Genomic DNA, 144,179 nt, shown 5'->3' with positions numbered 1-144,179 from the left:
ATTCAGATGAGAAAGAATTTGAAGATGACCCTTTACTAAAGGTTCTTCGGACGCAAAGAAAAAGGGTTAAAGAGCAAATCAGGTAAAATTGTTATGTCAGACATATCTATAAATATTCATTCATCCACTGCATATACAGTGACTGTATATTTCCTCTTCTGAACGTTTTGTAGTCTATTTTGAGATTTATTTGTTAATTTCTCTTTTTTTCCCTTCTATTCATTCCTTCTAGTGAAGTGGACTTCATGTTGCATAATATGCTGGATAAATAAGAAGATACTCCAACCTCGTACAGTAACTCAAGACATTAAATTTTTTTTTTTTTTTTTAAATTTATGTATTTTATTGACATTTATGGAGGAAATAAAATACAACAAAAATTCTATAACCAGAACATGACTGCTTAAAATGAAAACAGCTTTTAAACTGTAATGCTAATATTTACAAATTGTTGATTCTTAAAATACTATGGAGGTTGACATGAAATAGCATATATTTACAAATCTCAAACACCATGATGCCATATTAGAACATAACAAACGGATTCTATGAGAACGGCTGTGATTGGGACATTTCTCTTTGTAGTATGGGTGCAGTTATGATGAGCACACCATCCGGAGAAACTGCTGATTCTAAAGCCATGGTGTCCACACCCTTTGGAATTCGATAGCGACGGTTAAACTGCCGTGTTGTCATTCCAGGACTATCTTTCTAAAATAAGGAATAATAGATTTAGTGACACATTCCATTGTTCATTGCTCAACATGCTAGAATACATCATACACAATACCAACCTTTCTTTCTTCGTGCTTTCCTTGTACCTCTACAAAATCTCCGATTACTTTGACCAACAGATCCTTTGGGTTAAATAGTTTGACATCGACTTGAACTGTAAATCCACTATCGTCACAAGTTGCCTGTCAACATATGGTAAATTGTATTACTTGATCATTCCTATCAGGATAGCATAAGTAAGATCGCAATATTAAAGTACATAGAAAACATAAGTAAGATCACGTTATTAAATTAAATAAAACAAAGTATTCTTCATGAAAAGAATACATTAACATTCGTGTTCGCATCATTTAGCGCAAAAACATTGAAATATTTCTTGTTCATAAACTTTAATACTTGTGACAAGTTTACTGTCCACATTAAAGGTTTCAGGCTGCATTTACTTTAGTGATCATCTTTAAAGCCTGCACAGAATTAGATGGATCATTTATCTTGTCCAACCATGTTAAACCCAATTAAGTAAATAAACAGATTCACCTCTGCAGCGCTGGTACTATCAATCTCTGGAATTAACAGTTGGGGTGTCCAGTTATATTGTCCGTAAGTCCCATTGAGACGGGGGAAAAGTGGCGGTAAAACCTTCTCCCATTGGATGCCATCAACGGGTATCGTGGGTGGTAAGATGAAATCCATGTCAAATCTGAGAAAAAAAGTAAATGGAAAACAACTCAAAGGGCAGTCTTGGCAGCAGAAGTCATCTGGTGGCCTCAACCTACCTTCCTCTAGAGTGTGTTGGGGTATCAAGTGTTCCTTGTGGCTGCGACTATCTTTGTGATTGGGGGCTGTTGAGCATAGCGGGGTTATATACTGGAGTTGCATAATGAGTTGGGAATTCATTGGGACACCTTGCTTCTGTTATGTTCTGTGCATGTGTACCCTTGGGATTCTGTTCTTGCAGCAGGACACTGTTTTGGGACTGAGGCAGCTGTCACAGGGTTATTAGGGAATGAATGGGCTCATTGTGTATCTAGATTGTATCCAACTGTTTGTTCAGGAGGGGTTAATTGCACTGTTGTCATGAAATAACTGCTATGGTTAAGTCATCAGACCAAACATGCACAAAATGTCAGTTTATAAAATGGGCATATCTAAAAATAAATTCAAAAGATGTGGTGGTGATTGACTGTCTGACTAATAAGCAAAAGAGAGAGAGACAGTGACAGACGGCATGTGTGCTTCAAACACATGCCACTGCACATGGGCTTCCAGTAAGTTTCCTGCTTTGTCCTCAATCAAGCCCATGTACCAAGTCAAAACATTCTTCAGTAATCAGCAAAATCCCACTTTGTTTTCGTAACATAAAATTGGCTTAGGAAGTGTAAATGTACTTAATGTGGTTAACATTTTGTATCAGCCATCATTTGTAACGGATGTTCGATGTTGATGGATAGTGGACACATGCACAATTTATGTTTATATTTTTTCAAATGTACTCGTTTTGAAAATTACCAATCGTGCATGCTTGAGTCACAATGTCAGGTGTAATGTCTCCAGTCATATACTGTATTGGAATCCCACCCACATTTTCTGGATTTTTTGTGTCTCATAAAAAATATCAGGAGGTTAATTATTTAGGCTGCTCAGCACATTTTAAGTTTACTATATGGAATGTACACCACTTTGTACAGTAGGCTATATGTGATGCACCTTCTCTCCTCCTATCACTGCACTTTATCTTATGTTAACAAATAGGCTACCAGCCTACCACTGACAGTGACAGATGTCAAATCCATTTTAACAGGGAGGAGCGAACGATTGTTGCCAGAACTCCTGGTTCAAATAGATTTGCTGTACTGTATATCTCCCTCAATGGCAGTGAATGAGTTTAGCCTTTTAAAATATACTGTATACTTTTTTTTTTTTAAATATAATTTCATTCTTGTGCCATCTGACTGACAAGATGAGGACAGAAGCAAGTGATGAGTAAGAGAATCACTCATTCACTGCAGCCCATGTATGAATAGTATTCACAGAGTATGTGATGTGATAGTTAAAAAAAAATAAAAATAAAACGCATTAACAGCCAAAGACATTCAATTGATTTCGACTGGTCAACATTGAATGTCTACTGCTGTCAATGGCTGCCAAAGAGTTAACATTTCTGGACAGTAAAAGATGTCAAATGTCAATGTAATTAAAGGTTTTAAGCTTTATTATCCTTTGTTCGGTTCAGTAATTGGTCCTATCGGGATGTATTTTGTTTTGAAACATGTACATATTTGAGTAATGAATGGAGTAAGTGTGCACTTAATCCTCTCTAATCACCATATATCCAAAATAGCATCTATCTTTTCAGTACCATGTAGTCACTGTCCTTGAAAAGTACATAATGTTCTAAATCATCTAGTCATATTGGAGTGACAGTACGTGCATGTTCTCCTTGAAAGAGATGTGGGACCTGGCACCTAAATTTTCACTCCACTCTAAATACGGCACACTGTTATGACTCGAAAAGGATGATAGGAACGTGCGGGGGGGTTATGGGGATTAAGGTATTGGATTTCACAACAGGCGCCAATAATTGTCCAGACTTTCGGGGACCTCTACTACATTTAACATTTTGTGTCCACAACATACCTCACTGATGAGTCAAAGAACATGCTTGTGTTCTTACAGTATTGCATTGCACTGATTTATGTTGTCATCTCACTTGCTGTTTCATTCAGGAATGTAGAACACAGAAATTTGTTGTAGTTTTTACTGATCATTTAAACAAGGGTAAATATTGCTCATCCACGCACATAGTTTCATGATTTACATTGAGTCAGACCTACCACAATATAAAAAATTAAATGTTAATGTGTCTTCCAATCAAGATTGTATATGCAAATACAGTGGTGCCCTGGTTTGAGTTTAATTTGCTCTGTGACCACACATGAACTCAAATCACCATTCAAAATTAATGGAAAAGCCGTTAATCTCTTTCCAGCTTCCCACCAAAAACATTCTGTAATGTGGTACTAATGGGGAAAAAGTACTCTATGATGTTATTAAAAAAAAAAAAACTGTAAGGGCAATCAAATTGAATTAAAATTAACCGCTTTTGTCACACTCAAAAGTTTTCTACCCACCTTGGCCACATGGGGGCAGTATAGGAGGCTATATACAGTACAGTACTGTAAAAAACGCAGTGTAAACTTTACATTATCCTCTGCTTCTATATTTCTCAGTCTTTAATTTTAGATCACATCCAAAGCACAAATTTCATTAAAGATATATACACATCACAGCTCATACCTCAAAGAATTCTATACTCAGAAGACTCGTATCTCAAGGCACCACTGCACATACATACATCAGAATTTATTCCAACACATTTAGCAAGCGACCAAAATACGGATTAAATGCAAAAAAAAAAAAAAAAGTCTAAGGAATGCCCAGTGGAATTGTGAAGGAGAGGTAGTCTCCCACTTCCCCCCACTGGGCTCTGTAGTGCTGGTAAATAGTGATCCAGGTGGTGAGTACTGCAACCCACAACAGCAACCCCACTGCTGATCGCTTCACATCTGCATGAACATTAAAACAAACACATAAGAAGGCATTGTTGGTTGACATGACGCGTGAACATTTGTCATAACGGTTTGCTTGGACGAGTGACTAATTAATCTTATTTGACAAAGGGCATTTTGATCATGGTTTGGAATAATATCTTGTCACAGTTCACAGTAGGCTATATGAGGACATAATTGTTTACATTTCCCATGTTGCATCATGGTAGCGTGTAGCAAGAATGAGGGTATTTCACATGCAGTTCAAATGTTTTGAACATTTAAAGCAGAACTTAGCGAGGCAATTGAACCAGATATTTTTGACTCAACAGTTTCTTGCAAATATAGTTAAAACATTTGTTTGGTGCAATCAGTAGGTTCTGTGTGGACAAATAAAATATCAGGTAAAAGATTACCCTTGGGAGCACTCACATGTTTTTATCTGTAGTTGTTCAGTGTAGGCTGGCTTTACAAAAGCTTCTCGGAAAAACCAAACAACGTTGACAAGCCACAGGAATGGCAGAAATGCAAATCCGCCTATGAGAAGAAAGGTATAAATACTTTAGAAGCACGTTTGTGACCATGTTTGATCCTTGTCATCAGACAACTGAGGCAATGGGTGGGGAATGAATGAAGCCCCCCCTCCCACCAAAAAAAAAAAAAAACATTACATCCTGCAACTCAACGCCTTCAAGCCCACTCCCTTCCAATGTCACAATAATAAAGAATGTACGAGGATGTGATGCAGGGAGCTACATGCACACCTCGACCCCTGACAGCCGTTACATATGCTAGTCTGAGTTTTGTTGTCATGCTTTATGTTGCTTAGGTGCTTTTCCCCCTGATTCCACACTGTTACCCTCTTACCCTCCAATGTAGCAGGGTTTGGGAAATCACACCTTTCCCTCCCTTGTTTTCCCATATAAGCGAAAACAGTAATCACCTTTCAGTGCCATTAAATGTAAACAAAACCGGTTGTAGCATCTATGTAAAATACTAGGCTAATTTACAGGACAGCTGACGAGCTGGACTGCCTCAGTGTTTAAATATGATATACAATTTGTTCGTCATGTAAGTAAAACACTGTAATTGTTTTTTACAACAGTAAAGATAATTATATTATTTCAAATCTAGTACTCGCAAGGCTGGTGCTGGAATCTCTATATTAAACTCCTATTCAAGCTGTGTCATCCATTGAGCCAAGTGCAACAACCTTTCTGTTTCACAAATGACTTATCTCCCTTAAATATGGTTATGTAATATACACCCCAAAATTCCTGACCTGACATCTGACATTGTCTACAGATTTCGACAGTACAAATTCAATCTTCCCACTGATAACGAGCAATTTTTTGTTCTCTGCTGCTGACTCCCCTCGATTAACATGGTCATGGTGAAGCTTGATTCCTAAATTAATACATGTTTTACACTCACCCAAGTAATATTTTCTGCACAGACCAAGTTTCTCTTCATTTGGTAATCTTTCCAGGTTCATCGTGTCTGTTCGGGATCGTCCCTAAAACAGTCGGATGGAAATAAATAAATAAAGGAAATTTAACAATATTTTCACTGGGAGGTGGTTGCTAAAGGGATTATGATTTTTACTCCAAGGGATGATTTTGTAACGAATATGAGAGGTGAACTAAATGTACCTACAGCTAGCTAGCTAGCTAGCATAAAACAGTTCGATAAACATCGAATCCGATAATCCGCTCATGGTAATATAGCAGAAAGTCACCTTATTAAAAGTTACCCACGCAGTGTTTTATTTCCTCGGTAAATGACAACGGGGGTGTCGTTTTTTAAAAGAAATTAACGGCGAAAAAAGATGCACTGAGGGGAAAAAACAAACTGCCTCTTCCGTGAGCTTTTTCCTTCAGAGAGTTTTTCCCCCCTTCTTCTTCTTTCAATTTCATTGCAGGCCCGCTGCCATCTAAAGCAAAATATTGCCATCTAGTAGTATGCCAGCGTATTGCAGACCATTAATTAAAATCGTTAATAAAAAACCACAGCGCTGACATTTCTGGGAAAACTAATCCGTTTGAAAATTGGTTGAAAGTTGAGCAACTTTTAGCTATTTCAAAGTACTATAATGTTATGCTTAGCGAATGGTACTGACACAAAATGGCCGACAAACGATAACGCCCGTTCCGATTGGCTCACAGGGCGCTATATGCATCTAGTTCCAATACATGTCATATCGATGCCAGTGCCTGTCTTTTCTAGGGAAACCCAATTTCCCATGAAGCATTGCGCACACTCCCTCCCATCTCGCGCCTTCCCTCTTGTCTCTCTTGTCGCTGCTCGAGCCTGCTAGCCGTAGGTGTGTGTGTTGTTGTCGAAGCAATGATGGCGGCAGCGGGATGCGGATCAGCAACCGCGGCTGCCGGGGGAGGCCAAGGTGGAACCGCCACGGCCAGAGGTCGTTTTCCCGGTCGGCCTTGGTCATCTCGTAGTCGTTTGCGTTCCGAGAAGCGCTGGCAACTCGGACGCTCAGGCTTAGAAGCTGATGATGTGACTTACGGAGGGCCAAGGCCCGCAAACCTGGTTGTATCGTTAAACGAAGACCAGTCTCACTTGCGCTTACTTGGAATAGAGGCGAGTCACAAGACCCTTGGCCAGGCTGGGTACAGCTCTAGTGGGAGTGAAGAGGTGAGGTCCCAAACCGGCTCAGGAGTTAGTATCCTTATTTTATTTTTTCCACCACATACTAAAATTCAGCTAAACGTGTCCATATGAGTGTTGTCTACAACTGTCTATTGGTGCCATGGAGAAATGTCAACATCCCTTCGCTAGGCTAACGCGTTATCACATACCTGCTAACATGAAATGCTAACCAATGTTAGCGGGGCTTTTCGTGACATTTAGTGAGTCGCACTGTAAAATACAGTAGGAACGGGGGAAGTACAGTAACATCAACGCTAGTGTTGCTATTAACGCAGCACGGTTTGTAAATGCCACCGCGCCACACTTTCCTCCTGAATATTTAATGTAAGCGAGTGAGGGAGTACGTCAATTTGTAAACAGCAATGGCAATTAGTCCTCTAGTGGCCCGCTCCTTATCGGGCCAAAGTAGCTGGCAGCTAATGGTAGCGAACACAAAGAACGGGAAGGCTAGCGCCTGTGCCCGCACAGCAGCTAGCCGTACTGCTAACTGTTGTCTTTTAGTCTGCGTGCGAACCACACGCCTGTTTTAAACAATAATAATGATAAATAACATAACAAATTACATGATGTAGTATGTAACCCTCGTACTTACCTCGTATTAACATGTTATGGGATCAGCTACAGTGAGAGCTTAATTCAGTGGTAAATGCGTTGCATGTTAGCAACTACAGACAAGCAGGAACTTTTTTTCACTTTTATGTTTCGAGATTTGTTGTGAAATATATGTCACAATGACTAAAAACGCTGTTTTTGGCACACATATCTTTCAACAATTGGAAAATGGAGGGAACGTCATTTGGAACACATTTACCATTTTTTAGTTTTAGTACTTCTTATAGAATTGTCATTACTTTTTGATATGTCGCTTAAATACCGCTTATTTGTCCTGTTTTCCTTATGAGTTCATTGGAAATAAACCTGGTTGAAAGGCAATTAATTTAAATATCTGAGCATTAACATTTTCTAATATTGATAATATAGTATTATTATTGTTATTCATGTTGTTAATTACTGCTGATTAAGTACTTAAGCTTAAACTCTTAAAAACTGTGTAATATCTAAGGTTTCTTACTATCGGGCACGCTATAAGTCGTTTTTAGGGTTTTACAGTCAACATATCCAAATTCACTGTTAATAACATCACTGTATTACAATAATTATGATATTGTGGGGAAACACAACGTATTGCAGGAAAGTTGTCAGTGCAGTTGGGGTAGAGAGGAAAGAGGACTGAAACCCCTCTCTTTTCCTAGCTTTCTGAGTCCTATGTTGGCTTCGGCAGTTTATGTGCGTTTTTCTAAAGGTTTCTGTAGGGGAAAAAAAGATACCTTCAAACCATATATTGAAGTTATGTGCATTTCTATTGAGTCCATCTATTGTTTACATTCACATCTGTCAAAAAGCACTCCAGGACAATGCTGTCATGGTGCTTAGACAAGGACACAACTACACTGATGCACTTTTAATATTGCAATATTATGAATAGCATGACATCCTCTGTCACGTCAAAATTGTGTATGTGTTCGAGTGTTTATTTGTTTGGACATTGATTTTGCTTATAGTTAATTCAATCGGAATTATATTAATATTGATGCATGTGGTAATTATTATTTTTTTCTTTTTCAGGGTGATGACTTCCAAGGGTTTGAAGCTCTTGGCAAAAGGTCTAAAGGAGTGCCAGGGTCTCGGAAAAACACTTCAAAAGGTAGAGAAAACTCAATATACAGTAGATTTTCACATGTGGCTCAGCTAAAATGGAAGCTAAACGTCATATGCACACATATTGTTTTTTTTTTTCAAATGTTTGTGTTCATGTTGCTGATTTACAACATTTTTTACTTTTTGTAGGTAATGTCAACACAAAGTCTAAACGACAAAAGGAGAAGGCAGTCCCTGTTACACCAGTTGAGAAAGTAGCTGTCTGTTCACCTGACCCTGTTAAAGATGAACCTCTGGTGGAGGAGAATCCCACTCCATCTTCCAAATCAGAACCTACCAAAGGTTCTAGGAAGCGTTCTAAAGTCAAGAACACTGTGGATCTGGAGCTGACCAAAGGCGTAGCATTGTCACCAGCACCTAGGATTACAATAAAGTTGGTGACAAAAAAGAAAATTAAACGACTAAAGAAACCTCGTGAAAAGTCTATCAAGAAGATGAAGCTAAAAGGAGTTGTGGCAAAACCCCAAGATGAGAACGTTCAGGCTGAAAACATTTCTAGTGCTCATGTTAAATTAAAAACTAAACCACCTGAGGATGCTGGAAACAGCAAAGGAGAGGTTACTCTACCTGCAAGAAGACGTGGCCGATCAGCTTCAAAAGGGACAATATCACCTGACAATTCTGTTTCCACAGTTGTGGCTGATGACCAGAAATTGCAAGAGGGAAAATCAACTGATAAACCTGACACTATAAAAGAGACCGTTGAGTTAAAAACAAATACGAAACAGTCAAAGCGTAATCAACAAGCCATTCGGCGAAGCAATAGAGTCACCAACACGCTTTCGCAACCTGTCATGGATATTGCTGCTGAAACAGTAAATCCAGTGAAAAGTGAAAAAATTATTTCAAAGTCAAATGTACCCAGAAAGGCCAAGTCAAATGTTTCTACGAAGAGGGGCAGACGGAGACAAAGTAAAAGGTTAAACAAGGATGCACCTGTCCAAGAAAACCACAGTCCATCCTCTACCGAGGCTGATCCATTAACCGTTCAACCCAGCGATAAGTTGCCATCAAACCAAGATGAGAGGGTCCCAAGTTTGAAGTTGATAAAAATGAGGAACCCCAAATATGATGCTCATTCCAGCGGGAAGTCGGCTCGAAAAAAGAAGCGAAAAAAATTCATTTGGACTTTATCATTAATTAAGATAGGGTGTGAGAACCAGCCTGCTGAAAACACTGTCAAGCTACCTGAGAGCGTTAAAGAGATTTCTGAAGTGGACTTGTCCACTCAAAATGACAGTGTCGTTGACGAAAGCTTGATGGGGATAGAGAAGCTGTTAAAATTGGACAATAAGGTGCCACAGGAAAGTATCATAACAGACAATGAAGAGCAAAACGGCAAATACAAGGCAGATGGAATATGTGAGAAAATTTCTGCCTTACAAGTGGAAGTTAGACATGATGGAAAAGAATGCTCTCAAGAAGGTGCTCACCCGGATTGTGGGAAAGTTGTCCCTCCCTTTCAAATTAAAAAGCTTTCCTCTCCGGGCAAACATAAAAAATCCAAGACATCATTTTTGGTTCAGCAAGTTAGCCCTGTGCCCGAAAAGAAAGACGATGCTACTAAAGAAGTAGACAAAGTTCAAGAGGAAAACATTAAAGTCCCATCTCCTGAGCCGGATAGCCTTCCAACAAGGACATTACGAAGGAGGACATTAAGCCTTGATTCTCCTCAAAAAACGCCTGTAGTTCGAAAATCTGTGGCGACTCCACGAAAGCGGCGGTTGAGGACACGCCCCCAAAATGAAAATGTACCACACGTGGATGTGGACACACCTGATCAGGTTTCATCAGAAGAGTGCAAATCACAAGTCCTCCCTGAAAACTCCTCACAGGAAACAAATGTAGAATCCTTGCAGGAATCTAGCATCGTTGCTGAACCTCTCCAGATGGATTCTGAACAGATAACTGACGCTCCTCTAGCTGAGCCTGTTGAATCATCACCGCAAAAAGAGGAAAAGGAGGCCGAACCAGAATTTGATGAGGTCAAATCATTGCGAGTGCCTTCTAAACCCAAGAGACGTAAGAATAATACATTTGGGAAAAAGAGGTCTGCTAAGAGGAAGAAGGCTGTTATACCTAAAGAAAGTACAGTAACTACTGAATTGGTCAGTGTTCAATCTGAAAACACAGAGTCTCAGCAAAAGGAAGACCAATCTATCGTAATAGAATTAAGTCAGCCTAAGGAAAAAGAAACTGTGGAGCCTGTGGAAAAGCAGGTCACTGTACCCGTGGAGGAAGAGTTGAAACAGCTACCAGTAAAAGAGGAAACAGACATTCAGTTGATAGATTGTCAGCCATCATTAGCTTTGGAAACTCAAGCAAGTGATCCAAACACATGCTTACCAAAGAAATCACATAAAAAAGGAAAAAAGAGGCGTAAAAGTCTAATTGGGCAGCGTCAAAAGCACAGACACCGGAATACAGATGGAAAGTTTGCGCCTCTTAACTCACCACAAAATATGAGAAAAATTGAAGAGAACATGTCCATCCCATCAGAAGATAGCGCTTCAGCCTCCGGTTCTAAACTTGTTGGTGTGCAGAAAAAATACAAAAAGAGACCTACAATCCAGTTTGACTCGAAAGGGCCACAACGAGAGTCTATCCTTTCTACGCTGATAGAAATTGGAATTAACAAAGAAGGCAGCGATCTGAAAGAGGAAGAAACAGACTCGTTTGTAGATGGGCCACGAGCAGATGCTGTCGACGCGCCGTCTGGTAAAACTAAGTTTGTCAAAAATATCAAACACTTCATCATGCCTGTTGTAAGTGCCAGATCCTCTCGAGTCATCAAAACCCCACAAAGATTTATGGATGATGTTGGAATGTCCATGTTGCCCCGTAGGAACTCCCCTAAAAAAGGTTTGCAACTGGGCTTGCAAATACGCACGGGCAAGAGACGAGATGAAGGGGCGGGACAAGCCATTTCCCCCATCCTACCAGTTGACGAGGAGGACATAGCCCAACTAGATCTTGACTTATTTTCATCTGACGATCTTGATGATACAGCAGATATTACTGACAGTTTATTTTCTGAGGCAAAAAATGTCAAAATGGAAAACAAGAGCTCTCTTTTGAAGGACTCCACTTTAAAGTGGGATTTACCTGCAGAGTTGACGGAGGAAATTTTCACACTGGACAAAACTCAAGAGAACCAATGTGAAGATCTGTTTTTATCTCCTCCAGTTGATAAACCCAGAGAAGTCTTGTCTGCTGGTGTTTTGGATCCTCAGAAAAAGACGCCCTCAATAAAATTTAATAAGCAAGCAGCCCATTTTAAGATTTATCAAAGACTTAACAAGTTGCACAAAGGACTTCCTCAAAGCAAAAGTGCAACAGATATGGAAAGTAGCAAATCTCTCCAGTCGCCTGTTGATTTAGCTGAAGGACTTGATGATGAGGCAATGAGCATTAGTTTGAGGCAACGTGACACAGACACTGTGAAGGAAAAATCCAAGCTCAAGATCGAAGACCTAGGCACACCAGGAGTTGTGAGAAAAGTTTGTATAAAAGCTACAAAGTCCAGGTTGCTCGCTGATCGGGACAGTGAAAAAGAGGATTCAGCTGTGAAGAATGTTGTTGAGGTTCCTTCAGGTACAAGCACCATTATTGTTGTGATTGTGATGAGACCTCAAAAAATACTTTTTTATTTTTTAATAATAAAATAACAGCAATATTTTCCTTTCATAGCCTCGCTGGAGTCAATGAAGGAGTCGGCCCCGTGTGAAGACGACCATCCTGTGTCTGTGGGAAAGGGACCTTCGCAGAGAGCACGACTTACTGGAGCAAATAAAAGAATGTTTAACCTGCTAAGAAAAGCCAAAGTCCAGCTGATGAAGATTGACCAGCAGAAACAGATGAAGTCTTCAGGGGTAAACTCATGCTTTTAATGAGGGCTAAGAATTGAAGCTTGAAGTACATTGCCATATGATCCAATATGGCTAAGGCATATTACAATATATATTGCAATATATTGGGTAATGCTTGTCGAACGTTTTTAATGTTTACAGTTGAATGAAAAGCAGAAAACAATATATAACTATCCTGTTTCATTAAATGCTACTTCGAACATTTTTTAGCTAGCTATATCCATATAACTAGGCCTATGTATATGACGTTTATAACAAGCCTGTGGAAAAACAGTTAAAAAAAAAAGATTGTAAAATTATGATAATTGGTCAGATAGCGGTCTCTGGCACGCTCAATTTAATGAAGCGTCTGGTATCCTTGTCTATGGTTGCTGCTTGCTTCAAACGATAAGTACGCATGTGACTTTACATGCTAAAATGGGTTATGTGAGAAAAATTAATGAAGAAAATAAATCGCTAATAACGTATTTTTCAAGAAGATATTAACACAATATTTTGTAAACTGAATATCGCATTGCGATATACAAATTGTCACTTCATATCGCAAAATATAGATAACATTGCCCAGTTTTTTTTTTTTTTTTTTAACATTTCCATCTATGGGTTGACATGGAGGCAAATATTCCAATTCCAATTCGAATATAGGACCAAACCGAATATAAATACACCTTGTCGGAATAAACAAGTCGAGTCCGAATTAAATCCCATTCAGATTCACACGGGTGGAATATTCCTTTTCCCAAACGGATAAAAAGTAAAATCCTGTCATATATATGTTGATTTGGAAAGTTGTCAGGATGTGCCCTGTTTGCACATGCTCTGTTGTGACGTAAACGATCAGTGTCAGTGACGTATTCACATGAAAATTAGGAAACCTAAACAGAGGCGACAGCACTGGTCTGCATCGTAGAACTTGTTTTTTAATAAACACCAAATTGGAATAATCAAGACCCAAGTAAATAGTTCACCTGAGAGCTTCAGTTGGAATGATATAAATCAGAATGAAGAAAAAGTCTGCATGTAAACCCGATAGATGAGTAGTACTAATACTAATGATTTCTTCAAAAGTAAAGCTTTCATGTCGGGTTGGCCCATACAGTATAAATCACTTATGATAGTGTCAAGAATGTTGCTTTTAGTGATGTTCAATATTGCATTGACTACTCTTTAACTTTCTGAAAAAGAAAACAACCATACGAGTTATCAAAAGCATTAAAGTTCTCTTTGGCAAATCAGGAGGCAGAATTCAGTAACGTTACTCAGGGAGAAGAGAACAGAATATGGTTACACATGGAGGAAATTTGCGAGCATCTCTGTTGTAATAGACGATTTAATAGGAAGATATGGATCCATGTTCCTCACCTGTAAATTGTTCAGGTTTGAAAAGTCTGAGATTGGTCAAAATAAAATACAGGTAGTCCCCGGGTTAGGAACGAGTTCCGTTCCTACGCTGGCGACGTAACCCGAATTTCCGTGTACATCGGAATTAACTGTTTAAGTACCCCTAAATACCCCCTAAATCTCAAAATAAATATCCAGAACTATGTATTATACATCATTGTACTGTCCTCGCCAAGACGTTGGAGCTACAGTGATACCTCGGCTCACGAACGCTTAAGCTCACGAACTTTTCGCCTCAAGAACATTAAATTCGCGAGCATATAGTCTCTGCTGGCGAACTAGTTTTCGGCGGACGAACCAAGCCACGCGGTCGGACAGCGCCACGAGAAGCTGACGCACGCTCACGGCGTCCCAGTTCGTCCCCTCCCTTTCGTTGAGTGCGGACGTGGTTTGTGTTTGATAGACATTTTGGACCATATTGAGTGTACTTTTGCTATTATGGGACCGAAAAAGAGTTACATACAGTCCTTATGGAAGGTGACTCGTGTTACCAATTCGCCCTCGACTGGTAATTGGCGGTGCTTTCAGCTTCCCACCGTCGTGAGAAGTGGACCGGCGAGTCACGTTGGCTCGTTGTCGTCGGTTGTCTTCGGTGCGCCCGATGGCGGCTTGCATACAAACACCCAGAGGTGTCGGATGGCTTTTTGTGGGCACTTTTATTAACAACCAAAAGCATGCGGGGGGCACAGCAGTGGAGTCTACGCTAACTGCGCACTTTGCCGGTAACACTCTCCTTCCAAACAGTAACTCCCTCCCTCCTCCTCCCACTCCTCCCACTCCCATACCATCGCAAAGGTAAATAAAACAACTTTATTATACAGTACAGTTTATTTCTTTAATTATAATACAATAGCACACTTATTATACATAAAATAAGGTATATTTTTGTGTAGTTTTAAGGCTTATTTAGTAGAAAATTATGTTTTATGGGGACCTGGGAACGGATTATTCTCATTTTAATGGTTTCTTATGGGAAATAAATGTTCGGAAGACGAACTTTTCGCCTCACGCACACTTTCTGGGAACCAATTATGTTCGTGAGCTGAGGTATCACTGTAAGTCCTAGCTAGAAAGCGAGCTAAGCTTTCCCCTCTCTCTCTCTCACTTGCCCGCGCAACTTCTTCATGAGAGCAAATGCGCTCTCCTTCGTGTATGTAAATATGTTTCTTCTTTGTGTGTACATGTGCTCTTACTCACGTGCAGTAGTACTACCTGCTCTGTGCTTTCTGCGCCCAAATAAAAGCATGCATCACAAAACAAAAGTCAACATTATAATCAAATACACATTTTGCTAAAGGGCAGAATGGTCATATTAATAAAATAAAGTAAAAAAAAAAAAGATACTGTGAGGTTCAATAAGGTATTGTTTACACAACTTTAAAACAAAAAACAAAACGACTGGAGACAAAATGGCGGATGAGATTCCGGCGTCGTAAAGTCGAAATCACGCAAATCGGTTACGTCGTAACCCGAGGATTACCTGTATATGTGAGATTGGCCAAAAATACTTGCTGTGGGAAGCAAGGAGGGATTTCAAATTTTTTTGCAGGATATCTTTACAAGATCATTATCGGAAAATTTGATAAAGAAAAAAAATTGTGATATATATTTATTTGCCTATATTGCCTGCCCTTGCTTAAACAATGCCTTTCATTTTTTGCAAATCTTAAGCTGTTATCTGGGCCTACTGGCGTCCGATCGAGAAACTTGACCTCTCAGAGACAAAGGAGAAAGCAGAGGATGCCCCCTGAGACTGATGTTTCAATCAAGACAGAGCCACCTCAAGGACAAGTAAGTGCACAAATCAATAAGTCTTCCAGGGAAAAATTGACCTAACTGAATATCTTGTATCTTTCTACTTTATCTGTTGAGTTTTAGATTTATAAAGAACTTTCAGCATGGGGTTTGTTTAAAGGGAACACATTGGAGTACACATTCTGTCTACTGCAATGAAATTCACTCATATTAATGGGCAGTGATTCAGATTTCAGTAAAATTTAACCGTCTGAAAATTCATGGATCCTTTCTCACTCTTTCAGCATTTGAGTTCATTCTGTTTTGTCTCACCTCTAGCCACAGCTCATCTCGCCACTGTGCCAAGAATTCCGTCAAGCAGGAGGTCCACGCATTAAGCACGTATGCCGCGCTGCTTCCGTGGTGCTTGGACAGCCTCGGGCCTTGGTACCAGATGACATTCCCAGGCTAAGCGCTCTGCCTCTGCACGAAAGAACAGGCATCTCTCCCTCAGCTGTCACAAAGGGTAGGTGAAAGCCATCTGATGATTACAGTCCTGTTTCAAATTTTTCCCGTTGATCTGTATTATACTCTTTGTACCTTATGCATATTTAAATCATCATTGCTATATAAATTCAGCCATAATCTATCCAAAGCAAAGCCAAATAACTTTTATCAGTTGAAATGTGTACAATATAAGAAGGTTGTCCTGATACAGACTTTGTGACTTCTGGTCAATTTATTAAAATTATGTTTCTCCGATACCGATCTGATTCCAGTCTGATACCTATATTTTTAGACAATTAAAGATTATGCAATATTACCTATAGTATTTTTATTTTGGTTTTCAAATGTAACTGTTTTGCAACAACCGTTCTCTGCCAACCAGGTTATAAAAATACATTAAACGATAACTATATAAATCCGAAATTGTTCGAACTGAAAAGTTATAAGACTGCTAATAAAATGAAATAATTTCCTCTTTCTCCCCATGGACACCTTTCCTCCTGATCTGTTTTACGCCCCCTGTCACTTTTTCCTGAATATACACAATCAATTTCTTTAATTCGTTTGCAGATGTTGCGGATGGCTCTCTGTCAGAATCAGACAGTCCTGATTTCTCAGATTCAAAAGTCACCAAGGTCAAGAGGACCTCCAGCTTTGTGAAACGAAAAGGGCTCGGGCCTTTCGGGTATCGCTCTCGGAGATGTGGTGTATGTAAAGGTTGCAACCATGAAGACGATTGTGGGAGGTGCATTAACTGCCTCGACAAACCCAAGTTTGGTGGTCCCAACACCAAACGACAGTGTTGCGTGTAAGTTGTAGTATATTTAAACCTCTGTATGATTGATGTGAGGATTAATTGCAAATAATGAGTTGTGTACTTTTACCCAAACAAGCTACAAGAGATGCGATCAAATTGAAGAGAGGAAAGCTCGCAGATTAAGCGGAAGAACAGCACCCAAAGGTTATATCTTACTCCAGTCCTTCAACCACATATCCTCTGATTTGTAGTACCTTCTCAAAAAGCCATTGAGTCAACAAATTGTACTTTTCTCTCTTCAGGCTCAAAACGAGGGCGATCCTCTTTTAGTGGAGGACATTCAAGTAATGATGAAGGGCTGGAAGGAGTGGCAGATTCACCTTCTGGCCTCCATGCTGACAGTAACAGTCCTTCTTTGAGAAAGCAGCCAAAGCGTGTTGTAAAACCGCGTGTGTACTTTGATCTGGTGGACTATGACTCGGATTTGGATGAGAAGGAACTCAGCTCAGCCTCGCCAGCCAGAAGGAAAGGCAATGGGCCTCGTTCAAGTCAAGGTGAAGTAAAACCAGATCAGTCCTTTCCAAGTACTGTTTTATGTTGAACAAATAATTACAATATACAGTGTTACCTCCACATACGAAGTCAATTCGTTCCAGGACCTTTTTGTAAGTCAATATGGTCGTATGTCGAGCAGGATTTTCTCATAAGAATACATTATAATTCCATTAATTTGTTCCACAGCCCAAAAACCTACACTAAATCCATAATGGATACTGCTGGTACTATTACAAATGGCAATTACACATAGCAAAACAAATAAATTATGAATAAAAATCGGAAAAATAATAATAATACCTGTAATAATGTAACAAATCGCACCGCGTGGCTGACGTGACAGAAAAAGGTGCGGCAGAGATTTTACTTTCTCTTTTAATGTTCTCCTGTCGTTGGCATCAACTGCAGCGAACAGTAAGCATGTTGTGTTGTTGGAGTTCTGAAATAAATGATTAGGCAATTCTTTGGCGATGTTACCACAGTAATAATTGTCACCTTGACTTATATTGACTGGCAAACGGAGGTCGGAGGAGGACCGTTGAGATAGTAGACATTGTAGGGCCATATTGTCGAGCCAGTTCACGGCTGCGCGCTCATATTTTTATACCATTTCCATCTTCATTTCAATGGCAAACATTAGGCCTGTCGCGATAATGGATAATAATCGATTTATAACCGAATCTGAGCCTCTGAATCGTAATCGAATTGTTAGGTCCCCAAAGATTCCCACCTCTAATCAAAACCGCACAGAAACACAGAATAAATGTCTTTTTCAAGAAAAAAATAATATTGCACTTCAATAACTTAAGCATTTAGGCACAGAGGTATAAAGTTGTAGTAACACAAACAATTGCACTTCAACAACAAGAGAAAACTACATTAATTAAGTAGCAATAACAAAAATTTGACTTCACTAAGGCTAGGTTCATACTGCAGGTCGTAATGCACAAGTCCGATTTTTTTGTCATGTCTGGTTTTTTGGCGTGCCTGTTCAGACTGCCTTTGTCCATGGAGCCCGTTCAAGTGTCATGCATGCGCACTAATTCGCAGTCCGAGATGCGCTCAGCAATGTGACCCGCATGCACAGAAGCAATTAAAAAAAAAAAAAATTACACATGCTAGCTGTATGTCATTCCAGGATGATCATATTTTGATTTCCAAAAAGATGACACAAATAACAGACATTAATAATCCCCGTTTAGTCTTTTAGTTTTTAGTTTTAGTTTCTCAGTTTGTATGGACTGATAGAACGCATACACGCACGCACATAAGCCTTGACTTGTGTGCCTGACGTGACGTAGTTGTGTCGATTTGCCCCGTCTTGGCCATTTAAGCAATACTGAAATATTGCTCATTCGGCGCATAGAATGAAAATTGAAAATTGTCAGGCTTATCCTTTTCTTCATTTATTTTTTTATATGACTGTGGTCAAGGCTGCTTCTGCATAAAAGCAGAGTTCAAGCTAGAAGCTAATGCACTGCACCATCGCTCCCGTCCTGCCTGCCGCTTTCGCTTTGCTGACGTCATTGCTGCATGAATTCCGATTCGGGAGACTAGAAAGTTCAGACCGCCAGCCACATTCTAGAAAAATGAGGCCAACATCGGATTTGAAATGGTCCACTTCTATGCGACTTGTCCAGTTCAGACCTTCAAGTTAATACTTCACTTGAGTCGGGAAAAACACGAAAAAATCGGATTCGTGCATTAAGACCTGCAGTATGTATGAACCTAGATAGTGTCAAACAACATCAAACAGAGGTAAAACGGTGTCATTTCTTCAGTAATTTAGCGGACTACACTTTCCGTGAGGGAACGCCATTTTTCGGGATCTCGTTTGTATTTCTCAAATCAAGGCCCCGCCTCTCCCCATTGAATGATGGTCACGCAAACTCAAATGTATAAAAACCAACACACCCAGAAGTCAATAAAACAGAGTGAATCCTTGTCACAGCATATTGCCCTGTTGGTAACAAGGAAGCCGAACTTTTAACAGCACCTCCGCCGCACATCTGCCGCGCGCACACGCACGCACGTGAGGCGATAAATCGCAGCGGGAAAATTACCGCCTTCATTTTCATTTACCGTGCGATAAATGGAATTATTGCATATTGTGACAGGCATAGTAAGCGTCACCTTTCTCCACCGACCTGCGCAAACGTTCATGGAACCCGTGTTGACTTCTCTCACAAAAAAAATCTACCCTGCGTCCGGCTTGCGGGAAAACATAGAAACTGCGGCACTGTCATGAATCATCGTTTTTTGAGCATGTTGTTGGATGCAGAAAACAAATGGCGAGTCAAATTTTACGTCGGATGTCGAAAAGATCGTGTGTCGAAGCAAGCGTATGTCGAGGTACCACTGTACAGTATGAACAAAGCGAGGATCTATGTTGCTGCATTGTTAAACCGTATTTGCAATTATTCTCCTGTAAAGACTTTGTTTCATTGGATGGATTCCTTGGGGATATATCAGATGATGACATCCGGCATCGGAAATCCAGCTCACAGCGTGTGCCATCTGCTAGGCGCAAACCTGAGAAGGTTAGAAAATATGAAGTTTCTCTTAAATCAGATATGGTGAACGGACTGGACTGTCTGTATGTGTAAATGTCTCCTTGTTGGCTGCACCATGTTGACCTCATTTTATTCATTTGTTGTTGTTTTTTGGCAGGACTCCAATGTACCATGGTTTAATAAAAAATGTTTATGTGAACTTCCAGGTTTATGTGCCCGTTCATGTTCAAGCAATGTTTGTCTTTCAGGGTTTGTCATCACAAGCCTTGTTTGAGGAAACGCCTCCAAGTGTCCTGGCTGCCATCGCTAATGGATTTGAGCAGAGGGAAGTGGAGTCTTCCAAGCCCACTCATAAAATACGGGTTGACTTTAAGGTATTTTTTCTTTTTTTAATGTGGCTTCACAGATTTTATCACAAATCATATTCAGATTCAAACACCTCCCATCTAATGTTATCCATTGTGAAGATCCATACTAGAAAAATGTTTTCTTCCTAATTTACCATTTTTTTATGCCTTGTTATCATGTTAAGAAATACATTACAGTACTGCCCTTTTCTCATGTCACAACACCTACTGTACATGTTAGTAACTACTATTTCACCAATACACAGTCTGTGTTGTGTTTTTAATGTTTTTAGGAGGACTGTACCTTGGAAAATGTTTGGAACATGGGTGGTTTAAGTATCCTGACCTCTTCACCCAACATGCCACCTCATGTGTGCCTTCTCTGTGCCAGTAAAGGGCAACACGAAGTAATTCTAGTTTGAAATGTTCTCATATTTCCATCTCACTTCAAAACGTATGAGTAACTGTTACAGTTGTATGTTTTTTTTAACTTAAGTATATTTTCTCTATTTTTGTAGATGTTGCATTGCCAAGTGTGCTGCGAGCCCTTCCACTGGTTTTGCCTTGAAGAGACAGAGCGCCCTTCAATGGAAAACAAGGAGAACTGGTGCTGTCGTCACTGCAAGTTCTGCCATGTGTGTGGCAGGAAAAACAAGCAATCAAAGGTACGCGTAAACACTCATGTTGCATTATTTTGATTTTTTTTTCAAATGAACTTATGTTCGTTATACTGTTTTAAAACATCTTCCTCAGCCTTTGTTGGAGTGTGAAAGATGTCAGAACTGCTATCATGCTTCCTGTCTCGGACCAAATTATCCTAAGCAAAACAAAAAGAGGAAAGCTTGGGTGGGTACTCGTCATCTAAAAAAAATACTTGTCATGGAGGTTCATTTGAAGCTATTTGATTGTGTAACACACCAATTTGACTCTGTAGGTTTGTATGACGTGTATCAGGTGTAAGAGTTGTGGGGTTACACCTGGAAAGAGCTGGGACATTGACTGGAACCACGATAAAGGACTCTGTCCAGACTGTTCACATCTGTTCGAACAGGGTAAGTAGATCATATTTGTTTCTTTTAAGGAATGTTAGGTCATATTCTTCCAACTACATGTTTATTTATACTAGTAATCTGTGATTATTTTTCTCAGTTTAGCATTTGTATTTTTTTGTCTCATCAGGTAACTACTGCCCAATCTGTTTCAAGTGCTATGAGGACAATGACTATGACAGTCAGATGATGCAGTGTGGTACATGTAACCATTGGGTACATGCCAAGTGTGAGGATCTAACAGGTAATATTTAGCTTCGTCAAAAAGAAAATAAGATAGGTCGTTGTTGTGAAAAATGTTGTAGGTTGTGTTTCTAATATAGCAGCATGCATATATTATAATTGTGAGGTGGTTGTTTGGTTCTTCCTTTTCTGCTAACTTCCTTCTTGTAAACACATTTCAGATGAACTGTATGAGATCCTCTCCAGTTTACCAGAGAGTGTGGTGTATTCATGTCGGCCATGCAGTGTGACTCAGCCCAGTGCCTGGAGAGAACTGCTCTACATCGAGCTGCGATCTGGAGTAGAGAAAGTTCTAGCCTGCTTACTGTCTTCCACCCTCACTCAGCACCTTGTTACCTGCTCTCTGGTAAGACCCCTCTCTTCTAACTGTCAAAATCAGTAGGCTTTAAAACGTCGCAAAATATTTCGACTAGAAACCTGATATTAAACTGTACTGTTCTCTCCCAGTGTGAAAAGATGGTTGGACCTGACAGTGGAATCGAAGGACGACCCGCCTGTGACCTCAGAGCTGTGGGCAAAAAGTTTGACAAAGGCCTTTATACGACGTTGGTGAGTCTGAACACATCCACATCTAAATCCGATATTTTTAAACCAAAAACTTTTCCTACTATTACTGTTACTAGTGATTAGCAAATCTTATTAAGGCCTAGGAATTTATTAAAACAATGACAGAAACATATTTACATCGTGGGTACTAAAGATATATATATACACAGTATATATTATTTTTCTACAGAAAATGTTCCATGAAGATGTTGTTCAGGTGATTAGAAAGAGGCTTGAGCAAGAAGAACACCTTCCAGAGGAGCAAAGGCCCACTGCCCTTGCACGCTCATACTACTTAAAGGTATGATAATTTTCTTTAACACCATCCTGATTAGGGATGTGCCATCTTAGGCACCCCACGATTCGATTCGATTACGATTCAGGGTGCTATGATTCGAACGATGATCACAGTATTGACGATGATCACGGTTATTACGATTATCGATGCATCGTACATTGCTAATTAATAAAGTAGCCAAACAAATTTATGTCCATTAATTATTTAAAATATCCTGATGATTCAACAGGAACGATGGAAACGTCCATACAAAAAAAGCTGCCCTTAAACTGCTTTTCTTTAAACAAGAAAGTGCAAAAACATTGACCATTTTAAAAGGCAATACTTATTTCTCAACATGCCCATACAACACACAGGGGACCTTGAGATACTCTTTTTCACAAGAAAGTGAAAAAACATTAGCTGTTTCAAAGGCAGTTATTACTGTATTTCTCTCAACAATACAATAAAATTTACACTGGTGGAATGAATTCCACATTTTCTGGAAATGAACAAAGTGTCTATAGAAATAAGACCTCTTTTAACCAAAATACTTTGTTTTCACAGATTTCTGTGCTATTTAGCATGTTTGTAGTGTTACCGGCACCGCTATACTGAACACTGGTTTGACACATTCTGCATCTGAAGTAACTATTGTACACCACTTAACAACGCACAAATTGACACGTTAGCGAATTCGCTAATTAGCATAGCGCTCGGCGCTAACTATTCACATCTCAAAAACAACAACAGCAATAAAGGCTAAACAGTACAAGAGGGTTTGTGCACTCACCTCTGATAGATGGACAGGGGACTACTGTCTTTTTCCAATTAACACGACTTGAAGCTATTGCCGGACAACTGAAAGACAAGGAGCAACGAACAATCTCTCTTCCCATCTTGCTCTAAAAAATAACTTGTGCTCAGAAGCGCGACCGCCGGGTCCCTGCCTGTCTCTACACAAATTTATTTTCCAGTCTTTTGAAAAGGAGTAAATCTCTCACTCAGTAACCGGCAGCGTCCATCATAACGCTGTGCGTGCGTCCGTTAAAGGTGTCCGGGCGGCAGATGTGTCTTGAATGTCGTTCCGCTACGAGCAGCTGTCATAAAGTTATTAGGGAAAATCATGGTTTTTGAACATTTATGAAGCGTAATCGAATCGTCACGTGTCGAATTGCGATGCATCTAATAATTGATTTTTTTGGCACTCCCTTAATCCTGATGCTCCTTGGTAAATGTATTTTTTTGTCTTTGAAGTGTATTTTGATTCAAAATTTCTTCAAAGATGAGTTTATACTACACATTTTATTTTTTCCCCCTCCATTTTCAAACTAACATTTTTTTCTTTTTGGTCGAATGAGCGTTTTTAAGTGTGCTGTCACTAAACAACATAATTTTGTAATCCCTTTTTTGACACAATTTGTAATGTGAGATTAGAATCGAGCAGCAAGTGTGTTTTGTGTGATATCTGGTAAATTTATAAAGAACTCTTAACATTTTTTTCCCAAAGCTACTTGAAGAGGTCTTCAATTGGTTCAACAGTCAAGACCCAAAAGTATGGAACTCTTGTACCAAAACATTGCCCATGTGAGTAATGGCTCCTTAGTTGGGTTGTATATTTGTGGTTTAGTTAGGGCTCCCTAATCGGCGGTGAAAATTTATCTCAATGCACAGAGATGCTGATTAATTCAATTTGGATTTATTCCAACACAGGGGGATGCTGTCACATGCTGTTCAACCTCCTACCACGGAGCATGTCTATGCTCAGTGGCAGGAGAGGGATGAGCTATCCAGAACTCCTTTGGAACTCCTTCATGATGACGATGGTCAAAATTTAGACGAAAGGAAAGATGAGGTAGCTCTTCCAATGTCTGCAGAGCACGGGAGTTGGAACCATTTCAAAACAAGCAGTGGCTTTCGGCATAAATTGAAAGGTATTGCTTTAAAGATTTTATTTTTTGTATTAGCTTGCCCATTTTAAACATTTGTAAAATGTTTTGAAATCTAAAAAAGATGTCAGCTTCACGTTTTACTTTATTTGACGATGCATTTTTTTACATTTGTGCTTTCACACATGCTCAGGAAAAAGGGGAAAGTTTTCAAAAGCGGATCTGGATACAGGGTGGTCGAAGGATGATGAAAGGCAGTGCTCCTTGTGCCAAAAATATGGAGACCGTAAACCCAATGTAAGTAATGTACTAGTCAAAAAATCTAGTTGACACTGACAGCTTTTAAAAATAACGTAGTATTTGATAATAAGATGAAAAAATTTTCTTGGATACTGAAAACGTTATACATATTATTTGTGGTGTTCTCTAGGATGCGGGCAGGTTGTTGTACTTAGGCCAGAATGAGTGGGCACATGTGAACTGCTGTCTGTGGTCAGCTGAGGTTTTTCAAGAGGACGATGGTGCTTTACTACATGTCCACAGTGCTGTCACAAGGGGTCGCTTGATGGTTAGATGTTCTATACGTTGTTTTACTCGCCAATATTGTATCAGATTGTGAATGTATGCAACCTGAATGGTATTTGTATAAAAATGCTCCTGTTCATCAATTCAAAGTTGTTTCCTGTGATCCTATTTTGCCTGTAGCGGTGTGAAAGGTGCAACCAGACGGGTGCCACAGTTGGCTGTTGCCTGACGTCCTGTCAGAGCAACTATCACTTTATGTGTGCCCGCTCTCGTCATTGTGTATTCCAGGATGACAAGAAGGTCTACTGCCACAAACACAAGCATCTTATCAGTGGAAAGGTATTGCTTCTGCCCCTTCCTTTGAAACAACACGGTTACTGTGTTTGGAGCTTAATTATTAGATTTTGTTTGTATGTGTGTTATGAAGGTGATAACCGGTCAGGAGTTTGAAGTAAATAGACGGGTATATGTGGATTTTGAAGGCATCAGCCTCCGCAGAAAGTTCCTCACTGGATTGGAGCCAGAGTTAATTAATGTTATGATTGGTATGGTTTAAGTCTCTGCTTTTCACAGAATGTTGTTAAAACACTGACCCACATTGGTTTAAAAATTGTTAATCATTTTCTCTATTCAGGTTCTCTACAGATTGATAAACTTGGTGTCCTGTCAGAACTTTCAGCAAATAAAGGAAAGTTGTTTCCTGTGGGATTTAAGTAAGTTAGCCTTGCCTACATAAAGTTGGAATTAGTGAGCTAACAAGATTTCTTTACGCTTTTGGTTTTTTTTTCTAAGGTGTTCTCGCTGGTATTGGAGTACTGTCAATCCACTGCAAAAATGCAAATACACATGCACAGTACGTGAATTCCAACCTGTAACACCAGAGAAACCCATTGAGGAGATGCCAGACCAAGGAGACAATCACACCATTGAGCACAACCCTTGTCCATTACCGGGTTAGTGTCTTGCTCTTTATCTATTTTTAACAAGTAAGATGATTACCAGAGCAGAATTAAATATATAAATGCTTCAATGTGTTTTTTTCTTTAAAAAAAAAAAATAATAAATCAGAATCTGGGACCCAAGAGACAGATGCATTACAATCGCAGACCCAAACTGAGGAACCTTTTGTTCAAAGTACAAAACCAGATCACAGTGCAAAGCCAAAGAATCCCAGCTATCCACAAACCAGGAGACCAGCTGGAGGACTCTCTCGGCCTTTGCCCTCCCCAGGTAAAGTAATGCTTTTCTTTTTAATAAGTTAAAGGCTCTATGGGGTCAAGCTGGTCCATTTTTTTTTCACGAACAAGCTTACCATTTTTTTTTTTTTTTTTTTTTTTTTTGCTCGGTAAAATGAAACTGCATAAGCATTGATTTTCAATTATATCAAATGGTTTTGTAGCAATCAAATTGCCCCTTGAATGCCCTTTAAAAATCAACATGCCCCTTATGTGCTGTAACTGACAACCTCTACACCAAATATGCCACAGGAAATTTGTATGTTTACACTCAAACAGGTTGGAAACTCGAAGCGTAGCTTAAATGTACTTTAGCGCCTATCATGTCAAGCTGCATTTATACTGTTGGACACTCAAATCAACTTAGAGAGAGCAGCACCACAAAATTATGTTGAGTCACTAGTTTATTAGGACATGGCACCAACGACATGCACATGCACCTACACTCAAATGAGCAAAAGCTTCGCGATAAAGTCACAACAACAATCTAAAAAAACACAACCTTTCTGAATATTGTGGAATTGATCTTTTAGTGACTAGTTAAGAACACTTGGATGCTTTTTTCAGGTTTAAGGTGTTGATTTTTTTTTTTTTTTTCTTAGGAGCAAATCCAATAAAATCTCACCACATACTAACAGTAAGTGATCTGGAGGAGACCAGAAGGGCTCGACGTCACAACCCCCACACACAGACAACAGGACTACGCAGTAACATGTCTCCTGCTCCGCTGGGACCCCCAACTGGACCAGTCACTCTTCGAGGGAAATCTACTCTTCCAGCTTCCCCACTTTTCTCCAATGCCTCTTCAGACAACCTAATACATTCTTCATCAGTCCGGCCAATCGGAGGCAGAAGTACTTCCTCACTCCGTTGCCCTGGTAACGCAAAAACCCATTGTGCCTCATCTTTTTTTCCTCAGTCCCCCTGGCAGGAGAATGCAGGAACATTTGCATCGCCAAGTTTGTCTTTCTCTCCATCCCTACATAATTTACCAAGGAATCGGTTATCTTTTGATCTGTGCCAATCAGATTCTGTCGAAGTGCCGCACAATTTCTTGGCATCACCAGAACCGGAAGATGTCTCCCCTGCAAATGGCACTTCACCTCAGAGAGACTTGGATGAACAGAAAGATGAAGATGAATTTCCCTTCACTTCATATCCCAAGGATCCCAGCATAACTATGGGACAGGAAATGAGGACAGAGCTGGAGATCGAAGAGACGATTCTGAATGAAGTTGTAGCTATGAACTGTGGTGGACAAATAGTGGTGGAAGGGGATGATCAGGAAGAATTTTGGGGCCGTGCCCAAGACGTACAGAAAAGAAAGACTCTTGTAGCAAGTCTGCCACTGTCTGCAGCATCAGGCAGGAATGACCCGGGCAGCACCTCCTCAGATGATGATATGGAACATTACTTTGACTTCTCTCGGACCATTGTTAGCTGTCCTGGGTCTAAAGATCTTTCCAAGTCTCCTACATCCACTTCTTCCCGGAACATGGCTCAATTGGATGGTATAGATGATGGAACAGAGAGTGATGCAAGCATCTCTACAAGTGAGGATCCTCACAAAGTTGATGGTTCTGGCAAAAAGATTCCAACCAAGAACCTCACTAGAAGTGCTTTCCCTGAATCAGAAACATTTCCCAACACCAATTCAGTTCCGAATCGGAACCTTAAAGTACCATCTAATTCCAAGCACAAGGAGTCCTCATCTCTGACGATTTCATCTGCAATTAGCAACCCCATTGACGCATTTCAGAATCCTCCAGGATCCTCAAAAGAAATCTGTATGGGGTTAGTTTCGCCACACATTTCTGTGGTCTCTGCTCACCAAGTGGGTGACAAAAACGAAGAAAATGTTCTTCCTACTCTTGAGGGTGTCCCTAATTTACTGGCAAAGGTGCCTGAGAGCTCCTATTCAGAAGAGTTTCTAGAGAATTCCTGTCAAGGGTTTGCCCCTGGAAAACCTGCATTAGAATTGACAAACCAAAAATTCCAACAGCCTGAACCATCAAAACCCCTGAAGTCAAAATCTGACAGCCACTACCATGTATCATCAGCTGAACTTGCGGTGTTATCCAACCACATAACGGATAACTCCATGGCAAATTCCGCTAACAATGCGCAGCATTCCCAAAAATCAAGTGGACAATGTCCCCAAGAACTTTCAGACTCCCCTCAAATCTGTTCCAATCTATCAGGTCTCACGCAGCCGTCTCTCACAAGTGTTACTCTACAGCCTGTAAACCCATCACAAGACTCAACCTTTGAGCAAAGGGACACCTTGTCTAATAAATTTGCCACCAAAACAGCTGATGGAGATCCGACTCAGACTGTGCTCAGTGTTGTACACCAAAGTGAACCTTTGTTATTAGGGACAAGTGTCCAAGCAGAAACTTCTGGCAGTATCTCATTATCCATGCCTTCCACTCAGACACAGCCTTTGGGTTCGACAGCAGTCGCCATTGTATCTTCCTCTACTTCATTATCATCTATTCCTGTAGTTAGTGCACCCGCTACGACATCAGTCCAAACCAACTCATCCCCGGTGATTTTAAATGGCTTCAGCTCTTCAACTGTGCAGAAGGAGGCTTTATCTGGTCACACGATCTCAATCAACTTTTCTACACCAAGACCTGCTTTGGAACCTCAGCAGCCAGTGATATCCCCAGTTCTGCCTGGTCACGCAATTCTTACTGTGAAGGAAGTTGGAGGTCCAAACGTGGATCCTACACCTCATGTTCTGTTGGTGAATCGTCTTGGGCAGATTTTTGTCAAGAACCCAGACAGTAACACATTCCAGTTGCCGAATCCTAATGCTCCGTCCTTTAACTGTGTCACTCAGATTGCCAGTCTTTTACAAAGCAATGCACTGTCCGCCACACTTGCAGCAGCAGGAAACATGTCTACTCAACCTTCTGGGACAAGCACAATGTCAACCGCGTCCACAATAGCCACTAGTTCTGAACAGAATCCTACCACAATTTCACAGTTGCTTTCTCACAATAGCAATGGGGCTTTGTCATCAATTAATGCCAAAAAGCCAAAAAAGAATACAAAAAAGCCTAAAGATGAAACTGCTACAGAAAAGAAGAAGAATAAGAAAAAGAAAGAATCCAGTTCATCCAAAAAATCCAAGTCCTCCAAGACAGTTGGGCAGTCCAATTTGTCAACAAAGAGTTCGAACGCATCTCCCGCTGAGACTGCTGAAGCAATTATCAACCAAGCAATGGCAAGTAACTTCACCCCCAAGTGGGGTGGGCTTCGGACGCTTAATCCTTCCTCACTGGTTTTGCCGCCTGGCCTACTCAGTGAGCCTGAACCTCTAGCGCCATGCTCTAAAGCAGCACCCACTCAGACATCCCGCCCTCGCACCCATGTCCGCATGAAGAGAGTGTCTTCACTTTCTGACCGTATAGTCACAAAAAAGTCTAAAGTGGATTTCCTACCTTCTGAGCCTACCAGCGAGGATGAGTGCCACCGACCAAGTGCACCGAGTGTCTCCAGCAGGGCCTCTGGAGTTCGCATTAAGACTCCCACTGTAAAAGGAATACTTAACTTGGACGAATTAAAGCAGGAGCATCAAAGTGATTCTGAAAGCTCTGGGTAAGATCAGACTTCTTTTAAATTTGTCAGCTTTAACGGACTCATGCAACATGGTTGGATATCAGACAATATTTTCTCCAACAGTAGCCTCAATTCGTTTGGATACCGTCTTTTTAAAAAAATAAATAACCTAAATAAATAAATAACCTTATCTGGAATTAATGCATCGTATTTCCTCGACTCAGGAGAAAAGCATGTGCTAACTAAAACAGCAATATTTTGGTCTAGCATTCAAGATGATTGAGTCCGTGTAAAAGGGACAAACAACATCTAGTATAGGCTACTTTAAATGAGTATTTAAATGTGCAAATTGTAAATTTCGGAGAAAAAAAAAAATATCTTCAAACTAGGGCTGTCAAAATTATCGCGTTAATGGGCGGTAATTATTTTTTTTAATTAATCACAATAAAATATTTGACGCAATTAATGCACATGCCCCGCTCAGATTAAAATGACAGCAGTGTAATGTCCGCTTGTTACTTGTTACCTGTTTTTTTGTTGTTTGGCGCCCTCTGCTGGCGCTTGGGTCCAAATGATTTTATGGGTTTGGGGAGTGAGCATGGTGTAATGACATCAACAATGGCGAGCTACTAGTTTATTTTTTGATTGAAAATTTTACAAATTTTAATAAAACGAAAACATTAAGAGGGGTTTTTATATAAAATTTTTATAACTTGTACTAACATTTATCTTTTAAGAACTACAAGTTTTTCTATCCATGGATCGCTTTAAGAGAATGTTAATAATATTAATGGCATCTTGTTGATTTATTGTTATAATAAACAAATACGGTACTTATGTACCGTATGTTGAATGTATATATCTGTCTTGTGTCTTATCTTTTCATTCCAACAATAATTTACAGAAAAATATGGCATATTTTATCGATGGTTTGAATTGCGATTAATTGCGATTAATTAATTTTTAAGCTGTAATTAACTCGATTAAAAATTTTAATCGTTTGACAGCCCTACTTCAAACACAAAAAATACACCGCTTTTGAGCGCAGCGTTCTGTGTTCATGTAGCCATAGAAACAATATTCTGCGGCGCTTGAAAGATGGGGATGTCTTGTGACAAATGGCTGGGAGTGAATGAATTCATCAGCACAAAATAGTTAGCTTGGAAAATATAAAAAAGGATAACGACAATGGATGGGAATTATTCTGATAGTAAGTATACTATCATTTTTGCGATCAATATCGTCATATCGCACAGCACTAATTACCGTATTGGCCCGAATATAAGACTGTCTTTTTTGCATTGAAATAAGACTGAAAAAGTACGGGTCGTCTTAAATTCGCGGTCTAGACGTTATACCCATTCACGCGTTAGATGGCGCCAGATATCATTGAAGCGATGTTCTGTCATGACAGATCTCAGCTTCTCTCAAGTTTAACCAGTTTGCATTATTTTATTGCAATGTTTTTCCTTATTCAGATTTGTTTCAAGACTACAGTTAGTTAGACTTCGCTTTGATGGTTAATGCATTTGTTGCAATTTTGTTGTTTTATCACAATAGATTGGTTTATTTACATTTCAAAAACCAGTAGCCATTTATTTACAAATGTGATTGCACTTTAGTTTACATATTTAAATGTTCAGATATTAAGATTTGAATGAGGCAAAATAACATGCTTTTTCTCTCAAATATGTTGTTATAATCATATGTTTCAGATGTACTGTAGTTATTTTCTGTATAAAAATTAATTTGGTGTTCAAAAAGTCTTTTTTCAAACTTCAGTCTTGAAAAAGAGGGGGTCGTCTTATAATCAGGGCTTTCTTATATTTGGGCCAGTACGGTAAACATCAGAACCCCCCCCCAATATGTAAGATGCACAGTATAAATTTGTTGTCTGTCCCTTTGAAACAAACTTCTTCAGATTAACTGAATTATAGACTATTCGTGGCTATCATTTATTTGTAGTTCATACAGACACCAACCTTCTCTGATACCAGAGTTGTCAATTTTTATGTTGCTGGAAACTATTGTATCAGATTACTTCCCACATTCTGGCCCGCTTTAGCTGCCTTCAGGTTTTATCTTAGCGCTTTTCCTACCATAGTCCTTACTGTTTTTGTCCAGGTCGACTTGGAATATACTGTTTTGCACATCATTTGAATAACTAATAATGAGTTAATAAGGATTTTGTTGTTATAACATGAATGATTGGCTACCTGTTCTGAATGTACACTAAATCCTACCAAAAATCTACTGGAATTGGTTCCACGCCAGCTCAGTTTTGACCCTAATGAAAATAGGTAATGATATAGATCAGGGGGTATCTAACTCCGGTCCTCGAGAGCCCCTATCCAGCTTGCAAGCTTTGCAGGAGCCTGATAATGATCCGTATTATTTGAGTCAGGTGTGTTGGAGGAGCAAAACCAGCTGGATGGGGGCTCCCAAGGACCGGAGTTGGATACCCCTGTATAGATTTGTAACAACCAGGAGAAATTTTTGTCAAAAAACAAATTGTAGAAATAGCATACAAAAGCCCAAGTTAAGAATAAATGCAATGTAATGTGCAAATAGTGTTTACAAAAAAAAGACTAATGAAGTTTGTATGACAACACTATCGCTCTTGTCTATCTCCAGGTGTGAACGGTGGGATTATATGTCTCGGGGTGAATACGGCAAGCAGCAGTCTTTGGAGCCAGTGGCTCACAGCACCTTCATTGATTGGAAGAAATACTCTGGTACCTTTTACTTTATTATTCAGTCAGGAAGTGCATTAGAGCCAAAGGAGTCTCATTTTTGTAACATTTCTTCTGTAAATCAATAGATGACGCATGAAACTGTTAAACTATGATACAACTGTTTATTGTGAGAGCAATTTTAAAAGAATAAGCTTTGCAATGATAGGTGCCGGTTCAGCCTCAGATGACGACTCTGTACTGTCTGATGATGAAGAGGAGTGTTTGCCAAACAAAGATCAGCCACACTTGCGTTTCCAGATAAGAAGTGATGATGGCTTCAATGTGGAGGCTGACACTATCGAGGGTGAGCTTCAGTTTTGGAAAATGATTTGACTGTCATTTCTATTTGATTTTAATACACTTAATTCTTAACTCTTCTTTATAGTGGCTTGGAAAGCAGTGATAGATGGTGTCCAAGAGGCGCGAGCAATCGCAAAGTTAAGACCTCTGGCATTCCAGAGGCTCACCGGTGCCCGAATGCTTGGGCTAATCCATGATGCTGTGGTCTTCTTACTGGAACAACTCGGAGGAGCACACCGCTGCCAACATCACAGCTTCCGTTTCTTCAAACAGTTCAACCAGGAAGATGATCTCCCTGTCAATCCCACTGGGTGTGCCCGCTCTGAACTCTATCTTAGGTGTGTGCACAAAATGTCAAAAGTCAGGCGTATGTGGGGAATTAAATCAATCACAATTTTGGCTATTAAGGCTATATTTTAACAGAGCCATAGATAAATATTTCCCTGAAGTTTAATTTTTGAAGAAAGCAATGACTAATTCTAAAACTATCTCATCAGGAAATCCACCTTTGACATGTTCAACTTCCTGGCATCACAGCATCGGCAGCTTCCTGACATTGGGTCTTATGATGATGAAGAAGATGATGTTCTTTTGAAGTCCACAAGGTCGGTTAAAACATGTTGCTGTTTGACTTACTGTTTCTGTGACACACTGCTCAATTTATGTGCTTTTGTATTAGACGGGCCACAAGTTTGGAGTTGCCAATGGCCATGCGCTTCAGGCACTTGGAAAGGACGTCAAAGGAAGCTGTCGGCGTATACAGGTCAGCACTGAATTGATTTCACAAAAATAAAAAAATTAAGAAAGCCATAAGCATGTTTAGAGTTAATTATATTAGAAAAATCAGCATCTGTTTTATTTATAGTTGTTTTCTTATCAGAATTTTGACTTATGGTATTAACAATTTATCTACTATCCTGATCTCATAGTCATGAAAATTATATATTTTTTAATCTGTCTTATTTAATAAACAATAGACAGTTTTTCACCCCAAAATTATTTATGGTATTCATAAAAAGTATTGAATAATACCATCGTGGATAAACAGGTAAACTGCATTCCCAAGACGACTCCAAACCACAAGTTTGCTAGGTCACTCTAATTAAAAATGTTTTCAACAAAAGTATTCCATCATAAACCACCCATATAATGGTAGTCTTCTGCAACTGGACATATTGTCTATCTTAAATACCTCTCGAATACATGGTTTCTGAGTGATATCTCTGATCCTACTTTATGTAGGTCTGCAATCCACGGGCGTGGACTCTTCTGCAAGAGGAACATTGAAGGAGGCGAGATGGTCATAGAGTATGCTGGCATTGTTATTCGCTCGGTGCTCACGGACAAAAGGGAAAAGTACTATGATGGCAAGGTGGGTCACATTTTCAGAACACCATGCATCAAAATTTTCCCGCTGTAATTTGTTCACAATGTTTCCATGTATAGTGGGTATTGTTGGGTACTAAGTTTGGAACCTCTGCCCCTACTTCTTGCTCTTATTTACATCTCATCCAGTAATAGATCTCCTTATTGTCTGCCATGTTGCACCGTAATATGATAATACTCTGAAGACAGATTTGACATATACTATAAAAATGTGCGATATTGCAGGGAACCACTGTGTGATAAAGAAGGTACCAAGTTAATTTGTTGTTCTGTTTTATCAGGGTATTGGTTGTTACATGTTCCGCATTGATGATTTCGATGTGGTGGATGCAACAATGCACGGAAATGCAGCCAGATTCATCAACCACTCGTGTGAGCCCAACTGCTATTCACGAGTGATCAATGTGGAGGGCCGTAAGCACATTGTGATCTTTGCTTTGAGGAAGATCTACAGGGGAGAGGAGCTCACCTATGACTACAAATTCCCCATTGAGGATGCCAGCAACAAGCTCAACTGTAACTGCGGTGCGCGGCGCTGCCGACGCTTCCTCAACTGAGAGATCTGTTGTAATTTGAGACAGAGATATTCTTGTTTATCAGAAAGCCTTAATTTAAGGTGGCACTGGATTGCGCTCCTACATGTTGAAGCACGCAGCTTAGAGTGGGAATTAGCCACTATTGATACAAGAAGACATCGTTCTCTGTGTGTGGATCAGAGGAGCAGAAGAGGTGGTGGTCCTACACTGATGCGCATTTGTTTGAACGGTACCCAAGGCTGCCAGTTGTGACTTCTCACGTTTTGATTATTCACATTATAGCCGGGGCTTCCCGTTCTCTGTGGACCCCATCCGCATTTCTTGGATACGCACGGCAAGCCTTATCGGTGGAAATGTGTTGAAAAGGTACAGCTTGGCTTTGAGAGATTCCTGAAGTTTTAGTCTTTCTAGAGGAAAGTTGTCTTTCTATAGTACATTCGTAATCATCTTTGCTCCATCCTGTAGTGAAGGGAACGTCAATGCCCCATGTGTTGTATTGAGGTCTGTTCTTGAGCCATATATTCACCCAAACCTTATTTTATGATCTACACGTCTCTTTTTTGGGGCGTGTTTTATTGCTGTTTTTCCCTTCCAGACAACAACCTTGGTGCTAAGCATTATAGGGTATTCTAGAGACTGAGATGTCCCCCAGATAAGGATTGGTTTAGCTGGGTCTTCACCCATTTTAGATAAGTGCACTCTGAAAGTAGTTACCATTGAATAACGCATCATCTTTACTGTCCCTTCACAAGAGTTAAACATTTGAAAGAAATGTAGACTTCCTTGATGTACAGTATATGTAGCAAACACTACCCAAACCAAAAGTTCAGTGATAAATATCAGTTTTCTAAGTTATTTATTCTACTCAATTCATTTGCGATTCCAACAAGACTGCCCCACACTTGCACATACATATCGTTACAAATTCCCATTTTGCGAAATCTGTGCTACTGTGGATCTGTTAATCAGGGAGAGCTCCAGTGTAAATTGCCTCTGATTGCGTTTGCTTTCAGCTCCTGCAACAGGATTGTCGTGAACATTGTGCGTGCACACTTGGCATCACACCGAGGTGTTGACGTCGGAAACGGACAATTCACTCATCAGCACCTAATTTAAGATATAACGTTTTTTCCTAGTGATGTCCAGTACTGTCTTTAATTAGCTTAATTGAATTCACACTGTTTGAAATTAGTATTGATATTTATTCGCATTTTTTGAGTTGAACTTTTAATGGTGAAAGGTTGTTTTGTGTAAATGGTGGTGGGTGTACAGCTCCATTTGTAATGCCCGTTTTGTTTACAAATGTCCTTTGTTTCACTAATTTACTTGAATTTTCTGTTGAGGCAATCCAGTCATACATTTATGGCCTTTTTTTTGTACAAGGTATTTTTTATAGAATAATATTTTAATTTTATTTCATTTTCTTTGATGTGGCAAATAAGACTGTCTTGGGAGAAGTAAATCAAGCGCTGTTTGCCTCTTTAATCTAAACCGCCACCCATTCAAATTCTATTTTCATCCTCAGATTGTGAGCAGAATTTCAGTGTTTATATCGTTTGTGTCCATTTTGCATGTCCAATCACTGGGATGGAGCCCAGATTGTGTTTAGTGTCAATCAGCTACAAAAAAAAAAAAACATAAAAAAAAAAAACAACAAAAAAAGTCACTCCCAACTCATTGCAAGGATTCTACCTCAGCTGTCATGACAGATGTTTGGGAATACTGATGCAAAAACAGATGTTAACCTGGTTTTAATGTCTACAGAGCTGGTGTGTGCTTTTATTGACACCTCACTCTGTATAATTTTAGATGCGTGTGCGTCTGCAAAGAAGGATGCAAAATTATAATTGATTCTGTCTTAAAAATAAATAGAAACATCTTGCCCAGAATCTGTTCAGAAAGCTATGTTATATACAAACACAAATAAATAAATATATATATATATACATATGAATATATTGTAGGGTTATTTTAAAGTAAGTGAAAAAGACAAAAAATGAGGAAAATTGTGATCTTTAACTTTGTCTTTGTTACCATGTACAAATAAACCCTGAGTTTGTAAATATTTGTATACGTATTTCTAAACCTGTTTAATTTTTCTATGCACTTTTTTATTTATATTATTTGTTTAAATAAAGATGTCAAGATGTTTCAACAGATATGCTGTATTCATGCGTCTGGTGTTGAGGTACATTTGCTTGGCACGTGGCTCTACTTCCACTCAGTGGTGGAATGATTACTACTTCGGATTTCGGAAATTAAATTGATAACCGTTAAAAGTCACCCTGTTGAAAAATAGTCGTAGTAACCTTCAATTTTTCCAATTAATTTAACTAAATACAGTAGCAACATTTTATTAACTTAAAGTATTTACAATTTTGAGGCCTGGCAATGTTGCATTATTTCAGCATTATTTACACAAAAGACTAAACAAGATTGAACTTGTGTGTGCGTCTGTTTTAAGTTTTAGAAAGCAGTATCTGGAGTTTACTTTCTGTACATTTTGACTTGCCTTAACATTCAAGGAATTCACCACATTTATTAATCAGATATATGTATTTTACAAATAGAATGATAGACATAATGTAAAATCAATAAATGTTGCATTATATCATGCACAGATCAGTATACTGTCTGTAAAACATGGTAGGCCCTACTGTATTTTTTTTTAAAATTCACTTTTACAATAGCACTTAATATTGTATAACCTAGTGACGGCATTAATGCATCATTAAAAGTTTAAAATTCTAAATATGAAATCCTTTTAAAGTCTTACATTCATTTATGTGTTGACAAAACTTTAAAGCAACATTTGTGATTCCCAAGAGTGCTTTGGAAGGCATGAAGGCATTTTTGACCATCCAGGTTACTGTGCTGATTTTTCAATTGTCATTAAAGTTGTAATCAAAACTTCCAAAATTAACTAGCTAAATATTTTCGCCCAGTAATCTAACAGATCACTTTTACAGACGAGAGTACAGTACACGTCATCTCGTGTGTAATTCGAAGTTTGAATCAGGTTGTTATATTAGCAAGCAGCTGTAAATTTTCTTTTTCCAATTTGATGACAGTTCAGTCATCATAACGAAATTAACAATGAGAGTTATATTTTTAGTTAAAACATATTCGAAGACTTTAGTGGGCTACAAATTGCTCCAAACTTTTGCATTCAATGGCCACATTGGATTTTTAAAACATTCAGATGACTTAGTCACCACCTTATGTCAAGTCCTTCAAAATGACAGGTGTTTTCTACTTGATGGTAAGTTGGTGGCGTCCCATATAGCAGACCGACGTTGAAAAGATGTTGGATCAACATTCCACTGTCGATCTTATATCGTTGAATCAACGTCACTTTTGCACCCTCAATTAATGTTTCAACGTTGAAATCCTTACAAAACCTAAACGTCATTTCGATTATTAATATTGGAGCAACACTGAATCAATGGAATGATTTCAACCAAAACGCCTGCTCATCCATAATTCAATGAATTTTCAATCATATTTCCCGGTCAACCATAAATCAACTATTTGTCAACATTAGTTCATCAACTATAAAACAATGTTAACCCAACCATCGCCTGTCATACCATGGAACAACGTTGTTTCAATGTCACTTGACGTCGAAAATTTCTATGTCAACCATACTGATGATTTTGATGGAAAATCAACGTTTATTCAATGTGGGTCTTCTATCTGGGGTTTTTACCCTATTTTTATTAGTCATGATGTCATTGTTGACTGATGTGTGATGTGTAAAGGTAGGTGCTGCTGATGTTCCAGTCAGGGGGGAAGTCGTGCACCGGGTGGCTGTTAATGTGCCGCTGCATGGCTACTAGACTGCTGCAGAACTCCAAGCACAAGGTGCACCGGTAAGGAGAAGCCCCGCCGTGAGTCCGGAGGTGCTTGATTATGGCCGAAAAGTCACGTGAGCGCTGACCACAGACACGACATTCGAAGGGTTTCTCACCTTATGAGGGAGAGGAAGACATAAAGAGATTTAATATATTAGTTGTCATGACAGGCAAACCAAGATTGCACATTTTCCCTTTATTTTCACAGTTAAAGACATGATCAGGTGGTCAAGAAAGCCATATTAATAAGCATCTTTTAGGGCACATTCATTGCATATGGCCTATTTCTACCCCCACATGCTCCAACCAACTTGAACACATTACAAAATTCAGTATTTTAGCAACAAACAAACAAACAAACACAATCCCCACACATGTCCAGTGAGAATCAACAGATTCATATAATTCCAATTCAAAATTCTAAATTGAAAGTTTTGTTGATATTAGGAAAATCAAAACCACCAAAAAGTTAGCATTCATTGACATTGCTTAGCAAACTCAAACCCTCACATTTCAAAAACGCACTCAACTCCCAACACCCAAACTCACATTTCCATAACCCACCCCAAAATTCTGCATTCACGTTTAGAGAGTTTGAACTAAGATCCACCACCTAAAAATTCCCGATCACCTCCAGTGACCTTCAACTCTGACCCATTACAAAAAAAAAAATCCCCTTCCACTTAGAGTGACTATTGAGTCAGCCCCACAAAAATTCCACTTTCACTCCCGCTGACTTTTAACTTGGACGCACGAAACACAACAACAAAAATAACATTAATTCCCGTACATACTTTATATTATTTAACCTAATTAAATAGTTGGCATGGTGTCACTCAATAAGCTCTTAGTTTTCTGTGCTTTACACATCAAGTAGTATTATTCAATGAATGAGTGTTTACCTGTGTGAATTCGGTGATGTGTGTTAAGTTGATGTTTGAGATTAAACCTCTTGGAACAGTGTTGGCACTTGTAGGGTCTCGCTTCTCTCAAGTCTTGTTCATTGGAAGAGGATGTACAGTCTGTCACAGAGGTCTTACACTGAGCGCATGCCTCACCTGTTCAACAGCAAGGTGCAAGAAAATCCCCCCATCATACTTCAATTAAAAAAATGACGTTGCTTCGTTCATACACAAAAGCCCATCTGTCTTTCGCCATAAAATAAAATATAATGCCACAGTTTAATCAGATGTGTGGTAATTTGAGTCAGCAATGTGTTGACTTCGCCTCTGTTTCAGTGTACTAGTGTCGAAGGTGAGAGTGTGGTTAGAATGCGAATTCATTTGACAGACACTCAGCCACACTTAGCACACAGTATAGGGCAAAAAACCAATGTACTCCAGGGCCTCAAATTTTAAAACAAAGCCTATAGTCCAGTTTATTTGTAGATGGAACTAAAAAAAAAAGATAGTTAGAAAAATGCAGAATGGCTTATTTTAATAGCTGGAGTGAAGTGAAGGAGTATAATGTCTAACATTTTATTACCCCAGATTTTCCTAAATAAGGTTTCCTACCTAAAATGTATTACACTGAAATGTGATTGTTCATTCTAAATGATTATCTGACATTCAGAGGATATGACCTGTGTGTGTGTGACAATTTATAAATCTCACTTTGCCCAAAGGATCTAGTTATTAATTGAATTTTTCACCATAATTGTAATTTTAGTTTTGAAGTTGTGAGGTAAGAGCATATTGTTCCAGGAGATACAGTATGTAAAATAAAAACAATATCTTCAAATACAGGATATGGCGGAAAACACTCAGGTGACTTGAAGCTCTGCTCTGAGACCCCCAATTTGGCTAAATTTCAAAATTGTCATATATGCATGTTTAATACATCATTGGAAAGCTCAAAATCTCAATTTTATGGGGTAAGAAAAATTTGAACAGGAGGGCATTTTAAAAAAAATTTAAACAGCGAAACCCTAACTGTAGGTGAGATCATGAGAGAGAATAATTAAAGACACCATGATTTTAACGAGATATTGTTGCATACTTACCTTGTTGCGATCCAAAAACTCCATGTAGCATGTATCACCAAGTGTCAAGACACAGCTGTGAATGGCCACAGCCGGATTTTGGGGGGATTTTATGGGTGAAACACGATATTATAACAGGGGTCGCAATGCAGAAATAGCAGACATCAAGGAGTGGTCGGGATTTTCTTTTTCATATATTTACCCTTTTAAACGTCTCCCCCCCCCACAAATTTTCTATGTTTTGGTCGATTATTTATCATCTAACATATTGGCGAAAATGCGACAGTAACAAAAAACATACAATTAAGCGATAGTTATGAGGTAGATAGCCGTGACTTATTTATAGACCCCATATTTTTCATTGTGACATAATTTGTTTAAAAGTTTAAAATGTGCGAGTGAATAATTTTTTAAAGTCATTTTTTAAATACTAAATATTAGACATCAATTAATGATTCTAAGCTAAAAATTACAGACATTTCAAATAATAAATACGATTACTTACCTTCTTTTTATGGCTCGGTAGAAACGAAAGCGGTTGCGCGGTGACTGTAAACGGAGGTCTCCACGGTAAAACGAAAAAATTAAGAATAGTTTGGGGCCTTAATGTGCCATGAAACTGCTATAGGGGCAGCATATAGACATAATGTTCTCTCAAATACAACAGTTGTTTTGGCTTAAAATACAGCAGTTTATTTTAAAGATGGGTGCAAGAGCAGAAACTGCTTTCTCATCCTTGTCTGTGTTTTCCACGATATGCATACTGTAGTGTAACACTTTAACATATCATACAACAAAGCAATGTTAGCTATCAGTTAAAATAACACGTATTGTCTGTATGATTGTGTGATGTTCTTTTCATGTATAAACCACACTTGCATGCAGGACATACTGTACTGTAGTTTAGCTGTAGTGAGTAAACCACATGCAGCACCATGCTCACTAAACCACAATCTCTTCATTACTTTCCACTTCGCAGTTTTGAGGTCATGACAAGTGCTGTTTTTTTTTTTTCTTTTTTCAAGTGTTACTTTATGTTTTTGCACATTGGGAAACACTTGACTATAGTCTGCAGTAACACCTCATAGGCATGCTGTTGTGCATTGTTTCAAGTTATAATGGCAAATGGTTACCTGAAGGCGAGGAGGTTGGATTGCGGTGAAGGCCTGAGCTGCAGTGCTTGCAATATTTTGCTGTTTCAACTTTGTGCACTTCAGAGCAACTGTGGAGTAAATGATAATAGTTGTTTTTCATATTTTTCGGACTATATACCACACAGGATCATAAATTGCATCCGATGAGCGAGCTAGTTTTTATACAAGAGGCCCACCTGATTATAAGGCGATTTAGTACATCAATGTTCTGCATTTGTCAGTTTTAACTTTGTATTTATTGGTTTATTTATTAATTTAAATTCGTTATTTATTATATTTTTTATTTATAAGTTCGACGAATGATGAATGTGTGTCCTCCTTAGCAGTTTAATACAACAGTTATGCTCCAACAAAATAGCTTTGAGGTCATTAAGCACAACCAGTATTCATACTCATAGCATACTGGATTATAAGGTACACTGTCAATTTGGGGGTGGATAAAGGATTTTAAGTGTGTTTTATAGTCCGAAAAATACGGTACATATAATACCAGGGTCATTTTTTAAATCTCCATCTCTGAGACAATGAACCAATAACTACAGTGGGGCAAATAAGCAGGGGTGAAAGTGGCCGGGAACGGTCAGGAACGCAGTTGTGGTATAAAATTTAGTGCTGGAACGCAGTTCCGGTATAAGAATCAGGGCCAGAATGGAGTTCCGGTATAAGATTCAGGGCCAGAACGTTGTTCCGGTATACGGTGCTTTGATTCCGAAAATATGACGGCAACTGTCAAAACGCTATGTAAAAAAAAAAAAAAAATTACAAAGCTGCATGCATTTCATCTCCAAGAAGAAAACAATCTAAAACAATCAGATTTACATACACAAGTGTTAACAACAAGCATAATAAATTGCTTGTGTAGCGTAATCCGTTTCCACCGATATTTATTATTTATATTATTCCACGGACGGCATGGAGGTTTCCCCAGCTGCTGTAGTTATCTGAGTTTGACGATGAAGAGTCACGTTAATGTGCGAATGCACGCAGCAAAGCAAAACACCTGGACTCATTTATCCGTTCATTTGGCTGACATACTGACATGTGATCACCAGAGATAGTTAGCGCTGATTAGGTCAAATGTGCATGTTTTCTGAAACAGCAAAAAATATTTTTTTTAATTTAAAAAAAAAAAAAAGGGCAATGCAACAGAAAATGGATGCAATCTTTAAGAGCAAGGAAAGAGTTAAGGTGGCTTATTTATCATATTTAATTTTATTTGCTCTGATGGGAAGCTTCAGAACATCTTAGCTGTCAATGTGCACTTTGGACTTATATTTGTTCATTTATGTGAGGCTACTTATTCATTTCCTTTTAATTTAAAAAGGTCAATGTTTGCGCCATTTTCAAAATATATTCCATTTCACTCTGCATAATATAAGTAATTCGTACTTATTTTTCTGAATGTATGTTACTTCTATCTTTATTATTAAAAAAAGTAAGTAATAGTAAATGTTTAGAGTAACTTCAATTTTAATATACATCCTATGTTCTTAAGTAGTTAAAATCGAGATTTGGCATTTAGTATTTGAGGAAATGAGGGGAAATAAAAATGAGGAGATAGAGGTTGGAGCTGTTTTTGTTAACTTTTATTTTGCAAACCATTGAAAAAATACAATTTTGAATGAAAATCAGTTTTTGTATGTGTTATAGAAATAACTGACCAAAAAGAGTTTTCTTTGCATTTCAGCAGTTTTTTTGACACCCCCCCCCCCCCCCACCCCCCAAAATCAATCAATCAATCAATAAATAAATAACATTTCTGGCTCTATGGCGACCTTCACGTCGGGGAGTTCCGGCAAGAAATTCTAACCACTTTCACCCCTGCAAATAAGTTTCTAGTCAACCACTAATTGTGCAAGTTCTCCCACTTGAAAATAATAGGCCTGTAATTGTCAACATGGTTAAACCTCAACCACGAGAGACAGAATAAGGAAACAACAAACAGAAAATCACATTGTTTGATTGTTAAATAATTTATTTGCAAATCATGGTGGAAAATAAGTATTTGGTCAATACCAAAAGTTCATCTCAATACTTTGTTATGTACCCTTTGTTGGCAATAAGAGAGGCCAAACGTTTTCTGTAACTCTTCACAAGCTTTTCACACACTGTTGCTGGTATTTTGGCCCATTCCTCCATGCAGATCTCCTCTAGAGCAGTGATGTTTTGGGGCTGTCGCAGTGGCGCCTCCAGAAATTTTTCATAGGGGTGGCCAGATGGGGCCACTTAAGATCTTGGGGTGGCCAAAACTAAAAGCCATAATTTCAGGTTTTCATTATATTATTTCAGTAAAAAGGTCAGTGGAAAACTATCAGAAAGACTTAAGGACACGGCTACTGATATACTTTGGTGTATTGCGTAATATTTCATGTTACTAATGATTTAATGTGCATAGTCCATAACTGTCCAGTCAACATTTTGAGTTCCACAACAATTCTGTTTTATTGTGTTGTGTATATATTAGACATAAGGTGTACATTTAACTAGGGCTGTCAAACGATTAAAAATTTTAATCGAGTTAATCACAGCTTAAAAATGAATTAATCGTAATCAATCGAAATTCAGACCATCTCTAAAATATGCCATATTTTTCTGCAAATTATTGTTGGAATGGAAAGATAAGACAAGACGGATATATACATTCAACATACTGTACATAAGTACTGTATTTGTTTATTATAACAATAAATCCACAAGATGGCATTAACTTAATTAACATTCTTTCTGTGAAAGGGATCCACGGATAGAAAGACTTGTAATTCTTAAAGGATAAATGTGAGTTTGTATATTGTGACTAAATATTGCCATCTAGTGTATTTGTTGAGCTTTCAGTAAATGATACTGTAGCGACTTAACTGTTCTGCCCAAATGCATGATGGGAAGTAGTGCAACCATGACTGTGTGTGGTGGCTGCAAATGCTTTATCTTCTCTGCGTTGGGTACACTATAGGGTGTTAAGAAAAAGTTCAACTCCTGTTATTCTTCCCCACGTCGCTTCCCACAATATTTATAGTTGCTGTGGGAGAGATGACAAGGCTTTTGCCAATTAAAAGCACGGCCCCAATGAATGCTTGTATCTACTCCACTCTGCCTCTTATGTCTATATATAAGTAAAACGGCGCAATTGTAGGCTGTTTGCGGCAATGCGTGAATGAGTCGTACCGCGAATGCGTTAATTGCGATAAAAATTTTCAAATGATTAATTTTAAAAAATTGATTACCGCCAGTTAATGTGATAAATTTGACAGCCCTACATTTAACAAAACAAAATAAATGCATTCATTTGGGAAGAAACGCATAACTGATGCTACAACAATCTAACGATATACTGGCAAGCGTGGTGGCCAGTGAGGTGGCCAACCAATTTATAGGGGTGGCCATGGCCACCCCTGGCCACCCCCTGGTGGCGCCACTGGGCTGTCGTTGGGCAACACGGACTTTCAACTCCCTCCGCAGATTTTCTATGGGGTTGAGGCCTTGAAATGCTTCTTACGAAGCCACTCCTTTGTTGCCCTGGCTGTGTGTTTGGGATCATTGTCATGCTGAAAGACCCAGCCACGTCTCATCTTCAATGCCCTTGCTGATGGAAGATTTTCACTCAAAATCTCTTGACACATGGCCCCATTCATTCTTTCCTTTACACAGATCAGTCGTCCTGGTCCCTTTGCAGAAAAACAGCCCCAAAGCATGATGTTTCCACCCCCATGCTTCACAGTGGGTATGGTTCAATTCAGTATTCTTTTTCCTTCAAACAAGAGAACCTGAGTTTCTACCAAAAAGTTCTATTTTGGTTTCATCTGACCGTAGCACATTCTCCCTGTCCTCTTCTGGATCATCCAAATGCTCTCTAGCGAAGCGCAGACGGGCCTGGACGTGTATTTTCTTCAGCAGGGGGACACGTCTGGGAGTGCAGGATTTGAGTCCCTGGTGGTGCATTGTGTTACTGATAGTAGCCTTTGTTACTGTGGTCCCAGCTCTCTGTAGGTCATTCACTAGGTTCCCCCGTGTGGTTCTGGGTTTTTTGCTCCCCGTTCTTGTTATCATTTTGACACTACGGGGTGAGGAGGGAGTTGAAAGTCAGTGTTGCCCAACAACAGCCCCAAAACATCACTGCTCTAGAGGAGATCGGCATGGAGGAATGGGCCAAAATACCAGCAAAAAAGCTGAAAAGCTTGTGAAGAGTTACAGAAAACGTTTGGCCTCCGTTATGGCCAACAAAGGGTACATAACAAAGTATTGAGATGAACTTTTACCACCATGATTTGCTCTTTAAAAATCAAACAATGTGATTTTCTGTTTTTTTTCCCCCACACTCTGTCTCTCAAGGTTGAGGTTTACCCATGTTGTCAATTACAAGCCTCTCTACCGGTAATATTTTCAAGTGGGAGAACTTGCGCAATTAGTGGTTGACTAAATACTTATTTGCCCCACTGTATGTTACAGTGTTTTTTTTATATAGACCATGTGACAGGGCATTCATAAAAACAAATTATTTCAAAAATATATATTCATAATTAAATATGGTAAACTATTTGAACAACTACGGCAGATATGCATACTGCTGCTCTAGTTGACAGCTGTGTACTACAAGTGACTTGTACCAGTTAACATCTGGCCCTTCACTCGTAGTACTACTAGCAGATGTAACGTACATTGCACCTCTTTAATAACTTATCTCAACAGGTTGTACATGTGTACCTAATATAGTGGCATTTAAGTCCTCTCGTCCTCAGGACAAATGCTGCTAAGTCGTTCTATCTTAAAGTGGGTTATAAGTGTCGTTTCGCTTTAAAGTGGTAGGAAGAGTATCATTCAATGAAATACAAATGTTCAAAAAACAGTTTCACAGACTGTAGACACAAAGTTTCAGTGGGTGGAAAATCGTATTTCTTCGGAGGAGCGGAGAAATGTGGGGGACTCCCCTAAGCACACTTTAGGTTGTACAGAGTGGCACAACAAGTATAGAAAAAAAAGATGCAATTCAATAATGACGTGTGTAGGCTATAGCCAGTTTAGAGCCAAAGACAAATCACTTTGAAAAAACATCATTATTGCCATTTGTAGATTAGTAGATTTTTACATTTTTGATTATTTTGTTATGTTCCATTTTTCTTTAATAGGCACTATCAGCCAACACATAGTTGATGAGTCAGATACTTCAATGGTTTGAAGGGAAAACTCAAGCAAATTAGGGGAAATTGTGTTACGATAGCACATTGTGAGGAAAAAATGAACAGATGATTAACTTTTCAGGCAGAAAGACAATGAAAAGATTGGAAAACATGTAAGCGACTTCATGGATCATCTGTCTTAATAAATAAAAAAATGATAGCAAATGGTAGCAAACTCAACAAATGGTGGCAAAAAATGTTTCAGGCTCATGCTTGATTGTATAAAAATGAATATACAGTTTATATATATTTAAATATTTCTTTTATCCATATTATTACTGGCTCACCCATGACTGTATATAAATGAATACACAGTATCTATATTTATATATTGCTTTTATCCATACTATTACTTTTTTCATAGTTTGGCTGGGCTTGCAACTTATACTCAGGTGCAACTTTGTTATTTCCCCCCACACTGGAAGCCGCGAGAAGGGTGCTGTAAGCGAGCCCTTTACTTCAAGAGTTGCTGAAGTTTTTCAGAAGTGCAGAATATGGTTACATGCGTTACATTTACTCTGTTACATTTACTTGAGTAACTTTTTGAGAAAAATTTACTTCTAAGAGTAGTTTTACTAAGCCATACCTTTTACTTTTACTTGAGTAGATTTGTAAAAAAGAAACGCTACTCTTACTCCGCTACTTTGGGCTGGCTACACTACAGTAGTAGTTACATTTTTCCTCTTCATTATACAAATTAAATTTTGCCTCTTTTTTTTGCCAGAAACGCCAACAGTGGCTCAACCTGTTTCACCAATGAGACGGCGCATCAATAATCACATGACTCCATTATACCAATCAGACTCAAGCTTGCCTTTCTATGATCATGCCTGTTCAATCACGTGGCGTCTTTAAATCACCGTAAAAAAATGAATATTTGACATAGAGCACTGCCGTCAACATGACTCGAAAGCGTGGGTTTTAATCTCTCTCCCAGTTTTTATTTGGCACCGATTAACCACAGAAAAGCGTAGCTATGATCCTTTTAATTTCATAATACGAAATATGTTTTCTCTACCAGAAGCACTCGTGCTCTTTGGATGAATAATACTTAATTTCTGAAGATTTTTTTTTCTCTCTCTGGAATTCAATGTTTTTTTTCTCTTTGGCCTAATGTGGTTATGGAAGAAAAAAAAGACAGAGAGGAAAAAAAGTTGACGTAAAAAAAATGTTTTTTAAAAAGGGCCCTGAAAGGGACACGGAAGATTTTTTTGTTGTTGTTGAAGCAAAAAAAAAAAAAAAGCCCTGGAAAAAAATGACACGGAAGTAAAAACAAAAAAAAATCTGAGGTCGAAGCCAAAATAATTAAAAAAAAAACAAAAAAAAAACACATAATTCCGCTATTTTTAACATGCGTTGTGCGGCTCAATTTCCAGGTAAACAAGGGCAATAATGGAGCGTGTTCAACCGTGGGGTAGGTTGATTGAGTTTTACTTTGAAATAGGCCTAAAATATGATGATATAAGATCAACTGTAAAATTGGTTTCCAAATAAGCAGAAGACATTTGAAGCGAATCTTAAACTCAACTTTTGTGTCGGAAAACGTTCCGTGATTTGGTGGTCCTCGTTGACTTCATTAGCAACCAATTGCTATACTCTGGAGGCAAAATTAGCTTCCAAGATTATTATTATTTTTTAAATTTTTGCTTTGATGTTAATTTTTTCCCCCCGAAGATTTTGTTTTTGCTTCGATGTAAAAAAAAATTTATTTTTTTTTTGCTTCAATGTAAAAAAAAAAAAAAAAAAAACATTTTTTAATTTGCTTCTATTATTATTATTATTATTATTTTTTTTTTTTTTTTTTTTTTTTTACTTCTCTGTCTTTTTTCTGCTTTACCTGAAAAAAAAAATCGTGTCCCTTAAGGGGCACTTTTAAAAAAATTTTTTTTACGTCAACTTTTTTTTTTTCCTTCTCTGTTTTTTTCTTATTCTTCCATGTCACATTAGGGGCTCCATAGTTATGTAAGTAATATGTATAGTACAGTATAATAACAGTTCATATACTGTAGATACCGTTGTGCTGAGAAAAAAAGAGTACCATGGTTTAAAAAATAAATAAAACATCTTTAGTAGTTTCTCACAATCTTACTCATTACATAAGTATTCTTTTCACCAAATAAGTTTTTACTTACATTTTGGGGATGAATGCTTTTACTTTTACTTGAGTAATATTATTTTGAAGTATCACTACTCTTACTTCAGTAAGAAATTTGGCTACTCTAGCCACCTCTGTGGAAGTCATACTGAATATGAAGGCCTTAATGGATTTGCTAGTGAGCTGGACTTAGATTGAGAGGTGGGTAAACAATTTATGTTGTGGTGTTTAGGCTATAGTTATTTGAATAAAAGTTAATATGATATGCCTATTTAGCCTGTTGTTCTTTGTTTTATTGTTATTACTATAGTTTGTAATGCTTGTTCATGGTTTCTGATCAGATAAAATTCGACCCCAAAATAAACTCTAGTGAGACTTATATATGGTTATTCCTCTTCATATTGCATTCTTTGGCTGGTGCAACTTATACTCAAGTGTGACTTATATGGTAGTTATAATAAGAATAATAGCATTGTAGTGTTGATTTACCAGATCTCGATGATTTCGCCTGCGTTCCGACTAGTCATGGTCTTTGTCACTTGCAAGCCCGGCTTGATGTTCCTCACCATCCCGTTAGTGGCTGTGTGAAGCTGTTGTGTATGATGTGGATACAAGTCTGCTACTACAGAGCGGTGAGCGGATGACTGGAAATGGGGCCCTTGGAGAGGGAAGATGCGAGGCGGCACTAAGGCAATGGCATGAGCTGCAGGAGGCTGGGGGTCATGACCTCTCATTAAGGTGGAATAGTTGTAGGCTATGTGTCTCAGGCTGCCCATGGAGGCCCACCTGTGGCTTGGCATGGTCCAAGGAGAGGAGTATAAGTTAGAGACTGAGTTGCTGATGACGCAGCCTCTACTAAACGTTGACAACCTGGACTTTTTTCTTGGATCTTCTGCGGTTGCTGTTTCTTTCATATTGTTTTTAATTATAGGAATTTCTTGGGGTTTATCTTCTTTATGTCGCTTTTGTTGGAGCTCTCTTTCTTCATCACTTTCACTATTTCCTTCGTGCTTTTGAGCCGCCTCCCCTGTCATGTGGTGGAGTGCATCCAAGTAATGCTGGCACTGCTCCTTGAGTGGTTGCATTTCCAATAACTGAGCAGCCATTAGCAGCTGCTGTAGGTCGTTCTTGGATACCTCCAGGCTCTGCATGTAGGCAAAGTCCAGGACCTGCTCGAAGGTTCTGGGTGAGAGATCTTCTAGTGTATATTGCATCTCTTGGTTTGTCTCTGCCTGGGTCAGTATCTTTGCAAGTCTTCTGCTAGCGCAGGCCAGCACCAACCGATGAGCGCTAAAAGTATGATTCTTGACTGAGATGACTACATCACACATTGAACCTGAGCGGCGCAGGGCGTTGGCTCGATGCAGGAAATGGAAGTATTGTGTGTTTTCCAGTCGGATCATCGCTGAAGTAAATCTTATAGTAATATGAGCAACATGTAAGAAAAAAGTGACACAGAAATATTATTTTAGAGAGACAAAAAAAAAAAAAAAAAAAAAAAAAAAACATACCCTCACATGCACACACACCAAAAACTCTCTCACACTCAATTACAGACAATGTACATAGGGGCCAACTTAATGCATAGCAGAGCCAAACGGCTTTTGAGATTTGAGAGGATTTCCATGCACAGAAAATTTAGACATTTGTTTAAGGGATTGTTTTCTCATATAGACATAAATGATCTCACTCAGACCAATAATGTTTGACAAGTTATAGAAAAATATGAGAATCTTTTGGGGGATGTGATGAGTTTTGTAATTGCATGAGGATGTCTGGATGCATTTTTTTTTTTTTTTTGTTAATTGTGAAAGTTTTTGGGTGAGTGTTGAAATCCAATGATTTTATAATGTAAATGGTTAAAAAAAAAATAAACAATATAATCTTTGTATTAATGATCATGAGCCATTTAAACTTTTTCGATGATTCACCCCGTGATCTTATTCATAAGCAAGCCCTTATAAAAAACAAAAACAAAAAACTAAACTTAAAATAAAATCACATTTAGCTACCTTCTGACTTGCATGTCTTCAGATCATGTCAGGGTTTTATAAAATCCTATGAGTCCTGACTTGTTTGACTAAATTTCTACATGAACTGTAATTGTTCGAGCATTCGGTATTTTTACAACATTTATAATTTGTGAGATCACATGACACTGCATTAAACTGAAAAGATGAATTTCGGAGTCATGTTTGACTTTCGATTTTAACTCGATGTAATGCAGCCCCTTGCACAAAAAGTTATTATGTACAACAATATTACAATTTAGCTTTGACTGTCGTGAGGATAAGCGGCAGAGAAACTGAATGAATGATTTTACAATTTATATTTTCCCAACAACATATGGTAAATGTACATTCCAGCTAACAAATTAGTACAGTAATATAAGTACAACAATTATATGCAAAATGTAAAAATGCAATTATTTATCACAGCAGTACTCTAATATGCCAATATATGCAGGTTTATTTTTTGTTTTACGCATTATAGTTTACTTCAAATCATATATTTTATATGGTCAATGTTTTGTTTAAAAAAAATAAAAATTAAAAAAAAAAAAAAAAAAAAAATATATATATATATATATATATATATATATATATATATATATATATATTTATTTATTTATATATTCATAGATTAACTTCACGGGGACAATGCAATACTGTAGTCTCAATTTACAAAACAAAATATAAAATTTTTATGTAGAGGTATTGGCCGGAGATAAGTGAATTTTGTAATATGAAGCTTTTAGAAAAACCACTGCAAAATATTATCTCTGATTTTGCGTTTTGTTTTTTTTCTATTTCCTTTTTGACTTACTTATCTGTTCTATTTTATAAATAAACTATTGACAGCTCGACTACTAAATTCCAAATATGATTATCATTTATTTGCAGAAAAGAAATTAAAGGTCATTTTCTTTGTCTTATTCTTATTCCCCCGACCCCCTAACTGTATACTTATTTACAATCAATACCTTCTTTGTCTATAGAATACAACCAAGCATAATATACAACAGTGTTTTTATAATTTCCAATATTTCAACGTGATTTTTGTAAGTTTACAAGATATATGTCCAGTGACTACATGCATGGATGTGAAAAGTTATAGTACATGTAGCTTTTTCATTGATTCCTTTGTTCAGGCCTGTGACATATCAGTTTATGCATTAGTGCTAATTCAGTTTTCCTTCCTTCTACAATGTAGGTTGTATCAGATTCTGTTCAGGAAATAACTCAAAACCACATCTACAGTAGATATTCTTCTGTGCCTCTGCCAACATTGCTCTTAAGATGACACGGTATTAAAAGACGAGCTTGATTTCTACAAAGTGTGCGCTGTGCTTAGCCGTCACTTAGTTTTCCTCATACAGCAGCAGTCTAGTCTAATTACTGAACAAGGTAAAAAAAAAAAAAAGACTATTGTTAAGGTACTGTATTTTTGGGGGGCTATATATTCATTATTAAGGGTTGCAGTTTGCTGTCGTAAGATCCACATTGCATCATATCATAAGTTGCTTCAAATATATAATCAAAAGCTGACAACTAACGATCAGACATGTGGATTCAAATATGCGTTCCTACAGAAAGGTTCAGTCACTTACTGTACTTGTTGCGGTGTGAGTATTCTCCCAGGTGAATGATGGCCTTCCTTACATCCTGACAGAGAGGAGACATGTCATCGAGGATGTACATTTTGTGAGAGTAGTTTCCTCTCTTGTGTTTGTAGTCCCTCCTCTTCATCTTTCCTCATTCATGCATTTAGTGCCAGAACTCTTTCATTGAATAGCTGAATAGCATTTTTTAAAATAAATTAACTAAGGGTGACTGTTGTAAATGTTTAGTTATACAACATGGCAAACTACTGTTGCAGTACAGTATATATATATATATATATATATATGTACATATATACATACACTCACCGGCCACTTTATTAGGTACACCATGCTAGTAACGGGTTGGACCCCTTTTGCCTTCAGAACTGCCTCAATTCTTCGTGGCATAGATTCAACAAGGTGCTGGAAGCATTCCTCAGAGAGTTTGGTCCATATTGACATGATGGCATCACACAGTTGGTGCAGATTTGTCGGCTGCACATCCATGATGCGAATCTCCCGTTCCACCACATCCCAAAGATGCTCTATTGGATTGAGATCTGGTGACTGGGGAGGCCATTTGAGTACAGTGAACTCATTGTTATGTTCAAGAAACCAGTCTGAGATGATTCCAGCTTTATGACATGGTGCATTATCCTGCTGAAAGTAGCCATCAGAAATTGGGTACATTGTGGTCATAAAAGGATGGACATGGTCAGCAACAATACTCAGGTAGGCTGTGGCGTTCCAACTATGCTCAATTGGTACCAAGGGGCCCAAAGATTACCAAGAAAATATTCCCTACTCCATTACACCACCACCACCACCAGCCTGAACCATTGATACAAGGCAGGATGGATCCATGCTTTCATGTTGTTGACGCCAAATTCTGACCCTACCATCCGAATGTCGCAGCAGGAATCGAGACTCATCAGACCAGGCAACGTTTTTCCAATCGTCTATTGTCCAATTTCGATGAGCTTGTGCAAATTGTAGCCTCAGTTTCCTGTTCTTAGCTGAAAGGAGTGGCACCCGGCGTGGTCTTCTGCTGCTGTAGCCCATCTGTCTCAAAGCTCGACGTACTGTGCGTTCAGAGATGCTCTTCTGCCTACCTTGGTTGTAATGGGTGCTTATTTGAGTCACTGTTGCCTTTCTATCAGCTCTATCAGTCTGGCCATTCTCTGACTTCTGGCATCAACAAGGCATTTCCGCCCACAGAACTGCCGCTCACTGGATATTTTTTCTTTTCCGGACCATTCTCTGTAAACCCTAGAGATGGTTGTACGTGAAAATCTGAGTAGATCAGCAGTTTCTGAAATACTCAGACCATCCCTTCTGGCACCAACAGCCATGCCACGTTCAAAGTCACTCAAATCACCTTTCTTCCCCATACTGATGCTCGGTTTGAACTGCAGGAGATTGTCTTAAACCATGTCTACATGCCTAAATGCACTGAGTTGCCGCCGTGTGATTGGCTGATTAGAAATTAAGTGTTAACGAGCAGTTGGACAGGTGTACCTAATAAAGCGGACGGTTAGTGTATATGGCGGAAAACACAGACAAGACTGAAAAGGCAGTTTCTGCTCTTCCACTCCTCTTCAAAATAAACTGCTGCATTTTAAGCCTAAAGAACTATTCTATTTGATAGAACAATATGTCTATATGCTGTCATAGCAGTTTCATGGCGCATTAAGCCCCTAAACGATTTTTATTTTCTCCGTTTTACCCCAGAAATCCCTGTTTACAGGCGTCGCGCAACCGTTTTTGTTTCAACCTAGCCATAAAAAGAAGGTAAGTAATCTTATTTATTATTCGAAATGTCTGTCATTTTTAGCTTAGACTCATTAATTGATGTCTCATATTTAGTTTAAAAAAAAGACTTTAAAAAATTATTCACTCGCATATTTTAAACTCTAAACAAATTACGTCACAATGAAAAAATTTGCGTCTGTAAAAAAATCACGGATATCTACCTCATAACTATCGCTTCATCGTATTTTTTTTGTTACTGTCGCATTTTCCCCGATATGTTAGATGATAAATAATCGATCCAAACAAAGAAAAATTGAAGAAAAAATGTTTAAAAGGGTAAATATATGAAAAAGAAAATCTCGACCACTCCTTGATGTCTGCGATTTCTGTATCACGACCCTTGTTATATTACCATGTTTCACCCATAAAATCCCCTTAATGTTTTATGCAAATCCACAAGATTTTCCATATAGTGGCCTTTGCTAGAGAAATGTGACGTCGCCGACTTCCGCCCAAATAGTGGTAGCCATCTAAAGGATCAATATGTGTCATGGACTAGACAGATGAGGACAACAAATGTGTCACATTGAGACAGTTTTATTTTTTTTATTGAAAAGGTTGGAGAAGACTTCAGTGCGTGTGTGTGCCCCATTGTAGTACTGCCGCAGTACTATATAAGGTTGACAAAATTCAGGGTTCCAAAACAGAATGCAGGTTGAGCTACCAGGGCAGTAGAGAAGGCAGAAGTCAGGCGGTTCCAGATTCAGAATCAGATTTGGGGAGCTAGGCAGGCAGGTAACATGCAGGCTTCACAGATGGTCTGCCAGAGTGGAATTGGAAAAAAAAAAAAAAACGGCTTTAGATACACAGGTTAATCGTAGAGTGAAAGCAGTGCTATTGGCTGGTCAACGAGGAGGTGAAGTGAGATCAGGTGGGGCTAATTGAAGACAATCACAGTAAGCAGGAACAGGGGCCATGACATGACCGTGTCTTGCTCAGATCTAGTCAAAGCCTTAAAATAGCGGTAAAGTCATAGTATTTTTCGTACATTACGGTAAAACTTGTTGAAAAAATGTGTTGTTGAGATGCCGTTTTTTTTTTTTTTTTTTTTTTTCACAGTGCTGGCTAAAAGTTTTGGCATCCCTGCAATTCTGTCAGATAATGCTCAATTTCTCCCAGAAAATGATTGCAATTACAAATGCTTTGGTAGTAATATCTCCATTTATTTTTCTTGCAATGAAAAAATACAAAATAGAATGGAAAAAAAAAATCATCATTTTACACAAAACACCAAAAATGGGCCGGACAAAAGTATTAGCACCCTCAGCTCAAGGGCGTAGGTTTGGTCTCAACATTGGTAGGGACGATATAACAGCATATCTTGCATATACACATAGAAATTGAGCATTATCTGACAGAATTGCAGGGGGTGCCAATACATTTGGCCAGCAGTGTAACTTTTATAACCTTTATTTACATATATACGTGCAAAAAGAAGAAGATACGATGAGTAAATACCGGCCTTTTTTTCCCCTACCTTTTGTTTTTGTGAACGGTTTCTGTATGATGAATACTCTTGTTACAACCCTAAGAAGTGCAGTATAATTGGCTTCAATTATTGCCCTTATCCATTACATATTACTCTGCAACGCTATTACATTAAATCTGGTAGCCAATTTCTTCGAAATCGAAATGTATGTGTGTTTCTGGTCTTATCTCACAAATTGCCAGAAAGCCTGATCTCATTTGTCTTCAAATTTGCATTAATTTAGGTATCATCAGATGACGCCTATCCAAATTTGGGGCCTGTTGTGTTTGGGTTCCCTGCATGAACATAATGTTCAACTATTGCACTATATGCTTACATGTTTTTATTGATAAGAGGGTGATGTGTGTGAAGAAAGTACAGAAAACTGATGAAACACATATGGTATATAGAGAACACAAAGCTGGAACGTGCATGTGCTACAGCTACACCATCTAACTTTGCTCCTCTAATGATAACCTCGTCACGAACAGGATTCGAACCTGTGAGGGGAAACCCCATTGGATTTCGAATCCAACGCCTTAACCTCTCGGCCACCGGGACGACCTACAAGGTACCTCCTTATTAGAACATGTGACGTGACTCTAGTATTTGCCATAATTTAAAGACAGCTTACACACTTCCGCTGCCTGTCTCTCTCCTTGTCTGTCCAACGGTCTCTCGTTTGTCGGATTTGTTTAGCCCATTCTTCATGGCGAACAGCATCATTTGGAAACCCAAATAGGCTCACACCACTCTCCCTGGTGTAACAACAAAAGCCTGCAGCACATCAGACTGGCATGACGTGAAAAATAAAGGGAAAACTCCACAAAAATCCTCAGAACTTCAACATAACAAATGTGGCTGCCAGGTGAAGCGTTCATTTGCTCAAGTGGCATACGGCTTCTTCTTCAATCTGAGATTCTGGGATGGAAATCACTCATTTTCATGGCGCGGAATTAAAGAAGTTGGAATAAACATCGATAGCGTCTGCACATAACCAAGCAGTCTATTTCATTCAGGAGCATAAAATATCACGTGTTGTATGAACTAAACATGCTTTTTTCGTGTCATTTACACTTTAAATTCTTCTGTAAAATGTTTTAATAAATTCAAGAATCTTTTTTGTTGTTGCCTTAGTTCAGTGCTTCTCAATTATTTTCTGTCACGCCCCCCCCAAGGAAGACGTAAATGTTTCGCGCCCCCCCCAAACTCTCTGCCGACACTGTAAATAGTGTCATTTGTCTATAAAATTACTATTATAAATACGCATCTGCCTAACATTGTGTCCTTTTTTTCTAATAAAGAAAAAAAGTAACATAGATCAACTTATAATAAAGTATAACTTTATTAACATTGTTTTGTTTGTAACAGAGAAGACTTGACGTGCATCAATTTGCCTGAATTAAAAAAAAAAAAATTCACATCCAAACTAAAAAATACACTCAAGGTACATTTTTGACCATTTGATACAGAAAAATAAAATGTAATAAAATCAGTAAATAATACCAAATTAAAATTGATTAGAAACATTCACTCATGAGGACAATGTGCCAAAAAATTTGACCGAAAAAACAAATCTGAATAAAAGGGGGATAAAAGTGTCCTTGGACAGGAGAGTTTTTATTTTTGCTGCTCACAGTATTTACCTCCTTTGCAATGGTGTGGAGTTATTTTGCAATTAGCAGGCTAACAATGCTCACTGGCTTACTGATATAACACTGACAAAGCAGGACGATTGTTGGCAATATTCGGCACGTTTTCACTGAAAAAATCAAGCGGCTTAACAATGAGATTGGTAGCCTGGTACACCAGACTCACCGCTGTTCCAGCTATTGAGTCTGGCCACCATTCCCGCGGATACAATTTCCAGGGCGGAGCAAGCCACAGCAAACAGACAGCGGAGTGGACCAATCAGCGACGGGCAGGGCAGATGTCACGTTATTAAAGCGACGAGGGCAGGACCAGGGACTTGCGCGCGGAAGTAAACGTACGAGGAGAGCGGAGTTTATTCAACATGGCTAGCGCGGGACAGACTTGTCAATGACTCTTGTCTATGTGTTTTTGGTAATTTAAAACTGATTTTACCTTGAATTGGAACATATTCTCGGCTCTCCTGTTCAGCTTTGTTGTGGAGACGACTTCCGACGCGCAAGAGTGACGTTGCTCGTTAAAAACACGTCACGCAAATAAACGAATCTGATTTGTCGATTGATTTTGTACCTGCTCGAAAAGGCTGTTAATGGGATCGTTCCCAGACTATTTCTCTCAGTGTTTGAAAAATACAGGGAGAAAAGTCTGGCAGAGCCAGGCAATGAGATTGGGGTCTAATGTCTTTAAGTGGCGTCTTAATTGATTTGGCTTCTTGCTGTCTGCTATAATTATTTTTAGACACAGTAAACAGTGGTCTTTCATCATCACCCCCTGTATTAAAAGTCAAAGCTAAAAGGCAAACGGCACGAAAAAAGCGCATTCACGGCGGCCGAGGTAGAACCGTAGGTGAGGGCAGTCGTCGTGACGATCCCAAGCCGAAAATGGCACTTCTCGGGCGGCGACGTGAAAACCGGACAAGACAGTGGGTCGCTGCGTGAGTGAGTCCGGTCGGAAAACGGCTTTCGAAAACGGCGGTGGCACACTGCTCTTCATATCTGTTGTCTGTGTGTGCTGAGTGCTCTTCCTTAGTTCAAAAATACTGCGCGCACTCAGAAAATGAGAGCGCTACTGCCACCTACTGAGTGGATGTGCAAGTACACTTTATTCCAGTACGGCAAAAAAAACCAAAAAAAAAAACATGTTCCCCGAGTTCACATGCGCCCCCCCTGGCATTGCTCTGCGCCCCCCCAGGGGGGCGCGCCCCACTATTTGAGAAGTACTGCCTTAGTTGATGATCAAACCGTCCAGGCACTGAGAAAGCAAAGCGGCCTTAAGCTATGAGGTCCCCTCCATGTTACTTCTCAACTGGGGTCATAGTTTTGTTTTAAATGGTTGAATACTGGGCGGAGAGTACCAAACAGGTACATACCAATTCAACTTGTGTTTCATCTTATTGCCATTGCAGTCTTTGGATAGCTGTTAATACATACATGCGATCGGAATAATAGTACTAAAATTCAGCTTTGAGGTAGATTTTCCATCTGCCATTTTGTCTTATTCCCTAAAAAAAATCCCTATAAAAGCAATTTGTATCATACAGATAGAATATTTCTGCTGCCTAATAAGAGTTAAAAATCATGAATGAATCAAAGACTTATTCATAGTGAACTAAACAAAACATAGAGGCAGTCTGCTATGTGTCGTGGTAAATATGACTCATTTTACCACAGTGGATGTAGGTTAGCCGTGGAATTCTGAGGAACCACAAGCTATCTGACCGATGCTGTAAACTACGCTGGTAAACTGTCACTGTAACCTGAGAACCTTTTCACACATAAATGCAGCTCATTGTCAGAGTTGTGGTGTTGATGGAAGGGAACCTGTGTGATGTTGGTACCTGACACTTCTCTGTCATTTCTGAAGGAAATGTGTGTGAGGCCACCCACTCACTAGTTCTAGTGAGACAGTTGTTGCGCTTTCAGTGAATGTGACGCTTGCTGATTGTCATAGCGTGGGGTCATTTGCTGTGATGTAAAAGAAAACTAAGAATCACATTAAAGGACCACTGCAGTTTTATGAAAGCATTATTTTCCTTTTTTCTATTATCACCATCAGGATCTGGCTATTTACTTAGGTGAATATTTATTCTAGTAAAAAAATTTTAACCTGTCCTGTTCAGCTGCTTTGAGACGGAGAAAGGGAATCTGAGTGTCTTTATGGACTGAAGTTTTAATGTATCGCATGGGAGTACGATATACTCACATTGTGGTTATTCATTGTGTTTCGTTTATTAGGAGAAAGCAGCGAGTAGGAAGGGGTTATGGGCGACAGAATGAAAAATAGAAGAGGAGAAGAACAAACAACAACCAAGACATTAAATGCCTGCACTACCTATGAATATAGTGGTGCTATCGTTAGCTAATGGTATTTAGGGGTGGACGTGGGGTTGGTGGTGCGTCCCCTCTTGCCATCCCTGAAGGCCTCCTGCTCCTTTGCTAGGCTGCTGGAGGAGGGATGGGCTGCGCTGAAGCCCCCCCGCCCTCTCCGGGCTGGCTGTGTGGGTTGGTGCCCGCGTGGCGTCTTCGCTCGTCTGTGTGGCTGTTGCGTGCTTGGTGGGGCTCGCGTGCGGCTGGATGTGATAGGGCGCACTCGGGTGGGGGGTCCCGGTGCCGGGATTGGCGATGGGGCGGCGTAGGGTCGGTCACCAACAGGCTTACATTCACAAGGGATTCACACGATTACTGGGTTCTAGATCACAGAGCTGATTTGTGTACACTCTACCCCTTTCAATCACTTAGCTTATAGACTCTCCCACCCCCCCTTCCCCTCTTTCCCTGGTCAACAGGCCCCCCACATGTTGTCAACCGGATATACATCTAGCTGACGATACCATCAACATATTAGTAGTTAGTGTAGACGTTCAATGTATTTCTTGTTGTTTTCTGTGTTTCTTTTCTTTCTCCTCTTGTGTTTCTTTTCTTCTGCTCCCCCATAACCCCTTCCTGTTTGCTGCTTTGTCATAATAAATGAGGTTTGTTGAATGATCACAATGGGAGTATGTCATACTCTCAATGTGAAACATTAAAACTGTTCAGACCAACTGGGCACTTAGACTTCCATTCTCCGTGTGAAACAGTTGAACAGGAAAGGTTTAAAAAAAAAAAAAGCTAATGGTTTTTCCGATGGACACCGTGTGGGGGGCCTGTTGATGCTGCCGGATCGCTAATCCTGGCACCTCTACTTGAGTGTGTCTAATTGCATATTCTAGTGACATTTCATAAAAATGTCATCTAACTGTTAAGGTTTCTGTTTTCCATGAGGCGTGAGATAAGAAAGTATTTTCGTCACACTGTGTCGCTTTTCAATCTTGTGCCCCAGTGAACTACATTAACTCTGTCAAGATTCCTGAATGTGATGTGTAGAGGCAGGTAGTAATAAGTTACATTTACTCAGTTAAATTTACTTGAGTAACTTTAAAAAAAAAAAAAAAAAAAAAGTGCTTCCTATACCCCTTTCCCACTGGCCAAAAAACCCATGTCAACCCACTAACAATCGGCTTTTGGTGGCAGTAGGAAAGGTGCAGCGACCCGCCTCGACCCGTGTCAATCAACCCGCCAAGCGACCCGTGTTAAAATCACCTCGGCTCTGATCGTCATGCAGTGTGAAAGCAAAACCCGGGTCAACAGTCAACACCCTAATCTACGTGGTGATGTAGGCTCTTACGTGATGCGTCATAACAACGTGCTAGTTGCCTCCCATTTAACATGCCCCACAACCGTAGTTACGTCGAGGCTCACAACAAAGCTAGTAGAAGAAGAAGAATTCACGTCTCCTAAGTTGCCTCAGCACAAGCAGAGTGTTGATCCTTTGCTGCATTTCGACCATTTTGAGGGCAGTAAAAAGCATGAAAACAGAGAACACAAACGGAAAGGAGGCTTCCATGTTGCTCTGCATTGTTTACTTCCTTGAACTGAATGAATTTGGTCGCAGTTGTCGGCGCGCATCTTAGCGTGGTGACGTCACGTAACCTTATGCACCGCTGAGGAGGGGTGGGTGGTTAGACAGGTGAAAAAAAAAAAAAGACCCGTTTTTTTTTGTCAGTGGGAAAGGTGCCAAATGCCAATTGCTAGTGGGTTGCATCGGCTTGGAAAAAACGCGCGTTGACCCACTAGTTTCAGTGGGAAAGGGGCACTAGAGTAGTTTTACCGCGCAATAACTTTCACTTTTACTAAGAAACATTACTCCTCCTCCACTACTTTGGGCTACACTAGAGTCGTTACATTTTTCGTCTTTATTCTACTTGTTGACTTTATTTTTGCCAGAGATGCCGTCAGTGGTTGTCTTAGTTTCACCAATGAGACGTTGCAACAATAACCACATAACTCCAATATACCAATCAGAGGTAACAATGTTTGTTCTCCACTAGAGTGCACTTATGCTCTTTGGACGCAAAGGCAGAGTTTGACTTTTGTGGCAGGGGCAGGGCAAAAATGTTGATGACCCCGAAACGCAGTGTCAGCAATAAAATTAATTTACAAGTTATATGCTCTGATAGTAGCTTAGCCCATGCTCGTACATACATGCATCACAGCAGTGTGTATGTGTGTGAGCACGCACGTTTTTCTGTCTTACCTACTGGTGAAGTAGATGCCGCATCCGTTTTGACTGAATATTCCAGCCAGGAACATTTGTATAATAATATGTTGAAAATGTTTTTTTTTTTGTTTTTGTTTTTTTGTTTCTCATCATTTTTTGGGGTTAACGTCCTTAGTGTAGCAAACTGGGACTCCGCTCTCTATTTTGATGGTGCTCTCTGCCGTTTTATGGTCCACATCTCCAATCCTTGGTTCTCGTAGTAGTTGTTGTCACTTTTGAGAGCTTAGGTTTGAAAAAATTACGTATATCCTAAGCCTGTCACAATATGCAATAATTCCATTTATCACACGATAAATACAAATGAAGGCGGTAATTTTTCCAGTGCGATTTATCGCCTCGTGTGCACGTGCGTGTGAGCGTGGGGCAGACGTGCTGTTAAAAGTTCGGATTCCTTGTTACCAACTGCGCAAAATGCATCTTCGTTCCAGGTCCGGCAAAAAATAGCGCCGGAGCCAATTGTTCCCATTATATCCTATTGTTTCCACGTATAATGGCCGCGTCAGTGCTTCGGATTGACTGCGGACCATCTCCGGCGTGCCGGTGTTGTTGATGTGTGGGCGCTCCCGTCAGGGGTGACATTTCACGCGGGGCGGCTATTTTTCGGCACAACGCCGGATATTTACAACGAAGACCGCCAAAACATTGTTACCGACTTGGCTGCTACGAACAACCTCTCTTTGACAACCGACAGCTGAATGGAAATGATGAACATTGAGTGGCAAATTAAGAGCGCTGTGCTTCAAACTCGTCCTGTTTAAATAAAGTCGATTGTCATATGTGTTGTGCAGTAATGAGCAGACGTGACTTCAGCGGTGTTTGCTAACTTTTTAAATGCGCGCACACACTAGATATCATGAAATAGCAAACTAGATGGGCTACGTCCCATGCCATTGGCTACGTGAGCCCAGAGTGATTATGGGACACGTAGTCCATATACTACATCGATGAATTCTAAATTGTCATGACTGAATGGAAGTTAGGAAGGCCAAATCAATCCATACCAGTGACTATAGATAATGTTGCAAATATTGTTAACTCAGTACGTGACACAGATGGATTCGGACCACAAATAGGATGTCTTGCTCATGTAGTAAACCTAGCTGCTAAGAGAGCTGTAGCAATCAACAGTGTGTCCCGCCTCACTTTACAAACAGTAAAAATTGTTGTCAGCACATTCATACAAAACTTTTTCAGATCAGCAAGAAGTAAGCACATAAATATTATGCACTAAAATGCATGTTTATATGATGGCAATTTAATTAAAAAAAAAAAAAAAAGAAACAAAAAATATAATTGCTATTTTTTTTTTCAGAGCATTAAATGTATTGAATCGGATCGAAAATCGTGTCCCCCCCGTATCGAAAATCGTACCAAACCGTGACTTAACTGTATCGTTGCATCCCTATGGAACACATTGTAGAAGCTATGACGGGAAAAGTTTTCATTTGCCTAAATGCTTAAGTTATTGAGTGCAATTTTTTTTTTTTTTCCTTGAGAAACACATTTATTTATTCTGTGTTTCTGTGCGATATCAATATTGTTGTCTTTTACTTAAGAGGCTCTATTGTTTATAGTTGTGATTTCTTAAAAAGTATTTTTGAATTTAAGAGTAAATATTTATCGCGTTTAAATGGGTGTACTTGATCTATTAATATATACTGTATTCTCACTGTCTTATTGTAAATTGTTTTAAAAAAAAAAAGGGGGGGGTGCAATAATATCGCAATAATTTATGAGATAAATTATCGCACACTAAAATTTGTTATCGCGACAGGCCTAGTATATCCATCTTGCCTTTTCTGCCCTCAGGTGTTTTTTTTTTTCCGGCTAAGCAAAGCAAATGACCGTCTCTGAGGTGCTAGTCACATGATCTGTTAATTTTGACCTATTATAAAAAAAATATATATTTTTTGTACATTTCATTCATTTTTGTTGTTTTATTGCTTTACAACTTTTCTAGAAAACATTTACCTGCAAAGTCTTAATTTTAAATTCATATATTGGAAAGTCAGTCATATGCGATGACATTTTGGGCCACCAGGGATCCCCTTAATCTCCGTGTATGTTTGGACGGGTGATGTTTCATAGTGTTGTTCTGGTCTGAATTCAATGATTTATGTGTCATCTTTTTGGCCTAATATGGTCATGTAATAGGTTATAGTACAGTATAATAATAACAGTTCATGTCAATGAAGTTTTGTTGAAAAAAAATGCTAATATTAAAAAAACAGACATTGTTTGAAGTTAAGTCACACTATTATTCATTACTTGAGTATTTTTTTCAACGAATACTTTTTTTTTTACGCGTACTTGAGTAAATTTTTGGATGACTACTTTTACATTTGTAATGTTATTTAAAAGTAACGCTACTCTTACTTGGGTAAAATCTTTAGCTACGCTACCCACCTCTGGCGATGTGTCAAGATAGAAAAGGAAACACAAAAGAACACAACATTTTATGGGTCATTCAATTTTATTACACTATCAATTAGCTTGGATTGATTGCTTGCAGTTACAATTACACAACAGAGAAAACACCTTTTCTTATCAAATTAAAATATCTACTTCTTCTTGCTGCATGGCTTTGGTTAAAGGATCATATGAGTTGAGAAAAAGGATTTCCTCTCAGTAGTAATATAGAACCGATGTGTGCGCAAGCCAGGGATGGGCATAACAATTGATACTTAGTATTCAATTGATTGATGATTTGTCACAACTTGGAGCTAGTGAGGCAAAATAGAGTGCACTATTTGCTCCCACCAGCAGAAGCACTTTCGATTCAGTCTCAAAAAGACCCACACCAGTCATGGCAATTAAGCTATATCTGAGGAGATGTCAGCTATGACACAACCAAGAAAATTCCTATTAAAATAACATTGCCAAATAACAAATATTTCATTGATTAATTGAGGAAATGTCTTAAAATAGCCATTCCTAGGCAGACACGGCAATTTGATGGCTTGTGCTTAGTGCCGCATTGTTGCTGTCAATTAGGCTGCAAACACCTGACTCACATTTATCTTAAACACATCATTGCTTTAATATACAAGCTCCTAAAATGACACGTGAAAAGCATGACCCTTGAACCAACTGATTATTATGTCCAGTATAAATAAAAAATACAATATAATTACATCTAAAACACAGCATTGTAAAAGGCAATAACGCAGCAATTAAAATCTCAGACAATTTTAATATTTCACAGGGAGAGAACTGAACAGAGGACACATGTATAGATGTGATTGGGGTAACTACGGTATTACATACCTTACTACGTCTGCTAAATGCTGGTAGGGAACCCTCGGTGGTGGTTTTTGCAATCGAAATAAAAACAGGCAAGCTTATTCTCATCTATGGTTTCAGTAGTATCATTAAACTGTGGACATTCACTAACATAGCTGTACAAATTATACAAAGGCTGTGACCCATCGTAACACAACCAGCCTCGTGAAACACACCATCACAATGCTGTTATGTGTTCTTTTAAATTTTTTTTTTTTTTTGCATTATCTGCACGTCCTGCAACGTGACCCTTTTAAGTGGCTTCCTAAATTGACACGCACACGACTAACAGGAGGAAAGAGAGGGATCAAAGCTTCGATAGAGTGCTAATAATCCGCATTAGGATGTCAAGACAAGTAGCTTAATGACATACTATCACTACTTACATTAACTACGTGTGCTGTGTTTTTAGGCTTGAATACACACACACTGACACAATATACTGCACTCTGTATTTTACACCTTCCGCTTTTTGATTCCTCAGCCTTGACACTCACCTGACAAATAATGAGCAGGCTGCTACAAAGTGATGACGAGAGTGTCAATGCATGTCGCGTGGCCTAACGTCACTACTCTGGAAATGGCAGCAGGCGAAATAAAGTCAGTAACTAAGAGAATGGAATCTCAACAACTACCTTAAATACATTCAGAAAGAAGTTACTGTGTCGTCTTGTGCTGGTTTTTTACAACAGTCCGTTTTCAATCAGCCATGTAAGGAAAATGCTTCTCCTTCTCATTTACAGCACAACGCACTACGTTGATGTATCATTCCGTTACACCAATGAGTCAGAAACGTCTACTAGGACGTTTAACTACATGGTGGATACACTTAAGCCCTGAATGAATCATACATTTGACAACGTGAACAGATAATCTTCTGGTTGGAAAAAATGACACAAGAAAGTGGAGGAGTGATTAAAGTTGTGTCGAGAGATTAATAAGAATTTTGTTCAAAATGATTCCAAATTTTCCGCAATACAGACATACATATCTAATCCTTACCCACCCCATTCTATTCCACTTTTTGTCATTCAAGTAGCCATTCACACAATATTCAACCCTAACCCCCTAAGTCCAGTGTTCAGTATAACTTTTGAAAAGTTGGACAAGTTCTGAATTATTTTAGTGTTGTTATTGGAGGACGCTTTCATAAAAATGCTAAAAAATAACATTTAAAAATATCTGACACAACTGTTCCATGTCAAATTCTGCTATCCTGTAGTGTCATTTCCATGCAGAAGATGTTTTGCAAATAACTCACAATCCGAATTGGGTATAAATCATTTGGGGCCTAAGTGTACAACCTGTGTTATTTACAGTGTCCGTTTGAAACGGCGACTTTTTAGGAAGCAGTGACGGCAACAACACAAATAGTTACAGCAGCTTCATACACCGAGTTCTCATGCTTTCATTAAATCTATATTCTATTTTACACTTATTTAGGTAGCAGTACAAATAAACTTAATGAAGCTAAACTGAATACTTTACTGTATATTTGCCAATTTATTAAAAAAAAAAAAAAAAAAAGCTGATGGCTAATACTCCAAAGTAAATTTAAATGATATTGATTCGACCTCATTGGAGATGATTAAGTACAATTTAGTTTAATTGGTCATTTGATGCTAAATGAGGATAACCAGGCTTCCTATCACACTCATCTACACAGTTACACTATATCTACAGTATGTGAAACGATATGTAGTTGACTATGGAAAAATAAATTTTTTAAAAGCGCGATGCACCATTCAGTTTATGGTGTGTCAGTAGGTCAAGTCATGCCACTCTGATGGTTGTTTCAATGGGAATTTTTTTGACAGTACGCAGCAGGATCTAATCCAATGGAGATTACAGCAGGTGAGGTGTTCTATTTCACTATTCACATTTCGGTAAAGATGACTGATGTCGTTGGTCATTTACAATAGGTATGGACTAAAGACTGAGCTTATCCAGGAAATTGATGCGATCTCGGTGTTGTCAATCCATTACAGGCGGTGTGGTTGGTGCATCACCGTGACGATGGGACAAAACCAGCGGCCGACTTGCTACAAACTCAGTTCATTTGCTCAAAGAATTTGTAAGTGGGGTTTTCGTAGCCGTGGTTCTGCATTTTGGTGAGCTGTCGTTCCTCTGGGGTCAGCATAGGGTCCACCTGATTGGGACAAACATGAGCTCAATAATCACAAACTACTGTAATTTTCAGACTATAAGCCACCACCCACCAAATTTGACACGAAAACGGCATTATTTCATAGATAAACCGCACTGGACTAGAAGGCGCAGCTGTCCTCACTGTATTATGAGATATTTACACCGACAGATATAAACCTGTAACACTTTATTTGACAGCGGCATCATAAGACTGTCATAGGACCAAATGAAACACCGTGAAACTTTGAACCAATTGGCTGCAAAGCTTCATTGCTTCAAGAAGCTTCATTTGGCCATCATTGCTACCTTGGGGGAGCCAGTCAACCTCTGCTGCCACCTGCTGCTAACACTGTTGTCGTCCAACGTGCCTCCTAGCATGCATTGCGGTGTTACAGATAAAATCCATGTTCTGTGCTAATTATTTCTTCAGTTAATGTTAGAGTTGCTTCATTAATTACTAGTTTTGGTATTTCGTAACACTTTGAGAGGTGTTTTATGACAATCATTATGACATGACACTGTCATGAGGATTAATGCATGCTTATGACCAATGTCATTTAGTGTCACGCAAGAAATTATCTCACTTTTGAATGGATGTTAAAGATCCAAACTGGACATAAATGGAGTTAATGACATCATTTGCCGGATGACCTTTAATGACATATGTCATAAGCATTCTGTAATACCCATGATAGTGTCATGTTATAATTATGACTGTGTTATGACAGTCTTATGACGCTGCTGTCAAATAAAGTGTTACCAATTAACCTAAATGAATCAACAAATAAGCTGCACTGGACTATTAGCCACAGGATTAAAAATGAGGGAAAAAAGTAGCGGCTTATTGTCCGAAAATTAAGGTAGTCAAGCCACTTTACTAGAGAGGAACACAAAGGATGTTCCGGTCACGTGATCGGAAATCAGATCCGATCCCGTCATTTTCAATGGATTGGAATCAGGTAAAAAATACCAGTTTTTTTTTTTAAGTTTTTTTTTTTTTTTTTTTTTTAATTGTTTAGTATTAACTAACTCATTGCCTGCCATTGACGGCGATAGATGTCCAATCTACTTTAACTGGTAGCTGCCAGATAGATCTTTCATGCAAACATCGAGCACAGCAAAAGATCAACTGCTTTTCTAGTTGCCTATTTGGCTGCCCTGCTGTCCTACCTCGACGATGCCGTGGCTAATAGTGCCGTAAGGCTTCCTGCGCACCAGCAACAGACTGATGACCATCACCATGGCGATGGCCACAGCTACCACCAGCAAGCCCACCATGGCACCGCGGTTAAATGTCTCCAAGGCATCAGGTTGCTGTGGAAATGATGGATGAAAAGAGACAATGACCATTTTATATAATTTTCTTGAACATTGATCATGGCACTGTGCAATTCTTACCAGTTCATCTCTCTCAATTTCATCATGCTTGTACACAACCTGTTTGAGCTCCACAGAGGTGTTGATCTAAAAAAAAAACAGAATACGTCAGAACATCACACAGCTTGCATGGTCAAAAAAAAAAAAAAAAAAAAAGTATAAGTATGTATATATATATATATATATATATATATATATATATATATATATATATATATATTTATATATATATATATATTAGAGTGGACATATTAAAAATTTTCACTTTTAAGTTGCTTGTGCTGTATACAGCAGATAGTTTGATTTCTGGAGTGCTGACTTTACCCATCAAGTGAAAATCTGCCTATTTTTGAAAAAGTGTGGGTGAACTACACTACTGTATAATTCTGCCTCAATGTAATGAATGACTCTTCCACCAAGATATAATATCAGGAGTATTATGTTAATTTTTTTCCGGAATTTTTTCCCCTTAAATAATTGTTAATTTGATTGATTGACAACTAAGAAATAAAACATTTATATGACAATGATTAACTATTCATATACATTCAAAAATGATGTGGAATTATTTATTTTAGGGCTGTCAAACGATTAAAAATTTTAATCGAGTTAATTACAGCTTAAAAATTAATTAATCGTAATTAATCGCAATTCAAACCATCTATAAAATATGCTATATTTTTCTGTAAATTATTGTTGGAATGGAAAGATAAGACACAAGACGGATATATACATTCAACATACGGTATATAAGGACTGTATTTGTTTATTATAACAATAAATCAACAAGATGGCATTAACTTTATTAACATTCTTTCTGTGAAAGGGATCCACGGATAGAAAGACTTGTAATTCTTAAAAGAAAAATGTTAGTACAAGTTATATAAATTTTATATTAAAACCCCTCTTAATGTTTTCGTTTTAATAAAATTTGTAAAATTTTCAATCAAAAAATAAACTAGTAGCCCGCCATTGTTGATGTCAATAATTACTTACACAATGCTCATGGGTGCTGAAGCCTATAAAATCAGTCGCACCCAAGCGCTAGCAGAGGGTGGCAAAACTCCATAAAACACAACAAGTGAGCATTTCACTGTACTGTCATTTAAATCTGTCTGAGCGGCGTTAATTGCGTCAAATATTTTAACGTGATTACTTGAAAAAAATAAATTAATGCCCGTTAACGCGATAATTTTGACAGCCGTAATTTATTTAATTGTTTTTAGCGTTAAATTGAATCCTGATCTAATTCTAAATGAATAATACATTCATCATTACTTCAAGAAAAAAAAATCTATGGGTATTTGGCTTCCTATGCATAAACAAATGCCAAGTTTTTTTTATACAAACTTTAAAAAAAAAAAAAAAATGCACAATACAATATGTCTTTCACGATAAGTTGAGTTTTGACTCATAAAAGAAAAAAAAAATCATACCTTTTCCTCATATTCATAGGTAGGAGTCTTCTCAGATGTGGCATAGTCGTATTCATCTCCTACAGACACAAATCACCATAACATGGAGGTAAACAAAGCTGTAAATAAGTACTAATTTGCAACGTGTCAAGAAGTAAGTGACCGTGATTTCATCTCGTTTACCCAAAAATATCATTCAGATATTAATTCAGACTAAAAGACAGATATGAAATCATTGGTCACCTTTTTTATTCGTCTGCAGGTCTGTAGAGACAAGGATGAAAGAAAATATAAGAAAACAAAAACAGAAAGTGACACCTGTACCATGATGCAGATATCCAGTAGTACATACCAACGCGGGGAGGGTAGGGCCTATTCTGAAATTCTCTCTCCTCTTCTTCCTCATCATCCTTCTCTTCGTCACAGTCAGCTGGCAAAAGCTCCTCAGTTGTATGCGTCTCAGAAAACGATGTGGTCATGAGCTCGCTGATATCTCCCCGCTCTGCCCGCACAAGCTCTTCTACAGGGAACAAATATTAAACTGATTTTAAACACATCTTGTAGGGTTTTTACAAACGAGGTGTGAAATTGTGTCATACGGATATCATCATGGAGCTCCTCAGCCAAAATAGGATCCTTGTAGAGCAGCGCCAGACTCTGGTTCATCCTCTCCTCAATAACATGCAGATGTGTATACACCTGAAAAAAAAGAGGAATTTGTAAGTCTAGCTGCAAGTCTAAAATGTACACAGAATACAGTGTAAACTCAAAGGTCAAAGACCCCAAAAGTGGACCAATTTAAATTTCAAACAAATGCCATCAATTCATCTATGTTCTACGGAGCCCCTAAAGGAACATTGACAGAAATTAACTTAATTTAAACCACCTGGGTGCCCACTAGAAACTATCTGGTGCACACCAGAAACAATCTGATGCCCACCAGATAGTATGTGGTGCGCACTAGAAGCTATCTGGTGTGCCCCAGAAACAATGTGGTGCCCACCAGATACTATGTGGTGCACACTAGAAACTATCTGGTGCGCACCAGAAACAACCTGGTACCCATGAGAAAACTGTTGGTCGTTCCGAGACAATGTAATGCTGACGATGTGCAAATAATGTTGTAATATCGTGGATTTACTCATCAAGCAGTAAATTTTACTGCTTGCAATATTAAGTTCAGTAAAGTCAATTTTACTGCTTGTGAACTGAACTTAATATTGCAAGCAGTAAAATTGACTTAATAAAAGTAATTGCAAATTGTTACAATGATTTTATCAAGTAAATCCACCAGTTATTGCTGGTGTCCGATGCGCGCCTGCAGTTTGTGGCCTATAATAGGGAACTACCTGGTGCACACCAGATGGTTTCTAGTGCGCACCACATATTGTACTATTTGGTGCCCAACAGATGGATTAAATTTTTATTTTATTTGTGTTGATATCCCTTTAGGGGCTCCGTAATGTTATATTCAGAGGTGTCAAACTCATTTTTCTAACAGACTACATAATAGTTACGGTTTAGCTTTGACGGCCATCATAACTGTGAACCTATACAATACAATATATGACAAATGTTGGTATGGTCTAATAACGTGGTTGCTAAAACTGGACCCAGTTATAACCTAATGTAGTATTTGTAACAAAAAAAAAAAAAAAACTTTCAATAGTTTAATGTTTATAAAAGTGATAAGGGGATGTTCAATTATTTGATGCCGCTGCTCATGGAGACTCATATATGGCTAAGTTAGGTGCCTGTTTTGGTTTTAAGTCGGTTGCAGCTTTGGTTTTGAAAATATTTGAATTTGAAGTTTTTGAAAATAGGCCACCTACGAATCAGCCCCGTTTCCCATGTCATGTCAATGGGTTATGAGGTCTATGGGTCTGCAGTAAGTTTCAAAGTAGGGTTGTTCCGATCATGTTTTTTTGCTCCCGATCCGATCCCGATCGTTTTAGTTTGAGTATCTGCCGATCCCAATATTTCCCGATCCGATTGCTTTTTTTGCTCCCGATTCAATTCCAATCATTCCCGATAAATTTTCCCGATCATATACATTTTGGCAATGCATTAAGAAAAAAATGAATAAAACTTGGACGAATATATACATTCAACATACAGTACGTAAGTACTGTATTTGTTTATTATGACAATAAATCCTCAAGATGGCATTTACATTATTAACATTCTTTCTGTGAGAGGGATCCACGGATAGAAAGACTTGTGACTTTGTATATTGTGACTAAATATTGCCATCTAGTGTATTTGTTATTGTTGTTATTTCAGTAAGTGATACTATAGCCATGCCCAAATGCATGATGGGAAGTGGAACCATGACTGTGCGTAGTGCTACCAATTGATATATCTTCTCTGCGTTGGGAAATAACATAAGGTGTTAAGAAAAAGATGAATTGCTACCTTGCTTTCCCACATTGCTTCCCATGATATTTCTAATCGTAGGGAGTGTAAGGCTTTAGCCAATTAAAAAAAGGCTCCAAAGGCTGCCAAAATTCTACTCATTTTACGCTGCCTATTATCTCTCTATATAGGTAAAATGGCGCCATTACAGATTGAGCGCGACAATGGGTGAGTGGGTCGTGCAGCGCATGCATTAATTGCGTTAAATATTTTAACATGATACATTTAAAAAAAAAATTAATTACCGCCGTTATCGGGATAAATTTGATAACCCTACCTTAAGCCTAAACTAAAGCCTCTGGATGAGTGTAACATATTATGTCTGTAACGTTAAATACAATTAGAAAACGATTTAATTAAAAAATATATACATATTAAAAAAAGGCATGGCCGATATTTTTTTTTGCCGATTCCGATAGTTTGAAAATGACGTGATCGGACCAGATCGATCGGCATCCCGATCGATCGGGACATCTCTATTTCAAAGCATCACACACCTGGAATTTCATCTGTTCGGCCTTCTGCGGATCGACGGCCACGATATGCTGATAGTGCCTGAGCGTGTGTCTTCGGTCTTTCTGTTCGGCGGCCATGTATCGCTTCAGAGCCTGTAGCACACGGTCCGGCTACAAGAATGGTAGGAATGTAAAACCAGTCATTTTGTGACAGAGCACTCTCTATAGGACCTTTATATCTTACCTGTGGCTCATCGGACTCGACTGCAGACAGGTAGCTCTCCAGGGCCAAGCGGCGGTTGTTGTTGAGAATGGACTCCACTCTGGCCAAGTGTGTCTCCACCAGCCTCTGCCTCTCGCCCGCCACTTGTTCCTCTAGCGTTTGCAGCACAGACTGGAAGTGCTGCAGACAGATGACGACCAGATATAACAGAAGTCATGCAGGACGTTCCACCAATCTACAACCTGGCATGTTCAAAGACGATCTCACCTCATTTAGGGCTTGCTGCTCTGACTTTGGCAGATTCTTCGACTTTGACCCCTTATCTGCCGCGGCCCACTCCTTCATGATCTTTGAAATGGCAACATTTTATATCAGAAAACAGACACATATTTATATATTTTTAACCATTTTTACTACATAGAGTATACATAGTCATAGACAGCTTGCTTACAATATTGAGGGGAAAGAGGTTGATAATATAAATAAAACTAGGATGGACTACTTTGCTATCGAACAATATGCAACATTTCAGTGTGATATGAAAGGTTGTCCAACTGGAGTCACGAAATGCATTGCCGCAAAATGTTGTAGAATGTAGAATAAATGTGATAATGAAGTAAAAAAAAAACAACCTTGCAGTTCAGGAAGCTGTCAGCTGATTTGGAAAACAGATAGACTGTAAAATACTGTCGATAAATGCAAATGTGGTCATCTGTGTTGCGATAACAACTTTCATCAAAACGGCAGTACAAAACTATAATAGCCAGTCTGTATGCAAATTGTTTTTGTACGTATAAAATCAGCTTCACTCAAGTACTTGAGTTTTAGCATTTGTAAATAGGGAGCAGCTACAGCTATTTATAGTCTCTCTCTTGTGGGTTACCAGATAATTGCCTGAGACATCAACTGGCACGGTAATTAAAGTGTTGCATTAGTGGTTCACAAACCAATGAACAGTAGAAAATTCCAACTCTGGGAGTAAGCAGCACATCTAGCTCACAGTTGTGAGATTTTTGGTTTGAATTTTGCATTTTGTCCCAGTGCGTGTGTGGGCAAAATACAGTTTAAAACCAGGATTGGCTGCCAGCAAAATGCATTTACCGTATTTTTCAGACTATAAGTCACACGTTGGTGCTTTGCAGGCCAAGCCAAACTGAATTTAGTGTGATTTATAGTCCCCAAAATATGTTAATCAAATTGTCCAGCTAGTCCAGATGATTGTCTAGAAGCAAATAATTAGCCTGCTCTCCACTCTGTGAAATTCACCTCATTGATGCACCTCATTCGCCGCTCCTCCAGGTCTGTTTTGGCACGCAGGAAGTTGGCATGCTCCGTGTCATCCGCTGGCTTCTCAAAATAGACGTCCATGCCATCTGTGGGCCGAGTTGTTGTCACTGTAGTTGAGAAAACGGACAACTGATTTCACATTGGCTGGCTTTAAAGGCAACCACGGATAGAGAGACTTGTAGTTCTTAAAAGATAAACGATATATTAAATTGAATTAAATTGTCGATAGTTTACAAAACCCGCAGCATAAGCAAAATTAGCAGGAAAGACGGGATGAGACGAGACCAGAGCTGGACAAAATCAGTGTTCTGCCAAAATGTGCTACACCGGCGGAACGTTCTTCAAGACACCAATTTGACATTTAAAGTTATACCGTGTGCTTTCAGCTTATTTTGGTTAGATGCATACAAACAGAACATACTAAAGATGCCTTAAGAAAATACTGTATTGGTCCGAATATAAGGCGGCGTTTTTTTGCATTGAAATGAGACTGAAAAAAAGGGGGTCGTCTTATAGTTGCGGTCTAGACATTATACCCATTCACAACACTAGATGGTGCCAGATTTCACTGACGCGATGTTCTGTCATGACAGATCTCAGCTACTCTCAAGTTTAACCAGTTTGCATTATTTCATTGGAATGTTTTTCCTTATTCAGATTTGTTTCCACACTACAGTTACAATTAGACTTCACTTTGATGGTTATTGCAGTTATTGCAATTTTCTTGTTTTAACACAATATATTGGTTTATTTACATTTCAAAAACCAGAAGCCATTCATTTACGAATGTGATTGCACTTTAGTTTACATTTTTAAATGTTCAGATGTTAAGATTTGAATGAGGCAAAATAACATGCTTTTTCTCTCAAATATATTGTTAGAATCATTTGTTTCGGATGTACTGTAATTATTTTCTTAATAAAAAATAATTTGGTGTTCAAAAAGTCTTTTTTCAAACTTGAGTCTTGACAAAGAGGGGGTCGTCTTATAATCAGGGCCGTCTTATATTCGGGCCAATACGGTACTTAAACGTAGTAATATCAAATAAGGGTGGTTCAAATACGCTACTTAAATACGCTAATGTGGTCAACAGATCAACAATCTGCTTTAAAGCTACCCACAAGAAAACACAATGCTTAAAAGTATGAGAGGGAAACACATGCATAAAGTATTTTGAAGCAATGAAAAGGTAATAAAAGACTCAATAAAAACACAATAGCAAGTACCGTATTTTTCGGACTATAAGTCGCACCTGAGTATAAGTCGCACCAGCCATAAAATGCCCAATGAAGAGGAAAAAAACATATATAAGTCGCACTGGAGTATAAGTCGCATTTTTGGGGGAAATTTACTTGATAAAATCCAGCACATAGAACAGATATTTCATCTTGAAAGGCAATTTAAAATAAAAATACAATATAGAACAACATGCTGAATAAGTGCATAGTAATGTTACATGATGCATGAACAACAAAATGCGAACGTGGCCAGTATGTTAACGTAACATAGCTATTAAGAGTTATTCAGATAACTATAGCATAAAGAACATGCTAACAAGTTTAGCAAACCATCAGTGTCACTCCAAAACACCAAAATAACATGTGAAATGATATCATAATGTGTTAATAATTTCACACATAAGTCGCTCCTGAGTATAAGTCGCACCCCCAGCCAAACTATGAAAAAAACAGTGACTTATAGTCCGAAAAATACGGTACTCGCCACATAAAATACGGCCCCCTCTGCAGGTCAAAACACTAAATATTATCGATTTTTAAATCAATGGCAATATTTTATGTGTTTCTAATAACATATTTTAGTAAAAGAGAACAATTGTGTCTTATTCGAGCCAACAAGTCTTTGGAGGTTCCCTTTAAAAGTTGAAAATTACAAAGCATGTAGAAATTATTCACACTTCCTGTCCAGTCCAATGAATGTACGGAATTAGACGGTAGACAGAGCTCATGGTTATTGAAACAAGTAGATTACCACTGTCTTCCTTCATCACAGGTGGCGAGGTTGTGGCTTTGTAGCTTTTTACATCGTAGGATGAGTCCAGATAGTCAGACATCTGGTAGGTACCAGAGTCGATGGGGTATTCGTACTTCTCGGAGTTTCTCACTGCAACGGGCTCCTCCTCATCCTCCTCATCCATCGCCTCCTCATCGACCTCGTCTTCATCTTCCTCTTCCTCCTCATCTTCTTCCACCACTTCGTCATCGTCATCCTCCATGTCCGCCTCGTACACGTCTGTGTCAGAGGTGGGGGTCGGGGTGGGTTCTGTCACTTTGACACTATCGGAAAAAAAAGGGGGTGATCAAATATCTTGGCATGCGTGGTCAAGCTGAATCTGTTAGCGGTGCCTTACGCAGAATTAAAAATTCCGCTATTATGTGACGTCTGGTGGCCAGCAAGCAGTTCTCTTTCCTCCAAGTCTGCCTTACTGCTTGAGCTGCTTCGACCTGGGCAGCAAACATACTCCACCCCGCGGAAATTTTCTCCGCAAGGCAAAAGCATTCCATAGCTGTGAAGCTCCAGATTTTCTACAGTACAGGCCTTTAGGAGAAAAAATAATGTTGGTTTCAATGGTTTACCCATACATATTAGTGTTGCACCAATACTATCTTTTGGCTTCCGATACCAATAACGATACCCTGCTACGTGCTATCGGCCGTTGCCGATACTGTAGCAATACCACATTTTGTGAAAAAAAAAAAAATATATGGTGGGAAACACTCAGGTGACTTGAAGTTCTGCTCTGAGACCCCCAATTTGGCCAAATTTTAAATTTGTCCTACATGCATGTGTGATACATCATTGGAAAGCTTAAAATCTCAATTTTCTGGGGGAAGAAAAATTTTGAACAGGGGGGCATTTAAAAAAAAAATTAAACCCCTAAAACCTAACTCGAGGTGAGAGCATGAGAGAGCATAATTAAAGACACCATGATTTTAAGGAGATATTATCACGTACTTACCTTGTTTTAATCCAAAAACTATGTGTAGCATGTCTCACCGAATCTTTTTTTTTTTGGATCGATTATTTATCATCTAAAATTCTGGGAAAAATTTTTTTTCATTGTGACGTAATTTATTTAAGTTTAAAATATGCGAGTAAACACTTTTTGTTTCTTTTTTAAACTAAATATCTTCTTTATATGGCTGGGTTGAAACAAAAGCGGTTGTCCGGTCTCTGTAAACGGGGGTCTCCAGGGTAATATAACAAGGGTCACAATGCAGAAATCGCAGACATCAAGAAGTGGTCGAGATTTTCTTTTTCAAATATTTACCCTTTTAGACTTTTTTTTTTTTCTTTGTTTGGATCGATTATTTATCATCTAAAATATTGGGGAAATTTTTTTTTCATTGTGACTTAATTTGTTTTTAAACTAAATATCTTCTTTTTATGGCTGTGTTGAAACAAAAGCGGTTGCACGGTTTCCGTAAACGGGGGTCTCCAGTGTAAAATGGACAAATCAAAAACAGTTCGGGGACATAATGCGCCATGAAACTGCTATGGCAGCATTTAAACATATTGTTCTATCAAACACAACAGTTCTTTTGGCTTAAAATACGGCGGTTTATTTTAAAGAGGGGTGCAAAAGCATAAAACTGTTTTTTCAGCCTTGTCTGTGGTTTCTGCCATATATTTAATTAATTTAAATTTAACTATAAGCAGTTGTATTGTCCTAAGTGGCTAATCTCGCACGGCCTGAGCTGTTACACAAAACGTCATTTGTTCCAAGAAAGTGGGACAAGGTCCTCTTCACCTGTGATTACTTGATCAGGTCATCTTGACCAGAGTGGCTAGTGCAAATATTTCCTGTTATGAACAACTCCACATGGTTCCTGTTATTACCAAGCAACACCAAGTGTTCAGGTGGTCTCCGTCATATTGCTTTCATGTGCTTGCTTGTTGTACCTATATAGTCCTTGACTTGATTAAAGCTCAGGAGGCTTGTCGATATATCTGCAAATGTGTCAGTGTGCTTTGTCTACCCCACAACACTATTATGGTTTGGTCAGATACTGCTTAGCTAATTGTCTGTCATTGACTGGGCTAGACTTTCAATCCATTTGAAATGGAAGGGCTGGCAGCTTCAAAAGGATTGGACGTCTACTAGTGATAAACTAATTGTTGAGAAGGTGCAGCTTGGCCAAAGGAACAACAAAATTTATCTTATACCTCAATAAACGTTTATTCCCTGCCACCTTCCCACTTCAAACGGAAAGGATGACTATTAGTGATAAACTCATTGAAATTCTTGTTATAAGAGTGATTGGATGCCACATGATTGGATATCTAAAATCATCGTGGGTAGGGCGACAAGTGTTTGGAAACTAGATCTCGAAAAATACAGTATATCACAAAAGTGAGTACACCCTTCACATTTCTGCAGATATTTAAGTATATCTTTTAATGGGACAACACTGAAAAAATGACACTTTGGCACAATGAAAAGTAGTCTGTGTGCAGCTTATATAATAGAGTTCATTTATTTTCCCCTCAAAATATAGCCATTCATAGCTAAACCCCTGGCAACAAAAGTGGGTACACCCCTTAGTGAAAGTTGTCGATATTAACATACAACATGTCAACTGTTAATATTTTGTGTGGCCACTACTAATATCCAGAACTGCCTTTACTCTCCTGGGCATGGAGTTGACCAGAGCTTCACAGGTTGCCACTGGAATGCTTTTCCACTCCTCCATGATGATGTTGCGGAGCTGCCGGATATTTGAGACTTTGCGCATCTCCATCTTTCACTTGAGGATACCCCAAATATGTTCTATTGAGTCTGCAGACATGCTTGGCCAGTCCATCACCTTTACCCTCAGCCTCTTCAGTAAAGCAGTGGTCATCTTGGAGGTGTGTTTGGGGTCATTGTCAAGCTGGAACACTGCCCTGCGACCCAGTTTCTGGAGGGAGGGGATCATGCTCTGCTGCAGTATTTCACAGTACATGTCAGAGTTTATGTTTCCCTCCAGGGAATGTAACTCTCCAACACCTGCAGCACTCTTGCAGTCCTAGACCATGACATTCCCACCACCATGCTTGACTTTAGGCATGACACACTTATCTTTGTACTCCTCACCTGGTCGCCGCCACACATGCTTGAGACCATCGGAACAAAACAAATTAATCGTCTCATCAGACAATAGGACATAGTTCCAGTAATCCATGTGCTTTGTTGACAAGTCTTCAGCAAACAGTTTGCGGGCTTTCTTGTGTACCGTCTTCACAAGAGGCTTTCTCCTGGGGTGACGCCCATGCACACCAATTTAATGTAGAGTGCGGCTTATGGTCATTTCAATTATTATTATTATTAGTACAATTTGTTTTATTTTTATTTTTATTCATGATTAAATGCGATTTTTATGTATAATTTTATTTCCTATTTCGATTGTCTTTGTGTTTTACGTTCTATTGATTTAAATGTGATTTTTACGGTCTTCATGTGATGTAAAGCACTTTGAATTGCCTTGTGTTGAATTGTGCTATATAAATAAATTTGCCTTGCCTTGCCTATGGTCTGAGCACTAACAGGCTGACCCCCCCACCTCTTCAATCTCTGCAGCACTGCTGACAGCACTCCTGCGACGATCTTTCAAAGAAGGCATTTGGATGTGACGCTCAGCATGTGCGCTCAGCTTCTTTGGACGACCAACCCGAGGCCTGTTCTGAGTGGACCCTGCTCTTTTAAAACACTGAATGATCTTAGCCACTGTGCTGCAGCTCAGTTTCAGGGTGTTGGCAATCTTCTTGTAACCTTGGCCATCTTCATATAGTGCAACAATACGCCTTTTAAGATCCTCAGAGAGTTCTTTGCCATGTGGTTGCCATGTTGGAACTTTCACTGACCAGCATGAGAGAGTGTGAGAGCTGCACTACAAATTTGAACACATCTACTCCCTATGCACACCTGGACCTAGTAACGCTAACGAGTCCCATGATATTTTGGAGGAAAAATAACAAGCAGTACTCAATTTGGACATTTAGGGATGTAATTTCTAAGGGGTGTACTCACTTTTGCTGCCGGGGGTTTAGATTTTAATGGCTACATTTTGAGGGGAAAATAAAGTAACTCCATTATATAAGCTGCACACAGACTACTTTTCATTGTGTCAAAGTGTCATTTTGTCAGTGTTGTCCCATGAAAGGATATACTTAAATATCTGCAGAAATGCGAGGGGTGTACTCACTTTTGTGACACATTGTACATCCAGCACACCATCGGCTCGTTATTTCTTAATGCTCCCCCATACCGATGATGTCGTTTTAGTGCCGTACCAGTACTGATACCAATACTAGTATCGGTGCAACACGAATCCTTATTATATTATATAACAGAAGAAGAAATTCAGATGAACAGCCATCATAGCTCACCTCCTTTGCAATGTTGTGCCAATACACATAGCTCTCGCAGGCATCCATCTTCTCCTGGTGGAGGAAGCGGCACCGGTCTGGAACCAGCAAAGCCTCGCTCACATACTCGCCCTCTGCACCAACACGAAATAACACAGAGAGGTCAGTGTGAGATTAAGTCCTTCAGTTTCTCCCATGTATGCAGGTGTGACTTCACACGGGTAAACTGGGACACACACCTACAGCTGATTTTGCTTAATTAACAGATCAGACATCACCTAGAATAAGTAACTTTCATGTGAAAGACGGTTAATCGAAAATACTTATGTAAGTATGCATATCTCAAAGTTCTTGCACTTTTGATAACGGGAAAAAGTTACACCGGCCACAAACGTGGTGACATCATAGCCACATTTAAATTTTTTAAAAAAAATGTATCTGTTTACATATTATTTTTTCCATTTTCAGAAGTCGAAGACATTTTCCCTTTGCATACCTTATACAGTATACATTGAGTAACAGTCTTTCACATTCAGGCCATTGATAAAATGTGTTGTCTGTCACTTTAAGAAAGTGAAGGAAAAATGGCTCTAATTTAAGGGTTCTTATCTCTCAGGATGTGGTCATCAGTGCTTCAGAAAAATCTTAGCCCTTGTCGATTCAGTCTCTATCAAACAGTTCATGATCGGAAATAAATAGTAGCAACTCATGTCTTCACCTTTGTAGAGTAGCTACAAGTGTAATCCATCAACCAGTGTCATATTCCATCCAATCATCTCTCCATCAGCATCGTGAGGTTTAGGTCATTTGTCTTATTTGCTTCACACAGTCAACCTCACTCCACTACAAATGTAAGTAATGCTTATAGGTGATTTGCATTACAGTACCGTCGCCTGTTTGGTTCTTACCTAGACAGCGATAGGGCACCACTATGAAAGGGTGTGCCTGGCAGTGGCTCCAGCCTTTCTTACACCAGTAAGGGATGTTCACAGGACTTTTTGCCTCCTCTACGTGGGAGATGGAAAGCGCTGGGTACATCTGGTCGTGCAGGTCCATGCAGAGATAGAAGAAAAGTGGATGGGCAGAGCAAAGGGGAAAGAGACAAGAGGAGGGAATGGGACATTTGGTCAGAAGTCAGGTTCAAGGAGGCGGGTCAAATAATGGAGGTCGGGTATATGAAGAGACTGCATGAGGGAAAGACTCATGCATGTTTGTAACACCATGCAAGGCCATTGTCGAATGTCTCATTAAAAATGTTTACAATATTATCAATTGACTTAAAGTATATAATGTGGTACCTCTACATAATTCGTTCCAGGACCTGGTTTGTAAGTCCCAATTGGCTAGGTTCATACTACAGGTCTTAATGCACGAATCCGATTTTTTCGTGTTTTTCCGACTCGAGTCAGGCATTAGCTTGACGGTCTGAACGGGACAAGTCGCATAGAAGTGGACCATTTCAAATCCGATCTGAGTCACTTTCGTATGTGGTTCAAATCCGATCTGGGGCACATTTTTTCACAACGTGACTGGCGGTCTGAACTGTCAAGACTCCCAAATCGGAATTCATGCAGCAATTATGTCAGCAAAGAGCAAGAGGCACAGAGGACGGCGGCATGTAGGTATTAGAGCCTAGCTTGAACTCTGCTTTTAAGCACGAAGTGGGCAAAGACAAGAATAAGCCTTACAATTTTCGATTTTCATTCTGTGCGCCGAATGAGCAATATTTAATTATTGCACACATGGCCGAGTCGGGGCAAATTGACGCACCCATGTCATTTCACGCACACATGTCAAGGCTCATGTGTGTGCGTGTATGCGTTCTATCAGTCCATATAAACTTTGAATACAAGACTAAACGGGGATTATTAATGTCTGTTATTTGTGTCCTCTTTTTGGAAATCAAAATATGATCACTCTGGAATGACATACATCATGTGACTCGTTACAGGAGTGCTGTCAGCATTGCTGCAGAGATTGAAAAGACATTTAGGGATGTACGTAGTTTCTAAGGGGTGTACTCACTTTTATTGCCAGGGGTTTATATTAGGGCTGTCAAACGATTAAAATTTTTAATCGAGTTAATTACAGCTTAAAAATTAATTAATCGTAATTAATCTCAATTAATCGCAATTCAAACCGTCTATAAAATATGCCATATTTTTCTGTAAATTATATATATATTCTGTAAAATAAATTGTTGGAATGGAAAGATAAGACACAAGATGGATATATACATTCAACATACTGTACATAAGGACTGTAGTGGGCATTTCACTCTACTGTAATTTAAATCTGTCTATGCTGTCCTCACTCCGAAGCGTCTACTCTTTCCAAAGCTAGACAGCTAGTGAACGACGCCTTAATAATTAGACTTCTTCCTTTTTCATCTGATTTATTAATAAAATGGCCTCAAACCATTGTCCTCTTTAGACCGTCGTAAAACTACAAAATGAAAGTACACAAGCATTGTATTAGCAACAACGTTAGCTTAGCACGCTATACAGATTTACTAAACATAAACAAAAAGCGTCTCGTACAAAAAATATAACATTTCGCTTACTAACATAATATGTACGTTCTTTACAACAACCATACTTACGGACAAATCTTGTCCAAGGATCATATAAGCACAACATTATCAGCCCGAGACGTCGTGCATACGAACTGGTAAGAAAACAATAAACTATGTCGCAAAGCGACCACAAGAGTTCGCTGTTGGACAGCATAAAAAGCCTTGCTGTAAAACTTACCAAAAGGCAGAATACTTTCTGAGCGGGACATGTGCGTTAATTGCTTCAAATATTTTAACGTGATTAATTAAAAAAATTAATTACCGCGCGTTAACGCGATAATTTTGACAGCCCTAGTTTATATAATTGGCTATATTTTGAGTTATTTTGAGGGGAAAATAAATCAACTATATTATATAAGCTGTACACAGACTACTTTTCATTGTGTCAAAGTGTCATTTTGTTATCCCATGAAAAGATATACTTGAATATCTGCAGAAATGCGAGGGGTGTACTCACTTTTATGAATAACTTTATGACAGTTTCACACAATCCATTGTAATCCTCTCCCTAACTGATTTTTATACTAATTAATCTTTCTTTCTTATCTTTTTCAATAAGTTTGGCAAGGTTATTTTAACCTTATTTTGCGTTTTTAATATTATTTTAATGAGTTTTACACGTTTATTTACATGTATGCGAATGGACTACAATCAAACACAATCAACTGTATTCGTCTAATCAATTATAAATATATGTAGATATTTTTGGTCTTCTTTATTGTATTCTCTTTCTTTTTAACCTAAAGGGTTAGTGTTAGTTTGAGGGGGAAAAATGCACCAGCACATTGAGCAAGTCTTAACATAATAAAAATAATTAACTCAACAATGGTTGGGGCTATTATATCCTTACAACAAATGGGAAAAATGAAAATGACCATTAAACTGAATGTATTACTGTATATAATGCAAATAAAGTTGCTTAAAAGTTGATGGGGACAATTTGAGCATCCCGAAAAGTTGGCAGTGTTATGTCCCTACTTGCTTGGGACCCAATGTTGATTTCTCCAACAAGAAAATCCGCTGTGCGTCTATCTTGCAGGAAAACAATGAAATTGCGACAATCATCGTATTTCTATGTCGAGACAAATGACGAGTCAAATTTTACGTCGGATGTCGAAAGGATCGTATGTCGATGCGATTGTATGTCCAGGTAGCACTGTATATCAGCTCATTTGAATAACTGGGAAAACCTCAGACTTTTGACCGGGGGTCTCCAAACCGGTCCTCATGGACCACTGGTTTTTGTTCCAAGCGATCGAGCACAGACAGTTTAACCAATGAGGTTTGTGCTAAACTGAACTGATTAAATTTGTAAGACACAAGATTGGTGCAAAGGTGTCATCTTGTTTTGTTGGAATGAAAACCTGCACACATTGCGACTCTATATGGAATAGTTTGGCGATGTGTGCTTTAGAATAAGAGGTTCACCTAAAGACAGTGGTGGGCAAACTATTCCAAATAGGGCCACAGTAGGTGCGGGTTTCCATTCCAACCCATCAAGAGGAAAACTTTTCACCAATCTGGTGTTTTTAAGCGCAATCAGTTGATTGCAGTCAGGTTTTTTATTGTTGCAGCAGAAACTTCATTGGTTGAACTGTCTGTGCTGAATCAGTTGGAACAAAGGACCCACTACTGTCCTGGAGGACCGGTTTGCCCACCCCTACCCTAGATCTAGTCGGCTGATATGAACACAATACATTTTAGTTCTACATATCCATACTATAACCGCCAGATGGCGCTTGGTTGCCTTTTCCTCATAATTGGTATGATTTTAAGAATGGAATATGATTGTTTTGTACGATGTCACATGTAAATGAATGATTATTCAAGATACATAATAAGTGATGAATAATTTAATAAATCACCATGATAATAAACTAAAAATAAATAATCCCCATTCCAAAAACTGTATTTAAACACACTATAGAGCTAAAAGGGTCATGATGCAGAATTGTTATATATCCAATCATTCATTCATTTTATGTAACACTTATTCTCATGAGGGTCATGGGGGTGCTCGAGTCTATCCCTGCCAACAACGGGCAGTGAGCAGGATACACCCTGAATTGGTTGCCAGCCAATTGCTGGGGACAAGGACAAAAACCAATCACATACACACTCATACCTATGGACAATTTGGCGTGTTCAATCAGCCTACTGTGCATGTTTTTGGCACGGGGAAAACATGCAAACTCCAGAGAGGAAAGCCGGAGCCCAGCTTTGAAACCCTGATCTCAGAACTGTGAGGCGGACGTGCTAACCACTCTTCACCATGCATCCAGAATTGTTATTATTGTTATCAATATTTTTACACCGTTCATGTAATTTTCCACCGATCCAAAATGTTTCTGTCACATGATCCTACCTCCTGACAGTAGGAGAGAATTTCACTGGGATCTTTGAAGCAGTCCTTGCGCCCTTGAGGGTCCGGTTCCCACTGGCCCGTCTGTGGGTTCATATGTAACAGTTGACGCCCACAGAACATTGCAATCTGCGGCTCCGCCACTTGGGTGCCAGGCCCGTTAACCTCAGTCACAGACAAGGCCTGCAGAAGAAGGGAGGGATGGATACAAAGAAGACGATGAGTCGATACAAACCCAGTGACAGATAATAGTGAAGCTGATCTAGGGAGAAGTAGGCTTTACAGATAATTGGTAAATGCACTTTAGCAATAAACCCGGAGAAGTGTGGCACTGACCGAGAGTGAGATATCAAAACGGAAAAGTTAAGCTAATGCACAAGAGAATTGAGCTTTAAAAGGATATCGACAGAATTCAAAGCAAGGCGAGATCTATTGATAGCTCTGTTTAAAAAAAGAACCCACAGCCAGTGACAAGTAAGAGCCAATAAGAAGCCCAGTTTATTGCTGCATTTGCCGGGATCACTGAAGGGTGAGGCATGCAGGATGTAAATATATACGATTTAATAAACATACAGTGTATAAATTATAGTTTCCCCTGAAAGCAGGCATATCCCCTTTGATGGCAGCCTTCTTGGATGTTGTTATTGATCGTGGAATATGTTGCCTCCACTCAGGGTGGACCCGGGGGACCACGCACCGAGGAGCAAACAGCCGCTCGCTCGGGCTGGGCGTCAGGTGTTAAATTGAGCTCATTGACCGATGAGCTACTTCACTACATTAAAAACACTGCACACACCAAGATGAGATACGCCAATAATCAGCCCAAACAAGGACTCCAAATACATTTTTCATAGACATGTTTTTGGGGTGATTCACTGTGTTACCAAGAACAATTGCCTCTTCATTTTGCTTTGCAATGTGCTAAGCAGAACTGAAGAGGATTTATTAGAGCAGAGCCTGAACATTGAGTCAATTTTTGAACGATCCGTTGCAGAAAAAGGCCCCTTTGTACAGCAGCAATCTTTTCATGTCTGAGAAGGACTGAAAGATGGAGAAAAAGATGCCACAGAGGCTAGAAGCTCTGCTGAGCCAATTAGAAGAGAGTTGCCTCGAGGAAGAAAGTAACAAGAAAAAAAATATGAGAGTGATGCTTGATCAAAGAGCGGTGCTGGCTGGGCCGGCTGCAGCTCAACTGTTTGAAGTCCTAATTAAAATTCAAAGTCATCATTTTACATTACTTCCTATGAGGAAAATAAATTAAATATGAACAAATAGGAGCTTTACAGGTGTCCCGGTACATATTGCGGTCAACCAATTTGAGCATTTTCCCCTTCCGCTTGTAGTCAGCAAAAAACAGATTATTGCATGTCTCTAAAAGGTTATCCTGTGATGTGTGGTTTGTTAAAATTTCCCTTCTCTGATTTACAAAAAATGCTTGAGGCCGACAATTGCAAGAGTTAAACCTATTCAATATTTACCAGGGCAAATATTTCTGTAATGTTATATGAAAGGGCACCTAATGAGGAATTGACTTGATGCTTGCGCTGTTAACAGAATAAAGGAGAAAATAGATATGTTACGTGTTTGTATAACTGTCCTCCCAGGTCATTTAATAAAGTAGAAAATATACTAGTGTATTAAGAGAACAGTTTGCAACCCCAATATTTGGTACCGTTTAAGTAACAGTTGCTTGCTATGACATTCATCTCCAGTACACAACACATTGGAGAGGAATCATATGTTGGGTCTCTCGCATTTACGAAAATTAAAAAATAGATGTCCCGTCTCGTTATGTGGACCCTACTTGAGAGGTAGCCCTTTATCACTGCAGGCTAAAAGCCAGTCAAGTTGATGCTCATATTGTCTTTGAATCATTCATCTTCCATTCTGCTTTCCTCACGAAGGTCGCGAGGGTGCTGGACCCTATCCCAGCTAACTATGGGCAGTAGGCAGGATACACACTGAATTAGTTGCTAGCCAAGCACAGAATATATTTATTATTTTTTATAATACTTTTACAGTGATCCCTCACAGAATTTATTATTTTGATATAAGACTATTAAAGTGATCCCTCGCTGATGTTTTGAGTTTGATCTTGCCAGAGTCACAAGCTTCTAAAGAGCTGCACGCGTCAATCATCGTTTAACTTGTTAACTCATTCACTCCCACCCATTTTCACCGGAGCAAGGCCCTTCGCTCCCAGCCATTTTACTGGATTTTGACTGATTTTTCAAGGCCCACAGAAAATTCTGTTCTATTGCTATATAAACATGGAACCCACCAAAAGAAAGATTAGACTCTCTTCTTTCGGCAGAAAAAAAGTAAGATCATATATTTTTCCATTCTTTATAAATCAGCATTAGAAAATAGCTTAGTTTGAGCAATTTTCCAATTTCTAATGAAGAAACGGGGAACTTGAGCTTTTTGTCAAGCATACATTTCAAACATAACTTTGACCTAAACACAGCTATTTTTTGCTTTAGTTACATCCCAAACATCTGAATAATGTTTTTCCTTTTACAAAATAACAGAAGCAACAAGACAAATAGAGCAATTTATTTAACATAACTAACTGAAAGATGATGCTATTGTGGCTGCGACAGCCGGTTAAACTTTTCCCTCATCGTTGCCTGCCTCAAAAAGATGAATTTTTTTGAGTCTCTGCGGGCTCTGCTCGCGAGCAGCATGGATTCAACGGCATCTAGTGGTCCCGGTCGTTCTGCTCAGTCGTCCAGCGCCTGGCATCCCGGGCATCCTACCGTTTTTTTCTGCTCGGCCGTCCGCCACCTGACATCCAATCGGTCGTCTTCCGACGGCGCCCTGGCTATGCGGCTTGGCCGTCGTTGCATTGAATAGGGTTGCGGGTCTTACAAAATGCACTACTGCCCTCCAGTGGCCAGTTTTATTGCTTTAAAATGGATTTTCAGCTTTGTGCTTTGGAGCTAAATTGAATCACGACCCAGAGATGACTTTTTTTGAAAAAAAAAAAAAAATGTAAAAGACGTATAAATACGTCTTTGGGTCACTGAAACAAAAATAGAACATATTTATACGTTTTTGGGAGCAAATGAGTTAAACAGTTGCTGTGGCAACTCATTGTATGTAAGTGGGAGGATTTGAGTAGACTCACTCAATGAAGTGTTGCGAGTGCTTCCTTTGAACTGACAGGCTCTGTGTGCGTATGCGCGGGTGGGGAGATAAGTCAACGTGCGCTGGAATAATTGTGTGTGTGTGGGGCAACGTTCTAGGCAGCTGGACGTGTTGTGTTTGCGGCAACAAATGCCAGATGTTAAAAGTGATCCTGAGCAGTTTGTAATTTCCACATGTCACTCCAGGAGTCACAGCCAAGGGAGGTAACAGAAGCATTTAATAAAGCCAAGCATTTTTCTACTACAGTACTTTTTGTATGAAAATAATTCGGAGGGACAGTAACATGTTTAAAACTTATCATTATCATTACATTTGAAGTGCTTAAAAACCTTTATTAATACATTAAAAAAAACACCTTTTGGCGTGGGGTGCGCTACTTCGCAGTTTTTCACTTATCGCGGCCGGTTCTGGTCCCCATTAACCGTGAAAAACGAGGGATCACTGTATTATTATTCTTACAGGCTGAAATAGGGGCGATGTAATTTACTCACAGCAGGGGGTGCTGAGGATTCCATTTTGGTTTTCCCCCTCCAAAAACAGCCGTTTTGGTCCAAATTTGTCATGCTCGCGCTTTTTTCTCCATACAAGGTGTGCACAATGGCACTACACACGCATGCTGGATCATTTACATACTAAAACTAGACTACTAGAAAGACAGTGTTTTATTTTTATTTCATATACAGTGTGTGTTGGAGTTTTTGTATTGGAAATAAACACATTTGAAAACTAAAAGGTCGAATCAGCCTCGGTTTAACACAACCTTTTACAACACTGAAATAAATTGCACACGAATATTCAACCGCGCTCTGCAGGGTGACAGCCCAACATCAACAAACAATAACATGGCTATAATGCAAACTATCTGAAGTTCTCCACGGTCTAAATCTGCAGCTAACGTTTCCTTGCTAGGCACAATTATGAACTATCATAATCATCTTCATTTTCGACCTCAAATTAAATTTGAGAAAATTACGCAGTTTTTGTAAAGAAAAAATCGCTAATTCGTTTTTGCGCCATGTTAACACCTCCTACGTCAACAGTTAACTTCTCCGTTCCAATAGCGCCTTAGCCAACATGATCTGGTAGCAAGCAAGGTGTCAGACAAAAAAAAAAAAAAAAAACAACAACAACTTTTTCAATACGTATATTTAAACCCCAAAATGAAATACAGTGGTACCACTACATATGAAGTTAATTCGTTCCAGGACCTTGTTTGTAAGTTGAAAATGGTTGTATGTTGAGCAGGTGTTTCCTACAAGAATACATTATAATTCCATTGATTCGTTCCACAGCCCGAAAACCTACACTAAATCCTTAATAAATACTGCTGTTGCTATTGCAAATAGCAATTACAAAGAGCAAAACAAATAAATTATGAATAAAAATTGGAATAATAATACAATAATAGCAATAATAATTATAGCTGTAATAATGTAACAAATTGGGTTGTAATGTGGCGGATGTATTTTGCGTGGTGCACCTGAACGCATTGCGTGGCAGATGACAGAGAGAGAGAGTGCAGTTGAGATTTTACTTTCTCTTTTAACGTCCAGTTGTTGCTGGCGTCAACTGCCCAGGACAGTTGGCGTCTTGTGTTGCACAACTTCTGAAATAAATGATTAAAAACCTGACGAAGCTGGTGATATCTTTGGCGATGGTACCACAATATTAATTGTGTAAAATTATAAAGACTGGCGAACGGAGGTTGTCGGAGTATTGTCAAGCAGTTCACGAACTCGCACCCCACGCTGATATTTTTTCATCATTTCCATCTTCATTTCAATTGCAAGCCTCACCTTTTTTCTTTTTCTCCCACCTGCTTGAACATTCTTGAAACTTGTGTTGATTTCTCTCACAAGAAAATCCGCCGTGCGTCCGTCTTGCGGGAAAAAAATGAAATAGCGACGCTGTCATAATTCGTCATATTTCGAGCATTTTGTCGGGTGTAGAAAGAAATAGCGAGTCAAATTTTACGTCGGATGTCCAAAACATAGTGTGTCGAAGTGATCGTATGTCGAGGTACCACTGTACGCTATTGTTTCAATATGTTTTATTTATGTATTTATTTATGTTTTATTTATAATTAACAACAACAAAAAAATACCCAACACCAGGGGGTGCTGCCGCACCCTCAGCACCCTACTTCCCACGCCACTGGGCGAAGACCTGACAAGTAGCCATTCATGCTGTTGTTGTTGTCGTCAGTACGTACACTATCATTTTTAATCTATTTCTTGATTATTTGTGGACTGATAACAATAAAATTTGGTAGAAATACATCCAGGCATGTATACACATCAATCCTCGGACTCTGATTTTTAAATTTTTTTTTGTCTCAAGGTCGATTAATTACATTAATTATTTGCTGAATCCAAATTGCTATTCCTCCATTATTTGTGGACGGATCAAATGAAATTTGGTAGGTATTCTAGGCATGTATTAACATTAATCCCTGGTGTCAGATTTTTAAATATCTCTCTCAGGGCTCATCAAATAAATTAATTAATTGCAGAAATAAAAACAGACGATGTTTTATTTTGTTTTGATTGTATTGTTTTTAGTCAGTTGTGGATTACGTCCATTGACTTGTATGCCTAAAACCATAAATTCAGCATTTTAAATGTATGTGGTATATGGCGGAAAACACAGACAAGACTGAAAAAGCAGTTTCTGCTCTTGCACCCTTCTTTAAAAGGATCCGCTGTATTTTAAGCCAAAACAACTGTTGTGTTTGACAGAACAATATGTCTATATGCCGCCATGGCAGATTCATGGCGCACTAAGCCTCCAAACTATTTTTAATTTATTCGTTTTACCCTGGAAACCCCCGTTTACAGACGTCACGCAACCGCTTTTGTTTCAACCTAGCCATAAAAAGAAGGTAAGTAATTATATTTATTATTCAAAATGTCTGTCATTTTTAACTTAGAATCATTAATTGATGTCTAACATTTAGTTTAAGAAAAAACAAAAAAAAAAACGACTTCAAAAAATTATTGACTCGCATATTTTAAACTTTTAAACAAATCACGTCACAATGAAAAATGTGGCGTCTGTAAATAAGTCACAGATATCTACCTCATAACTATGGGTTAATTGTATTTTTTTGTTGTTGTTACTGTTGCATTTTCCCCGATATGTTAGATGACAAATAATTCATCCAAACAAAGAAAAATGGAAAAATAACGTTTAAAAGGGTAAATATATGAAATAAGAATATCTCGACCACTCCTTGTTGTCTGCGATTTCTGCATCGCGACCCTTTTTATATGACCGTGTTTCACCAATAAAATCCCCCAAAAATCCGGCTGTGGCCATTCATATCTGTGTCCTGACACTCGATGATACATACTACATGGAGTTTTTGGATCAAAACAAGGTAAGTACGCGATAATATCTCGTTAAAATCATGGCGTCATTAATTCTGCTCTCACGTGCTCTCGCCTCCAGTTAGGGTTTTACTGTTTAATTTTTTTTTAAATTTAATTTTATTTTTTAAATGCCCTCCGGTTCAAAAAAATTCTTCCCCCAGAAAATTGAGATTTTAACCTTTCCAATGATGTATCACAAATGAATATTGGACAATTTAGAAAGTTGGCCAAATTGGGGGTCTCAGAGCGGAACTTCAAGTCATCTGAGTGTTTTCCGCCATATACAGATTTGTCAGATGAACATCCAAATGCTATAAAAAGCCCTCGTATGTGAGTCGACTGACTGCCTGAGGTAATGAAGGTGACTTGACGTTTGATTTTCCCTCGATATTTAAAACGAAACAGGCCACAGTTTGCCCCTAAAATGCCGCATTTTGCCTGTACATCAATGTGTCCCCCGTTATGGGTCCAAAAGTAGGTAGCTTTTGGTAGGCACATGTTTTAAAAAAATAGAGCTCTTTGAAATAATGATGAGTTCTGGCAATGGCTATTGTCAAAATTTGTGTACAGTAGGCATGTTTTGGTGCCTCCCCAGAGAATGAGTTAGAGAACGCGGACCACCCTAATACCCAGGGGTGAAAGTGGCTAGAATTTCTTGCCGGAACTCCCTGACGTGAAGGTCGCCACGGAGCCAGAAATTATATATATATATATATATATATATATATATATATATATATATATATATATATATATATATATATATTTTCTTTCTTTTTTTGGGGGGGGGGGGTCAAACCTCTTACACTACTGAAATGCAAAAAAAAAAAACTGTTTTAGCAGTTATTTCTATAACATATAAAAACTAAAACTGATTTTCAATCAAAATTGTATTTTTTCAATTATTTGCAAAATAAAAGTTAACAAAAACAGCAATAATCACAACCTCCATCGCCTAATTTTTATTTTCCCTCATTTCCTCACATACTAAATGCCAAATCTCAATTTTAACTACTTAAGAACATAGAATGTATATTAAAATTGAAGTTAAAGTAAACATTGACTTTTTAAAAAATAATTAAGATATACAATGCCTTGCAAAAGTATTCGGCCCCCTTGAACCTTGCAACCTTTCGCCACATTTCAGGCTTCAAACATAAAGATATAAAATTTGAATTTTTTGTCAAGAATCAACAACAAGTGGGACACAATCGTGAAGTGGAACAAAATGTATTGGATCATTTAAACTTTTTTAACAAATAAAAAACTGAAAAGTGGGGCGTGCAATATTATTCGGCCCCCTTGCGTTAATACTTTGTAGCGCCACCTTTTGCTCCAATTACAGCTGCAAGTCGCTTGGGGTATGTTTCTATCAGTTTTGCACATCGAGAGACTGACATTCTTGCCCATTCTTCCTTGCAAAACAGCTCGAGCTCAGTGAGGTTGGATGGAGAGTGTTTGTGAACAGCAGTCTTCAGCTCTTTCCACAGATTCTCGATTGGATTCAGGTCTGGACTTTGACTTGGCCATTCTAACACCTGGATACGTTTATTTTTGAACCATTCCATTATAGATTTGGCTTTATGTTTTGGATCATTGTCCTGTTGGAAGATAAATCTCCGTCCCAGTCTCAGGTCTTGTGCAGGTACCAACAGGTTTTCTTCCAGAATGTTCCTGTATTTGGCTGCATCCATCTTCCCGTCAATTTTAACCATCTTCTCTGTCCCTGCTGAAGAAAAGCAGGCCCAAACCATGATGCTGCCACCACCATGTTTGACAGTGGGGATGGTGTGTTCAGGGTGATGAGCTGTGTTGCTTTTATGCCAAACATATTGTTTTGCATTGTGGCCAAAAAGTTCAATTTTGGTTTCATCTGACCAGAGCACCTTCTTCCACATGTTTGGTGTGTCTCCCAGGTGGCTTGTGGCAAACTTTAAATGAGGCTTTTTATGTATATCTTTGAGAAATGGCTTTCTTCTTGCCACTCTTCCATAAAGGCCAGATTTGTGCAGTGTACGACTGATTGTTGTCCTATGGACAGACTCTCCCACCTCAGCTGTAAATCATGGGCCTCTTGGCTGCATCTCTGATCAGTTTTCTCCTTGTTTGAGAAGAAAGTTTGGAAGGACGGCCGGGTCTTGGTAGATTTGCAGTGGCCTGATGCTCCTTCCATTTCAATATGATGGCTTGCACAGTGTTCCTTGAGATGTTTAAAGCTTGGGAAATCTTTTTGTATCCAAATCCGGCTTTAAACTTCTCCACAACAGTATCTCGGACCTGCCTGGTGTGTTCCTTGGTTTTCATAATGCTCTCTGCACTTTAAACAGAACCCTGAGACTATCACAGAGCAGGTGCATTTATACGGAGACTTGATTACACACAGGTGGATTCTATTTATCATCATCGGTCATTTAGGACAAGATTGGATCATTCAGAGATCCTCACTGAACTTCTGGAGTGAGTTTGCTGCACTGAAAGTAAAGGGGCCAAATAATATTGCACGCCCCACTTTTCAGTTTTTTATTTGTTAAAAAAGTTTAAATTATCCAATAAATGTTGTTCCACTTCACGATTGTGTCCCACTTGTTGTTGATTCTTGACAAAAAAATTAAATTTCGTATCTTTATGTTTGAAGCCTGAAATGTGGTGAAAGGTTGCAAGATTCAAGGGGGCCGAATACTTTTGCAAGGCACTGTAAGTAACATACATTCAGAAAAATAAGTACAAATGACTAATATTATGCAGAGGTAAATGGAATATATTTTGAAGAGGGCGCAAACATTGATTTTTCTAAATCATACGGAAATTAGTAAGTAGCCTAACATAAATGAACAAATATAAGCCCAAAGTGCACATTAACAGCTAAGATGTTCTGAACCTCTCCATCAGAGTAAATAAAACTAAATATGATAAATAAGTCTCCTCAACTCTTTCCTTGCTTTTAAAGATTTGATCCATTTTATGTTGCATTGCCCTTTTTTTGTCATGTCAATTCAGCAACCTTTTTTTTTTTTTTTGCTGTTCCAGAAAACATGCGCATTTGAACCAATCAGAGCTAACTATCTCTGCTGATCACATGTCAGTATGTCAGCCAATTGAACAGATAAATGAGCCCAGGCGTTTTGCTTTGCTGCGTGTATTCACATATTGACGTGACTCATCCTTGTCAGACTCCGATAACTGCAGCAGCTAGGGAAACCTCCATGCCGTCCGTGGAAAAAAATAAATAATAAATATTGGTGGAAACGGATTATGCTACACAAGCACTTTATTATGCTTGCTGTTAACACTTGTGTATGTAAATCTGATGTTGGTAGATTGTTTTCTTCTTGGAGATGAAATGCATGTGTGGCAGCTCAGCATTTTTTTTTTTTTACATAACGTTTTGACAGTTGCCGTCATATTTTTGGAATCAAAGCACCGTGTACCGGTACAGCATTCCGGCCCTGAATCTTATACCGGAACTGCGTTCCTGCCCTGAAACTTATACCGGAACTGCGTTCCTGACCGTTCTGGCCCACTTTCACCCCTGCTAATACCCCAAATTTGGTTTACAGGAAAGCAGAGAGAAAAACAAGGCGGATGTCACAGTGGTGCCCTGACCATGAAAAGTGAGTTTCAAATAGGAGCCGGTAAATTCTATGGGTTAAATCACCAGGTTACATCCAGTTCTTTTTTTTTTTTTTTTTAAATTTTTTTACAGAAAATGTCTTCCCCGCATCAGTGTAAAACAACCAAAACTCATTTATCCTTACAGGCTGTGCTCCTATAATAATTATCTGAAGCCTTCAAATTGAATTATAACAAATTGTGCCCTCTGTTGGACAACCCGCAAACTGGTTCCCTTACAGTAAACACTAGAGAGGTCAGCACATTACAGCAGACTAGCTCACCGACCTGTCCATGTGGTAGTCACATTATGAGGAGCATCCTTTTCATCAAAGGCATTGCATGATGATTGTAACTTTTTGTCAACGTCCAATAGATACGATCAACAAGGAGCCTTAGCGAAATTGCACTCTGGGTGTCATTTAGGCTAGGACATATGCTAGTGTGTGTAGAAATGACTTCTTGTGTTGAGATAAAATGAGAAGGAAAATCTCAAATTGTGTCTTCTGTTATGGATAGCTTGTTTGTCATGTGGGCCAACAATCATGCCTTCTAAAATATCTAAGCTCTACTGCCAATAAAAAATCTTTTTTGATCTTGGCTCTTGTTGCCATCTTCATATTGGCAGGAAACGTCTCTCTTGCCAGCTTTCTTAGAAGTTGCAGCTCATCAAGTCAGATTTCAGAGGCTTGGGAAGCTAAATTAGAAAGTAAAATAAGTGCATTATTGACTATGTTGGATGGCTTCAGGGCTTCGTTGCTTAAGGAATGCATTTGCTGAGGTTGCTGTCTTGCAAAGCTGCTGAGCTGACGTCTGAGTCAGTATCTCTCTTTGAGGCGGGGAAGGTCAGCGACTGCCTCGAAGAAAAAGTACTTCCGGATATTTGAGAAGATAACCTAGGCCGTTCCCCCTGGTCCAGGCGCTCTCATTTTGCTCGCTCTCCACTTGTGCACTTGCAGAAAATCAATGTGGAGTGACTGCAACGGTATCGTCACACTCCCCCTTCCAATCAATAGGAGTCCATCAGGAGCACGAGGCTGCTGACCCTCGTGACGGCAAAGCTACACAGTGCACACCAGGCTGATGTGGGGTCAGATTAGAAGTCCCTATCATGATCAACCCTGTTACCCAAGTACTGATTTTAAAATGCTCTCTTTTGTTTATTTTTCCCAGTTGGTCCCAAAGCAGCACTGCATACAGTACATGTAGATGCCTCCTGCTGGTTTGTGACCCAGTTCGCTGTTGAGTCACACGTATGTCCACATGCTGTGAGGCAAGAGCCATGCGGCGGGCAAAAACAAAATCATCACTCACCCGGAATATTCAATAACGCTCTAAAAATGTTTTGAAGTTGTAAGTGATGTCTTCATTAGCCTATTCGCACTGCAACTTTCAATCTCCAGTAAGTGTTGTTGTGAGCTAAACTGGAGACTTTTCTAACCATGCTCGCCACACTTTCTTATTTAAAAACAACTAGTGGAAAATAGAGCTTCTGTTTAGGACTGTTTTCTTTTGTAGCTGCTTGTTTTTAGAAACTGACTTCTCTCAATACAGCTTCTGTCCTTACCATCCCTCCACCATCACATATAGGGTTGCCAACTCCCTGGGGGAAAAAAAGCGAGGGGACACCTTATTTGTCAGGGGTCGACAATATAAATGGCCCGGACGTACTTTTAAAACAGTCAGGGCCACCAGAATGCTCCCACAGGCCAACAATGCGTCGATTAAAAAAAAAGAAATTCTTACTTCACATTCATTTCTAGTGGTTCCATGTAGGGTTGTTCCGATCATGTTATTTTTATCCCGATCCGATCCCGATCGTTTTAGTTTGAGTATCTGCCGATCCCAATATTTCCCGATCCGATTGCTTTTTTTTTTTTTGCTCCCGATTAAATTCCAATCATTCCCGATAATTTTTCCTGATCATATACAGTACATTTTGGCAATGCTTTAAGAAAAAAATGAATAAAACTTGGACGAATATATACATTCAATATACAGTACATAAGTACTGTATTTGTTTATTATGACAATAAATCCTGGCATTTACATTATTAACATTCTTTCTGTGAGAGTGATCCACCGATAGAAAGACTTGTAATTCTTAAAGGATAAACGTGACTTTGTATATTGTGACTAAATATTGCAATCTAGTGTATTTGTTGAGCTTTCAGTAAATGATACTGCAGCCATTTAACTTCTGCCCAAATGCATGATGGGAAGTGCAACCATGACTGTGCGTAGGGGCACCAATTGATATATCTTTTCTGAGTTGGGAAAGAACATAGGGTGTTAAGAAAATGATCAACTACTACCTTTCTTCCCCACATTGCCTCCCACGTTATTTATAATTGCTGAGAGAGGTATTGTAAGGCTTTATCCATATAAAAAATGGCTCCAAAGGCTGTCAAAATTCCCTCTACTTATTATACACTGCCTTTTAGCGCTATCTATAGGTAAAACAGTGTCTTTATAGATTGAACGCGACTATGCGTGAGTGGGTCGTGCAGTGCATGCGTTAATTATTTAACGTGATTAATTAAAAAAAAAAAATAATTACCACCGTTAACGCAATAAACTTGATAGCCCTACTTTAAGCCAAAACTACTCTGGATGAGTGTAAGACATTTTGTCTGTAACGTTAAATACAATTAGAAAACGATTTAAATTAAAAAAAAAAAAAAAAATTTAAAAAGCATGTCCGATATTTTATTGCCGATTCCGATACTTTGAAAATGACGTGATCGGACCGATCGATCGGGACATCTTTAGTTCCATGTTTTGATGACGTTACGATATCCCGAACAAATGACAAGCTTTACAGTCTACGCAGCAGCCATTGCTCTCTGTGGGGTGTAAACACACCTCGCTCGCTCCCACAGGAATGTGTGCAACCTGATTACTAGAGGTGGGAATCTTTGGGTACCTAACGATTCGATTACGATTCAGAGGCTCCGATTCGATTATAAATTGATTATTGATGTCTCCCAATGCCCCCCCCCCTGCTTTTAATGTTTTGTAAATTAGTTCCAAAGTAGTTAAAAACTAAACTAATATTTCAGTATCAAGTTAACAGTTAAAAACATTAAATAAATTCTCGTCCCCATTCTGTATCAGCAGCTTTAAACTACATTCAATTAATTTAATGATGTAAATCAACCGTTAAAGTTGATCAAATTGTTCCCGTTATTCCATAATTTCCCTTCTGTCTACTTACAACAAGTCAAAGTTTTAAAACTGTTTCATCATTTAAAGATAGATCCAAGTCAAGATTTTGCCGATTTAGGAGTATTTCAGCTAAAAAGTTATTAGGTTCGCTACAACAAAGCCTTTTAGAGAAGTCTAATGCTTTTAGATGGCGGCTGTTTACAACGCAGCAACTACTAAACGGCTAGTCTGTCATTTTGCATCTAGTTTTCTTTATATGTTCTAACACCGCCGTCGTCTGTCATTTAGCATCTAGCTCTGCATATATTTGATATCTACTATAGCTGTATGTAGCCGTATGTTTGTAGCAACTAGCAACTGGGCGTTGTTTGAACCAGCTGTCGGCCGCAATCAGGTATTTTTGTTTTTTTATCTAGCGGCATGAGTTAAACATGATATTTGCTCTCGGTCCGTTCCTCATTGCGTCCCGAAGACCGCGCTGTTAATTCCGCTTTACCTGGTATAATTCAATAATCGGAATTTGGATGTTTGTGACTCGTTCTCAAATCTTCCACGGCTGAATCGCGAATAATCTAAGAATCGGAAATTTTGCACGCCTCTACTGATTACTGTTGCTGATTAATTGACAGTATCTCAGTACCAACCTAACATTATAGTCAGGGGTGCACATAAGTGGTCCGCATGCGCGCATGCGTACTGGACGTAGACAAACGCGCTGGCCCTCAACGGCTTCCATACGCTTTTGCGTACCGATGGCTGACCACTGTATTTGCGGCGGAAACGAGAAAATAACTTCTCAAAATGTCGAAGAGGCAGGCCACACTGAGTAATTACTTCCGTGTTCTCCCACCCCCGTCAAAAGACAGACAGACGACAGAGACGTCACCGGAGCTACCGAAGAAAAGGACTTTTGCTGAAAAGTGGCCACAGGAGGTACCGTGGCTAGAAGCAAATGATGCTCGCACGGAAATGCGGTACAAAATGTGCCGTGAGAATCCCAATGTCGCCGATAAGAGCAGCGCATTTTATGTGGGGTCATAGAATTTCAGCCATCCAAACTTTGAAATCACGAAAAAAACAGAGAGCATGTGGCAATTAAGCAAACTATCGATGACCCCACTCGCCCTATGGACAAGTCGCGGAATAAAGGTAATGAACAGCGACATGCACTGACAAACGTGTTTTTGCTCGCATTTTACAAAGCTAAACATGCACGTTCAGTGAGGTCTTATGAGGAGGACATCCCACTTTTAAAAAGGCTTGGTGTTAATGTGGGAGCCGCATAATGCCCTTTATTTTGAATTGGTGCTTTTATGTTTATTTCTTTACATTTCACTTTAAAGTAATGCCAATTTTGTTGTGCCAGTTGATGTTAATCAAGCATTAATTGTTAATATAATTAATTAAAGTGAATTGGCTCTAAGTAAAGCTTGTCATAAATTTATCGCATCAGGCGGGTCGGCTCTCAAGCTCAATGAGGACCAAGTCACATCTCCAGGCCCTCCTCTGAGAACCTGGGCGAAAAAATTATGTGCACCTCTGATTATAGTACAGGACGACATGTGTCTGAAACCCCCAGCACCTGGCCAAGCACCAGGGAAAAAGACCACCCAAAAAAGTGAAAATCACGGGAGGAGTTAAGAAAAAGCGAAATCTAAAATGAAAAGAAAAGGGACAGAAAGTTTCAGCCCCAGTGGAAAGACCGCTGGAATTGGCTCGACCACGATGAGACAAAAAAAAAGCGGTTTACGGTGAGGTGTGCAGATCAATGCCTACATATGCAGACAGGTAAGTTCAAGAAAAGTTAACAAGTATGAAAAAATTGGTATGAACATGACATGATAATTCATCCACGTAACTTCGGAGAAAATAATATCGTAATTGCAACGTTTTAGCTTGAAAATCGTTAGTCATAATTGCGTTAGTTATCTCTTTGACTTCTAAATTGTTACCGCGACAACCGAGACTTCTAGAGGGCGGTAAGGAGAAGACACAAAAGCTTCACCCTGGCACGGGGCTCTGTAATGGGCTTACCTCCCCCTGGAGCTCCCAAGAAAAAAATGTGTTTTTGGTGTGTTTATTTCCCCAAAACATTAAAATATGTGTAAGTTGTTAGTGTAGTCGATTTGGATTTATTCATGTTTCTGGTTGGGTTAGAAGTGTTCTGGGTGGGTGCACGCCACAAAGTTGAAAACGGGTAAATGCTGACGCCACACGTCAGTTTGTTACACGCCAAAATTTCACAAAAATAATAAATATTACAAACATCATTTTAGAGCAAAAACTCCCTGGTCATGTGACCAATGGACATAAAATCAGTATGAGATGACAGCACTCTAATGGCTGCATGAGTTACATGAGCTATGCGTCTTAGTTAAATTTTTCGATAATCATAGACAAAACGTTGTTTTATTTACCTGACATGTTTCGGCGTGTACTTCCGCCTTCATCAGAGCTACACCTATTGTTTGTACATTATACATTATATATGCATATGGAATTGGACTAGGATTATTTGCACAAAATTCATGTTTTGCACCACTTTTCTTTAAATTTACCGCAAAAAAACTAAAGGTATCCATGTTATTTAAGCAAATTGTTGTTTTTTGCGATTATTGGGATCAATAACTGACGTGTTGACCTGTGCCAGTGGTTTTGATAGTGGTGCCAATGGATTTCAAAGGCCACTGCCTTTTGTTTTGGCATTATCTACCCCTGTTGGTGAAGTCGGCTGGCCCGATAACAGTCACACTTTTTTTTTTTAATGTGAATTTTTTAATTTTAATTATAAGTAGAATATAATAATTTTTCTCAAAACTGAATTTGGTACATATTTGAGTAATATATGCACATGAAAAACAATGATTATCAGCAATGTTTTTTTTTTTTTTCCCCAATACAAAAGTTACTATAATACAATTAACTGTCTTTATTAATTAACTATCTATCATGTTAAATTTAAAACTGTATACGTTAACTCTTAAGGTGCTGAGCGTTTATTTTATGTGTGTGTTTTTGGCCATTTTTTTTAAAACTTGCAAAAATAAAAACTTTTTTTTTTAAATAAACTAGGTGCATTCATTATGCAAAGTCCTTGAAGGAGTGGTAATTAAACAGCCCTCTCAGCACCTACAGGACAATCATTTATTTGAACATTTCCAGTCTGGCTTTCGAGCTCATCATAGCACTGAAACTGCATTACTCAAAGTAACTAATGACTTGTTACTAGCCGCTGACGTTGGATTAGTCTCGATCCTGGTTCTATTGGACCTGAGTGCAGCCTTTGACACAATCGACCATAATATCTTATTGCAGAGATTAGAATGTGACATAGGCATTAGAGGAGCAGCCCTCTGCTGGCTTAAATCATATTTATCTGATAGGTACCAGTTTGTCAATGTAAACCAGCAATCATCACCGTACTCTAGAGTCAGTTACGGTGTGCCGCAAGGACCGGTCCTCGGGCCTATCTTGTTTACGCTGTATATGCTTCCTCTAGGTAATATCAGAAAACATAGCATTAACTTTCATTGTTACGCTGACGACACACAACTGTATTTATCAATTAAACATGAGCAGATCAGGCAAGTGGACAAACTAAGCACCTGCGTCCGAGATATAAATACCTGGATGAGCACTAACTATCTTCTACTTAATCCTGAAAATAATATGCCCGAAAAGTGTGAGAGACTCTTTAGCTGCCCAGATAGTCACTCTGGACAATGTAAGTGTAGCCTCCAGCACCACAGTTAAAAACCTAGGAGTTTTATTCGACCCTGACTTATCGTTTAAAGCTCACATTAAACATACCAGCAGAACGGCCTTCTTTCACCTGCGCAACATAGCCAAAATGAGAAATATTTTATCTAAAAGCGATGCCGAAAAATTAATTCACGCGTTCGTTACATCGAGATTGGATTACTGTAACTCCCTACTTGCAGCTTATCCTAAAAGTTCCCTAAAAGGTCTTCTGCTTGTCCAAAACGCAGCAGCAAGACTTTTAACAGGAACCAATAGAAGAGAGCACATCACCCCTGTGCTCCAGGCCCTTCACTGGCTTCCAGTCGAGTTTAGAAATAAATTTAAAATCCTCCTTCTTACATTGAAGACCATTAATGGGTTGGGGCCATCTTATCTCTCCGATGCTCTGGTTCTATACCGCCCCAACAGAACACTCTGCTCTCAGAATGCAGGTCTACTGGTAGTTCCCAGGGTTTCTAAAAGTACTGTCGGAGCTAGAGCCTTTAGCCACCAAGCCCCTGTTTTATGGAATCAGTTTCCAGCTAATATTAAAGAAGCCGAGACAGCCTACACATTTAAGATTAGATTAAAATCGTTCCTATTCAACAAAGCTTATGGTCAGACTAGTTGAAGTCGGAGTAGACTCAAAGTTTAGTCTAAGCTGCACTAGAAGCTATAAAGCTGGGTGAAGTACAGCCACTGAGTTCTATCTCCTTTTTCTCACGCTACCTACCACTTATCTTACTTTATTTCTATTTTACAATGTTAATATCTAGTTGTCTAGTCTCTTCATCACTAGTCACCCGGTCCCCCCCCCCCCCCGTCCCCCCCCTGGGGAGGGGCTATTTTTCAGCTGCAGCCTCCTGACTGTCCGGACCCCAAGCTGGATCGACGTCTTCGTTGCTACCCCCGTCTCATCTGGCTAGATGGACCTCTTCTTGTTCCTTTACTCCACCACATTTTTTACGGTCTGTAACTTTGCCTGCTAATTCCCATTAGCGGTCCTGGGGCTTCCTGTCTATCCGTCCTGGGAGTGGATCTCTCCTGACTGTGGTACTCCCCAAGGTTTCCCGTTTTCTCCCGAAGACTCTGGAGTTTTTGGAGTTTTTCCTTGCCGACATGGAGGGTCTAAGGATGGGGGATACCCAGGACTTGAATTTATTTATTCATCTTTGTTGCTTCGTTTGCTGTTTCTGATTGTGTATCATGTTGCCTCTGCAAAGACCTTTGAGACAACATTGTTGTGATCCAGGGCTATACAAATAAAATTGAATTGAATTGAATAGTCCACTCAGTAATAACAATTCTGCAAATGATCACTCCAAATATAATGTGTAAATGCAAACGAAATTGACAGAACCCAAAAATACAATGCAAATAGTGAAAATAAAGTACACAGAGAAGAGCAAGAAAACAAATTAACATTTTTAACTTGCTTTTCACTCAAAACTCTTATCTCCAAAACTCTTATGTCATCTTGTTTTCCTCATGGTAAGCGACAGTACCTCCTCGACCAATGAGATGAGCGGGATCGTCATTGTTCTGTCACCTCATTGGTCAGAATGCAGGAGAGGCGGGGGAATGCGCTCCACTACATATTCTTGAAAAGCGCCATACCCTTATTCATTCGTTTTACAATTAAAACACTATTTTCTATTTTTATGACAATACGGGACAAAGCGCGTCCCATGTAAGCTTTATATGGGACACATACAGCGGTATGAAAAGGTATCTGAACCTTTTGGAATTTCTCACATTTCTGCATACAATCATCATCAAATGTGATCTGATCTTTGTCAAAATCACACAGAAAAAAAAAAAACAATGTCTGCTTTAATTATAACCACCCAAACATTTATAGGTTTTCATACTTTAATGAGGATAGCATGCAAACAATGACAGAAGGGGTGAAAATAAGGAAGTGAACCCTCTGCCTTAAAGGCTTAATGAGCAATTGAAATATATATTTTTACCAAACAATTTAAGTCAGGTGTGTGCCCAATCACTGATAAGTGGTTTAAAGTTGCCCTGCCCACTATAAAACACAGACCTGGTAAGAATTTTCTTGAAGAGAAGCATTGTTTGATGTGCATCATGGCTCGGTCAAAAGAGCTGTCTGAAGACCTGCGGTCAAGGATTGCTGGTTTGTGTAAAGCTGGGAAAGAATACAAAACCATCTATAAAAGTCTGGATGTTCATCAGTCCACAGTGAGAGAAGTTGTCTACAAATAGGGAGAGTTTGGCAGTGTTGCTTCTCCCCCAAGGAGTGGCCGTCCAGCAAAGATGACGCCAAGAGTTCAGCGCAGAAAACTCAGAGACGTAAAAAAGAAGCCTAGAGTGTCTGCTAAAGACTTACAGAAATTGCTAGCTCAGTCTAATATATCTGTGCACACATCAACTCTATGTAAAACTATGGCCAAGAATGGTGTTCATGGGAGGACTCCAAGGAGGAAGCCACTGCTGTCTAAAAAACAACATTGTTGCTCGTTTAATCTTCGCAAAAAGGCACTTGGACACTCCACAGATGTTGTGGCAAAATATTTTGTGGACTGATGAAACCAAAGTTGAATTGTTTTGGAAGAACAACGTCAACGTCACGTGTGGAGGAAAAATGGAACAGATCACCAACATCAACACCTCATCCCCACCGTGAAGCATGGTGGAGGGAGCATCATGATTTGGGGCTGTTTGTTGCCTCAAGGCCTGGACAACTTGCAATCATTAATGGAGGGATGGATTCAAAAGTTTATCAGGATCTTTTGGAGGAAAACCTAAGGCCGTCTGTCAGACAGTTGAAGCTAAAAAGAAGATGAATGCTGCAACAAGACAATGATCCAAAACACAGAAGTAAGTCAACTTCAGAATAGTTTCAGAAGAACAAAGTGCACGTTGTGGAGTGGCCAAGTCAAAGTCCAGACTTGAACCCCATTGAGATGCTGTAGCAAGACCTAAAGACAGCAATTCATGCCAGACATCCCAGGAATCTGACTGAACTACAGCAGTTTTGTAGAATAGAATGGGCCAAGATTAGTCCTGATCGATGTGCCAGACTGATCTGCAGCTACAAGAGGCGTCTGGTAGAAGTTATTGCTGCCACAAAGTATTAAATGTGATTGTTCACATACTTATTTTTCCTCCTTCTGTCATTGTTTGATTGCTTTCCTCATTAAAATATGAAAACCTATAAATGTTTCGGTGGCTTTAGTTTTTACATTTGTGTGATTTTGACAAAGATTAGATCACATTTGATGGTGATTTTAAGCAGAAATGTGAGAAATTCCAAAAAATTTTCAGATACTTTTTCATACTTTTGTGTCTGAATACAGGACGATTTCATTTTTAAAGAGATTGTTGGCAACCCTAACTGACAGGCAGACACACTTTGAGCTTCCCCTTCTTGAAAGACCAGCATCCAGCACTGGTCAATAGATGATTCTGTTTGCATAAAAATACTTGGTGACTACTTTACTGGTGTATGGTGTATATGGCCTTAAGCACATATCGCGGTAAATTGAGCAGATTTACCTCGATAACGATAAATGACGATAAATTCGCCCAAGCGGACTGTTATATAATTTGAAAATCTGAATCAATGCATGAAATACAGATTAACCGTTTCTTGCTGATTTATTTAACAGCTTTCAATTTAATATGTTTAACAATCGTACATGCAGTCTAAACATTAAGTATACAAAAATTTATTGTAAACAATAAGAATTCAAGTATGAACATTTATAACAACTTGTATGGCTTGAACAATGTACATTGTCAAAATCAATATGCCTGTGCAAACATATCATTGTAATACAAATGACTTACAGCTTGAACAGTACACTTCAAAAAGACAACTTTTTGTTAATGGCTGCTGTGACATATTTACTTAACACAAGTGTTTACTTCAAGGTTTCAGTTTTTTTTTCCCAGTGCATTTTTTAAAACATGCAAGCACACATGAACCCCCACACAGACACACACACATTAAAGCTGCATTGATCTAATGACACAGAATTAAGCACATACAGAAAAATAGCTGGGGCCATTAAACAGTCATATTAAAATTTTCACTGTTGGATTGTACTTAATGCTGAATGCTTTACTATCATAACAGCCCTCAGAAATCACACATAGACAGAGATACACAATAACGTGACATACTAATTGCTCGATGCAATCCGTGCCCAATCCACTCATTAAGTTCAGCTGTTTCGGCAAGGTTAGAGCCGCTATCCGACTCCATCACGTTTATTTGTAGCGTTAGCCGCTAGCGTTAGCCTCTGGCTTGGCTACTAGTAGAAAGCATTGAAAGCATCCTCTTTGAAAATTGTGAGAACAAGGAAGGACAGCGGGTGAAAGCCTTTCTGGATGCCGCCAAGAGTCTATTTAATGTCGGGTGAAAGTTTGGCGAACCTCCCTTAAGCCACACTCTATCACGTTTGCTTGTAGCGTTAGCCGCTAGCGTTAGCCGCTAGCGTTAGCCACAGGGCTCTTGTTTGTTTGGCTTCCTGATAACCACGTGACTCCATACGTAAGCACACTTTCTGCTTTCTTAAAGGGGAATGAACATTGCCAAACAACACAAGAGTCAACGCGGGATGAAAAGACTATATTTTCTTGTTTTATTAAATTACCGAATTTACTGTCATGGTCAAAATTACGTCAGTCATCGTGAAGAATTTCGGTGCCGGTAAATTTTCGGTTTACCGCCCTGCTCTATGGTGTAGTTATAGATAGTAGTAGTGTAGTGATAGACTAGACTCTGACAAGCATACTGGGGGGTGGGTGATACTTTTACAAATTACTGACCAAAAATAGCATTGAAAATAGCTGTATCTCTTTGACATTCCTGAAAAGAAATGGTTTTCAAGCTGCAAGACCTTAACCATATATAACCTATCACTAAAATTAATGAAAAGAAAAGAAAAAAAAAAAAAAAAAAAAGGCTACTATTCGTTATTCATCTCTAAAAACAATAGTACATTTGTGAATATCTTATAATATGTCTAGTCCATTGTGCTGATGAATGTTATCATGGCAGTTAATGTGTTGTGGCTTAAGTTTAGCACAAGTCTGCAACAAGACAAACCAGACTGTAGCCATATACCCTACATTGGTTAAGCCAGTTGAGTCCCACTTATCATCTTGTGGTGCTGATGAGAGCGAATAGTGCCAGCTGGCTGAACCAAGAGTATTGCATCATTAATAAGGTTCCGCTGATAGAAAAGAGACATGCATTGACTTTCTGCCTCACACTGTATGTTCTTTGGATTTGTTTGCGCCCGTGGTTTTTCCCTTCTACTAACAGCCGTACTACATAATTATGTGCATGCTTCAATGTTTCCGTGGCAGGAAGCATCACTACGAAACAAAATGTTCCCACAGGGACAATAACACAATGAAACAAAGAAGTCGTACTACGGATGTGTGGCTGTGAGTATGTTTAATTGCTGAAGGATATAATCGTACAACAGATTCATACAACAGAAATTTAACAAACACTGAGAAATATCTGAGATCAGACTAGAGGAGTAGATTTTTTTTTTCCTCGGGCATCATCCCCCCCTGCTCAAATTAAATTTGCAGCACCTGTTCCACCCTTCTGTTGCAGCATGACTTCATCCTCTTTAATGATGCAATCTCTCTGCCCTGGCAGGCAAGCCAGGGCAAGAGAGGCAGAGCGGAAAAACCCACCCATCATTTGTCACCTACAGTACTACAATCCATTTCTTTCCTTCTACCAGGCCATGCCTGCACTGCTGTCAAAGTAATGTGTGTCTTGCTAAATTTTATAGATGCTTTAGTAACTGAGGCGCTTAAAAAAATTTATCCAATACTTTTCTGCAATTTTTTTTTTTTTATATTCCGTTTCTGGAAGTAAATTGAAAATTACAATTAATTAAAGTGCATATACTGTATATCTGAGGTGATAAGTAACAATATATAAATATTGTACTTTGTTTCTGTGTTACATTAGATTTTATGAAAAACTAATACTACTTTCCCCGCGACCCTCTTGAGGATAAGCGGCTCATAAGATCAATGAATAAATGTATACTAATACTTTATGCATTTATTTTTCTGACGACTACACATACGTACAGTAAAAAAGACAGGACTAGAGGGTGGTAAAGTAATGAACTACCTTTGGGGTCTTATCAGGCCAGGTTTGATTTTTTTTTTTTTCAATTGCGTGTAGATGAGAATTTTTTTTTTTCATGGATATTGTAAATATTTGACCCCCAAAAAAAGTTAAGTTTCAGAGCAGTCCCATCACAATGGGCAGCGCTGGTAACATGCATCGTTTTTTGGGGAAAATAAAAACCAAAACATTTCCAACCAAATAAATGCAATTTAATGTACATTTCAACAAGACCTTTTACATTGTCGAACGCGTAAAATACTTGGAAAATAACATAGCATGTTGGATATTTACAATTAGGGGAGATGTTTTTTTTCATTGAGGCAAACTTGTAACAACTGGTTTGAGTCACACGCTTGGCAATTTTATTTCATACAGTGGGCACTCATGTTACGTGCCCCTCACCTTATACGTTTTTCACGCTATGAGGATCGTCACGAGAGAAGACCAGTCTCAATGTGCAGGCAAATTTTTACGATTCAAGCAACGAAAAAAATCAAGAACATCTTCTTTCTCGCTTGGTGTCTCCGACTGCTTCGTACCCGCCAGGTGGCCTGTTAGCTCTCTTTCGCTATCATTCGTCGTCCCAATCGGCATACATACGGTGACCAAGAGGTGTCAGGCGAAATGCAAAGTCCAAACACTTTGCAAATAGAAAAAAAAGCACCAACCCCAATTGCAAACACTTTGCAAAAGGAAAATAGCACAAATGCAAGCTGGCACAACACGACACCCACTTGCCAAAGCACGACTGCAAGTTGGCAAAAGCACAAACCCCAATTGGCAGAACACAAATGCAAATGGCTCGCAACATGAATGCAAAACAAAAACGCACAAATGCAAACTGGCATAACACAATCCCCAATTCCTAAAGCGCGCCTGCAAATTGGCAAAAGCATCTACCACAACTGCCACAACACGAATGCAAATGGCTTGCAACACGACTGCAAACGGCTCGCAAGACGACCGTAAGTAGCCACAGAACGACTGCAAGAAGCCACAGCACGACTGCAAAAGGACGATCCAAAAGTAAAGAAAAGGAAAGAAAAGAAAAAAAAAGGGACGAGACTTTCTATATAGCTATATGTGCTTAGTGACCATTTCTACGGACCTGAAGTTGAAGTGAAGTTGCCCCCCTCCTATCAAACGCAAATTGATATCAAAATTATGCGAATTGTGCTATAAAAATGTTTTTTGTCCTGCAATCGTTTGAGATATTTACAACTCTTTTATAGATTAATCTTAGGTCAATCAGCTCCCTGGTTAGATTGAAAATTGTGTCAATTATTTGTTCTGTAAAAAAAAAAAAAAAAATGTCGGTTGTGCTGAAAAAAAAAAAGTAGTTTGTGCTGCTATTGTTTTATAGATAATGAGATTAATTTCGAGTGAGGACGTCATAACTCCTGTGGCTGACGACGCGTAGCAACTCTCAATTACAGAGGGGTGTCCAAACAACTAGCACGAACGTATTAGAATGGCACCACTTCTGGTTCATTTTGCAGTAAATGAGGGCCTGAAAGTGACGTCATTACCCGAAATTCAAATCTCAAGCCCCCCATTTACTGCATAATGGACCCGAATTAGTTTGTGCTAGATGTTGACACCCCCTGTTATAGAGTTGATATGCTCCCTCAGCCAGTGTGACGTCTTCACTCGAAATTAATATCGCAATATCTAAAAAAACGATAGCATAAATGACATTTGTTTTTACAGCACAAACAATTGACATCATTTTCATACAAATTTGGGTCTGATGGGGGGGGGGCAACTTCACGGAGGTCCGTAGAAATGGTCACAAACCACTTATATCAATATACAAAGTGTAGTCCTTGTTTTTTTTGTTTGTTTTTTTTTCATCATCAATTTCATCAGTCACTTGAGTGGAAAAAGTATGTTAGTCAGTTAACTGGAACAGCTAACATGAGTTCACACAAACATAAAAGTGGACGGCCAAAGTGAATAGAAAAAGAAAAATGACAAAGGATAAACTCCACATTGCTGGACTTGGACAAACACAAATTTTACGAATTACCGTTACCCGGTCTAACATGGCGTTTCTCTGGGCGCAGAAATTATTCAAAATTTGGCGTTAGTAGCCCAGATTAATGTGGTGCCAAACTCGGAAATGTGCATTTGTTATTTTCTGAAAAGCGTTCATACAAAATACAATCTCTTCAGTCTCCAATCATTATCTCTGGAGTTCAGCAGGGAGATATAAAGTCAGTAGCCTGGCATGCCAGCTTGACTTTAACCATGGACAAAATACATGGCAAGTCAGTCTGGCCCTCTGTGGTTTCAATTGTTTTTGTTGTTCTTGTGGACGCTAACTTGTAAGTCCTAGTCCTCGGTCCTTTGTGAAACAATCGTCTTGAAACTTGGTAGTTGTGTGGCATTGGCCATGATCTGTTGATCCTTGATTTATATAAATTAATTGCGGGCATATGGTGTCTGTGTTGCCTCTAGGTTACTTGTTAGTTATTAGAGGGAATGTGGGCACAGCCCATATACCTATGTACCTGTGTTGCCTGTAGGTCACGAGTTAGCTAGCAGAGGGCATGCATGCACAGCCTTTAGCCTTTAGTGTGCTGCAGCACACTTATTATTATTTTTTTTTAACATTGAGGTAAAAAAAAACAACTCTTCCCATTGGGTTAATTTTGTGTTCCTTGGGGGATGATGCCTGTGGGCACCATGTCTCTAGTTAACAACCTCCCTCCACTCCCTCCATCTTCACCATTGCTCATAAACTTCAAAGGCATCGGCGCACCGCTTGTTAAGTCTTCAAAGGCAGTGGCACACTGCTTGTTAAGTCTAGTTTGCAAGTGGCTGGGCAGACTCCAAAAATAGTTCATTATCGGTATGGCCGGTTTCTACGGTATCTGATACTTGGACATTTTAAAACCTCGGTATACCTTCAAACTGATTATTGGCACATGCTTTGTCATGAGGCTATTTGTCACATCTGCTAGCTACTGGTGCACAGCCCTCTTGGTAAATATGTCCGACACTTAAGGCTGGTTATTTATGCTTCTGCGTTGCGGTGACGGCTGACCTACGCTATTAACACAGACCTGATTTACAACTCGTAGCTTGACGAACGCCTCCCAAAAATCCTGACTACGCGTCACGTCAATGAGTCGTGACCTCAAAGTCGAAGGACTGTGATTGGTCTGCTCAGAACGTTGTTTCCGATTCAGCACAACAACACCACCATTTTCAAACATTCGCAAACGTCTTCTGTCACCTACCCTTCAACATTTGTATTAACAACATTGTTCAATATCGATTAGCTTCAACAGCAAATAGACAAGGTCCATCTTCATTACCATTGCTGTCTATGACCGGAGGAAAACTAAAGGAATTCGCCACAACTGTACAAAGACAATGCCACACCTCTGTAGTGGCTTGGTGGCGAATTACAGAGCAATCCGTTCCTTTGAAGCAGAACTTCAAATGCTCAATGACGACGTAGGGTCTACGCCGTCATACCGCCTTCACTGCAAAATTCAGCCATCAGGGACATCTGCACGGAAACTCCCCAAGGAAAGGAAATTGTGCTAGTAATACATTTTATGAGGGAAAAATGCATAAAACATAAACGAAACCGTATGCAAGTGAACTGAACCAAACATGCAAACCCCATCCATCCGTCCGTCCGTCCATCCATCCATCCATCCATCCACTGCTTAATCCGGGGTCGGGTCGCAGGGGCAGCAGCTTTAGCAGGGAAGCCCAGACTTCCCTCTCCTCAGCCACTTCAACCAGCTCCTCCAGCGGGATCCCAAGGCGTTCCCAGGTCAGCCGAGAGACGTAGTCTCTCCAGTGTGTCCTGGGTTGTCCCCGATGCCTCCCGCTGATGGGACATGCCCGGAACACCTCTCCAGGGAGGCGTCCAGGAGGCATCCAAACCAGATGCCTGAGCCACCTCAACTGGCTCCTCTCAACGCGGAGGAGTAGCGGCTCGACACAGAGTCCCTCCCGGATGACCGAGCTTTTCTAACATGTAAAACCAAAACAGTTCAATACATCCACGTGCACCATTACACCCCTACTGGTCATATTCTCAGATTTTTTTCCCATGCCACTGCTTGTTCATACAGTGCCCTTTTCCGTTATACAATGAGTAATGACTGGTGCAGTGTCACTGATTCTGTAGCAGTTCACTCGCCTGACTTGGTGCAGTTTCTACTCAGTGACGGTTTAAATGTTTTCAGACTCCATATTTGCCTTGTGATTCATCTGCCAACCAGTCCAGGCTGGGACAGGCTAAAGCTTCCCATGACCTTAGACAATAGGAGCAATGTAGAACATGGAAGGATGGGGTGGTGGGGGATAATGACTGGTGCTTGCTAAAGGCTTTCCAATGAGTCCTACTCTACAGAGAGCCCCATCATGTCGTGACCGAAGAGTGCTATTAATTTACATTTGCATGCATAGAACGTAATCAGAGCGATAACTAAGCTGCGCTTGTATAAAACACACATCCACAGATTCTAATGAGCATGTCTTTGTGCTCCCCAGTGTCACAGATGGCTGTGTGGTGCATGCACCTGATATCGACACCTGTCCTTCAATTTTTCTTCATATTCCCTTTCTCATGTGACCACAATTATGGCTGTGCTACATCCTTGCAGTTTATATTTGATGTCTCTCCATCCTTACCGCTTTCACACAATTCGTGATACGCAGTCGTTTCCACCTACCTCGGACAGTGCTAAATGAGTCGAGAGATTTGTGAGCTTTCATCACTGTAATCATGTTAGTTAATTATTCATAGACTCCATCAGACGTCTTCCTGGTGCAGTATGCATTTACCAGAGAGAGGTAACATTAGTCTCTGGGCCTCTCATTGAGCGTGAGGGAAGGAGGAAGGAGCTCTGCACACTGAAACTCATTATTATCCATCTCTGACTGAAGACTAATTGAATGCATTCATTTTCTATTCAGAGCAGAGTGAATGGAATATTACGGATTGTGCTCCATCTACTGTGCCATTGCATGCTCCCATAGCTATTTATCAAATACTGTACACAATTTCAGAATGTCCAAAGTCGAACACAAATTTGTACCAGCCACTTTTACCACAAAAAGTGAAGCCATTATAATAACTTTATTAAGTATTTTAAGCATGTTTTAAGTAATCATTTTTTTTACCCATCAATTTTCTATGGAGTTTGTCCTCATTATCTTAAGCAACGTGAATTTAAATACGTTTTAAAACTAATTTTATATGAAGTAATGACACAATGCAAACATGCATCGGGAGGTTCAATGTGTGTGGTTGAGAGGTGAGTCTCTTCACATTGTCTTTACGATGTACATTTCATGTCTTGTGTTCATGAAAATGTCAGACAGGGTTAGCCAGAGTAGCCGTTTGTTTGTTTGCAATAAGTTACTAGTCTGCTTCATTGCAATAAGTGGTAGACTTCTATGGTGGCATTACAGAAAATAACATTGTAAAACAGAACATTATAATTATTTAACATTTTATCTTACGTAGTTTTGGAGGTACCACTGTACTTTACTTGATTAATCCAAAGCCATGCTTTTTAACATTTAGTGGCAAAATATGTACTACCATGATAGTCTTCTCTAAGTCCAACCTCATCAGGCCAGATTACAAGAGTCCAACTTCCAGCTGAGCCCAGTGGGAGCAGATGGCCCCGTAATCGCTAAGTTTGACGTGGATCCTCAAACCGCAGCCAAAACTGGCTTCCTTTGACATTTGTTTTATTAGAAGTGGAAACCAGAACCTAACTCTGAAGCTCATGATCAAATGTTTGCAAGATATTAACATAAATCCATCTACTCATTTATTATATGTACTGCTTACGTTCATGAAGGTTGCCTATCCCAGCTGACTGTGGGTGGGAGGCGGTTTAAACCCTGAGCTGCTTAACATTTAATCATAGGGCACATATAGATAACAAACTTTCACATTCACAACCCAAACTGCGGACAATTCAGAGTGTTTCACAAATCTATTATGTATGTTTTGGAGTGAAGGAAGCCAGGGGTTGAACCCTTGATTTAACAACTGTGAGGTGGATGTGCATTGTAATCCACTGTGCCACAGCAATGCAATACAAAAGGAACAGTGATGTACTGTGGTGTAAAGAAAGAATCATTCATGAAACATGACAATTGCAGTTACAAAGCCAAAATAATTTATACCTACGGTGCATACTGTACAAAAGTCAGTTTTCACCCGTTCATCTTTTTTTTTTCCTCTCTAGGGTCACGGCAGGCAAGGCAGAGCCTCCTTGATTATGATAAGGCCTACTGGTGCATACCGTATACTGTACTCTCGTTTTCACATTTTAGTTCGCTGGTCTGTGCTTTACATTGATTATCTTTTTAAATTCCAATAAAGCCCATGATAACCTCATTAAAATAGCTGAATTTGTATATCGCCTTTTTAATTACACTTAATGGGTGAGACGAGAAGTTCAATCAGTTCCTATCAAAAAGAAAAAAATCAAAACTATGACAACAGATGTGGCTATTGACAAGTAAGTGGTTTTTTCCCTTTGAAATGAAACCGTTATCATTGAGATTTTGTGTTATTCAATTGCTTGATGAATAAATTCTCATTTCAGAAACTTTCACTTCAAAATTTGCATCCTCAGGTTGCATCTGAGCTTGCAAGCAGACTCATCTTAAGGATTCAGAAAACAGAAAAAAAATAAATAATTATATATATGTATATATGGCATAAAACACAGGCCTGAAAAAGTAGTTTCTGCTCTTACACCCCTCTTTAAAATAAACTGCTGTGTTTTTAGCCAAAAGAACTGTTGTGTTTGAGAAAACAATATGTCTATATGCTGCCATAGCTGTTTCATTGCGCATATAGCCCCTGAACTATTTTTAGTTTGTCTGTTTTACCCTGGAGACCCCAGTTTACGGACACCGCGCAACCGCTTTTGTTTCAACCCAGCCATAAAAAGAAGCTAAGTAATTATATTATTCGAAATGTCTCTTATTTTGAGCTTAGAATCATTAATAAATGTCTAATATTTAGTTTAAAAAAAAGACTTTAAAAAATTATTCACTCGCGTATTCTAAACTTTTTAACAATTTACGTCACAATGAAAAAAATAGTGTCTGTAAGTAGGTCACAGATATCTATTATACAGTATAACTGTCGCTTAATTGTATTTTTTTTGTTACTGTCGCATTTCCCCCAATATTTCAGATGATAAATAATCGATCCAAACAAAGAAAAATAGAAAAGCATAAACCGTTTACAAAGGGAAATATTTGAAAAAGAAAATCTTGACCATTGACATCAACAATGGCGAGCTACTAGTTTATTTTTTGATTGAAAATTTTACAAATTTTATTAAAACGAAAACATTAAGAGGGGTTTTAATATAAAATTTCTATAACTTGTACTAACTTGTACTATCTTTTAAGAACTACAAGTCTTTCTATCCATGGATCGCTTTAACAGAATATTAATAATGTTAATGCCGTCTTGTTGATTTATTGTTATAATAAACAAATACAGTACTTATGTACCGTATGTTGAATGTTTATTTCCGTCTTGTGTCTTATCTTTCCATTCCAACAAAAATTTACAGAAAAATATGGCATATTTTATGGATGGTTTGAATTGCGATGAATTAAGATTAATTAATTTTTAAGCTGTAATTAATTCGATTAAAAATTTTAATCGTTTGAAAGCCCTACAAAATACACGTTCTGGAGTAGCCAAGTCAAAGTCCAGACTTGAACCACATTGAGTGCTGTGGTATGACCTAAAGATAGCGATTCATGCCAGACATCCCAGAAATCTGACTGAACTACAGCAGTTTTGTAGAGAAGAATGAGCCAAGATTAGTCCTGATTGATGTGCCAGACTGATCTGTAGCTACAGGAAACGTCTGGTTGAAGTTAATGCTGCCAAATGGGGGGCCACAAAATGTCAAATGTGATGGTTCACTTACTTATTTTTCCCTCTTCTGTCAATTTTTGCATACTAGCCTCATTAAAATATGAAAACCTATAAATGTTTGGGCGGTTTTAGTTAAAGCAGACACTCTTTTTTTCATCTGTGTGGTTTTGACAAACATCAGATTTGATGGGATTTTATGCAGAAATGTGAGAAATTCCAAAAGGTTCAGATACTTTTTCATACCACTGTATGTTCATATTTCAGAAGTGTTGGATAGACAACCAGTTGTTGTCATACTAACATACATGCCAACATACAAATGATCCCAGGTCGCATTTGCTTCACACTGCATGAAGAAAAATCAGATACGTGTTGCATGTGGGCAAAGACGTTGGAATTGACCTGCATTGTGAATGTAGCCTAAATTTCTGAGATTGACGGAATGACTCATGACTCATTTGATTGACAATGTACTGTAAACAGTTTTCATGCCCAGCTATAGTACCCGGAGGTATTTTAGTGCCATATTTTCTAACACGGCTTTCAAGTTAAACCTAATGACAGTTGATTATATCACATCATATGGATGAGGCTGTAAGTGATACTTTTACACAGAATTGCTCGCATTAATAGTGAAAAATCCTTCCTGCGGTGTTACTTGGCAAATAGCAGAAGTGATAAATAGGGATGAATTCCCACATGATCGTGTGAAATAAGTGATAGCGCCATGCTAGCAAGCTTGATGCCCGAGGGGGCTGAAGCTTCACTTTTCAAAGCTGACACTCACATGACTCATGATTAAAAACTCATGTTTCCACATGCCCTCTCTTTATCCTTATCTCCTGCTAATACACTTCACAAATGTATGAGGTATTACCTTATGCATTCTGATGAACGCCTTAAACAATCAAAAGAACAAAACAACGAAATCCCACTGTTTTCTAACCTTTTTTACTTAGTGAGTAATACTCAACTGATCTTAGTGAAGCCTTTTCTTCCATCCACATTTCAAAATGTTTTTTTTCCCCCCATCAGTCACATTTAGCTATGACGCCACCGAGCATGTTTCGAAGATAAAACCACATAGTTGGACATTTTTGAACAAATCTATCAATGCCTCCTGCTGAGAGCGTAGGAGGCATAATATCTCATAAAGCCAAATACAAAAACAGGACAAAGATGAAATGCATGTGTATTTCTTTAATCCAGCCAGACAAAAAATGATTTTGTCTTGTGCTAGTTTTCTAGATGGATTTTATTTTATGTTATTACATAACCTACGGTGCTAAAGCTCCTTCTCAGTTAAGCAACATAACATGGGAGTGCCAACATGTTAATGCTGAGCGCTGAGAGCCCGCAGATGTGATTTGAAACTGAAGCACTACCTCGGGGGATTGAAAGAATCAAAGGCTTAGCAGAGATTTCAGTTCTGCAGGTCGGCTCAAACATCCCATAATTTTTCCACAATCATGATGTCTGCAGGCCGATTGAAATGTAAACAATGCAAACAAACAACCATGGTGACTCACTAATCAATGCATACTTTGTAGATGCATTCAAATGTTTCATTTTCGATTTTGAAAGATCCTCATTCTGTGAAATACATTGTGATATTATTTCAGGTTCAAAGTTCAGCTATATCTTTTTAATACAAATCCATATAGATCGCATCCAAGTCTTGGGCGAGTATATCAACATACACCTTTTTTGATACCTAGTAAAGTGCAGAATTGCTTCTTTGGATTGATCATGCACATTTGGTTTATCTTTGACTGGAATCGCCAGTTCAAAGTGGGAGATCCCTAATACAGGTAGTCGCAACAAGTTCCGTTCTTAAGCTGCCGATGTAACCTGAATTTCCGTGTAAATCGGAATTAACCCTTTAAGTACCTCCAAATACAAAATAACTGTCTAAAAACATGTATTATACATTATATTAATAAGATAAAATAAAAAATAAGAAACTGTGAGGTATGTTGTGTTAAATAAATGTAGCGACTGACTATTCGGGTTTAAAAAAAAAAAAACTTTGGTATTTACTCTCAAGTGAGTGAAGGAGCTTTGCTGAGAGAAAAGGGTGCTGTGGAAAGAGTAGAGAGGCGAGAGAGGGGGGATATCATGGCCGCTCAAGTCGCCTCTAATAACACGAGCCTGCCGTTCGAACTCCAAGAACCGGCTTGGCACTTGCACGAGGAGTCGGTGCTGAAGAAGAAGCATCAGCAGCAAGGAAAAAGGAAGTGGGAAGTCCCAAAAAGGTGCATTGTCGGCGGCCAGTGAAGAACCGCAGGCTTGGAAGTGTCATGACGCTTCCAAGCCGAAAAGGGCATTTCTCAGGTAGACACATGAGAACCACAGATGACAGTGGGTGGGACCTGACGCCATCAGGAACTGTGGGATGGCGGCGACGCTGCTGGGAGAGGAAGCATGGCAAGAGCTAGGTGACAGAATAGCAGACAACCTGTATAGCCTAGTTTTAAATGAAAGACTAGACGAACAATCAGATCTATGATATCATCATTATTGTTTTGACTCTAATAACTGATAACGTCTCAAACGAATTGCATATAGTGTAATTTCAGAGGTCATGACATAATTCCCATTTTTATTGAGTATTATATAATCTAAAAAACTATGTGCCCAGGGATTAATGTAATCCCTCGATTGCAAAACATTTTGAGTCTTCACGTATTTTAAGAAATCTGCTTTTGGATAGTGGTATGGACCCCGAAGCCTCAAAGAAAACTAACAACCTGTGACAAGTACCCAGTTTCCCTTCATGCTAAAAGATGCTCAGAGCTGAATAATAGTCACTTATAAAAAAAATATTAACTCATTGGCATTGATAATTCACTGCCAGTCTCTCCCAGGTGAAATGGATTGGATATCTAGCACCAATAATGGCATAGAAATAATGCTGCACTGATTAATCGATTAACTCGAGTAATTCCATTCGAAAAAAGCTTCGAATCAAATTTTGCTGCTTCGAGTATTCGTTTTAATTGATTTGGGTGGATACACTGCTCTCTAGTGGCAACTGTGAATCTGACAATACTAATTTAACATGTCTGATTCCAGTTGCTCCCTCTTAAAACAAGCATAAGGTATGTTTTTGTTTATGATAATATGCTTTTTTTTTTTTTTTTTTTTAAATACATTTGTAATTTTGTTTATAGGTATATTTGGCAGTTTTTTTTGTGGGAATATGTTTTTGAATGATTTGTTAGGAGCATTGTAAAACAATGTTAGCATTTTATGGCATTTGAGCTAGCGGACTTTTGCCCTGCAAGTTAGCCAATTGTTCTTTTGTTGTACTTAGGTCCTCATTTATTTATTTATTTATTTTTTATACCGTTTGAAGCTACGATCAGGTATATTATTTTTGTTTTTTAAAATGAAGTTGGAATTCTGCGTAGTTTGAAGAAATCTTAGCAAGCCTTTGTTTTACATCTCCTAAAATTTATTCTGCGACGCATTAAATGTTCCTAATCCGATTACTCAATTATTCGAACTAACTAGTTGATTAATCGACTACTAAAATAATCGATAGCTGCAGCCTTAAACAGAAACATGAGCATTCAGACTTAACGCCATTCATCCTGGTTGAAACGAATTGGATGTCTATTACAGCCAATGAGTTAATAGCTTAGATTTACTCTCCTTGGCTTCTTTTAAGTTTAAAACCAGCTAAAAAAAAGCAAAATATGTTTTATCTTTATAGAATAGAGCATACAGAATGAGGACTTTGATGATGTGTACCATCTTGTTTTGTGTGGAAGCAAAATATTGTGAGCATAATAACATGTTAGTAGATTAAATGGAATACAGGAAGTCGGCCTGTTTCTTTTAATGGCCTCCTGAACAAATTGCTGTTTACGGAAATTAAATAAAATGCTAGATGTGAATTTAAAGCCTTTACACTAAAAGCCCAGGCATGCATATGGTCAGCTATTAATCTGACAACCTCATACATACCCTGTGTACTGTATATTCATATATCATGTATCTGAGTATAATAACCTGCTGAGGGAGGAGGCGGGTTAAAACACTCATATATCTCTCTCCTTCCGTCTCATTTTTATGCATGCTTTCAATTGCAATCTCATCATGCTACTCCCCGGGGAGTCCGTCTGCTAGATGCATTTTATGGAAATGAAGCTTTCATTTTAGAAATGTATACAGTAGTTCTGTGTAAGGCCCATAAAGAGAAAGTGGGGTAAAGGCAGTCTGCTGGTTGCCATCACTGCCATTATAATATTGACGTCATCCAATGACAATATTGTAATACTGAGTTAAATGATTAGATATTGACATACTATTTTGGCACGCATATTCATCCGTTGAAAACATTAATTTTATTTTGTAAAAAGTTTATTTTCCCATGTTGTCATTTAGTATTAATGTGTGTGTTTTTGCTTTTTAAGTTCAAATATATTCTCTTAGCTTTATAGATGTCTGCAGGGACACTAAATGGGTGCGAGAAGGTTTAGATGAAGACAAACTTGATGCGCTCACGTTTCACATTAGCCCCTGCTCACTTGCCCAAGCACACCCTTCTCATTTTTAGCCCTCTACTTCATGTTCCCCCACTCAGCATCACTTGGCCACTGAGGTTGGTTTCCATGGTAACACCACCCACAGGAGCAGGCTACCTTCCCTGTTTCCGTAGCAACTGGTTCCCTAAAGACTTTCCTGCGTGTCACTCAGTCTGCCTCTCTCTTGCGCTCTTGCGCGTAAACAATCCTGCCGCCCTCTGTTTTGTCTCATGTTTGACTCCACATGTTTTTTTGATTGACAATTTCAGCCTCAGCAGGTCAATCATTACTTGCTTAATGGTTGTTTCTGTTTTTTGTTCCACCTTCCTGCATGCTGCTTGTTTAGATGCCATTTAAATGACTCATTCTCACAGAGTGTACTCAGAGCATAAAGTGAAACATCAGTAATATCATAGCCCTGTAATCATTAAAGATCGCTTGTGTTTGTTTTGTGCAACTCGGATCCTAAAGTGTTGGAACAGTGAAGAGCAGATACTTCCTAATCCGAGCAGGATAAATCGTAGACAACCACAATTCCAATGAAGTTGGGACATTGTGTTAAACATAAATAAAAACAGCAGCGTCCTTTATTAGTTTTATAGATTATGTTCTCCATGATCGGAGGTCGAAAAAACGTGTGATTTGCATACTTAAATACTTTGTGCAACCACCTTTCAAATGAAGGTCATTTGCAAGTATACTAAGCGTTGTCTATTACTTTATGTTTGTGCAAACCCCCTAGTAAATATTTTCTTACTTATGTAGTCTGCCACGGAAGCAGACAGATCTTTGTTTGATTTATCAAAATAAGAAATTTAAAAGCATGCACTTTTACTACAAAAAGCACCTATCAACATATTTATTTTTGCCCTCTAAAACACGGGTCTCCAAATCGGTCCTCAAGGGCCGCTGTGGGTCCTGGTTTTTGTTCCTACCAATCGAACACAAACAGTTTAACCGATGAGGTTTCTGCTTAAAAAAACAGCACCTGACAGCAACCTACTGATTACATTTGTAAGACACCAGATTGGTGAAAAGGTGTCTTCTTGTTTTGTTGGAATGAAATCCTGCACCCACCTTGGCCCTATGTTGAATAGATTTGAGACTCCTGCTCTAAAATATGACAGACCAAACTACAATCTGAATTATAAGTAATTTATGGAAAAAACAGTTGGTTTATATTATATATATTTTGAGGACCATTTTTTTTAGCCATAGTCTGAATATCCTTTACTTGAACCTGAAGCAGCCTCAGAAATGTATTGTCAAGTACCGTATTTTTCGGCGCATAAGGCGCACTTAAATCCTTTATTTTCCCCCCTAAATTTACAGTGCGCAGTCCAGTGCACCTTACAGTGATGAAAAAGTATCTGAACCTTTTAGAATTTCTCACATTTCTGCATAAAATCACCATCAAATGTGATCTGATCTTTGTCAAAATCACACAGATGAAAATACAGTGCCTGCTTTAACTAAATCCACCCAAACATTTATAGGTTTTTATATTTTAATGAGGATAGCATGCAAACAATGACAGAAGGGGGAACAAATAAGTAAGTGAACCCTCTGCCTAAGGAGACTTAAAGAGCAATTGAAACCCATTCTTACCAAACATTCTAAGTCAGGTGTGTGCCCAATCACTGATGAGTGGTATAAAGCTACCCTGCCCACTAAAAAACACACACCTGGTAAGAAATGTCTTGATGAAAAGCATTGTCTGATCTGCGATCAAGGATTGTTGATTTGTACAAAGCTGGGAAAGGATACAAAACCATCTTAAAAAGTCTGCATGTTCATCAATCAACACTCAGAGAAGTTGTCTACAAATGGAGGGAGTTTGGCACTGTTGTTTTTCTCCCAAGGAGTGGCCGTCCACCAAAGATGACACTAAGAGTCCAGCGCAGAAAACTCAGAGAGGTAAAAAAGAACCCTAGAGTGTCTGTTAAAGACTTCACTGGCACAGTCCAGTATCTCTGTGCACACATCAACTATATGTAAAACTATGGCCAAGAATGGTGTTCATGGTAGGACTGCACGGAGGAAGCCACTGCTGTCTAAAGAAAAACATTGTTGCTCATTTACGGTAATGTTTGCAAAAAGGCACTTGGGCACTCCACAGACGTTTTGGCAAAATATTTTGAGGATTGATGAAACTAAAGTTGAATTGTTTGGGAGTAACACACAATGTCATGTGTCGAGTAAAAATGGAATAGCTCACGAACATCAACACCTCATCCCCACCGTGAATCATGGTGGAGGGAGCATCATGATTTGGGGCTGTTTTGCTAACTCAAGGCCTGGACAACTTGTTATCATTAATGGAAGAATGAACTCAAAAGTTTATCAGGATGTTTTTCAGGAAAACCTGAGGCCGTCTGGCAGACAGTTGAAGCTAAAAAGAAGATGGATGCTGCAAATAAAACAATGATCCAAAATAAAGAAGTAAATCAACCTCAGAATGGTTTCATAAGAACAAAATACACGTTCTCGAGTGGCCAAGTCAAAGTCCAGACTTGAACCCCATTGAGATGCTGTGGCATGACCTAAAGACAGCGATTTATTCCAGACATCCCATGAATCTGACTGAACTACAGCTGTTTTGTCAAGAAGAATGGGCCAAGATTAGTTCTGATCGATGTGCCAGACTGATCTGCAGCTACTGGAAGCGTCTGGTTGAAGTTATTGCTGGGGGGCCCACAAAATAATAAATGTGATGGTTCACTTACTTATTTTCCCCCTTCTGTCATTGTTTGCATACTATCCTCATTAAAATATGAAAACCTTTAAATGTTTGGGAGGTTTTAGATAAAGCAGACACATTTTTTTTCATCTGTGTGATTTTGATAAAGATCAGATCATGATTTTATGCAGAAATGTGAGAAATTCCAAAAGGTTCAGATACTTTTTCATACCACTAAATGTTCATATTTCAGAAGTGTCGGATAGACAACCATTTGTTGTCATACGAACATACATGCCAACATACAAATGATCCCAGGTCGCATTTGCTTCACACTGCATGAAGAAAAATTAGATACGTGTTGCATGTGGGCAAAGACGTTGGAATTGACCTGCACTGTGAATGTAGCCTCCAAAAGGTTCAGATACTTTTTCATACCACTGTATGTATGAATTCTGTTTTACCTCGAAACTATTTTGTTGGGTTAAAATAATGCTCCAGTAAAGCAATCAAAACACACATTCATCATTCATCAAACCCATGAATAAAAAAATAAAACAGATACAGGGTTTCCCCCACCCATAAAGACTGTGGCGCACCGCCATACTAAAATAAAAGCCACCACGGCTTGCAAATGAGATTTTTTTAAGGCAGTTTCAAACTAGCGGCAGCCTGGTGTGAAGGGTTCAGCGTCAACCCATTCATTGTGTATTTTGGCAAGTTTGAATGAATTTGCGCAGAGAGGCGGGCCCAAAATAGAGTCTCGTTCTATTTTCAGAGCGCCGCCACGCTTACGTCAACAACGCGTCCAATAGCAGAGGGGCAGGTGTACTTATACAGTATCTGTGCTATCAGGCTATTTCAGCGGACGGATGTACGAAATCACGGCTGACGAAATCTTGATAATTGCGATTTTTTTAAGTTTCACGTGCTCTGGGACACTCGAAAAATGACTCTCATACCTTGCCAAGCTAAATGTTACCTCGATGTGCGTTTGTGTGGAAATGTAGTTCGACAACAATAACAACAAAATTCACCTTCTCTTCGAAACTAGTAAAACTCTTTACACGGGTATTATAATTTCCCCCTACTCCTTGAAATAGGAGAATTGGTTGTTTTCTTGTGCAACAATGAAAAATAAACACATTGGTGCTTAGGAGTATAGTAAATATACTTGCAGCTTTTCACTTCCTCATAGCGTCTACCGTATTTTTCGGACAATATGTCGCACCTGAGTATAAGTCGTACCAGCCATAAAATGCCCAACGAAGAGGAAAAAAATCATATATAAGTCGCACCGGAGTATAAATTGCATTTTTGGGGGAAATTTACTTGATAAAATCCAACACATAGAACAGATATGTCATCTTGAAAGGCAGTTTAAAATAAAAATACAATAGAGAACAACATGCTGAATAAGTGTACAGTATGATAATGTTACATGATGCTTCAACAACAAAATGCGAATGTGGCCGATATGTTAACGTAACATAGGTATTAGGAGTTTTTCAGACAACTATAGCATAAAGAACATGCGAACAAGTTTACCAAACCATCAGTATCACTCCAAAACGCCAAAATAACATGTGAACTGATGTAATAATGTGTTGATAATTTCACACATAAATCGCTCCAGAGTATAATTTAAACCCCCAGCCAAACTATGAAAAAAAATGTGACTTATAGTCCGAAAAATACGGTCTATCAGACTACGTGGCTCCTCCCGTTTTGCGCTTGCCATGGACCACTCTTCACACTGGGCTGACGCTATTGTGTAAAGGCTTTTACGATTTAAAGAAACATTGTAATTTATATTTGTATAATTTAACAATACGTCTAAATGAATATATATAGCTCATTATTTATGCATTGTTTGCCAGAAGTAGTCTGAAATAGCACGTCATTTACATGCTTTATTTTGAACATCACATCTCCTGCCAGCTTGTGCCTGACTATGTTGGTAATTTCAGATGAGTATTTCGAAGTATTTAGAAAAGATTTAAGTTGTCATCGGACGAGGTTCCGTTTACTCCGTTAACCGAAGGACTATTATTGTTGTGGTAATGTAGTGTGTATTAGGGCCAAATAAAAGGAAAAAGAAGGGCGACGAGATGTAAGTCGAACTATTGGTATGAGAAAAAAAGTCGTATTATTACGTAGGAGTAATGTCAGCTACGCATTTTACGTACATGTACCATAGCTGAGAGCTACGACATTAGCCTGGCCAATGAAATATTTCAAATAAATCTTTGTTATGGTTCTTCTTGAGAAAAAAAAATCTCATTTGTCATGATATGAAGCAATTTCGCCACAGCACGACATGGTGAGGCTGTCCAATGACGATTCCTAGGGGAAACCCTGAGATTAGAAATAAATTAATATAACAATAATTACAATGTTATAAGACAAAGAAGAAAAGACAAATTGATGCGCTAAACCTCTTGCTAATGTAAAAAAAAATCAGTAGTAGCCTTTTGCATTAATCACTATTACAAAACCACTTTGAATGTGGCACTCATTATTTGTTGTTTATCTTAATCTAATAATAGTTCCTTATCAGATTATTTGATAAATCAATTGAATAAACAATAAAATAATTCATTTAAAAAAAAATTCAAGCGTAAGCACAATTTGTTTGTGATTTAAATATATCTGGAGAGCTATGGAGATTCTCGTGTTTCCTTGAGCATAATGTTTTCTGTAGAATAACGCTGCTTGTTGCAGTTGTGTCACAGCCAGTGAGGATCTTGCTCAACTTCCCATAGTTGAATCAATGTTTTTATTTGCACAGCAAATCTTTACAGATTTACAGAAAAGACATTTGCTTCCCTTTTTATGACGCTAATAGTCATGAGTATGTTATGAAATTGATCCTGATACTGACAATCCATATTTGGATTACGACCACAATTCTGGATTTGGGTCATGATGTTAATTCAACTGTCATGTGATACTACCAAACCCAATTTTATGCATATCTGCACACACTCTTTGAAATTATGCTCAGAGAAAAAAATATTTGCATATAGAACTACATACAAACATGGAAATTACAAAAACTTGACCTCACTCTCCACTTGGTGGAGTTCATAAAAAAACAGAGTTATCTGCTTAAATAATTCAAGCAAAATCAAAGAATGCATGAGAAGAGCAAAGATGTCACTGGCCTTATGTAGGGGAGAGGTAATGAAAGCCTCTGGGATGCGGAGGACCAGGCCAAATGTGAAAGAGGTAAGATTAGACGAGTTGAGGAGTTAGGATTGACAAACAACGGGGATTTTGTGCCATATGGGAGCAGGGCAGAACGAGTGGGGCATGTTCAGAGTGAGGAACCCGCTGAAAGAGTGCGTGACGAGCAGAAGCTCAGACCTTTCCACACTCTTCAATAATTGATGCAGCTTCTCTTGAGGGGCCATCTCATATGAAGCAGTCACTGGAATGTGTGTTTGTCAGTATAAACCAAAATTAGTCTCCTTAACATTACGAGCATGTGTCTGAGCAACCGATCCTAAATTTCCCACAGTTTGTAGCTAAAGATGCAGCTTTTTCACCATTCCTCCTATCTTTTTATTCTTTAAAATGTCTTCCTCTCTTGAGCTCATTTCATAGCCATCTATGAATACATGCTCATGACAAAGATGGATCTCTCTCTCTCCCAGCTGCTGGATCTGAAACAGGGCTTGTCTCCATTAACATGCACTCCACCCTGCAACCCACATAACATTCTCCTCCACTTATTCTCTCTCTCCTTCATCTCTCAAATCCCCCGCCGTGCCCCAGCAAAAGCCTTCCCTCACTAGTCAGCCCTCAATCTATTTAAATGACCCCCCCTCAATACACAGACACACACACACGCACATACACCCCCACACACTCTTTTACGAACATGGAGGACAAGCGTTATCAGGAAACTGCAGATGTTTTCAAAGGGCTCTTCTTTCAAACCTCCAGCTGGCTTCAGCAAGACCAAACATCTCGCTTCAACCTTGAATTGAACTGTTCCGCTGAAACCTGAGGAAGCTATGCAGGGTGTGAAGACCTTGTCCACCATTTATATCTTTCATTTGCAAGTAGCCTCCTATCTCACACAGACGAACATTCCAAAATTATACCAAAAAATAAACAGAGCACTATCGAATACTTCTCCTTTCACAATGATAATAATACTCTGTTGTGATTAACGCTATCAGACAGTTGTCTTATGTATGTAGTACCGTATTTTTCGGACTATACGTCGCACCTGAGTATAAGTCGCACCAGCCAATAAACGTGCAATGAAAAAGAAAAAAAACATATATAAGTCGCACCGGAGTAAAAGTGGCATTTTTTGGGAGGAAATTATTTGATAGAAACTAGCACCAAGATCAGACATGTCATCTTGAGAGGCAATTTAAAATACAATAGAGAACAACAGGCTGAATAGGTGTACGGTATGCTAACATTACATGACGCTAGAAATTAGATCGGGCCTAAAAAATCCAGCCCGACCCGACCAGCCCGCGGGTATTAAAGCCCGACGCGGCCTGAGCCCGATCAAATAACTTGATTTGCTTGCTCGAGCCCGAAAAAGCCCAAACTTTTATGTTTTATTTGTAGGCACAAGCCCAAAACCCCCCCCAAAATTTTATGTTTTATTTGTGAGGACTCAGGAGAAGGAGAAAATGCGGGGATACGATGCGTGGTTGCGTTTTGTGTGATCACGTCTGTGACGATGAGGTGCATATGCATAATGATAACAAACTAAATCCTGTATTTTGTAAAGAATTCTCCCAGTTAAACAAGACCGTAAGATGGATATTCAATAAATATTGATATTTTTTATATTTGCGTGTCTGTTCTAACAGGCGGATAGTGGATTTGACATTTAATTTAATCTCCTCGAGTTGGCAGAAAAAAAACGCAAGTTTTCTCAATGTTTAAATAGTCTACATATTTTTATGATCATTATAAATGCATTTACACGACGAAATAACGCTGGGAAAGTTTGTTAAATATATTTCTCGTATGAGACCAAAGCGCCACATACGTTTGCATTCAGCAAAGTCGACACAGGTTTCCGTATAGCACCTTCACCAATCAATTTGAATCCTTTCCATATCCCACTCCTACCGCAGTTGTTTGCTTTTCAATTCCCCTGCCTTTAGTTTGTTTTTCACTCCTATAGCTGCTCCATATCGAAAAGGAAATACCAGGATGCTTGCAGAGGGCACCGCATGGCGCTGGGAGGGGAAGATTGACGAGAGCCACTGCGTTCACATGCGCAGGCATGCACAGCACCTTCTCTGTTTTATCCAAGTTATTTATTTCATTTAACATCCATACATCATTTTAATAGAAATATATGAATATAGATTTATTTTAAAAAAGTTAGCGAGCGAGAAGTCGGCCCGACCCAACCGTAAATAATCACACATAAGTCACTCCAGAGTATAAGACGCACCCTCTGCCAAACTATGAAAAAAAACTGAGACTTATAGTTTGAAAAATACGGTATACAGTTTAGTGTAGGATATATAGTTTGAACATCGCCATCGCAATGTGCGCCTGTGCAATAGTCCCATCGCAGTCGATTTTTTGTTTTTTATTTTTAATGCATACTTTTGTTTTGCTTAAAAAAAAAAAAAAAAAAAAAAACGCAGATATTGTGCACAGACAGACATGGCTTCCTGGATCCCTTTTATATACACCAATCTTAATCATTAACAGATAAACCTCTTTAGCCTTGATTAAACAGTATTATATGAAAACTAGGGATGTCCCAATCACATGTTTTTGCACCTGAGTCCGAGTCACCCGATTTTGACAATCTGCCGATACCAAGTCCCGATCTGATACTGAAAAAAAGTTTGTTTTCTTGCTTTGACACTCATGCTGCCAAGCCTCCCACTTACTCACTCAGACTGTGTACCCATCTTAACGACGATTGAAGCATGTGTGCCTTTGATGGAAGAGCTATAGAGGCATCTCTGGCCAGATCAAAGCTATAAACCTGTCAATCATCGTTAACTTTAAGTACCAAACATCAGCTGCACTGGTGACCAAGAGAAACAGTTTGGTCGCAGGAGGGAGGGTGAGAGGCTGTACGAGCATATAGCACAAAAACATAAATATATTTTTCAAAATTAAAATCACGATCCTTTTCACCCGATTCAGATACTCTGAAAAATGGCGTGATAGGCCCGATTACCGATCACTTAATCGCATAATAAATACAATGTGGTCATAGTGAATCAACCAAAGTCTTACCAAACAGAGCTATTCAAGTCATCTGTTTAAAATTCTCGTAGTTTCAATATCGCAATATATATATAACAATACAGTACATCACAAACCCCTCAAAAGTCAGTTTTTTCAAATATCGTTAAGCCCTAGTTTAATGGCACCTCATCTTAGGGATCCCCCAGTTAAGGAGTACAATTTATACAGTATTTGTGCTTGATAAAAGTGGTTAATTTAGTTACAAACTTATATAATTTCATATTATTATTTAAGTTTTATATACAATGCTAAAGTTCTACTTTTCGTGACTAAAACATATATGGATTTAAGACTAAACTGCGTTACAAGATTGATCAGGGCAAATTGAACTTCGTAAGGTCATATATTGGTGTAACTTTGGGGTGCACCGCAATAACCATTGCCCCTCCTCAAGAATGCAGATGGTTGTCTTTCTGTTGCTAATGTTTTACATCATTCTCTGCTAATTGCAAAACAGCCTCTTAAGGAAGGTTGGATTTACATTGCCAAAAGTAGGAAATGAGGATAGCGTCATATTCACAGATATCCAATTCATATCTTTAGAAATATGTAACAGAAATATGTTACAGACCTCCAGAATGCGGCCAAATGGTCACATGTTGCGACCAAAATTAGAGCCAGTACGAGTATTTTTTTTCATCTACTCGCACATGTGCAATCAGTAACATTGCGGGGAGGAGGGAGGGGGGGTTGTGTTTGTTTTTGTCGCTGACAAACTTCTTCACGGTTAAATCCACTAGTTGGCGGTAATGTAACGAGCTGGTTTGCCAAGGGAAAATACAACAAAGAAAAAGAAAGTGGGCGTGGGTGATGTGCGGAGCGGGTTACAATTGTGGTAGCGGGAAAACTTGGCAGCACTTGCGAGCACTGACGAAAAGTACAATAAGGCTAGTTTCAGACCACATATCCACATGCGGGATTCAGAAGTTACTATATTTCCAGATGGGATTCATATCCTTAAAATTAAGCAGCAGTGGGAAGAAAAGCCTTAAGACCCAACACATCACTTAAGAGTGTGCGTGTAGGTGCATGTTTCTTTGTGGCTGTGTATTTATGCAATTTGTTAGTTGCCACCTCAGGGACCAACTTCTTACTCTCATTCTAATGGAATTTTTACAGCACGTTTAGAGGGATCCACAGTAGAAAGACTTGTAGTTCATGTTATTATGAGTTAAAATACCTTAATATTGAAACCACTCTTGATGTTTTCATTTTCATACAATTTGTAAAATTAGTTTAACTAGTAGGTCTCCAATGTTGTTAACGTGGCAGGGCGGTGACGTCACATGGTTACGCTGCCGGGCTTCCAGAGTATGACTCTAACGACATAAACATGTCATCTGTTCAACCCGTTCAATTTGAACCCGAGAGGTAAATTAATGAGCATGACAGTACAGTCGATATTTCACAAAACGAGCAGCAAAAGCAAAATGAACAGGAAAGACGGGATGAGGCGAGATCAGAGTAAGGGAAAGAAACGGTGTTCTGCCAAAATGTGCCACACCGGCAAAGCATCTACAAGAGGCGAATTTGACACCCAAAGTACTACCGTGCACGTTCATCTTGTTTTGTTTAGATACATACAGATAGAACATACTAAAGATGCCTTAAGAAAATATTTAAACGTAGTAATATCAAATAAACGTGGTTTAAATGTGCTATGTGACTAATGTGGTCAACAGATCAACAATTTGCTTTTAAGCTACCAAAAGAAAACACAATGCTTAAAAGTATGAGAAGGAAACACATGCAAAAAGAATTTTGAGGCAATAAAAAGGTAACAAAAGAATCAATAAAAATCAAAATAGTAAGTACTCGCCACTTTTAACCGATGCGCATGTGTTGGACGTCTCGCCGTGTAGAAGGAATTGCAGTAACTCGGTAGTATTTGTCTAGTGACAGTGACAAGCAACTACATCACCCCGAGCGTCCATTGCACGCTTAAAACATGGCGCCCTCCGTAGGTCAAAACATGTACTAAATATAGATTTTTAAATTAATGGTAATATTTAATGTGTTTCTTATAACATATTTTAGAAAAAGAGAACAATTGTGACTTGTTAGAGCCTACAAGTCTTCAAGTCCGAGGTTCCCTTTAAAACTAGGCCTAAGCAATAAATCGATTGTATGAATCAATTTGACATTTTTTTTTACTGCGAAAGATTTTTTTTAAATGAGTTTTTTTTTTAATTTTTTTTTTATTTTTTCCAAAACAGAACTCTAGCAACAAGTTACTCAATAGATTATTCCACGATAAAGAGTTTGAGAGTTTGTTTCTTTGTTTAGTTATTACTTTGTATTTTTAGGCTGACAGCACAAATAGGGGGAGAGAAAAAACATTACATTCAAAACAAATGTTTTCTACTTTGTTTGCATTACTTTTGTTCAAAAATTATTGTTTTTGTTAAACTTGTTTGCGGGTTTTACGGTGGCCGAGTAGTTAGCACGTCCGCTTAACCCTGGGTGTTAAAACGACAACAATAATTATTGTCATATAATTTTTGTCAACAGAAATAATAAAAATGTTCGATAATAATCTATATATAGAAACTGTAATTACGGTACACCACCCGAATACCGGAGAGAGGGGGGCACTGATGCAACGTGAACGCTAGCTCTGAGAGTATATTCAGTACAGGAGGGAACATCGCGACCTCTTACAGAGCAGTGTTAAAGCCTAATACTGTGGGAAGACTTATTTTCTGGCCGTAAGATTAAAAGCACTGGCTGTCTTGTTTGTTTGTAATATGTAATGACTGAACATTTTTTTTGTCAAGGGTTCAATCCCAGGCTCTGGTCTTCCTGTGTGGAGTTTACATGTTCTCCACGTGCTTGCTGGAATAGGCTCATGCACGCCCGCGACCGTGTTGGGGATAATCAGGTCAGAAAATGAATGAATGAATGAATGAAAACTTGTTTGCACTCTTTCCGTCTCTTGTTCTAAATTGTCTCCTTAAAAAAGTAGGAGGGAGGGGATAAAATCGTTAAACAAATTTTTGGTGAAAAAAAATCTGAGATTTTATTTTTAGACCATATCACATAGCCCTATTTAAAACAATGGGTTCGGGTATTTCCCAAGCTTTAAAACACAAATAAAATTAAATTGATAGATCAGTGATAAAAATGAATTATGTAAAAAAAAAAAAAAAAATCAAAATAAAACATTCTGAGCCCCATAATAAATGTTAGTGTAGCGGTAACAAGTGTTAAGTGCTCAATATGAAAAGCAATTATTTCCAGTGTTTGAGTAGTGTTTTCTGTTTACTACATCCTTGCATGTTTAAGCCAAGTCTTTGCATGTGTGGGTGTACATGTCCACAGCTTGGAGGGGAGGGATAAGATACAGAGAACAAGAGGTAAGATGTGATAAAATCACATGGTGGGATTGATGCCCACTGGTACTCAGATAGTAGAATAGAGTACCAAACACACAGGAATCCATTAGTGGAACCTGATTATCTCTTGGCTCCAAAATTAATTAAGTAAAGAGAAAGTGTGTGTGTGTTTTGTGTGTGAGACAGAGTAAAAAAAAAAAAGTCTGCTTGTCCTCTTCTCTTCTCTCCCCAAATCCTCTCGTGTTATTGAGTTGAAAGGCAAATGACGTGAGAGGCGTTCGAGTCTGTATGACTGTATTCCAGAGAAAAGCCCGACATTTTCTGCTTTTGCTGATGAGCACGGAGGCGGTGGGGGCTGTTTGGTGACTACCCGGCAACTTTGTGACTCACTCATTTTTATTTCATCTCCTGCCACTCTAAAATGTTCTCCCTATTCCTCTCCTCTTGTTCTGGGCTCCAGCTCCAGTACGCTTGACTACGCCTCCACCTGTCCTGCCGCACTCGCTCACTGTATAATTGAACATGGCTCCTTCTGAGCATGTCGCCAAGGTACTGGGACACCTGCCGATTACACCTAAAACTAAAGGAGTTAGTTCTGTTTAGTTTATGGAGTTAGTTATTACAGGAGTGCGTTGAAGTGTGTAGGAATGTCTGCTAACAGTCCTGTTTTGTACAGCAGTGCATCATAAAGAAATGGGTTAGGGTCAAATTCTTACATCTAAAAGTTGCTCCCACATAGCAGGAATTGTTTAAAAAAAAACCTTGTTTAAAGGGAGAAATTGCATTAATCCCCTGACTGATTATTTAATCAATTAAGATGTATAGTATATCCAAAGACTTGTATATTCCTTCCAGTTCCAGGGCTGACATTGGGCATGGAGTGGTGTACATGCCCAGTTGGCAACAATCATTCACACTCACATTCACACCTCCGAACAAGCATGTACATGTAAACTCCATACCGCAGAAGTGTGAGTCAGACGTGCAAGCCATTATTTCCCCTGTGCTGCCAATATGTCCATTTCATACAGCTTAAATAAATATTGCAGAAGTATTGCCATGTTAGGGCAGTGTGTTTCACAGTCAATGACAATATAATAACTGTCCCAAAATGGAAAACATACTGTATCAATCTCATCAGCTCTGCTGAGTGGAAAAGCTGCTATATGTCAATCTATTCTACCAATACGCGGCTACTACTTCAACACAAACAATTAAACCATCACTTTTTTTAACAGTTGTGATAGTTCTACTTGTCTTGTTCGAATTAACTGCCATTACTTGTCGCAATAACTTCGTGATGTAATATACAGTGGGGCAAATAAGTATTTAGTCAACCACTATTTATGCAAGTTCTCCCACTTGAAAATATTAGAGAGGCCTGTAATTGTCAACATGGGTAAACCTCAACCATGAGAGACAGAATGTGGAAAAAAACCCAGAAAATCACATTGTTTGATTTTTAAAGAATTTATTTGCAAAGCATGGTGGAAAATAAATATTTGGTCTATACCAAAAGTTCATCTCAATACTTTGTTATGTACCCTTTGTTGGCAATAACGGAGGCCAAACGTTTTCTGTTACTCTTCATAAGCTTTTCACACACTGTTGCTGGTATTTTGGCCCATTCCGCCATGCAGATCTCCTCTATAGCAGTGATGTTTTGGGGCTGTCGTTGGGCAACACGGACTTTCAACTCCCTCCTCTCCCCGTGGCGTCAAAATGATAACAAGAACGGGGAGGAAAAATCCCAGAACCACACAGGGGGACCTAGTGAATGACCTACAGAGAGCTGGGACCAGAGTAACACAATGCGCCGCCAGGGACTCAAATCCTGCACTTCCAGAAGGTCCCCCTGTTGAAGAAAGTACATGTCCAGGCGCGTCTGCGGTTCGCTAGAGAGCATTTGGATGATCCAAAAGAGGACTGGGAGAATGCGTTATTGTCAGATGAAACCAAAACAGAACTTTGGTAGAAACACAGGTTCTCTCGTTTGGAGGAAAAAGAATACTGAATTGCACCATACCCACTGTGAAGCATGGTGGTGGAAACATCATGCTTTGGAGCTGTTTTTCTGCAAAGGGACCAGGACGACTGATCTGTGTAAAGGAAAGAATGAATGGGGCCATGTTTTGAGAGATTCTGAGTGAAAATCTGCTTCCATCAGCAAGGGCATTGAAGATGAGACGTGGCTGGGTCTTTCAGCATGGCAATGATCCCAAACACACAGCCAGGGCAACAAAGGAGTGGCTCCGTAAGAAGCATTTCAAGGTCCTGGAGTGGCCTAGCCAGTCTCCAGATCTCAACCCAATAGAAAATCTGCGGAGGGAGTTGAAAGTCCGTGTTGCCCAACGACAGCCCCAAAACATCACTGCTCTAGAGGAGATCTGCATGGAGGAATGGGCCAAAATGCCAGCAACAGTGTGTGAAAAGCTTGTGAAGAGTTACAGAAAACGTTTGGCCTCTGTTATTGCCAACAAAGGGTACATGACAAAGTATTGAGATGAACTTTTGGTATTGACCAAATACTTGTTTTTCACCATGATTTGCAAAAAAAAAATTCATTAAAAATCAAACAATGTGATTTCCTGTTTTTTTTTCTCCACATTCTGTCTCTCATGGTTGAGGTTTACCCATGTTGACAATTACAGGCCTCTCTAATATTTTCAAGTTGGAGAACTTGCACAATTAGTGGTTGACTAAATACTTATTTGCCCCACTGTATATAACAGCGGTATGTGACATGAATTAAATAGGAAGCATAATGGCAAGAGAACGTATTTTTGGCACAATTAGGAAATAACTAAACTGGCCAAACATCCATTCATTTTCAATGCCGCTTCTCCTCATTAGGGTCACAGGAAAGTTGGAGCAAATCCCAGATGATCTTGGATGAGGGGTGGACTGGACACCACTCAAAAACAAGACTACACAAACAATTCCCATAAAATGATGGCAGGGGAACAAAACAAGAACCCATAAAACACTAATGCAGCTCCAAATTAAGCTGTGGATGCATTCAGTTTTTTAAGTAGTCAGCTTGAATTTGGCCCAGGTGGGGACGGTGAATATTGAAATCTAGGAGAAAGAGAGGCTATGGGTTAGCTTGGACGACAACTAATTTTCTTCACATGACATTTGTGACTACTTTATTTACATCCTAAATGAGAACCCGTCTCTTACTGTACAATGAAGGACAGCTAAAGAGTTTTTCGGATTTTGGTGTAATTTTACGAATATAAACCTTGGACGAGTTCGTCAAAACAACCATGTCATTTTTAACACGTAACTGCAAAGATAATTTGCGTTTCGTCAAAACAACCATGTCATTTAAGGCGTGACCGCAAAGATAATTTGCATTTTTTTAAAAAAGTTTTTTTGCACTCCAGTAGTCCCTTCTACTTCTTAAAGGGATCTTGGCTCTTTAAGACAAGTAATTCTTAAAAGATAAATGTTAGTATGAGTTATATTAAATTGATATTAAAACCCCTCTTAATGTTTTCGTTTTAATAAAGTTTGTAAAATTATTTTAAGTGATAGGTCGCCATTCTTGTTACGTCGCAGTGCGTGACGTCACCGCGCCCGTTGACGAACTTCCAGCGTGTCACTCGTTAGCTACCCCAACATGTCGTTGGTTCTGCCCTTCCAATTTGAACCAGATCGGAAAAGCTAAGAGAAGGACAGCAGTCGGTCGTTCACAAGATGAGCAGCAAGGGCAAAATGCAAAGCAGGAAATACAGTACTTGATAAGACAAGAGTTGGGTAAAACTGGTGATGTACTCGCGGCAAGTGAGTCTCAATGACAACGGAGCGAGAGAGTGTATCCTGTTGAGAACTCCGGTTTTTGTTAGCAGATCTTCATGGTAAGCTATTGCTTTTTCAAACTTATCCCAGTATAATTATGTAGATTGTTAGCATCCAAAGCTGTTGAGGATCCCTTTAAACCCAGAAGTGTGACGTAACTGTCAGAAGGGAACAGACGACTATCCGCATAGAACGATATCAGTTATATTTCCACCAAAAGTAACCATTCTGGATCGCTCTTTCCAGAAGCTAACGATGGCAGAGGCTCCCAGGAAAGATTATCTGCAATTAATCCCTATATGTTTGAACCTTGCGCGTCAAATGACGACGATTTTACACGCCAGACGTTGTTGATGACGCATATTGGCAGCTCAACACTTCACGAAAGGAAGAGTGGTAGGCCTATGTCTAGCATCGTGATTTCTCTCTGAACCCTTCATTCCACAGTCATTCTGTGATATAATTATCAGTAATTGCAAAAACAGATGAATAGTTATATACATCTAGTAAAAAATGTATCAAATTGACATGAATCGACAACCTGTCAGCTATCTTACGACAAAAAACAGGTTGCAGGCACGATGAACAGGCAGTTGTTTTTGGCTTCCTATATCAATAGAATTGCAACAAATTTTAGATTTAGAAAAGCAAAGAAGGGTCTACTTCTACATCTTTGAAAAAACAAGGTTGTATCCTCCTAGGCTTTCTAAGCTGTCATCGCTGAAATGTTGAAATCATAGATGCGACCGAGGAGCCAGGGAGAAGTTCTTCCGCTTGACTTTCACAAAGATTTTAAAATCCTTGCAAGAGAAGTTTTTAAGGGCCACTCATAGAGTCTCAAGCCTTCGTGTGAGCAATTCATAGCAACACATCGAAATGGTACGATGAATCTCGTAAAACCCAAAAAATGTTTGCAATATATGGCGAGGATAGCGTGGTGCTATACTTTTGTATTGAAGTGCTGGCGAGGTCTTGGGGAAATTACGTCATCAGGGGCCTCAGCGAGGTGCGTCCCTCATTGTGAAGGTGTTGCTATGGCACTAACTCAAAAACTATGCGGTCAATTCAAAAATCTTTTTGGTAATGTGAGTCTTTAGAAAGCGAATGATGCATTCAATACAATTTAACCGAGTATAACGCTCATGAATTGAAGTCACCTGCCCTTTAAGGTCATAGTGAACCACAACAGTAATCTAGTCCTGCTTGTGACCGCACTACATTGAGCCAACAGTGAGGCCGTCATATTGACATTGACAGCTCCTTCTCTACCCCATTAATGTCATACTAGGTTGTTCTTTCACAAGTTCACAAGCAGTCTGTAAAGGTGATAATGTTTGTCATGTACTTAAGGATGACCTTCCATGTCAGGATGGGCCCCACTCCCTGTGTGATAGGCCACTGTGACAGCTAAGTGAAGCCATAACCGAACATTGTTCATATGACAAGCGGTCCGCAGCACATCCGCAACAAGACAAAGGTGAACTTTGTTCAGGGAAAATGCAGTTATTTTTCAGATTCCAGCGCAGTAATAAATTTAAATGCCGCAACACAAAGGGGGATCACAGCAAATTTGCCCCATTCACTCATTTCAGCAGCGCAAGCTGAGTAAATCAAGGCAAGCTGACACTTCTATTAGGACTAATACGCGGGGTAATCCAGCTAGCCGGCCCTCTCGCAGTGTAATCTTCAGTATATAAACCTTCTTCGGTAGGTTTGTGTATGTGCGCTGCTCCTCATCCCCCTCGGCGTCACAGTAATCCCTCTAAGGCTCTTACACGTGAAATTATTTAAGAATGAAAGGAGGCACATCACACCACTGTTACAGGCTCACTGTCAAAGATGGCTAATAAATAAACATTATACAAATCCTTTTCCAGAGGGAGGGGCAGCTGGCATCGTTCACTCTTCATTTTCGGCGTGAGGAAGAACATTTGACATAAACGTCATCTCGACCGGGGACATCGTGACTCAACTAACGTCACCATCACTCCTCCTCACATGCACACGCAGTAATCAAAAAGCTAAGAGGATGTCTCGAACAATGGGGATGTTGGTGATGAAATATAATGAAAAACAAGAAAGAACTCTGCCAAGGCTCACACACTCTCATTTAAATGAGAACCTGGTTATATCAGCACCACAAATAAAAACCATTTCTGGTAAAAATCCGCTGTAAAATTTCTAAAATATACATATGAATATCTTAAGTGCTGTCAAAAGTTAAAAAATTACCACTTCTCAACTTTCACGTTCAAATTTAACACTATTACATGTAATTAAATCTAAATTTATTTCCCTCTTAGACATGACATGAATGTGAGTGTGTATGGTTATCTGTCTGTATATGTCCTCTTTGATTGACTGGCGACCACTCGAGGGTAGTCAGCCTTTAACTTCGCTCTAACAGGGATAGGCTTGGCTACCATGAATGTGAACATGATAAAATGTATAGATAATGGTACATTGGATGGAAATTAATCCAATAATATGATTAATAATTTGTTTACCTCATATGAATAAGGTAATGAAACGATAAATATCAAATTTCGACTGACAGAACCTGATCAGTCACAGACTTCATAATGATATTGACCGGTCAGATTCGACCTTCTGTGCGCCACGCCTTCAAGTAGGGGGCCATCCCACAATCCCCTTCATTTATTCGCAGTCGGTCTCAGCGACACATGCAGCGATCCAATACCGGATTTATGTTGAAAAAGTACCAAAGCTGTACCGCATACAAACAGGAAGGATTGTCTCAGGAGTGATTTGTTCGATGTAAGGTAAATATTATATTTTTCGTACCATACATGCATTTTGAAACGTGAAAAAAAATAAATGGGATAAATTAGCCACTACAGTATTGGCATTATACTGCGCAATATTTACGTAAAATAAATGCTACCTGCACGTTTTGTTTTGTTTTTAAACAAGAATCGAGACTCTTCTACGTCCATATCCATACATAATTCAAGGATTTAAGCAGTTATTCACAAGAATTTTCAACGGAAAAAGCTCTTATGGCTGCCGCTGATTTCCTTACTGACTAGCCTCATAGTTCGCAATATCTACGTAAAATAAATAGTACCTGCATGTTTTTTTTTTGCTTTTAATCAAGAATCGAGACTGTTTTACATCCATATCTATACAGAATTCAAGGAGCATTTATTCACATGAATTTTCAACAGAAAGGCTCTCTTTACGTATGGCGGAAGCCACATTGACTGACAGACTAGCATAGTACTTCGACATATTTATGTAAATAAATGCTAACTGCATATTTTTTTTTGCTTTTAACCAAGAATCGAGAGTTGTACGTCCATATCTATAAAGAATTCGGGGATTTAAGCATTTCTTCACAAGAATTTTCAACGAAAAAAGCTCTTTGTCTGTGATTCCACTCGGTCAGCTTTGAGGGCCACGCCAACAATGCAGGCCCCCTATTAACCAGTCAATATCATTATGAAGTCTATGGATCAGTATTTCTTTATTATCAAGTAAACTATTGTGGTTAAAAGGTTAGTCCTCCTTTCTAGAATTCTCTCTGTAACATCATCAACGTGTGAATATAAGAATATTGTATGAATACCAGCACAAATATTCATAAATAGCAGGTTGCACCCAAAAACTAACATTTACATCATCGTCTATAAGACATTAAATCCTTTGGATATGTAATAAAGGAACATCGTATTGAGCTTTGGGCCTGCTATGAGTGCGGACGGGATGGGAGAGAGGTCGAGCAAGCCAACTGAACTGCAGTTCATCTATCTCCTCTACACATACTGAATGAAGATGGATGCCCATAGGTTGACCCGGGCTCCATAATTGTAACTCTCCCAGGTACAGCGTTCATTAATTCATATGCATATTGATGCTATCACACGTACTACGGCCTTTCAATGTTTTTCCAGTCAGGACAGAGACTGAATATGCATGATCTTGTCCAGGGCCAAGGAACGCAGCCATCATCTCCAGATGTAAAGTGTGCATCTTCATTCTGTCAGGAGCAGATGGGACGCCAAGGAGATGCTGTTTGATCTTCATCTCCCACCATCTTCCATATCAAATGCAGGCCCTCTTTTGCTTGACGCAGCCAGTCAAATGTAGTCGCATAACAACATCTCTCCATCCCTCTCTCTTTTTTTAGGTTAAATCTATAATCTCCTTTGTGTATTTGATGAAAACTCTCCACTTTAGATATTGAAGTGTCACAGTTGCGTTCGTATGTGTTGTGTCATCACTCTGGTGGCTGCAAGATGCATTTACTAATTAAATCTCAGTACAAGAGTCAGCAATAAAAGAGAGCGTGCGTGCAGAGTGGAACAACGTTAATACTGCAGTCATGTGCGTAGTAGAAAAAAAAGAGAGAGAAAGAAAGAGAAAAAAAGAGAGCGATATTTGATTGCGCCATAGTCTTACCTCGACGCTTCTACACGCGTACAAGGACAGCACGGCCAGCAAAATTGCAATTGCGGAATGTCCCATTTTCTTGACGTCCCTTTGTTGTTGTTTTCAGAACCGACCGAGTGGCTAAAGAACAACGGATGAGTCCAACATAAGCTCAGCCGAAGTGATGCTCCCGAGACACCCCCTGCGTCTCTGCGTCCTGCTAACTGCCTCTCCAGTCGCAGTATGGCTTGGATGTGGATCATCCACGACTCACAGAACCAAGCCCTGTTTCTGCGGCTATTTATCACAGGCGTTATCAGTGAGGGGGGAGCTCTGCTTGGCGAAGACTGACATCTAGTGGTCATATGTTAAAACTGCAATAGAACACTGTTTACAATGATTTTTTAAATTTTATTTTATTTTTATAGCCATAAAACTGACAAACAAACTGAATTAAATAGATGTAAAATTATTCATTAAAAATAAAAAAGAAACGTTCCAAATGTCTTAATGAATGAATGCTTTATTTTGGACATGAGAAAAAAAAAAGTAATAAAAAAAAAAAATCCGACAAACCAATTATAATACTTGCGATAACAGCAACAATATTTAAGACAATAATACTAATACTAATAATAATAAATAATATTAAATTTTATTCATTGTGTCCAAAAAGGAGTGGGATGAAGCATTTGCTTATTAAAACCTACCCTCCTTTTCTATTCCTCAATAATATCAGTCCGCCCTATTTAATTAGTCCTCATATCAACAAAGAAATAATGTAACCATATAAATAAGATGCAAAACAAAAATAAATAAATAAATAAAATAAAATGGACCAACCAATAACAGATATGTGAAAATGTATTATTGTTATATAATTTTAATCAGTCAACTTGAGACCTGGCAGCCGCATATGTGAACATCACATTTTGGGTCATGTAGTCTACAATATGAAGGTGTGTCTATGTATTTATTGTTTATCATTATTGTAGGCTTCAGAGGTGGATAGAGTAGCCAAAATTTTTACTCAAGTAAGAGTGGGTTTACTTCAAAATAGTATAACTCAAGTAAGAGTATAAGTAGTCATACATAAAATGTGCTCTAGTACAAGTAAAAAAGTATCCAGTAAAAAGAATACTCAAGTAAAGAGTGACATTTTGAGTAACTGCTTATTTTTGTTAGATTTTTTTTTTTTTTAACAATGGTATTTTTTCTCTCAGGACAAACTTATCTATATGAACTCTTGTTATAATGATACTGTACAATAACCCATTAAATAACCACATGAAGCCAAATAAATAATTTTTTAAAAAATCATTAAATCAAAGAGAGAGAGGGAAAAAAACAGTAATGACGCATTCTTCGTCCAAAGAGCATGAGTAGCTTGCCCTCTAGTGGAGAAAATAGCTCCTAGTTTGAATAGTGATTACTGTAGTTCCTTCATACTTACCAATATGAAATTAAAAGGATCATATCTCTGGTTTTCCACGGTCAATTGGTGCCAAATAAAAACTGGGAGAGTTTTAAATCCACGCTTTCAAGTCATGTTGAGGGCAGCGCTCTATGTCAAATACTTCATTTGTTACGGTGCTTTAAAGACAGGCTTGCCTGATTATAGAACAACAAGCTTGCGTTTGATTGGTGTAACGGAGTATGTGATTATTGTTGCGACGTCTCATTGACGTCTCGTTGGTGAAATTAGTAGTGCTACTTTTGGCAAAAGCATCGCTAGCAAAAAAAAAAAAAAAAAAAAAAAATCTAATATGTAGAATAAAGAGGAAAAATGTAACGACTCTTGTGTATCCCCTAGGAGCAGAGTATGAGTACCATTTTTTCTTCACAAATCTACTCAAGTAAAAGTTAAAAAGTATGACTCATTAAAATTACAAGTACATTTTTCTCAAAAAGTTACTCAAGTAAATGTAACGGATTACGTGTAACGCGTTACTACCCACCTCTGTATGCGTTTATGTTAGTTGTATATAAATTCAATGAATGAAGTTATTATTTAATTAAATGCTAAAAAAAACTACATTAAAATGGATCAAAACAGAAGTACTCTCTGGCGATGGCAAGCGCAAACACAGGAAAAAGCATTTTATTATCACTCTAATACCCGGTATATGTTCAGAAAATTGTATGACTTCATGGAGTTGTATACCTGATAACT

At 38.9% G+C, this 144,179-nt stretch overlaps 6 protein-coding genes and 1 non-coding gene across 13 annotated transcripts in view; 2 read left to right on the top strand and 5 right to left on the bottom strand.

Moving 5' to 3' along the window:
• Nucleotides 1–3,158, top strand: part of proser3 (proline and serine rich 3) — a 7,878-nt gene extending 4,720 nt beyond the window's left edge. Inside the window, exons 12-13 of one of the 3 annotated variants that reach the window (XM_057833702.1) lie at nucleotides 1–82; nucleotides 233–3,158. In XM_057833702.1, the coding sequence (XP_057689685.1) occupies nucleotides 1–39 (39 nt within the window). In that variant the 3' untranslated portion in view covers nucleotides 40–82; nucleotides 233–3,158. The remainder of the gene's footprint in view (nucleotides 83–232) is intronic. The other 2 variants (XM_057833701.1, XM_057833700.1) reach the window with 2 other exon arrangements.
• On the bottom strand, nucleotides 338–1,664 carry hspb6 (heat shock protein, alpha-crystallin-related, b6). Its single transcript, XM_057833745.1, has 4 exons — nucleotides 1,512–1,664; nucleotides 1,273–1,435; nucleotides 795–917; nucleotides 338–711 (listed from the first exon to the last, which is right to left on the bottom strand). Exons 2-4 carry the CDS (start codon nucleotides 1,426–1,428, stop codon nucleotides 547–549), a joined length of 444 nt encoding a protein of 147 aa, XP_057689728.1. The 5' UTR covers nucleotides 1,429–1,435; nucleotides 1,512–1,664; the 3' UTR covers nucleotides 338–546.
• On the bottom strand, nucleotides 3,037–7,626 carry psenen (presenilin enhancer, gamma-secretase subunit). 3 transcript variants are annotated; one of them, XM_057833751.1, is made up of 4 exons: nucleotides 7,543–7,626; nucleotides 5,718–5,799; nucleotides 4,716–4,820; nucleotides 3,037–4,301 (listed from the first exon to the last, which is right to left on the bottom strand). In XM_057833751.1, the coding sequence occupies exons 2-4, from the start codon at nucleotides 5,776–5,778 to the stop codon at nucleotides 4,162–4,164; spliced, it is 306 nt and encodes a 101-aa protein (XP_057689734.1). In that variant the 5' UTR covers nucleotides 5,779–5,799; nucleotides 7,543–7,626; the 3' UTR covers nucleotides 3,037–4,161. The 3 variants fall into 3 exon arrangements, with proteins under 3 accessions (XP_057689734.1, XP_057689733.1, XP_057689732.1); XM_057833750.1 differs by lacking the exon at nucleotides 7,543–7,626 and adding an exon at nucleotides 6,041–6,185 and having other exon boundaries at nucleotides 3,038–4,301; XM_057833749.1 differs by lacking the exon at nucleotides 7,543–7,626 and adding an exon at nucleotides 6,022–6,189 and having other exon boundaries at nucleotides 3,052–4,301.
• kmt2bb (lysine (K)-specific methyltransferase 2Bb) lies at nucleotides 6,554–35,450 on the top strand. Of its 2 annotated transcripts, none has more exons than XM_057833689.1 (36): nucleotides 6,554–6,935; nucleotides 8,577–8,655; nucleotides 8,799–12,263; nucleotides 12,360–12,541; nucleotides 15,611–15,730; nucleotides 16,013–16,199; nucleotides 16,751–16,988; nucleotides 17,074–17,141; nucleotides 17,240–17,491; nucleotides 19,926–20,032; nucleotides 20,254–20,379; nucleotides 20,646–20,759; nucleotides 20,871–21,017; nucleotides 21,106–21,198; nucleotides 21,287–21,404; nucleotides 21,532–21,645; nucleotides 21,806–21,990; nucleotides 22,092–22,193; nucleotides 22,381–22,491; nucleotides 23,978–24,054; nucleotides 24,181–24,401; nucleotides 24,550–24,653; nucleotides 24,787–24,924; nucleotides 25,062–25,220; nucleotides 25,309–25,426; nucleotides 25,516–25,594; nucleotides 25,674–25,834; nucleotides 25,950–26,111; nucleotides 26,719–29,722; nucleotides 32,318–32,418; nucleotides 32,585–32,722; nucleotides 32,804–33,056; nucleotides 33,216–33,323; nucleotides 33,398–33,481; nucleotides 33,961–34,090; nucleotides 34,386–35,450. In XM_057833689.1, the coding sequence occupies exons 1-36, from the start codon at nucleotides 6,630–6,632 to the stop codon at nucleotides 34,659–34,661; spliced, it is 11,427 nt and encodes a 3,808-aa protein (XP_057689672.1). In that variant the 5' UTR covers nucleotides 6,554–6,629; the 3' UTR covers nucleotides 34,662–35,450. The 2 variants fall into 2 exon arrangements, with proteins under 2 accessions (XP_057689672.1, XP_057689671.1); XM_057833688.1 differs by having other exon boundaries at nucleotides 6,554–6,959.
• Nucleotides 35,451–37,126: 1,676 nt separating this feature from the next.
• zbtb32 (zinc finger and BTB domain containing 32) lies at nucleotides 37,127–52,573 on the bottom strand. Of its 2 annotated transcripts, none has more exons than XM_057833715.1 (5): nucleotides 52,506–52,573; nucleotides 49,385–50,311; nucleotides 41,609–41,697; nucleotides 39,397–39,552; nucleotides 37,127–38,610 (listed from the first exon to the last, which is right to left on the bottom strand). In XM_057833715.1, the coding sequence occupies exons 2-5, from the start codon at nucleotides 50,296–50,298 to the stop codon at nucleotides 38,372–38,374; spliced, it is 1,398 nt and encodes a 465-aa protein (XP_057689698.1). In that variant the 5' UTR covers nucleotides 50,299–50,311; nucleotides 52,506–52,573; the 3' UTR covers nucleotides 37,127–38,371. The 2 variants fall into 2 exon arrangements, with proteins under 2 accessions (XP_057689698.1, XP_057689699.1); XM_057833716.1 differs by having other exon boundaries at nucleotides 37,127–38,545.
• A 3,685-nt stretch (nucleotides 52,574–56,258) lies between these two features.
• Nucleotides 56,259–56,340, bottom strand: trnas-cga (transfer RNA serine (anticodon CGA)). Its single transcript has one exon. It is a non-coding gene; the product is annotated as a tRNA-Ser (tRNA).
• Nucleotides 56,341–64,479: 8,139 nt separating this feature from the next.
• aplp1 (amyloid beta (A4) precursor-like protein 1) lies at nucleotides 64,480–142,298 on the bottom strand. The gene is made up of 17 exons (XM_057833699.1): nucleotides 142,037–142,298; nucleotides 85,934–86,113; nucleotides 81,902–82,031; nucleotides 81,015–81,127; nucleotides 76,996–77,183; nucleotides 76,617–76,921; nucleotides 74,607–74,734; nucleotides 73,608–73,688; nucleotides 73,362–73,520; nucleotides 73,160–73,288; nucleotides 70,847–70,946; nucleotides 70,600–70,767; nucleotides 70,491–70,511; nucleotides 70,269–70,327; nucleotides 68,854–68,919; nucleotides 68,626–68,769; nucleotides 64,480–67,456 (listed from the first exon to the last, which is right to left on the bottom strand). Exons 1-17 carry the CDS (start codon nucleotides 142,100–142,102, stop codon nucleotides 67,358–67,360), a joined length of 2,136 nt encoding a protein of 711 aa, XP_057689682.1. The 5' UTR covers nucleotides 142,103–142,298; the 3' UTR covers nucleotides 64,480–67,357.
• Between the last annotated feature and the right edge of the window lie 1,881 nt (nucleotides 142,299–144,179).

The sequence above is a fragment of the Corythoichthys intestinalis genome, chromosome 4 (assembly GCF_030265065.1).
Source record: "Corythoichthys intestinalis isolate RoL2023-P3 chromosome 4, ASM3026506v1, whole genome shotgun sequence".
Classification (NCBI taxonomy): Eukaryota; Metazoa; Chordata; class Actinopteri; order Syngnathiformes; family Syngnathidae; genus Corythoichthys; species Corythoichthys intestinalis.
Note: the sequence above shows the minus strand (reverse complement) of the source record. Positions and strands in the feature narration are given on the sequence as shown.

Bases quoted from the DNA above. Each gene is read 5' to 3' on its own strand.
- zbtb32 (XM_057833715.1), bottom strand. From the start codon at position 50,298: ATGATCCGACTGGAAAACACACAATACTTCCATTTCCTGCATCGAGCC. The intron at 39,553-41,608 runs GTAACCATTTGC...GCTGTTGAACAG, and splicing joins TCCAACCTCCTCGCCTTCAG to GTGAGGCATGCGCTCAGTGT. The intron at 38,611-39,396 runs GTAAACACTCAT...CTCCCTCATAAG, and splicing joins ACATCACCGAATTCACACAG to GTGAGAAACCCTTCGAATGT.
- psenen (XM_057833751.1), bottom strand. From the start codon at position 5,778: ATGAACCTGGAAAGATTACCAAATGAAGAGAAACTTGGTCTGTGCAGA. The intron at 4,821-5,717 runs GTGAGTGTAAAA...TTCTTCTCATAG, and splicing joins GTGCAGAAAATATTACTTGG to GCGGATTTGCATTTCTGCCA. The intron at 4,302-4,715 runs GTGAGTGCTCCC...ATGTTCATGCAG, and splicing joins ACAACTACAGATAAAAACAT to ATGTGAAGCGATCAGCAGTG.
- aplp1 (XM_057833699.1), bottom strand. From the start codon at position 142,102: ATGGGACATTCCGCAATTGCAATTTTGCTGGCCGTGCTGTCCTTGTAC. The intron at 81,128-81,901 runs GTAAGAACCAAA...GTGTTGGTGCAG, and splicing joins GGTGCCCTATCGCTGTCTAG to AGGGCGAGTATGTGAGCGAG. The intron at 70,328-70,490 runs GTGACCAATGAT...TTGTGTCTGTAG, and splicing joins CCTGCAGACGAATAAAAAAG to GAGATGAATACGACTATGCC.
- hspb6 (XM_057833745.1), bottom strand. From the start codon at position 1,428: ATGGATTTCATCTTACCACCCACGATACCCGTTGATGGCATCCAATGG. The intron at 918-1,272 runs GTGAATCTGTTT...ATATGTTGACAG, and splicing joins ATAGTACCAGCGCTGCAGAG to GCAACTTGTGACGATAGTGG. The intron at 712-794 runs GTTGGTATTGTG...TCCTTATTTTAG, and splicing joins GAAAGCACGAAGAAAGAAAG to AAAGATAGTCCTGGAATGAC.
- kmt2bb (XM_057833688.1), top strand. From the start codon at position 6,630: ATGATGGCGGCAGCGGGATGCGGATCAGCAACCGCGGCTGCCGGGGGA. The intron at 22,194-22,380 runs GTGAGTCTGAAC...ATTTTTCTACAG, and splicing joins AAGGCCTTTATACGACGTTG to AAAATGTTCCATGAAGATGT. The intron at 33,482-33,960 runs GTCAGCACTGAA...TACTTTATGTAG, and splicing joins GAAGCTGTCGGCGTATACAG to GTCTGCAATCCACGGGCGTG.